This window comes from Esox lucius, chromosome 3 (genome assembly GCF_011004845.1).
Source record: "Esox lucius isolate fEsoLuc1 chromosome 3, fEsoLuc1.pri, whole genome shotgun sequence".
Lineage (NCBI taxonomy): Eukaryota > Metazoa > Chordata > Actinopteri > Esociformes > Esocidae > Esox > Esox lucius.
This window is the reverse complement of record NC_047571.1, coordinates 32,462,527-32,592,911: the sequence shown is the minus strand read 5'-3', so window position 1 is coordinate 32,592,911 and position 130,385 is coordinate 32,462,527. Positions and strand designations below refer to the sequence as shown.

General features: G+C 43.7%; 1 protein-coding gene across 3 annotated transcripts; it reads right to left on the bottom strand.

Annotated features, from left to right (window-relative positions):
• Positions 1-11,059: 11,059 nt before the first annotated feature.
• Positions 11,060-89,815, bottom strand: LOC105030506 (netrin-G1). 3 transcript variants are annotated; one of them, XM_010904400.4, is made up of 7 exons: positions 89,503-89,815; positions 77,355-78,044; positions 55,432-56,075; positions 32,073-32,251; positions 25,973-25,999; positions 24,922-24,966; positions 11,060-13,027 (listed from the first exon to the last, which is right to left on the bottom strand). In XM_010904400.4, exons 2-7 carry the CDS (start codon positions 77,601-77,603, stop codon positions 12,756-12,758), a joined length of 1,416 nt encoding a protein of 471 aa, XP_010902702.1. In that variant the 5' UTR covers positions 77,604-78,044; positions 89,503-89,815; the 3' UTR covers positions 11,060-12,755. The 3 variants fall into 3 exon arrangements, with proteins under 3 accessions (XP_010902702.1, XP_010902703.1, XP_019900272.1); XM_010904401.4 differs by lacking the exon at positions 89,503-89,815 and adding an exon at positions 88,384-88,642; XM_020044713.3 differs by lacking the exons at positions 24,922-24,966; positions 25,973-25,999; positions 89,503-89,815 and adding an exon at positions 88,384-88,642.
• Positions 89,816-130,385: the final 40,570 nt, after the last annotated feature.

Here is a 130,385-nt window from a genome sequence, read left to right as displayed (position 1 = left end):
TCACTGGTTTTGAAGTTTTAAGACACACTGTGCATTCACGAACTGTGTGACTGTTACCAGCAGACATTATGCAATTCGAATATTTATAAAATAGCATCTGAAATGAACGTGAGAGGAAGCAATTGTTTGCATGAAGCATGATTACATTGTGACTTTTAAATTGCTAAAGTACTACATAAGAACAATTACTGATGTAGTTACAGATGGCATATCTTAATTGTATCTTCCTGTTGCACAGCAGGAAATACAAATGTGCAATCAAAATTTGAAAAGGCTTTTAAAGTTTTTAATTCCCATCCAAGAAATGCAGACTTTATTTGCTATAGCTAAACATGTATTAACCCCTATAAATTAATTATCCCCATGATATTTCATATTTCCTGTTCCTGCGTGATTATCGTCCTGCTGTGAGAAACTGGAAGACATGAAGATACAGCAGACATTCCATTTCAATGGGACAACCCACTCTCCTCTCCAAAACCCGCCATCGTTGACCTGTCTGATCTAAGAGTTTCTACTCATCAGAAGACATGTTACTAGGGTTGCAATATTTCTGAAAGGTTCCCTTAGATCCTAGAATTGGCAGGCTTTTTAAAAAATTTTTATGTGAGCATAAGTTTGAATCAAGACACCGCTGTCGTAGCATATCCTGTACCTACTGTTCCTTGTGGTCCTATAATGATAAAAACCGAACATACAACAAGAAGATGGGACAGCTGAAACCCAAAATATCTTGCAACTAGGGTTTCTTGACGACCCAAATGTTGAACAGGTGTTGACTTTACCACAGTACTTCTGTTGGATCACCATGTAAACTTTGCTTTTCTATGACCATTATGGGGTCGAGACATGGTTTCCTTTTTTTTGCATATTCCAGAGTTGTAGCATGAACTGTAAATGACAGATAACAAGAATACATGCATCATTCTTTTTTCTGCACAGGGTTACCCCTCAGATCACCTGGTTATGTGATCTGGGATTCATTCAAACCAGCCTAATGGTTACGCAGCGTCTTTATTTACAATACTCATTCCATCTCTAAACACTTCTGATTCTGATTCTGAAAGGTGAAAGCATGGCAGTCAAGGGGGATTTCCCTGGTTGGAGTTGTAATTTTTATACATTTAGCAAGACCAATCTCTGAGTTCATTTGACCACTGGAAACAGCTACTGCGTAAATACTGCAATGCAGGTTTGATAGAATCAAGCCCTGAATCTGATCCAGAATTAATGTTAATGTTGTTGGACCCACAGATGTAGGAACCTAATTTGATCGACCTGTTAAACGAGAGCAGTCTGTCTCAAATTAAATTCCTAAAGCTGCAATGCAGTTCATGTTTTCTATTGTTTATTATGTTGTCTACACGTTTATTAAATTATTTGTATTGCCACCGAGTGTTATTTCAGATACTGCATCAAGGTTTATTGAAAGGCAATTAAATACATTCTGCACAGTGCCTTCGAGAGTGAGAGACATGACTCAGCCCCCCTGCACAAAGGGCCAACAGAATGGTCTTACCTAGACAACCTTTCCTCTTTATCTGCCTGTCCCTTGTCCTTGCCTGTTCCTGTTCTGCTACACTCACATCCTGTTATCTTCGCTTGCTGTTTCCATCCTCCACAATGGTGGAAGTCAACAGCCGGGTTTTTACAGCAGCTCAACAGAACTGGAGAGAATAATTGGAAAGACTGAGAAAGGGACAAAGCAGAGCGAGAGCATTTTGAAGAGAAATTGATAGATTGAAAGAGTGAGAGCAACGGAATATTTCGAGAGGTTGTGTGTTTGTGTGTGTGTGTTAATATGTGTGCGTGTGTGTGAGTATGTGTGTGTGTGTGTGTGTGTGTGGTGGGGTGCTGAAAGTAACAGGAGCATGTGTGTGTGTGTGCGTGAGAGAGAGAGAAAATGAGAGGAAACAATTGGAGGGAGATCAGTAGAGTGAGAGAACAAGAGAGCGCAAGCGAGAGAGAAAAGAGACATGTATATATATAGTACATCATCTGTCTGTATGATCTCTTTAACCCAGGACTTCCATTTCTCAGTCTCTCCAGATCTTTCTAGTTAGACAAGGATTTAGGCAGGTCTGTAGCTGGCTTCAAATACCGTTGGAGCTTTCACATATTCTCCTAAAGGATTTGACCCTCCAATACATTCTAGCTGAATGTTTTGTATCACACAAAATAAAGTCCCTGGGTTTGGGGACCTTGTAGCGGCTCGGCACATGCTCTGCATACTCACTGGAACCGTGCAGTTTTACCACTCACCTCACGCTGTGCGTGAGGAGCTGGATGAAGCGTGTGAAATCTGCGACGCAATTTGCATAGCGAACGCCAGCTCAGATTGCCTGGTGAAATCCGGGAGATGGAATCGATTTGCTCTGGCTCAGAGAGAAGGATGCCAAGGCAGGAAGTGGCAAACAATTCAGAGGAGCCGATTGCGTTCCGCAGCTCTGACGTCTCCGTTATGTTGCGTCCTGGGTGGATTCATAACACAAACCAACCCGACGAATGTCTTCAGAAACCAATGCTGAATCCAGGCACTTGAATAATGTGTTTGTGTTGTGAGGGTGCAGGGCAAATAATGTCCTTGTTGTCTGGTGTATTGAAAGTCGTCCATATTTGTACCATTACTTACTATGATCATATTTGTTTTATTATTTTGTTATACACTGCTCAAAAAATGTATAATAAGGGAACACTCAAATCACACATCAGGTCTTGATGAATGTACATTGTGTAATTCGTTGAGAACAAAAGGACATTAAAACGGTGGAAACCAAAATCATGCTCCTGATGAGACGGCGGATGGTGTCCTGGGGGATCTCCTCCCAGACCTGGATCAGGGCATCAGTGAGCTCCTGGACAGTCTGTGGCACTACTTGGCAGCGTCAGATGCACGAATACATAACGTCCCATAGGTTCTCAATTGGATTCAGGTCTGGGGAACGTAAAGGCCAGTCAATGACATCACTGCCTTCATCATCCAGGAACTGAGGCCAGGCATTGTCCTGCACCAGGAGGAACCCAGGGCCCACTGCACCAGCATAAGGTCTTACAATGGGTCTGAAGAGTTCATCCCGGTACCCAACAGCAGGCAGGGTACCGTTGGCTAGCATGTGGAGGTCTGTGTGACCCTCCAAGGTTATGCCTCCCCAGACCCTCACTGTCCCACCGCCAAACCGGTCATGCTGGATGATGTTGCAGGCAGCATAATGGTTACCACAGCGTCTCCAGACTCTTTTACATCTGTCACATGTGCTCAGTTTGAACCTGCTCTCATCTGTAAAGAGAACATGGCGCCAATGGCGGACCTGCCAATTCTGGTGTTCTCTGGTGAATGCCAATCGAGCTGCATGGTGCTGGGCTGGAGGGACATGTCCCACTAGAGGACGTCTGGGCCTCATGCCACCCTCATGGAGTCTGTTTCTGCCAGTTTGGTCAGAAACATGGACACCAGTAGCCTGCTGGAGGTCATTTTATAGGGCTCTGGTAGTGCTCCTCCTGTTTTTCCTCACACAAAGGAGCAGATATCGGTCCTTCTGCTGGGTTGATGGCCTTCTACGGCGCTGTCCATCTCTCCTGGTGTTACAGCCCCTCTCCTGGTATGTTCTCCATGCTCTTGAGAATGTAATGGGAGACACAGCAAACCTTGTTGTGACGGCACATATGGATCTGCCATCCTGGAGGAGCTGGACTGCCTGTGCAACCTGAATGGGCTGCAGGTACTGCCTCATGCTACCAGTAGTGACAAGGACACTAGCAAAACACAAAACTAGGCTAGAATCAGTCAGGAAGGATAAGGAGTGAGAAACTGTCTGTGGCCACCACCTGCACACCTACACACACCTACACAAACTGCACATTGGAGAGATCCCCAACAATGCAACAACGTGACTCCCCAGTGCTCATCACAAAGTTTGAATTTTGATCATCCAATAAGACCAAGGCCCCTTCTGTCCCTCAGTGGATTCACGGCACATGACATACAGTGGACACCGTTCAAGCAAACCTTCGACTTGTGACGGACAACGAAGGATGAGCCACGCGAAGCTGCCTTGACATCCAGCTCTGTTTTCATCACCACACCGTATTCATCACCACAGATGTGCCTTGGAAGGTTGCAAATGTTTTTCATTTATTGTTTGATGTTTATTCAAAGTCTGCCTGGGTGTGTCTGTGCACACCTGGGAAATGGCATCCTTTATTTATGGATGCCTAGGCCATATGATACACGAATAGAAATGTCTCCAAGAGGATGGGATGATGATAATAATAACAACAATGATTATGTTTATAAAGAATTATATAAATTATAAGAAGAATAGTGTGATTTTGTGCCTGCTGTGTTGCATTGGTAGTGTAGTCTTTCTGGCTGATAATGTGGCTTGGTTCTGCATTCAAGAGCAGAACTATGACATTGTGTGGGATGGCAGTTAGAGAGCTGAAATGGATGGGGAATGTAATGTGATCTGAGCGTGTTAAGGAATCAACAGGAGGAAACTGTCTCTGTGTGGGTAATCCAGGTCTGAGCGTACATGTAAAGAACAGATGTCACCACAAAAATAGTCAAATTGTTGTTTTGGTCATCGAGGGATTAGGTTTAGGGAAGAAATTACAGTTGGGCCTGGTGTCAGAAATGGGTTTAAAGTTTAGGCATTCCAGGTTGTTAAGTAGTTAGGTTTAGGTGTTATGGTTAGAGGTCAGGTGTTAGGTTTAGGTGTTATGGTTAGAGGTCAGGTGTTAGGTTTAGGTGCTATGGTTAGAGGTCAGGTGTTAGGTTTAGGTGTTATGGTTAGAGGTCAGGTGTTAAGATTGATGTAAAACCATAACCCTAATATTGCTAATTGTAATACAGTCCAATCTAAAATGATGGGCAGCCTTGTTGATCTCTCTTCCTTCCTCTGGCCTGTTGTCACGTCTCCCTCTACCTGCTCCCCCCTCTGGCCTGCTGTCACGTCTCCCTCTACCTGCTCCCCCCTCTGGCCTGTTGTCATGTCTCCCTCTACCTGCTCCCCCCTCGCCTGTTGTCACGTCTCCCTCTACCTGCTCCCCCCTCTGGCCTGTTGTCACGTCTCCCTCTACCTGCTCCCCCCTCTGGCGTGTTGTCACGTCTCCCTCTACCTGCTCCCCCCTCTGGCCTGTTGTCACGTCTCCCTCTACCTGCTCCCCCCTCTGGCCTGTTGTCACGTCTCCCTCTACCTGCTCCCCCCTCTGGCCTGTTGTCACGTCTCCCTCTACCTGCTCCCCCCTCTGGCCTATTGTCACGTCTCCCTCTACCTGCTCCCCCCTCTGGCCTGTTGTCACGTCTCCCTCTACCTGCTCCCCCCTCTGGCCTATTGTCACGTCTCCCTCTACCTGCTCCCCCCTCTGGCCTGTTGTCACGTCTCCCTCTACCTGCTCCCCCCTCTGGCCTGTTGTCACGTCTCCCTCTACCTGCTCCCCCCTCTGGCCTGTTGTCACGTCTCCCTCTACCTGCTCCCCCCTCTGGCCTGTTGTCACGTCTCCCTCTACCTGCTCCCCCCTCTGGCCTGTTGTCATGTCTCTTTCAACCTGCTCCCCCCTCTGGCCTGTTGCGGCTCCAGCCTTCGACCTTAATGGTCTACTAGCTGCATCCAATCCTGGACTGCTGTTGTTTAGTCTTCACACATGCCTGTTCCATATTCTCCTGTTATCATGTGTATATCTGTTCCATATTCTCTTGTTATCATGTGTATATCTGTTCCATATTCTATGGTTATCATGTGTATATCTGTTCCATATTCTATGGTTATCATGTGTATATCTGTTCCATATTCTATGGTTATCATGTGTATATCTGTTCCATATTCTATGGATATCATGTGTATATCTGTTCCATATTCTATGGTTATCATGTGTATATCTGTTCCATATTCTCTTGTTATCATGTGTATATCTGTTCCATATTCTATGGATATCATGTGTATATCTGTTCCATATTCTATGGATATCATGTGTATATCTGTTCCCTCTGCTCCCCTTGTCTTTGTGCTTTATTGTCTATGTTTGTGTTGTATTTACTGGAAGTTCCTACCATGCTGTTGAATAGCTCTGCCCGTTGTTTGTTTTTGGATATAGTACTTCACTGACTTTTATTAGCTGTACGCATTTGGGAACGGGAGTAAATAAACAGTGTTAAGCAAACTCCTGCGACTGGCTCCATCTCCTTTTCCACTTAGACACGCCAGAAATGAACAAGAGTAAAAAGCCGCTAAACAAAAATCCCACCACCATATTTTACTGTTTAACGATTTGACTCAGAAATGTTGATTTTAATATATACAGTTTTTAACAGAAATAAAAAGGGGCCAAATTGGGCCAAAAAGCGACTGACTGGACCAATCCTGCTTCAATGTGGTGGCAGGCCTTAAGTACTACCGACAAGGCAATACTGGGTTCATGACAGAGCACAATTCAACTGCTCCTCTGCTTTGGAGGGTGGACGGATCAGTTAACAACTAACGTGCTATTCCATTAACGACCTGGAAGGAGACTATGTGTTTGGTAAAGTGGGATGGTTTGTCCAGGTTTGTGTATGTGTGTGTTTGTGTGTGTGTGTGTTTGTATGTGTGTGTTTGTGTGTGTGTGTGTTTGTATGTATGTGTGTGTTTGTATGTGTGTGTTTGTGTGTGTGTGTGTGTGTGTGTATCTGTGTGTGTGTGTGTGCACGAGTGAATGTGCATGTTCCCTTTCACCCCATGTCTTTAATCAAACATGACAGATCAAACCCTTTCAAAATATGTTTTAAATGTATTCTAAAATGAAAGTGAAACCTCATGTTGGGGCAAAACACAGGGAGACATTTTGAGGGCTGGTTCCTGGGTCACGAGGCCGAGACAAGAAACAAAGTCCCTCAGGCCAGCAGGTATTGATTTGTTCTGTGGGACACCACCAGTCTTTGTAATGGAGCTGCTCCCAGCCCAGGACCAATAACAGGACTGGCACTCTGTGTTGTGTACTGTTTCTATATGTTGTGTACTGTTTCTATTTGTTGCGTAGTGTTTCCATGTGTTGTGTACTGTTTGTATTTGTTGTGTACTGTTTGTATTTGCTGTGTACTGTTTCTATTTGTTGTGTACTGTTTCTATTTGCTGTGTACTGTTTCTATTTGCTGTGTACTTTTTCTATTTGCTGTGTAATGTTTCAATACGTTGTGAACTGTGTCTGTATGTTGTTTACTGTTTTTATCTTTTGTGTACTGTTTCAGTATGTTGTTTGTTGTTTCAGTAAGTTTGCATACTGTTTCAAAATGTGTCTGTCATGGAAAAAAAGCAAAGCAAAACCATGGTCAGCATTGTAAGAATGCATTTTCTGGCATCTCCTAGACTTCTCAGAGGTCGGTCTGTGAAGTCAGGTTATTGTTTAGTGATACGATAGCTATACATCTCTGGAAACAATGAAGAGACCACTGCACCTTTTTCTTTCCTTTCCAAAAAAGTTGAAAAGGAAGGTTTTGAGTGAGGAACAGAAGGGTTAAATTTAAGAGACCACTGCAAAGTGAACGCTTCTGGAAAGAAAAAGGTGCAGTGGTCTCTTCATTGTTTCTGGAGCTGTATGTACAGTTCCAGTGCTTGAGAAAACAAAATATCACATTTTATTGCGCCCAACGGAAGCGGTTAGGAGAGTCTGTAAGTGTGAATACTAAGTAGTGAGCTTATGGAGGGCGTACAGTTGTGGGTCTTTGAGGGAGATGCCTTGCACCCCTGCAGAGGTGAATCCTGGGCATTAGCGTAGAAATCCTCAAAATAACCTTCTGAATTACATGGATCAAATCCCAATTACTTGCCACATATGATCTGAAAAACAAGCCTGAGGAAAACATTAGAATTAGTCAGTCATTTTGCCTCCCCTTTCAAGCATAAACATGATGAATATTTAAATAATCCTCAGAATTTCTCCCACTGTGAACCAGGGGATAAGCGGTGGCTTATTATAGATGAGTGCAGCCTACAATAACGGCGTAACTCGAAAACACAAATAGGAGGGAAAGTTTAGCTAACTCTCTCCCCGCCGTCCCTGAACGACACTCACTGGTGTTTTTCAAGTGCAGGACAGGTCTAGTGTTTTGCAGACGGAGAGCTGCCACCGCGCTGAATTGAATATGGATATTGTGTTGCTAATTCAACGAGCCTCATAGTCTCCAACAGGAAGCCGCTGAGCTTATGGTTGGCTAGATACACAACACCAGACGGGACTCCCAAACCGAACCCTTTCCTATACAGTGTAGTGTGCTACTTTGACCAGAGCGCTGCCCCTCTAGTACCACAGGCAGCCCCGAAGAGAACCCTCAGGAGTATGTGAAAGATTTCAATTAGTGTTTAAACCCAGGTCTGCTGTGGTTATTTGATACAAGAGACTTTCATCTAAACGACCGGCATGGTGCTGACAGAGACAGAACTCAAGGACTGGGCTAGTGTGTGTGTGTGTGTGTGTGTGTTTTGACTTGTGCGTGCATGCTTGCCTTTAGTGTGTGTGTGATGTGCAGATAATTCATGTCTAAAAATGGCCTCACAACCTCTCCGCCCCAGCCTTAGAAGTTAAATGAAACACGAGCACCCAGACGCCACCCACCGCGGCTCAGCCTGTAGGGGGGGGGGGCAGAAGAGCCAACTGACTCCCCAGGCTTTCACTGCCTCCCTTCCTGTCTCCATGGGGCCAGCGGCCGGTCCCGTCTATGGACGGGGGAGTGGTATTCCCGGTGTTCCCGGAAGCTCCCGAACCCTGAGGTACGCCATGGCCGCACACTGCCTCTGCATCCCAAATAAAAAAACGATTTTGAGGATTCTGATTGGCTCTCCTGTGTGCACCCTGAAATGTCTGGACACCCTCGTTGAAAATGCAGCTTTCGTTCATGAACAGGCTGAAATCCAATTTTTTCGCCTTTGATAATTTATTTTAACCAACAATATCTAATAGAAAAACAAAAATATTTTTTCCCCAAAAAGGATGCTTGTGTAAGTGTGCAAACATAACTTGTGCTTTGTGGAAGAACCTTTAGCTTGGATCACAGAAGGAAGTATTTTAAGATCTCTAACAATGGTTCCTATCAATGTAGCACACCTCTTGGTTGCAGAAGAGTGAAGATCAGTCAAATCTCATGTGCACAGCCCTCTGTACGTCAGTCCACAGATGTGCAGTAGGACTGGGATCCAGGCTCTGACTGGACCATTCCAGGACATAGATCATCCCTTTTTCAAGCCATTTCGTTGATGAATGTGTCTGTGCACATTGGACCGCTGTTGTGTTAAAAGGTAAAATTCTTCTTCAGTTTTCTGGCAGAAGCTGCAGTGTTGGTGTCAGAATATCTTGACTAAATAGCTTTTTTATTCAAGGTCAAATATTTCCTACCTATGTATTTTCTGTAAGGGTGTGTAGACTTCTGAAATCCACTAAATGGGGAATAGGGTGACATTTTGGAACACACCCAAAGCGACGCTACATTAGCGCTTAGCGGAACCTCTTTCCACAGCAGATTCATGGATTATATCTGATTACGGTTCTCAGCTGGACTCCTGCCTGTGTTGCATTCTCATCCAGAGTGTTGAGAGATGTTCACCCAGCGGGGTGTGGGTTTTAATTAGGGGTGTATCGGTTCGCCAACCAGCAGTTTGTTGCGTGTTATGGTTTTGGGGTCACAGTTTAGTTGTTTTGCAGCGGAGAAATGAAATGCCATTGACAGTGTTAAGCGTTCACAATGTTCCCTGGACACTGTCTGTGGTGACAGCACGGCCGTGTTGGGCCTATCAAGTTCCCATCCTGGGGCAATGTGACAGTCACTGTTAATTAAGTGCAACTCCGGATTCACTGGTCAATTCAAGGCAAACTTAGGCTTCGGCTTTTATTATAAAATGGCTTTAACCATTTATTTAATTGGTTGAGATTTTCACAAGGTGTGTAAAACCCCTATTTCCAGCCAATTAGAATGGGCGCATGTCTACAGATTAACCTAGCGGACAAAAGCACTGGGACAGTAAATTAAAGTTTGCTGGTTCAGTTAACCCACATTGATCTCAAATCATTGCTGAAAATAAGAATTCATTCTTAGTCCTACTGGCCAAAAATATTGTTTTAAAGTACATAATAAGGGGTGTTGTCATGTGTTATGTTGTGGTCTGTATAAACATTCAAGGGTTGCTTGAATGCAGAGGGAGAACACTGGACTGTTCTCTCTGTACTGTACAGCTGAATGGGCTACACACTCATTGAGGGCAACGACATTCTCGTCGTGGGCGATGACACACTCGTTGAAGGCGACAACATTATCACTGAGGGGAACGACATATTTGTTGAGAGCCACGACATACTCGTTGAGGGGGATGACATGACATACTCATTGAGGGTCACAACATACTCGTTGAGGGCCACGACATACTCATTGAGGGGCCATTACATACTTGTTGAGGGGGACAACATACACCTTGAGGGCTATGACATTGAGGGTCACAACATACTCGTTGAGGGCCATGACATACTCATTGAGGGGCCATTACATACTTGTTGAGGGGGACAACATACACCTTGAGGGCCACGACATACTCGTTGAGGGCAACAACATACTTGTTGAGGGGGAGGACACACTCGTTGAGGGCCACAACATACTCGTTGATGGGGACAACATACTTGTTGAAGGCCACAACATACTCGTTGAGGGCAACAACATTCGCGTTGAGAAGGATGACATACATGTTGAGGGCCACGACATACTTGTTGAGGGCCACAACATAATTGTTGAGGGCGACAGCATTCGCGTTGAGAAGGATGACATACTTGTTGAGGGCCATGACATACTCGTTAAGGGGAACAACATACTCGTTCAGGGGGATGACATACTCTTTGAGGGCCATGATATACTCATTGAGGGGGACAACACAGTCATTGAGGGACTCAATATACTCGTTGAGGGGGATGACATTATCTGAATCTTTTTGATTGGTAAAAAAAATCTATTGGGCTGCCAGTTTAATTGCACAGAATGGATAATTACATTAAGGACCTGTTTGTCTGTGACGCTGAAAGAAAAACACCCGTATTTCCCTTTGGTACTACTGTATTGTATTTCAGTGTTTCTGTAAATAGGTTAACTCATGTTTCTGCAGGTCGAGAACAAATATCAGAAATAATAAAACAATTTATTTATGCAATCTGAGTCGTAGACATCTTCAAAGGTTTCCCTGCCACCCCAAGCCAGCCGATGCAACGATACAAAACCAAAAATTAATACATCTTTATCATTACTTAAAGTCATGAAAATATCTTTTGTTTCGTACAAAAAAGTAAATACAGCTACAGTACAATATATTACATCAGTGTTATCCAATACAAGTGAGCTCAACAAGCATTGCCATGACAATGAAGCTTCCTCCTCCCACAAAAACAAACTGCAGTATTCTTCTTCACCGAGCTGACCAATATTCAAGAGGGCTTGGAACATAAAACGTGCAGTATTTGACAACAAAAAAAAAAAAACGACCTTCCTCAGCGCATAACAAAAATCATGAAAGAGTTACCAAAGCACACGTTGAAGGAATATCGGTTGTGGAACAAAAGGGAAGGTAACATGGAAGAGGAAATAGGGAAGGACACAAACCAGGTCTGATATCCACTTCTTCGGGAGTATGTGAGAATGTGCCGATCCTAAAGATACGGGATTATTATTGGACCTAGCGGAACGTGGAAGCTATATTGTCCTCTAGGAGCAACTTGTACCATCTGGAGCGGGAACGATGGACAATCCCAGTGCAAAGCAAATCTTTTGTACATTTTTTTTTTTTTACTGTAAGCCTTTCCCAAACCATAACCCTTAAGTGAACAACGATTGCTTGAACTTAAGTTCACATCACGGCACGACACGGTGTAATAAAACTTCAAACCAGGTTGTTTTGAGGAGTCCTCACATTCTTGCGTTACATTTGGACACGGGGTTGCTCCACCCACTGACCCAGAGTTCACAGGACTTCCTGTTTTCTACAATGTCAGTGTGGTTGGCTGATATAGAACAACATCTGTCTAGACTGTTGAGGATGAATTCTGTCTGTTGAGGATGAATTCTGTCTGTTGAGGATGAATTCTGTCTGTTGATGACGAATTCTGTCTGTTGAGGATGAATTCTGTCTGTTGAGGATGAATTCTGTCTGTTGATGACGAATTCTGTCTGTTGAGGATGAATTCTGTCTGTTGAGGATGAATTCTGTCTGTTGAGGATGAATTCCAACAGTGTCCATGGTGTTTCTCGGTCAAAAATTGTTTGGCCAGATTCTGTTGTCATTGGCTGTTTTTCAGATTGCTCAGTACATATTGCACTGTCCTTGTCAGATTGTACAATGAGATTGTTTTCAGTTGTGATCTGTAGTATGTTTCTCCCTTGGACCAAAAGCATTTCTTCATTTATCCCCCCAGTTTATCAGCAAACTCCATATTGCACTCAAAAAGTCCCCCTTGAGGTTATGGTTCCTTGGTCTATCCCCAGACTGGGGCCCATTGTACCTTGGTAAGTGAACCTGGATGCACCCATCTGGATCCTGATAGTCCAAAAAATCCTATTCCCAAAGATTTTCAGCAGTCCCGATATGTAATCCCACCAAGAGATGTCTTTCTCTAATCTTTTCAAAATGCATCCAGGCAAATTAGAGCTCTCCAATTAGAGCTCTCCAGTTAGAGTTCTCCAAGTAGCGCTTTCCAATTAGAGCTCTCCAATTTCGAGTTCAAAATTCACTGGCCACCTGTTATGGATACATCGTTTCTCAGCAGAATGAGAAAACCATGACCCCCTGGGGTAGCAGTAGAGCGAGGAGACCATGACAGACCTGGAGGAAAAGGTGGAGGCGATGGAGAAGAAGGGGGTGGTGGACTGATTCCTGTCCAGATGATGGGTACTCTTCGCAGTGCCCGGGGCCCTGGCAACGAGCCCTCTCGCACAGGACACCCGTGAAACCCGGAGCACAGTGGCACCGCTGGTGGTGGTGGCAAGTTCCCCCGTTCTGGCAGCGAAGCATGGCACCGTCACACACCCGAGCTGAAGAGAGAGGGATAGAGTTAGGGAGAAAGAGGGAGAGACAGGAGAGACAGGAGGGGAGGAGAAAGCAAGGAAAAGAGAGTGAGCAAGAGGTTAATAGAGCATTCTTTGACAGAGGAAGAAATAAAAAGATCAAAAGCTTCTTTTCACAAGACGTGTTGCCAGATGTTCACACCGCTTCCTGGCACTCTCACGTGTCATGTGTGAGATCCTTTCCTACGGGTGGAAACCTATTGCATTCATGCACCGTAGGATATACTGCCGCTGTAAACTCTAAAAGGCTCTGAACCTGCTCACTCCCCACTCGGGTCAGGACAGTAGGCACGTGAGGGATGGCTTGTGACAGAGACAAGGACTTTGAAGGGCTATTTTTATATTTTTACCATGGAGGCGGGAAAACATAGGGAGGAGACAAACAGCCAACGGCAGCAGCAGTCATGGGATAAATAATTATGTGTGATGTCAGGACGTCCAGGGTAGTGTGTGGAGTGATGCATGTCCCCAGTGGGAGACGCTCAGTCGAATTGGACTCCGAGTGTTACGCGTGTGCACGTGCACACACAAACCCAAACATACACACACACCCCTACACACACCCCTACACATACAGAAGTCAGCTGCCAGGTGAGGGTATTTGTCTATACTTCTCCACGTGATTGGCTTCCTCCTTACAGGCTCTCCGCTTGATTGGCTTCCTCCTTACAGACTCTCCGCTTGATTGGCTTCCTCCTCACAGGCTCTCCACGTGATTGGATACCTCCTGCCAGCCTCTCCACGTAATTTGTTCCTCCTACCAGGCCCTCCATGTGATTGGTGCCCTCCTATCAGGAACTCTAAGTGATTGGTTCGCCCACCATCAGGCTCTCCATATGATTGGTGCCCTCCTATCAGCCTCTCCACGTGATTGGTCCCTTTAAATGCAAATTGCCATGTGCTGGTGATTTAACGTGTATCCTACTAAAATGTTGGATGAAGTAAATATGATGGCAGCTGACACCAGAGGGCCATGCATTTAAACTACTACATATCTGGTAACGAAATACAACACACACTCATACAGTAGAGAGGGTTGTCATCCATGACTGTTTTGGGATTAAAACAACAGTTCCTAAAAGTACCGAATTAGTACTTTAGGGAACCTGACCCGAATGCCTGACCCGAATGCCTAGTGGCTGTCCCTATCCAGAGTCCCCCTGGTTGTGCTGCAGATCAAGTTGCTGCCTGATGATCCCTGCTGCCACTTCCCAGACCCCACCTGATTGGCCCTGTCCTTGTCCACCTGATTGGCATAATGTTCACCCGGAACAGCCAGAAGAAGAATGGCAAACCCTCAGTCTGGTTCCTCTCTAGGTGACCCTACTAGGGAGTTTGTCCTAGCCACTTTGCCTTGACTCTGCTGTTGCTTCTTCTTTGGGGTTTCAGGCTGGGTATCTGTAAATGCACATTGCCTTGACTCTGCTGTTGCTTTCTCTTTGGGGTTTCAGGCTGGGTATCTGTAAAAGCACATTGCCTTGACTCTGCTGTTGCTTCCTCTTTGGGGTTTCAGGCTGGGTATCTGTAAAAGCACATTGCCTTGACTCTGCTGTTGCTTCTTCTTTGGGGTTTCAGGCTGGGTATCTGTAAAAGCACTTTGTGACAACTGCTGATGTAAAAGGGGGTACATGAAAATTGCATGAAAATGTCAGGAGCTCTTACAAGTAATAAAACAATAGAAACGGAATCCTAACATTCTACAGTATCTCACAAAAGTGAGTACACCCCTCACATTTTTGCAAATATTTTATATATTTTCAAATGACACTTTGCTACAATGTAAAGTAGTGAGTGAACAGCATGTATAACAGTGTAAATTTGCTGTCCCCTCAAAATAACAAATTGGTCTGCATGGTTGTCGCCCCAGAAGGAAGCCTCTTCTAAAGATGATTACTGGAACCATGTCCTGTGGTCTGATGAGACCAAAATAAACTTATTTGGTTCAGATGGTGTCAAGCGTGTGTGGCGGCAACCAGGTGAGGAGTACAAGTGTGTCTTGCCTACAGTCAAGCATGGTGGTGGGAGTGTCATGGTCTGGGGCTGTATGAGTGCTGCCAGCACTGGGGAGCTACACTTCATTGAGGGAACCATGAATGCCAACATGTACTGTGACATACTGAAGCAGAGCATGATCCCCTCCGTTCAGAGACTGGGCCGCAGGGCAGTATTCCAACATGATAACGACCCCAAACACAACTCCAAGACGACCACTGCCTTGCTAAAGAAGCTGAGGGTAAAGGTGATGGACTGGCCAAGCATGTCTCCAGATCTAAACCCTATTGAGCATCTGTGGGGCATCCTCAAACGGAAGGTGGAGGAGCGCAAGGTCTAACATCCACCAGCTCTGTGATCTGTCGTCATGGAAGAGTGGAAGAGGACTCCAGTGGCAAACTGTGAAGCTCTGGTGAACTCCATGCCCAGAGGGTTAAGGCAGTGCTGGAAAATGATGGTGGCCACACAAAATATTGACACTTTGGTCTCAATTTGGACATTTTCACTTACGGGTGTACTCACTTTTGTTATATTGAGGGGACAGCAAATTTACACTGTTATACAAGCTGTACACCCATTACTTTACATTGTAGCAAAGTGTCATTTCTTCAGTGTGAAAAGAACATGAAAAGATGTGAGGGGTGTACTCACTTTTGTGAGATACTGTATACACTGCCTGTTGTTATAAAGTAAGTGGACCGCGGGAATCTGTTATTTTGTCCCGGTCCTGGAATTTTGTCCTTGTGTCCCTTTCCTGGGAATCTGTCATTCTGTCCCGGTCCTGGATTTCTGTCATTCTGTCCCGCCCCTGGGATTCTGTCATTCTGTCCTGGGAATCTGGCATTCTGTCCCGGTCCTGGAATTCTGTCATTCTGTCCCGGTCCTGGAATTCTGTCATTCTGTCCCGGTCCTGGAATTCTGTCATTCTGTCCTGCCCCCGGGATTCTGTCATTCTGTCCCGGTCCTGGGAATCTGTCATTCTGTCCCGACCCTGGGATTCTGTCATTCTGTCCCAATCCTGGGATTCTGTCATTCTGTCCTGACCCTGGAATTCTGTCATTCTGTCCTGGTCCTGGGAATCTGTCATCCTGTCCCAACCCTGGGATTCTGTCATTCTGTCCCAACCCTGGGAATCTGTCGTTCTATCCTGACCCTGGGATTTCTGACGGGAACCCAGGGTGATCAAATACAGAATGATGCAATATAGAGTAATCTGATTCGGAGTGGCTCTGGCCTTGTTCCTTCCAACACAGTTGAGGTGTGCGGTTAATCCCTGGCAACGCACAGCCCATAATATCTTCATGACTACTTACGCGATATGAAGGGATTGCAATATAGGGCGATTTAATATTAAGCAACATAATAGGATGATTACATGAAGTGACTTAATATTGAGTTGTATCACACAGTTATGTAGATATACAGCATGTAGGTATGCATACTTTTTTGTAATATCTATCTGTTTTGTTGTTACCGTGTGTCTGGACCACAGCCTCTGCAGTGTCTGATAGGGATTGCAATAACATACTAATTACAAAATCTAATTCATGGTTATCTGTAAAATGACGATGGCTCATGCATGACGGTACCCTCCACACACCAGACTGGTATAATTAGGACCCAGATGGCCCCGAGTGGCTCTGGTCTGTGTTTACTGGAGGGAATAGGGTGGCCTTTGGAACGTCTCATGTCACATAGCAGGATGGCCATCTGCACTGAGCTGGTGGATCAATTGCTAACACTCTAGTGGCCAAAAGTTTGGTTTTGCTTGGCCAGTCCATTCAGCACTTACACCAGTTCAATGTAGTCAACTGGGTGGGATTACAGACAGTACGGAGAGGAGATATTTCATACGGAGACAGACCCTCCCTGCATATTTTTCCACCTGGGGAGTCCACTCTGGTCTGCTGATTGCCCCAGGACCCAGAGAGGGGTGCCCGAGGGGGGAAACATTGTCAGGTCCTCTCCATAGAGGTCCATTGTACCTGCTATTCAGGTCCTCTCCATAGAGGTCCATTGTACCTGCTCTTCAGGTCCTCTCCATAGAGGTCCATTGTACCTGCTCTTCAGGTCCTCTCCATAGAGGTCCATTGTACCTGCTCTTCAGGTCCTCTCCATAGAGGTCCATTGTACCTGCTCTTCAGGTCTTCTCCATAGAGGTCCACACCTGCTCGTGAGATTCTGTCTGTAGAGATCTGTTCCTGGTCTTCATGTCCTACACTCCGGGAGTTCTGGGAAGTTTATTTGTCATTGCACACGAACAACAGTGCAATTGGCTTGATTTCCAAAGTGTAAATGAAATGAAATGCTTGATTTCTATTCAAACATCCAAACAATGCAGGCAAAAGTAATACAATATAATAAAAAAATGGTTCATCGGTCCACAGAGGCTTCGAATATGTTCCATTCTGTGATTTTGAGGCAATTCCTTAGCTTGCTTAAAATAAAAAGAAATTAAGATATGTCAGTCAAAAAAAACAAAAAAAGAGAAAACGTTTACCAAGTATAACTACACATGCAGATGTTCCGAATATTTTGTCAAAGTTACTACACATTGGCAGAAAGTGGGATCAATAGAATGTCTGTGGTGAACGTATTGGGATGTACTGCATCAGCTTGCTAGGCGTTCCACAATGTCTGTCAAAATATATTCCTTTGGAAAATTGTCTATGGCATAACCCCAAACAAGGGAGGCGAATAATTAGTCACATTCCGGATGATTTCTCTGCGGGCAACTAATACATCCCATTGTGTTGAATGTATGGAAGTTTTCAGCTTCTTAGCTACCAGCAGCAGACCAACTTTCCGCCTCAGATTCTGATTCAAATGTCCCTAATCTGCCGACTTTACAGAGTTTACTTTTATTGGCAGCAGTTCTGTGGATAAGCTCCACTTCCTCCACAAGACCCTACTGCTATTGTCTTTCTCCCCAGCTTCTGTGGGCCTGATTAACCGGGCTTAGAAAGGGTTGGGGGGAGCTGCTGAGACTGGGAAAGAGAGGGGGACAGAGAGAGAGAGTATGACGAAGAGAGACAGAGGCACAGACGGAAAGAGACAAAGATCGAGAGAGACAGAGAGAGAAACCGGGATCGAGAAACAGAGTGAGGGAGAGAGAGGCAGTGTTTCAGTCAGGCTTTAGAAGTTAAAGGAGGACGCGGTCGAGACAATGGGAGATTTGGATTCCTCGACAGAAACCCAGTGACGTGAGTGGGATCCGTCCAAAGCCCCGGCGAGTGTGTCATCGTTCTGTGCGGCACTGAGTGTGTCCAACATGGCACTGATACCGAGTCCACCCTGGAACAGATGACTTGCCGGTTCTTCGTCAGATCGTTTTTCCACAGAACGTCACATGCACACGTAATAACCGGCAACTCATTTATTCAGATTTCTATTTCAACTGCGCTCGTGAAGATGGATGTTGCTGTGAGCAGTGTTCTGGGACTGCATGAGTGATGACGATCCTCTAAATGGAAATCTGCTCCTTGGGAATGTACTCCTGCCAGATAGAACTATTAGAAGTGCACGCGAACACTCCCAGCGGTTTCCTTTTAAAAATCCAACTTATCTGATTAATCCTAACCCTAAACCTCAAACCTAACCTCAACCTTAATCCTAACCTTACCCTAACCTAATCCTAACCCTAACCTTACCCTAACCCTACCCTAATCCTAATCCTAACCTTACCCTAACCCTACCCTAATCCTAACCCTAACCTTACCCTAACCCTACCCTAATCCTAACCTTACCCTAACCTTACCCTAACCCTAACCCTACCCTAACCTTACCCTAACCCTAACCTTACCCTAACCCTAACACACACTGCAGAGATTGTCGACTGTATGACATATTTGCACTCGTTTCACCTCCCATCGCTAACTCTCCTCCCATCGCTAACTCTCCTCCCATCGCTAACTCTCCTCCCATCGCTAACTCTCCTCCCATCGCTAACTCTCCTCCCATCGCTAACTCTCCTCCCATCGCTAACTCTCCTCCCATCGCTAACTCTCCTCCCATCGCTAACTCTCCTCCCATCGCTAACTCTCCTCCCATCGCTAACTCTCCTCCCATCGCTAACTCTCCTCCCATCGCTAACTCTCCTCATGCCGGGTTTTGCTGATCACCCATGGTTACAGTATCTGTTGCTTAGCGTTGTGTCTTGTGGAATTGCTAGTCACTCGAATCCAGCCGTTAAGACGTGCCCAGATTTCCCCTACGAATATGAAATATCTAGCGATGTTTCAGTGACAGCCTACACTATAGCTAGATAATGAAATTGTTACTAGCAAGCCAGCTGTCTAAGTGAATTGAGGTAGCACTTGGACCGTGGCATCCACAAAGACTAGAGCTGCGGTCCCTACTGTATAGAATAAGCAACTATGCATATTTGCATGTGCCTTCAGACGAGTAAGTGATTTCCTGTTCATGGTTGTGTGCACATACAGTGGTTTACACGTTCCCATAGGTGGTTGTAGAGGTGCACGTGTTAGATTACACGTTAGGTAGTTTATCTCCCTCTTAAAAGTCTTTCACCTTCCACACACACCACGTCGCTCTGAGTCACTGTGAGACGCAAGTGTGGCATCACACCTTTGTCACAGGGTGTGTGACGTTCCCTCCAAGATGCCTGTGTGCGTTTCGGTGTGTCTGTGTTGTTGTACATCAATTCGCACGCTCCGTTGTGTCACAGTGAACGTGTTTGAACGCCAGCCTGTAAAAAAACACTTGAAGAGCAAAGATGAATCTTTCCCCACCTTACGTATTCATCTGACAACAGAAGGATGGTATTCAACAGTGTGTTGTTAGCAGGGCTGCTTAGGAGCAACGTGTGTCATTTTCCCACAATATCAAGCCCAACTGCGGTGGCCACAGATCCAGTCACAACGCTGAGAGGGGGACGTTCTGTTTCAGTTCTGAAGTGCTCATTTAAAACATGATCAGACTCTCTCACTGCTACCCTGCTCTGCCAAACTGAAGTATCGATGTTCTTGGGTAATGTAATAGTGAGATCTGAGAGATCTGTCACCCTGGGATGTTGTATAGAATAGAGAGTGACAAATCAATATTTCAGTGAGGGGCCTGCCTCTCGCAACGAGCCCTTCAATGATCACCCAGTTAGGGAAAGAGAGGCAGATCTATCTTTTGAGAGAGAAAGAGAGAGAGAGAGAGAGAGAGAGAGAGAGCACGAGAAAGGGACAGAATGAGGTTACTGGAACGGTTGAGAAATAAAGACATTTAATACCACATGAAATCCGAAATGGGTCTGTGTTTGCAAAGACACTAAAATGTACATTTAATTTTTAGTGAGATGAAGGAAATAAAGTTACTTCATCCAGTTCTTGACACAACTGAGGGTTTTCCTGTTCAGCCCAGGTTGAGTCACTAGAGGCTCACAATACACTTATAAGTTCTTCCTCACGCTCCCTGGCACGGTTGGACCTTGTAGTTCTTCCTCACACCCTGGCATGGCTGGACCTTGTAGTTCTTTCTCACACTCTGGCAACGGTTGGACCTTGTAGTTCTTCCTCATGCCCCTTGCACGGTTGGACCTTGTAGTTCTTCCTCACACCCTGGCACGGCTGGACCTTGTAGTTCTTCCTCACGCCCCTGGCACGGCTGGACCTTGTAGTTCTTCCTCACGCCCCTGGCACGGCTGGACCTTGTAGTTCTTCCTCACGCTCCCTGGCATGGCTGGACCTTGTAGTTCTTCCTCACGCCCTGGTATGGCTGGACCTTGTAGTTGTTTATTAAATGTCCTCCGTTCTCCATTTTCTTTTGAATAAATCTCAAAAATATTTGTCCTCTGATCAAATTAAAGTACTGACATTAGTCCAGATCATGCGATAACTCTAGAAATTGGAGTGGATTCAATATTTTCAGTGGATTTAATATTTTCAGTGGATTTAATATTTGCAGTGGATTTAATATTCGGAGAAGGATTGGGAGTGAAATTGGTAATTGGAGTGAATGTTATATTTTGATTTAATATTTATCGTAATGTCACATTAATTGCTTTTAATTGTAATATTTTACAGCACATAACCTATGTTCAGGGATTTAAATGGCTCCAGATCACTTCTATAATCCACTGAGCAAGGCATTTAACCTCTGAGTTTTTCCAGAAAGATACTGGGCCTAAACCTATTGTGTGTGTGAGAATGTTCTATGGAACAATTATTTAAAAGTGGGATGAAGTGGGTCAAAAACCCAGTGAATGCCTCCTTACAGACAGTCAGGCTTGGCTGAGGTAGTGTGGTGATTTTGGAAGGCTTTCCTGCTTCAGGACCTGGAAGTTTTGACACTATGAAAAAGCCTTTTTCTGAAATGCCGGGAGGTGATTTAGAAGCCATCTCTAACTGACATAATGCAATTTCTTCTTTGGTTAATCTCTGATCACAATAGAAATGGATGTACTGATTCACCATGAGCTCCACTGACTCAGCCATTATGTCAAGCTATCATTAATAAGTTCACTCTTTCTTAGAGTGCTTATTAAACGGGATCTCAATAAACTTTTTTCATGAAGCGATTACGAGAATATTTTCTCATGACCCACAAAACAACATCTGTTACAGCATGATCAAATGTTTTCCTAAGTGATCTCAAAAAAAAAGAGGACATTTTTTCTTCATTTGTATGTGAAAAAACAAATATATTTGACCAGGTATAATGACAGAAATTGTTGTGCTGTTTTCTTTATATACATGAAGGACCTGGGGAGGTGTGCGGGGAGACATATTTGAATGTGAGATGATGCATGTAAAAAAAAGACAAAGAATCTCTCGTGCTAGAAAAGTTCTGAGAAACCAGGCTTGGGCCACTTCCACTAAATGAGTTATACAATAGCATCATAACTGTTTAAAATAGATAAAGGTAACTACATATCCATGTAAAATGAAGACAGTTTAAATCTGCCAATTATATCCATCCGATGAAACTGAATAGTATTCCTTCACTTTCAGCCTGTCGATATGTTTTGCCATGATGTCAGGCTGCAGCTGCAACACAAGTTCAGCCACTTCTTATGATAAAATCATTATGATTGCATTACAGCAGTTAGCGTGTAGCATACACTCCAACAAACTGTGATCGGGTTCTAGGTGAACCGTCTGCCCAGCGCTGGGGGTATGAAAAATCTGCATTCACCCATTAGTCCCCCCCCCCCCCAGGTGCCATATTCCGATCAAAAAAACAGCTCCCAACCCAGTTGCAACATTGAAAGGAAGGTTTTGTTGTAGCCAATCCAAATTCACGGTTTACGCCTTTCAGACAATCAGAATTCAATGTTCAAACCGCATGCTAATGTTGAACGATAATGAATGGATGAGATGGTTTCCATAACCTAGTCAGGCACACGCACATTCCCAATGCACTCAGCTCTGGGAGAAAGACCCCCCTTGGCTTTTCTTTGATCTTCAAAATCCTAAAAGCCTTCATCTAATTTCTCTGTCTTCAGGGTATGACGGCGGTGATAAACAAGATTTCATGGTCATCTAAACTCAACAGTTAGGTTTAGGCGTTTGTTGAGGCAAGGTTTGGGCTCAGGTTCAAATACGGGAGTGGGCCATCCACTGCCACCAGCCATGAGTCTACTATACGGTAATCTCTAGTGGACAGATTAAACAGCAAGTATTGTGTGATCACAAGACAACAGTAATTCCTGGTTTGAGGTTTGTGTTATTTGGGTTTATAGTACATTCCACAGCCAGAGATTTACATAATTAGCGTTCATACCAAGTCAGAACATCATGATATTGGTTTTGATCGACAGTTGTTTGTGGCATTCCACACTAAAGTGAAACACAATCGACAAACCTTTACACAAGAGCTATATTTTGCGGTAACTGTTAGGAAACCAACTAGAGAACTGTTTTTGTTGCCTGCACACTTTATGTCCATGCTATAGGCCTTGCTATAGGCCTATATGTGGTACTTAAGAGTTGTTGATTGGGCGCAAAATGTATTGTGGGAGATGACTTCTTCGTGACTATACAGCAATACCAATGCCTATCTGGCAGGACATTTTTCAAACCTTTTGTAAGTCTAATGAATGCCAAGGTGGAGGCTTTATTCCCTTACTGAGATTAGGGATAACTGAACATGAATGAAAACTTCAGCAATCTCATGAATTCTTTTGAACACATCGAGGCGTATCCTCCAGTGAGCAACTGTCAAGAGGAAGTGAAGAAGCGGCCTTTCCCGCCTAACTCACTCAATCTCCTGATTCCGTGGCACAAGACACACGCAAAATAAAAACACATTCTCACTACCCACACCCCTTGACCTGTGACCAGAAGGTCTCAACTAAAGCCACGCTGGAAACCCCTCCCTAACTAAGCGGAACTTTTTTCCTAACGCACGTGCCCTCACGTGACACCTGAACCCGCAAAACCTGTGGTGACAAACCTGGGGATGCTGGGAACTTGTAACCCCCAAGTCTGGTTTAGTGGCAACGGTGGCTGGCGACACAACCTTTCCCTCTCCATACTCCCCTTCGATCGTCTCGTTTCAGCAGCACTGTATCCTGTTCTCGATTCACCATTGCTGATTCCCATCCACCTTCAATGGCTACAAGAACTCCCTACGAATCTCCAATAACAACACTGAAATCTCTAACTCGCCCTACTCAATTGAGAGAAATCTGCTAAGCAACTATGGAAATACTTGCTACAAGCCCCACAGGCAAACGCTCTGACGAGGTGGGTTCACTGTCCCTGGTATTGAGGCTTCTCCTGGCGTCCTGGGAACCTGGACAAACATCTGACACTATAATGGATGTGGTGTCACTGGCCCGCTGATGGTTGAGGCCTCTGGTGGCAGCATGATTTGAGTTCAGTGCCACAATTTCCAACACAGACAGAGAGACAGACGGAGATCTGTGGCCAGGGATTAACCAGAGAGAGCTGTAGATCAATCTACATAAACCCCTGAGAAGACTTATCCTCCTCTCTCTCTCTATCCTGTAGAAAACTGACTTGCCCCCACCCCCGTCAGTTTTCTTTCTGTTCCTCTCTGTCTTCTCTTCCTTTTCTCTCTGTTCTTTTCTCTATCTTCCTTTTCACCTCCTTGTCATTTCCTTGTCATGCATCTCCGGAGCACACAGAGATGCATGGAGATGCAGGGAGATGCAGGGAGATGCAGGGAGATGCATGGGAGATGCAGGGAGATGCAGGGAGATGCATGGAGATGCATGGGAGATGCATGGGAGATGCATGGGAGATGCAGAGAGATGCAGAGAGATGCAGGGAGATGCATGGGAGATGCATGGGAGATGCAGGGAGATGCAGGGAGATGCAGGGAGCTGCAGGGAGATACAGGGAGATGCAGGGAGATGCAGGGAGATGCAGGGAGATGCAGAGAGATGCAGGGAGATGCAGGGAGATGCATGGAGATGCAGGGAGATACAGGGAGATCCAGGGAGATACAGGGAGATGCAGGGAGATACAGGGAGATACAGGGAGATGCAGGGAGATGCAGGGAGATGCAGGGAGATGCAGGGAGATACAGGGAGATCCAGGGAGATGCAGGGAGATGCAGGGAGATGCAGGGAGATGCAGGGCTCTCTGAACTGAGGGTAGGCTGAGGTGATGAGGGGTAGAGGTGGAGACCCATAGGTGAATGTATTTCTGCAAATGTGGACTTTTAGTAGGTCTGGATTTGAATGGCTGGGGAGCCTGTGTGTGTGTGAATGTGTGTGTGTGTGTATGTGTGTACATTTGTACGTGTGAATGTGTACATATTAAACTCTGGGATGGGAGTGTGTTTGAATGTGAGAAAAAAACAGACAGCATAAGAGAAAGACAGAGCACAGGTCCACAGCATATTGAATTCCAGTTCAGTAAGAAATGAAATCAAACTCAATTTTTGCCTACCTTGGTTACGATTAGCAACACCCAGAGATGAAGCATTAGCTCGATCTGTGTAAAGATGGGAGATGTCAATTAAGTGACAGTTTATGCTATCAAATACTTCATCCCAGACGAGTCGAGACAGCATGCCCATGTCTTTGTCTCGCTGAAGAACTTCCTATTCATGCATTTCTAACACAAAGGACCATTGTTCAGGCCATGTTTATGTGCGTTTTAGATTATGGGGATACAATCGACATGTAGCCTCTACATATAAAGTTTTAGGACTCATCATTGCACAAAAGGCGGTATTGGGTCTCTTTATGTGTTAGAGGAGAAAAACTGTTCATTTACCAAACTCTCTTTCAGACACTCCTGTTGTTTCTGGCATAATTAATCAGCCTTCGACATACAAGATATCGTACAGGTCTTGGGAATGATTAACACCAAAGGTTCCTTCAGTCATTACTGAGCTGGTGAAATTAGCATTTAGCATTTTGGCCCCATATTCTGAATAAAATATGTGTTGGTGCCTCTGGGGGCGATTCTGAACCTTGATTGAAGACCTTGTTGTTGATGCATGTGTTTGATTATAATGATTGTTTTGTATATCCCTGTTGGTGTTTTATTATATTTGATTTCCATTTCTTATTTGATGTGTGACTCAACCATAAGAGCGACCAGTTTGTCCGACTACGTGTTTAAAGTACACTATACACAAAAAACATACTTAAAGACAATTTAAAAACACGTATGAATGTTTAGGGACATTGGGTAGCAGTGTGTAATCAAATTACTTTGATTAAAATTAAAACTGTTAGGTCCATACTGTTACTACTGCTTTAGAGGCTTCATGTCAATGTACAAATGACACACTACATGTGACGCTAGCTGTACATATACAAAACATCTGCTCTAGCTAAAGGTTGGTCATCGTTTACGATACGGTCACGCTCAGAACAAAACAAACACATCTCTAGAATTAGTATCTCCATCAAGTCTTTATAAATTAGTCGTATGAGAAAACGACAATGTTTAAAAAAAAAAAATGTTTTGTACATTTTGATTTACTTACTCACTGGTCCGTGACTGCTGTGGATGCCTGTGGAGAGAAAAGGCGAAGGAAAGGGGAGACGGAATTAAGGGAAATTAGAAGAGTAAAAGAGAGGAGGAAAGGGGGAAAAAAGAGAGGAAGAGACAGGGAGAAAAACACATCATGAAAGTGCTGCATGGTCAAATAGCCCTCAATACAATAGAAGAAAAAAATAACATCTTCAACGTCTCATTCACCAAGATATCATGACCGTCCTGTAGTCAAAAAGAAAAGACATGACAGAAAAGATACCAAAAACGGGTTTATAAGCAGCATTTGCTCCCGAGCATCAATCAAGTTCAAACTGCTGACTTACTGTACCCCAAAAGATTGATCTCTGTTCGGGGACTATATTTAGCTTCAGCCAGTCCTGAGTGTCCACTGATTAACAGCTTTGCTACAACAGACGGACAGTAAATCAGACAGGCTCCACTGCATGGGTCCAAACACCAAGGCTGTTTCCTTAACGACGGTCACGGCCTTCCAAGTGTCAGCCAAATCAGAGACGTTGTGACACATTCAACAACAACATAGAAATAAATAAAAAGAAGTAAGAGAGCTGGCTTTCTCCGGAACGGGTTTGATAACTGATTTAGCACAGTGTTTTCCGGCCACTGTTGGATTATTCACACATCACTCTGACGTCCGGTCAAATGTAAAATGCGATAGTTCCAGCTGCCACTCGTGTTTCCTACCCTATCCTGTTATGACGATGATGACTGTTGCCCAAAACCGCTGGGCCGACTTTGAGAACCGTGTGTTGGTAAAGAGTTTGCCCCCCTCCAGTGCCCCCCCCCCCCCCCCCCCCCCCCCCCACCGGACTGAATTATGCCCTGATTGTTTCAGGATGTTTTTTTCACCAGGTTGTTTTTTTCGTCTCGACTCTCTGCAATCGCTTGCATCACTGGCGTCTCCACCCCCATTCAGTACCTCCCCATTGTTCAGGGGACAGTGTTGTGAAAGACGCGTGTTCATTACGCGTCATCCGTCTGTCCGTTAGCCATTCATCACCCAATCATGGGGTTTAAAGAGTTTCAGTCAACAGCTGGCTGTTAGCCACCCCTTCTGTTGAAAAACAGAAATCAGAGTTTTTGCAGCTTTCTGATCCATCACTCGTAGAAGGCTCATTCATATGTTCACGATGCATAAAGCACAGTTCTTTTTAATCACAACCTTGTCCTATAGCCAATTTTTTTTCTCTCCTAAGAACTGACAAATTGACAAAATGGGTTTCTCATTGCTCGTGGCTTATTGCCAAATCAATTAAACAACCACCAGCAACATTGTACTCACATATTTCCTGGTGGACAAAGCACAATTCTCTTTCAAGGAGATCTTGCAACTAACAGAGACCTCGACTAAGGTTCTACCAGTTGAGTCAGTCTTATCAAACAAAGTTCTATTAGTTCAATCGAAGCCAATCTAGAGCTCTATCAGTCTCTGAATCCAACCCCTCGTAACCTTATAACCTCCTTCTGCACATGAGATGACTCCACCACTTCTTTGCAAAGTGAACTGTCAACATTACTCCGCAACCTATTTCTCTCCCTCTCCAGCTTCAAAACGTGGCAACACAGCAAATATAGGGAAACATTAGGAGGATTTCAATGCATCCGTGAAGGACAGTGACAGAAAGCTTTTGCCAGAGAATGTTTAACACCTGCTTTTGCAAGCGTTAAATTGTTCTCTGCTTTGCTCCAGATTCACACCTGGTACACTCCTTTCACACTGGAACTTTGGTATTTTTCCTGATGAAGAATTGGGAAATCTTTTATAGACTTGTTTATTCTTGTCGGCATGCACTTCTTATGAAGTCGTGGTAGACAGGAGTTTGAGAGGTTGGAGGGCTTTACCACAACTATTCAGCACTGTAGCTAAATGCTGTCAGGGACATATTTCAGACGATTTGCTCCATTTCCAGACGCAGGCTGAAATGGCAAATAAAATCAAAAACAAGAAATATGTAAATAGTGTTTATTTTTGAAAAGGTCTCTGAAATGGGTCTCTCCTGCCCTTTACTGTGCATATTTTCCTAATGTTTTCAATTTTCAATTACATTTCTGTGTGACTAATGGTTGTCCATATGTCTTTTTAAAATGTGAAATGTTATTAACTTTTATCATTTTAAGCATCATTGCTTTCAGCTGTCAGGAAAACTGAAGTCGGGAAACAAATTGCTAACAGGCCACGAAACACTCCGGACATGTACCGGTCATTAAGTACAGCCGCATTACTTTATGCAAGCTTGGAAAGCCAAACCAGTAACAACTGTCACCATTACTTTGGAAAGCCAAACCAGTAACAACTTTCACCAATACTTTATACAAGCATAGAAAGCCAAACCAGTAACAACTGTCACCAATACGTAACTTGGAGACGCCATGTTTCCAGTGCAAATTACTGAAAATCCACTGTAATTAATTATTAAAGAATTCAGATTTTTGCATCACACAGTGTTCATATCCATAAGCATATCTACAGGACATGTGCATAGCTAGTTCAAACGGGAAACCCGAGTGGTCGTTGCCTGGCAATGCATCAGCTGACGTCATGAAATCTCCTCTCACAGTGTCAGATTTCATTCTGACTAGTTAATCGTCAGGTTACTCACTTGGTTCTGATGAGTCCGGGTCTCACTAGCATGCGAGCCCACCCACCACCCCTGCCTCTGGCTGAACTACGCTGAAAACGTATGGAATGCTTTTTCTGAAGCTTTTTTCTTGATTGGTGACCCCCCTGGAATAATATGTCCTCATATCAATATCTAAGTGTCTATTTCTAAATACATATGGGAGGCATAATCATTTAATAGCATATAAATGATGGCATGTACTACACCGACAGTTCTAGCCCCACAGCAAGCATCATTCTCCTCAGAAAAGGGTCCATATGGTGCCCTATTCCCTACAGAGTACCCTCCTTTTGACCGGAGGGCAATGAGTAAAATAGGGTGCCAGCCACGCCGCCTATACATTTGCATACGCAGCAGGGCTGTACGGATGAAAGACGCATTGCATGCGACGGGGCCGTGTGCGTCACTGGCCGGGATATGAATCACCGTGGAGATTAAAGTGGACGACTCGACAACCGATGAGAGCCGTTAGACTATAATTAAATTCTGCACTCTCAGCTAATTTGTCTTAATGCGAAGGGACCGTGTGTTTAATATCCTAGTTGGAAATGTGATCCACGGCCGCCAGTTGCCGGGTGAAAAGGAAGCACGGCTAAAGAAGGGAGGCCTGATGGCGGGGTCCTGATGGCGCGGTCCTGATGGCGCGGTCCTGCGCTGTACGCCGTGCTTCCGTGATGAGAGAATAACATATGAGGGAGACACAAACCCATTCAGCTTCCCAACCTGGGTGTGGAGCAATACGATTATATTATTTCATTAGTACCTAATACCGTCAGCGACCTTATTGCATTATTTGTTTCTGTCAAACTAACGTGTAGTATTGGTTTTGATTTGGGCGATACGGAGGCTGGCGGTGTCTGGCTTTTCATCAGTTCAGAGCAGATGCGTCCAAATGCGGGCGGTTTTTAATATCACACTGGCAGTCCGAAAGAGAGGGAGACGGGGGGGGGGACTAGCTGGCTGGGCTCACATTGCAAAGAGCTTCACAGCTCAAAGAGTGCAGGGGGAAGATCTTTTCTTTACGTATATATACCTCAACCACTGCAGGACCCCCTGCCCATTGGAAAGGGAATTGCACTGACCTGTCTACACTAACATTCTCATGTGTATTTTTTTATTATCTATATCTCCGGCGTGGTTATTAGGGGTCCCAACTCTGGAATGATGGAAGCCTGATTGTGAGAAGTATTATTTTCCCCAATGTTGCAATAGTTTTCACATGGTAAAGACCTATCAAGACCTACCAAGACCTACCAAGACCCAGTGGCGGAAGCCGTAAATTCCTCTGGTAACACATGGCTGAACACGACCAGATGGTGGCGCTGTAAACACCTTCAATTTCAAACTCTCGCCTATTTATTTGATTCGTTTTCTCCCTAATCACATTGCTAGATGACGTTATCTGGGATAGCTGAGATGGAGTCACGACTCCAGTTATTTCTACAGTGTGCACCTCCCAGCTTCCACCTGGACTTGGCGACCATAAAAAGAGACTTCGCGTGGCACGCTTTGTGTTCACTGATCGAACGGACAGTGGTGTACTCTCGACACATCAACACCTCTCGCAAAGACCAACAGTAATGTGACCGATCTCTCCCTGCACAGTACGCCAGGTCGGATCGATCAGCACGCTATTGGCATTCACCCTCGGTTCGCCTTTGAGGGCTTTTTCACATTATGCTGATACATTCTGTGTCGGATGCGTTTCCATTATCTCGCCTTGCTGTCTAGGATGACACTTAGCGGTTTAGTCTCCTCAACCAGCCAAATCTCTACATTATTCAGCACTGGAAGTCGGGGATTTGGGGGTTGAGCAAGTGTTTGGTTCTTGTGAGTCTTACGACCAGTCTATTCATAGTTACCCATATTAAAACAGATTAAAGCGCCGTGTTAAGGTTTTATAGAATGGTCTGCCATCAATGCACACAGACACTTTATTTAAGATCAATGTTGGTCATTTGTAAATGCATAAAACAATCATGGCCCAGGTCAGCCGCCCTGTGGTGTACCACACTCTGGTTCTGATTAATAAAAAACTCTTTGTATTCTATGTGACACAAAAAGCCGTAGCTCTGACCTACATCTTTTTCAGCAGCATGTAATAATCAATCATTCTGAATGCTGCACTGGAGTCTAACAATACACCACCCACCATCCTCTTCTAATCACATTATTTCAGAAAATCACTAGCCGTTTGTTTCAGAGTCGAGCACGTTGAGTCTACATCCCTGAAAGCATGCTGATACACTGCGGTTTTCTGTGAAATATCATCGTATTTGGTCAAACACAATTATGTCCTTAGGTTTGTCGATGAGCTCCGGTAACAGGCTGAATGGTCGGCAGTTGAAAAAGAAAAGAGTGTGTTCTTTTCCTTTGATAACTGTTCTTTTACCCTCCAGGTCTCATGGCAGGAACGAAGGTCCAGGCTTAGGTTGGAGATATTGGAAAATTGGAGGAGCAATTTAGTTTGCTAGTGAACTTAATTAATTGTAGTTGAAGATGTTCATTACAAGGTTAGTATAATTCTGTACAGATTTGAAAACTCGTATTTCAATATTTGGTCAGTTAAGCATGAAGCTTTAATTGTACATTTATCTGTACAGAGACCTCAACAGAGACCAAGGTCACTTTTACAGCTAAACCCTGTATCACAACAATAAAACCAAATAGAAGATGAAAATAATAAATACAGAAAAAACTACCAAAAACTATAGAAAGTTGGTTTATCAGACATTTAAATGGCCTCTTAGGCACTAAAAATTTCAGCAAAGGTTGTTCTGAATTGTATTCCATGAGTTTGGGGCATGGTATTCAAAGCAATTTTACCCAGTTCTGAATAAGTCCATGGTTTCTCAAGGACTAGCCAGTCTTGAGAGTCTGTCAGATAACCGTTTTTCGAACACATTTTTAAGTTTAGAAAAGGTAGACACTAAGTTTCTGCATGACAGCCTTAAACATAAAAACATCAACAAATGTCTGGCATTTTGTAGAGGTCAGGGTGTTCCACAATGATGTCTGACAATCACGTGTGCAAAAATCTGCACAAGTAATAAAACGCAAGGCTGAATGGTAGACTGAGTCCAGAAAGTTCAGTAGAGAGGTATGCAAGTACAGAAAACATCATCATAATCTAAACAAAACACACAATTTAATTTCGAGGCTGATGTGGCAAAAATCGTTACCTTCTTTACCAAGTCATAAATCCGTGTTTCAAAAGAGAGATTTTCATATTACTAAATCTCAAGGTATTTGTAGGAAGGAATGTGTTTAGTAATAGAACCATATACTTAGTTTTAACTGGATTTATTACCAACCTCCTAAGACCGGCTGTAGTTGGAAATCAGTCTAAAGGTGGGCAACACCTGACCTCTAGACAAAATAATGAGGTGCATTTCGATTAAATTGGTACGTAACCGTTTACGGGGCTTCCTGTCGTGGAAGGGTACTCACAGATATTGGCGGTTCCTTTAGGGATGGGCAGGTAGGAGCCCACACTCCACTGTCGTCCATGGTAGTGGCGCTTACAGCGACCGCAGTCCGGTCCTGTCGTGTTGTGTTCACACTCACAGCCCAGCCGGCCTTTCTCCTTGTCATACACACAGCTGTTGGAGTGCAGGTTGCACTTACACCTGAGGAGGCCAAACGGGGGAAAACCGCCATCACTAGTCATTCATTCTGAGGGAAAGAAAATGAGAAAAACCACCACGACATGTCCCAAGTGGCGTGAACACGGCCCTGCCGGCGTCAAGTGCGTCACTCCTAAATAAGTCGGTTCTGGAACCTTCCGGGGGGGCAGGCAGCGGGGCAAAGTGGCCTCCCATCGGGACCTCATCAAGGGAGGAACTCAAAGGCTGCCAAGGAACCACTCAGGGGGAATAGGTGGAAGGGAAGCCAGAGCTTTGGGAGAAGCACCAGGAGCCGGAGATGTGGAAGCTCCGGCCCAGGGGGGGCATGGGGGTTCGGGAGGGAGGGAGGGAGACGGGTTTGGGGAAGACGGGTGAGGAGGTCACCCAGACGGTACCGGGAGGCCACCCCAGAGATGATGCCAGGGCCCAATCTCAGCGGTTAGCTTTTCTGTTGTTGATTCCTCCCTCACCTCGTGCCATTATCCTTTTACGAAACATTCACTGGGCCCTTAACTCTCCCCAAGACAGCTGATACACAACAGCATGTACACATATTTAAAATACATTGTGTATCAATAACTAAAATGGTCACTAGGTTAATCCCAGCAGTCAATAGTGACTGATCTTTTATGCATCCGTCTTTAGCCTTTAATCCCCAATGCGGAAGTCGGGTTTATGAAACTAAACTGCTTTATTTTACGTGTTGCTTGGAGTTTGTTTAGACGTAAGGACTGTGAACAGACCTCATGGCATGTGCCTTGTGAGGCACTGATGTATACGTTGTTTATTATTTGCTTGAGATGACAGTTTTGACTTATCCTTACAGTAATATCCTTCATAAAATAATAGAAGAGAGTTTCTTTCAAACTAGAAGATCAATCTTTCATCAACCCTCAACCAAGAAATACTAACACTCCTAATGCTAGTTCTGTTTTTACAATCATTTATATTTTAAGGTTATGTGTGCTGCCCCTTTAAAGGGTATATGTTAAACTTCAGGCACGTATTCCACTTGCATTTATAGCCAGGAAAGTCATATAAAATAAATTGTCATTCAGAATAATAACACCTTTAATCACGATATGAACCATCTGTTGGAGTAGGCTGTAATTATGTCTGAGGTTATAAAGTTACCTGTAATACATATTACACGTTATTATGAAAAACCTGTTATTATTAAATATGAGTTTTTTTAGGAGTTTTTAGGAGTGCAAACTGGTCCTGTGAACTCAGTTTACCTGCTGCCGGATGGAGCGACCAACAGAGATCACGGCTGACTATTTAGCAGCCAAATAAAAAGTATTAAAGGGGCCCCCTGAGATAAAGACATGGGCTTTGTTGGGGAGCAAACGCAGGTGTTCAGATCCAAGACGAGGTTACTAATCCTGTCAGCGTGCTTCACTGAAGGGCCTCTGTTAAACAAGGACATTCCACTGAGTCCTTCCCCCGGAAGAGTTGACCTTGTGTATTTTATCGCAAGGATAAACCAATGTGGAATCCTTACCCCTCTGCAGGACCTAGATCACACTAGAGGCTGGTTTATACTTAGTCAATTGCTGTGTGTGTGTGTGTGTGTGTGGGCAATTAGCACGTATCATTTATAACCGTCTGTGGATGTGTCATTAGACTAAGTATAAACCAGCCTTAATAGGGAAGTGGAAGGCACTATTATTCTGCCTTTAAAGGGGAGTGGGAACACTAAGCCAGACAGTTAGGTCGCCAGGGTGGTAAACGCTCCCATTCCCCTTTAAAACGAGAGCTCATTAGGCTACCCCCCCCCCCCAACCCCCCCCCCCACACACACACACACACACACACACACACCCGGTGGATGGAACAGCGCGAAAAATAAGGTCAAGGTTGTGACTGGAGACACAAACTGAAAGGCGAATCCATGTGTCACAAGTGGCTCCCTTGTCTCTCTGGGCACTGGGCAGGGAATAGGGTGTGACGCGCTGTTTGGGACACAAGCCACACAACGCGGTCTTAACGGAGGGGAGAAACAGACAGTGAACAGTGTGAGACGTAGCCGAGCCGAGGCAACTGTCTGGAGGGACTCGGAGAGGAGACCAGAGAAGGGTAGAGGAGAGGACGTTGTTTTTGGAGTGGCCTTTATTGTCCTTGAGAAACAACACTGTAGGTCTCCTATTTCCTAAGCTTGTCAAAAACACAATCCGGTGTTTTTAGGACCCGGTTACACAGTTTAAATTGCTAGACATCATGCTCTGTGGTGACATTGGTTTTGTCGGGTTTCGGACAACACAGCCCAGCCCATGGAGAGTCACGGCTTCATGATCATAGACCATTTCATAGTTGAGTACTTCTGAAGGATGATTTCTCCAGCTTGAGCACTAACTACTAAAGGTATAACTGGTGCGCGTGATCCCGAGACGTCACGAAACTAACAGTCGGAACAGAAATAAACATCCATTCAAATTGACTTCCGGATCTCCGCTACACCTTCTAATGAATATCCGATACGTGCCAGAAACAAGTGACACTGTAGAATGAGAAGTCACAATTTGGTCCGTGAAGAAATACTTTAGCGGAGCCACTCTGCGCTAAAGCAAGAGAGAATGTTTCCCCTCTCTGCACACCCGACTGAGCTTATCTTCAGTAGCTCGCTCTGGAGAGCTTGGTTCTTTCAACACCAGGGTGGAAAGTTCTACACCACCCCTATGTATGTAGTGTAAGTTGCTTTGGATGAAAGCGGCTGCTAATCTCCAGGGTACGCCGCTGTCTCTCTGTATTCAGCATCATCAAACAGTGCCCTCTTAGACAAGCTCACATAAAGGACTTTTAAACAACCGCGGGTGCCGCTAATTTCCCCAAAGGCCACCCCGACTGAACACACTCAACCAGCACTCCGGTGTGTGTCCCCCTACCGCTGTCATCTACCAGGCGGCACGCACAGACGGTTCCTGCAAAGCTTCCCCTGTGGTCCTAAATCTTTTAATCAATTACTGCGTCATGTCTGTAATTAACGGCGGGAAAGGTCTATATCTCCTCTCTCCTTGCCTCTTGCCTCTTCCACCACTCTGTTCCTCTCAGGGACCTAGAAAAAACATTTCCTCAAACTCTACACTGCACTTTTATAACACCTTTTAGGTAGACTATTTAATAATAACCATCATTTATAACAACTTGTAGGTAGGCTATTTAATAATAAGAATCATTATTTACACTCACCTAAAGGATTATTAGGAACACCTGATCAATTTCTCATTAATGCAATTATCTAATCAACCAATCACATGGCAGTTGCTTCAATGCATTTAGGGGTGTGGTCCTGGTCAAGACAATCTCCTGAACTCCAAACTGAATGTCAGAATGGGAAAGAAAGGTGATTTAAGCAATTTTGAGCGTGGCATGGTTGTTGGTGCCAGACAGGCCGGTCTGAGTATTTCACAATCTGCTCAGTTACTGGGATTTTCACGCACAACCATTTCTAGGGTTTACAAAGAATGGTGTGAAAAGGGAAAAACATCCAGTATGCGGCAGTCCTGTGGGCGAAAATGCCTTGTTGATGCTAGAGGTCAGGGGATAATGGGTCGACTGATTCAAGCTGATAGAAGAGCAACTTTGACTGAAATAGATGGTATAGTCAGAATTTGGCGTAAACAGAATGAGAACATGGATCCATCATGCCTTGTTACCACTGTGCAGGCTGGTGGTGGTGGTGTAATGGTGTGGGGGATGTTTTCTTGGCACACTTTAGGCCCCTTAGTGCCAATTGGGCATCGTTTGAATGCCACGGCCTACCTGAGCATTGTTTCTGACCATGTCCATCCCTTTATGACCACCATGTACCCATCCTCTGATGGCTACTTCCAGCAGGATAATGCACCATGTCATAAAGCTATAATCATTTCAAATTGGTTTCATGAACATGACAATGAGTTCACTGTACTGAAATGGCCCCCACAGTCACCAGATCTCAACCCAATAGAGCATCTTTGGGATGTGGTGGAATGGGAGCTTCGTGCCTTGGATGTGCATCCCACAAATCTCCATCAACTCCAAGATGCTATCCTATCAATATGGGACAACATTTCTGAATAATTCTTTCAGCACCTTGTTGAATCAATGCCACATAGAATTAAGGCAGTTCTGAAGGCGAAAGGGGGTCAAACACAGTATTAGTATGGTGTTCCTAATAATCCTTTAGGTGAGTGTATAACACATTTTAGGTAGGCTATTTAATAATGATCATTACATTTTAGTTATTTTGCAGGAACCCTTATCCAGAGAAACCAGTTAGGTCCGGAAATTTTTGGACACTGACATAATTTTCACAATGTAGGCTCTGTACATTCTTTTCTTCCCATATTTCTGGTACAGGTTGATCTTAGTTTCATCGATCCATAAAATGCTGTTCCAGAACTGGGCTGGCTTTTTTTAATGTTTTTTGGAAGTGTCTAATCTGGCCATTCTATTCATGTGGTTTATGAATGGTTTGCACCTCTGTATTTGCTCTCGTGAAGTCTTCTCTTTATGGTAGACTTGGATAATGATATGCCTACCTCCTGGAGAGTGTTCCCAACTTCGCTGGATGTTGTGAAGGGGTTTGTCTTTACCATGGACAGGATTCTACGATCATCCACCACTGTTGTCTTCTGTGGACGTCTAGGCCTTTTTGTGTTGCAGAGCTCACCAATGCGCTATTTTTTTCTCAAAATTTACCAAACTGTTGATCTGGTCGCTCCTAATGTTCCTGCTATTTCCCTGATAGGATTTTTTTTGCCAGGTGAAACAGGATGGCCTGTTGTGTGCCACACCTGGAATCAACTCCAGACCTTTTACCTGCTTAATTGATGAAGGAATAGCCCACACCTGTCCGTGAAACAGCTTTTGAGTCAACTGTCCAATTACTTTTGGTCCCTTGAAAAAGAGGGGGCTACATATTAAAGAGCTGTAATTCCTAAACCCTTCCTCCAATTTGGATGTAAATACCCTCAAATTAAAGCTGAGAGACTGCACCTTAAGCGCATATTCATTATTTAACTGTAACTTGAATATATTTTGATAAAGAGCCAAAATAACAAAACTAGTGTCAGTGTCAGTGTCAGTTATTTCTGGACTTAACTGTACCTTAGTGAGTCCATAGATACTAATCTCATCGGCCCCGCGGGAAAACCTCCACCCTGGGACTGGAAGCCCCTGGTTATGTCTGCTGAGCAACACAGTAGATCTGGTCTCTGCAAACGTATTCCTGGTTCCACATTTATGATCATTTACAGGAACTGACATTTAATTATAGGTCTTATCTCTTACAGAAAGATCAGTTGATAGCTGAAGTCACACTTTGTATACAGTTACAAGTATTACATTTATTTGACTCGTCGACATCAGAAGGTCTTATCTCAGCATCTGAATGCCATTAAGACAATTATATTCTGCATTTAACAGGTTGTTTCTAGCCTAAATAATCACAGTGTGTGTCATTATACATAACCCTAACCCTATACCCTAACCCTAACCCTATCAGAATATGTGTTTCTTTCTCTGGGTGTTCTAGTCTAGGTGTTCAAGTCAATATGTTCTTGGTCTAGATCAGAGGTGTCTAAACGGTTCCCTGGAGGGCCGAGTGTCTGTGGGTTTTCTATCACCTTGTCCTTGATTGATTAATTAGGCTACTAATTGGTTAGTTTCTACCCTCACCTGGTTGTTTAGGTCACTGCAGACACTCGGCCCTCTGTGGAACCGGTTTGACACCCCTGATCTAGATTGTCAAGATGTTCTAGTCAATGTATTCTAGGTCTAGACAGTCTAGATCTAGATGATCTAATCTACATCTTGTTCACATGGTCTAGGTCTAAATAGTCCAGTCCATATTGTCAAGATCTAGGTAATTATGTGTGATCATTTTTAACCAGAACACAATTTAAACTTAAGAAACATAAGAAACTGAAGATTTAATATTATCTTCAGACAGAAGATATACTAGCTGTAAACACATTTAAGACAAGGTTTTTATAACAAATTATGTTTGAAAAAGCCCCTCAAGGCATGTTCACTCCTTCCATACATACAAACTTCATTGCTGTATTTACGAGGTAGCTGTGTATACAAACCCACAACTACCACCAGACTGGTCTTAGTACTGTATAAAACCTACAACTACTACCAGACTGGTCTTGGTACTGTATAAAACCTACAACTACTACCAGACTGGTCTTGATACTGTATAAAACCTACAACTACTACCAGACTGGTCTTGGTACTGTATAAAACCTACAACTACTACCAGACTGGTCTTGATACTGTATAAAACCTCCAACTACTACCAGACTGGTCTTGATACTGTATAAAACCTACAACTACTACCAGACTGGTCTTGGTACTGTATAAAACCTACAACTACTACCAGACTGGTCTTGGTACTGTATAAAACCTACAACTACTACCAGACTGGTCTTGGTACTGTATAAAACCTACAACTACTACCCGACTGGTCTTGATACTGTATAAAACCTACAACTACTACCAGACTGGTCTTGGTACTGTATAAAACCTACAACTACTACCAGACTGGTCTTGGTACTGTATAAAACCTACAACTACTACCAGACTGGTCTTGGTACTGTATAAAACCTACAACTACTACCCGACTGGTCTTGATACTGTATAAAACCTACAACTACTACCAGACTGGTCTTGGTACTGTATAAAACCTACAACTACTACCAGACTGGTCTTGGTACTGTATAAAACCTACAACTACTACCCGACTGGTCTTGATACTGTATAAAACCTACAACTACTACCAGACTGGTCTTGATACTGTATAAAACCTACAACTACTACCAGACTGGTCTTGGTACTGTAAAAAACCTACAACTACTACCAGACTGGTCTTGGTACTGTAAAAAACCTATAACTACTACCAGACACTTATCGCCCTTCCAGACACCTGACAGGATGAATATTGTAAATGAAGAGAGTGCGTAAACATGTTTAAACAATGTGATGGAATGAATGCAGGAAGCATTTTAACAGATCCAATATCCTTATTTCATTTACAGGTCTGTGCAAATCCTAGATGCTTTTAGATGTCCATGTTTTTTACCACCTCCCTTTCAGATACACAGAACAGCAGGTGGCCAGAAGCACCTTTTTTTGTGTGATACTGGTGTTTTGCTGAAAAACTGATATTACCCAGCAGCCACAGAGTACGACCAGCGTGTTCAGTAATGGCTCCAGACAGACAGGCATTTAGCGGAATGAGTAACGCGCTAGGGCTTAATTGAGCTTAACCATTACAAATTAATATTCATCAACCAGGCGGTTTACAGTAATCAGTCCTATTACTTTGAATTAGGACGTGTTTACTGAAGTGAAATGAAGTGTTACTGTTTAAATACATACCTCGGGGATGGGGAATTAGAAGACCGAACCGTGATTGAGTGTGGACGTCTTTGCAGAGTGACGAGTTAGTGAGACTATGGGCAATTACATTCAAATTCAAAACTTTTCGTGCCCGAGAGAAGTCACACATTACATGTTTTGTGGAGCCTGAATGTGAATAAAGAGGTACAATTACATTCTAGTCGTCTAGCAGACACTCCTGCATGACTTACAGAGGCAGTTAAGGTTACCTGTCTACATACATGACAGAACAACAGATTTTTCACCTCATCAACGTGGAGATTCCATCATGTTACACATTCCAATACTGGTCAGATAACCTACTATGACTGTAACAGGGAACTTCACTGGTCACGTCTGCGTTTATCTGCTCTTTGTATCCCCACCACCCCCCCAAAAAAAAAAAAAACACAGCAGAGATATTAACATTCAAAAATAATTTATATTTAAGAAAGGTTCATTGTTTGGACTGCATCCATTTTAGGTGTGGATGGCCCCGGGATTTGGCCCTATAACCTCTGCTTACGAACACCATGCTCTACCAAATAAGTGTTTCCCAAACCTCACCTCCCAGACATTTCACATATTCATAACCATAAACTCCCACAGCCGTTTCAATAAATCAAAGTTGATGAGTAGTTGACTAATTTAATCTTGTGGGCCACTTTCAGGATCTTGATGAGTAGTTGACTAATTTAATCTTGTGGGCCACTTTCAGGTTCTTGATAAGTAGCTGAATTATTTTATCTGGTGGGCCACTTTTGGGTTCTTGATGAGTAGTTGACTAATTTAATCTGGGGTGCCACTTTCAGGTTCTTGATAAGTAGCTGAATTATTTAATCTGGTGGGCCACTTTCGGGTTCTTGATGAGTAGTTGACTAATTGAATCTGGTGGGCCACTTGTGGGTTCTTGATGAGTAGTTGACTAATTTAATCTGGTGGGCCACTTTCGAGTTCTTGATGAGTAGTTGACTAATTAAATCTTGTGGGACGCTTTCAGGTTCTTTAGTAGTTGACTAATTCAATCTTGTGGGCCACTTTCGGGATAAAACAAAGATGCAGTAGATGAGTGGGAATCCCTGAACTATGACAGACCAGACCAACATCCAGGGTCATCTTTTGGAATTAATCCCTGCACTGTTGACAGTGATTTTAAAATAAATCTGCATGTTAGCCATTTAACAGACACTCTTATCCAGAGAAACTTACCAGAGCAATTAGAGTTAAGCACCTCGCTGTGAGGCCACAACTACAGATTTTATATTCAGTATAAATAAGTGTGTTAACTGGCCCTACACTTCAACCATCAGGCTGCATCGGACACAATTTTCAGATGCTCTTATTCAAAGTAGTGAGAGCACACATTTCGAAACTGTCTTCTAATGTCATCCTAGCGGTGATCAAACCTGCAACGCTGGCATTAGAAAGGCCATGATATTACCACGGTTCGCACCCCGATGTGGGTTCTATACCTGGCCTTTTCCATTTGGCCGTCGTGCCAGACCAATCAAAACGTAGGATTCACTAATGCACTTCCTTCCTCCTTCCAATCTGCCCTGCTGTCGGCTGCCGTGCCGCCAATGGAAATGCACCATTAAGAACCCCGATCACGAAACACTACGGCTAATTCAATAGGTCACATTAAACAGGAGATTACATGCATCCTCAGCCCGTACTGGTTCGTGGGGAGATGAAGGCCTTTTCTACGCGGTAAACCCTGGCCCACGCTGCTTGGCCTACTGACAACTGTACTGACAACTGAAGTTCAGGGAGATCAATGCCTGCCGCTACTACGGGTCCGACACGAGATGACCTGCACACCTTCGGGGGGAAGCAGGGACGCTTTGATGTATTTTACGCCAGACGAAGAGATTCACGCGCTGAATATGAACTGCAAGTGGAAAGGGAGGGAGGAGGAACAGGAGGAGAACAAGAGGGAGGAGGAACAGGAGGAGAAAGAGAGGGAGGAGGAACAGGAGGAGAAAGAGAGGGAGGAGGAACAGGAGGAGAAAGAGGGAGGAGGAACAGGAGGAGAAAGAGAGGGAGGAGGAACAGGAGGAGAAAGAGAGGGAGGAGGAACAGGAGGAGAAAGAGAGGGAGGAGGAACAGGAGAAGAAAGAGAGGGAGGAGGAACAGGAGAAGAAAGAGAGGGAGGAGGAACAGGAGGAGGAGGAGAGGGTGGATAGAGGTGAAGAAAAAGCGACAGAGGGACAATAACAGAGAGGTTGAGAGAGAGAGACAGAAAGAGAGATAGAAAAAAGAGAGACAGAGGGAGTGAGAAAAGCCTGATCTTGTATCACACAAAATATATTTTCTATAATGTTTACAGTTCATCTTTGTTTTGTTTTTTCTTAAATGATCATTTTTGCCAAAAAGGCCTTTGAACTGAGAGACAGACCGAAACGACAGATGAGACAGAGAGAGACAGTAAGGCATAGGAGGGACTTGTAGGAAACTTGTGTTTATACAAACAGAGAAATGTCAAGTCCAGTGCTGTCATTATGTTTGTGCCTTTGCACTTTTAATTTCTCTAATTCAAATACTTCTCCAGAGTCTACAAACCACAGACTCGTGTTGCTCTCAGGGTTTCCACTGAAAAAGGATGGGGATAAAACAGCTGAAGAAAGGTGTGATTTTCTGTCCCAAAATAATATGAACTAATCCAGTCTTGAACTGATAAACCTATTTGAATTCTATCATGTTCTGTCAGTGGTTCTCTGAATCCTAATGACACGCTGTGATTTTAATGGGGTATCCGTGCTATATTCTGCGGCACACATAGGCGTGTTTGTAGACTGAGACTACCAGTTGCCTCCCAAATGGCACCCGGGTCTCCATGGGCCTGGGCCAAAAGTAGTTCACTTAGTAGGAAATAGGGTGGCAGGTGGGGACACGGTGGGCTCATTACCGCCTTCGCCAATGACACATCGTGTGTGCCGTGTTTTAGCTACACCACGTCGCCTGGATGTCGGCTTACGACTGCAGCTCAACGTTTGCCTCACAGAGCAGGCTGGGGATACCTCTATTGTCCGCTTCGGGCATTATCCGTTTGTGTTTTATTCATAGCACTCTCGCGAGTTACGTTTTTAATTTCATCCTCTTGCTATTGATTTCTGTTTCAATTTGAGCACTTTGGTATGGAGTCTTTGTCATTCAAAGCGCACGGCCGTGCAGCTAAACGCCCTCTCCATTCTGAGTGTGGCGTGACATGCTGATCGCGAGCCGACACGGTGAAAATGAAAATCAATGAGTGAATCCAGAGGCCATGAAACAGCCCTGATGCGGTCTCGTCTTTTGAGAATGAGTAAATCAGGGCGTGGCCATGTCCGTGATGGCACCGTTTGAGTCAAGGCTGGACAAACCGTATGAAGGATTGATCCGTGAGATGGAGGCTGAGAGGTAATTCGATCACTGGAATTCACCTCGCATCACTAATATATCCAACGGTGACTAGATTGGTCTTTTTTCTTAAATATGTTTTTATAAAAATGTATTTCTGTAAAAATTAATCCCCTGATCATTTGAAAAGGGGGAAGTACGTATATACAACCTGTGCATCCTCTTTCCATTTGACCTTTAAACCTTGGGCACACTCTTTCTATAAAGTTAGGTAGTCCTTCTATTTCATTATTATTTTGATTACATTATAGATTTATTTTGCTATTATTTATTCATTGTAACAACATTTTGATGAATACTTGTTGCTGATTGGGCAAAAGTAAGTTCCTGAATGCACATTAATTATTGATATACAGGACAGCTGGATGTCTTCAGTAGAGATGCCAAATTATGAGATATACACCTAACCTAGGTCTATAGTTGGGGTCAGTACCCTGCCAATCACACAAGTGTTTGATCATATCTACATACATGGGCTGGCAAACATTTTCTGGCTAGGTTGAACAGGGTTAGAAACAAACAGATTTTTCTGGAAATTGTGGAGGAAGCGCGTCTCAATCCTTGACAGTCCAGCACTTGCTGCAGGGTTGTTGCAACGGGGCAAAGCCAGGAACGGGAATCTGACATCACGGAACTGGGAGTGGACAAAAAGTGGCGTGAACAAATACAAATGAAGGAAGTGTCTGTCAGCGAAGATAATCATGAAAGAGGAAAAATGGGATGTGTGTTATTTCGTACAAGGGAGTTCATTTTCAGTTTTCGTTAATGGAGGCTGAGGACATTGACTTTTTGCGCGTCTCTGTGACAGGGCCAATTTGTTACGAGGACAACAGGCATTTGTTGAGACCCTCTCCTCATTATGTTTCTCTGTGTCACCATGAAATTGGAGAGTCCGATTAGACCTTGTTTTTCTCCAGGCGGCGGGGCCGATTTCGACGTCCATTCGTGCGGGTATTACTAATTCAATACCTCTCACACAGACACACACACACACACTCATCTTTATTCCCACCTCCACGATTCACGGAGAAATACTGTGTGTTCCTGTCCATACGTGTCCACTGTGCGCTCGTGCATGCCTGTTTGTGTGTGTATCAGGAACACATCAGTAGTTCCAGTTTTACCATAAAGGGAAATGAAAGTTGAATTTGCGTGGTAGGGACGGTCGGACCCACCCGGCTGTGATTTGTTTCAGTGACAGGAGGCATTATGAGAGGAGTGTTCATTGATGAAGGCATTATAATATGCTAATTTGTCCCTGCCCTGCCTCCTTCGATCAGGGCCTGGAACAATCCCGGCCGGAGGAGAAGCACTCGATACAGGAATAATTTAGATCAGGTTACCAGGTTGGAGAGGCATTGAATTGGTGGAATGACCCCGTTCAAATGTCCGTTCTCCAAATGAATTTAGAAATATAGTCACGCTTTGAAAAAAATATGTTTTTTTTGCATTTCCTTAAATAAAGGTATTTTAGATAGTCTTAGCCGGCAGTGACTTAAGAACTCTAAATTGCTAGTGCGTCAAAACATTTGACTGGTAATGACACGTAAATGGCAAGCCTAGCTTTAACTCAGAGAAGCCACTAGCCAAAAAGTGCAGTCCATAAATATTTGGGGATTTGGACGGTGACACAAGTTTAGATATTTTAGCTCTGTATACAAGCACCTTGGATTTGAAATAATACAATCGGATTAACCAGTTGCAAAATAACTGGTACAAACATTTACTTAATGGTACCAAACGTATTAGGACAATTGGTTTCAAAGCTGGTGGCTGGTGCATTTGATTGTGTCATTACTGTATGCACAAGAGAGCTGTCAATACCTAGTCTTGATTCCAGACTTTGCATTTGCATTTGGAGTCTGTTACTGCTGTCTGACAACACCAAGACCAAAGAAGTGTCAAAGCAAGTCAAGCTGGCTATATGAATAAACCACTGTAATAAACACTCATGCATTGCACTGTAGGTTATCTTATCTAAGTTCAAGCACTTGTGTTTCACACTGCAGGAACACAACCAAGGAACCAAGGATCAAATCAGGATCTGACATCTGTACAAGCAGTTGGTCTCCCTCTGTGTGTGTGTGTGTGTGTGTGTGTGTGTGTGGGAGGGTGTCTGTGTGTGTGTGTGTGGGTGTCTGTGTGTGAGTGTGTTAATAATCCTGTTTATCCCTTGTTTGGCCTCTAGGGAGAGTTTATGTTGGTGTGTTTTCCTGCGTCTCCCATGCCTGATTTAGGAGGAAAAGCAAAAGACCTTAATGAGGACTAATTAAACATCAGAGATGGGTATGTGTGAGCGTGTTTGTGTACCGATGTATGATTGGCAGAAAACAGCGACATGTGACTATGCATCAGGTAGGAAATGAACAACTGCTAAACAGTCATGCAGAACGGTTGTAATGTGTTTTCTTGTGCGTGTGTGTGTGTGTGTATGGGTAGGTGTGTGTGTACTGAAAGTGAAGGCGTGTGTGTGTGTGTGTGTGTGTGTGTATGGGTATACGTTATTTGAATGTTACCCTCCCTCTCAGGCAGCCAATCAACAAGTCATTGTTTTGATTGTTTCTCTTTTACGAGGGAGGCTAATCATTTAATACAGACGCATTTTTTTGTTCTGCGTCATTGGAAAGACAACAAAGTTGGGGGGAGGTGGGCGGGGACTACTGAAACCAACACCCTCTCCACCGTATGGTTGCCGGGGTCAGGGGGACAACGCCGGACCATACATGTCACCGGTCATAGTTCATAGTCCGGCTATGATTCACCAGGCCAGTGCCTCGGAGAAGTCGGTGAGGTCAAAGAGAGTGGGAGAGACAGAGGTCAAAGGTAGAGAGAGAAATAGCGATAGAGAAAACCAGGCAAGCCTAGTTCAGCCGGACCCCAACAGAAAGTATCATTCGAACCCGAGTCGCCCGCGTGAAAGGCTGTGTTGCTAATCACTACGCCATACGCCCAACGCGTGTCAATACAGCCTATCTATCCTGAACAAATCCTCTTTTGCCACTGGCCGTTTGAACAGCGTATTAGCCAGTAATAAGCTTTACCAGTATCTACTAACTTACTGGAATAGTCATAAGAATTTAGCAACTGCCAAAGCTATTTAATTTCATGGCATAAGAATGTATTTTTTTCTTTCATGGCAAAACAAAGTACTTTTTTCTTTCATTCATGAATGACATTGATACAATCGCTATCAAGAAAGGTGACGATAACTAACTTTTTCATCAAGTGAAACAATGAGAGAATCGTGGAAAGAAAATAAATAAATGTTGTTGTTCACAATAAATTTGAACTTGAGCCTTCCACGTGAGAGGCACTGTCTTTAACCATAACACCACTGCATTACGCATTCCACCAGTCGCCAAATACTATTGAGCATTGTGTTAAACCAACTAATGATTTTTAAGTTTACCTCCACCAGAAATAGCGTCTATGAGCTGTTAGCTTTTGCCACTGGCAGTTTTAACAGCTTATTAGCCAGTAATAGGCTTACTAGTATCTACTAACTTCCTAGGAATAATCATAAGAATTGAGCAATTGCTAGCAAGACTGAAGATTAACTTTTCCATGCCAGAAACAGTCGCAAAATAACCATATACAATTTTAGGTTTCAGCCAGCGAAGGTTTCATCAATACAGAATAATTCACAAGGCGTACTTCGCTCCGCCTGCGAGGAGATCCAAACCCAGGACCTATAATTCACAAGTCCGCTTCTCTAACCACTACGCTATTTAACAAGGGGAAGTCAGTCGGTCACTCACTCAGTAAGAGACATTCACTCTTCTTAGCCGGCTCAACTTACATGGTGCGGCATAAAACAGTTGAGGGAGAGAGAGAAAAGAGTGTTTAGAGAAGAGAGAGAGTGAGGGAGAAAGACGACAGCCATATGTCTGATCTATTTGTTAGTGTGTGGGATGACACGTGGGAGGCAATGGGTTGCTATGTTTTCCTGTCTTATATTTTTTTAAAGCAGCAATTAGCTTAGAGTATAAAGAATGAGGTCACTTTCAAGGTTACTTGATTCTTGCAATTTTGTTCTAAAGAACTAGATGTTATCCAGGTAAGACACCTGGGTTGTGGGTTCAATTCCCTCAGGGGACCAGTGTGAAAATGTCAGATTTTTGATCATCATGCACTCCATTACATTGCACTAGATAAGAGTGTCTGCTATGGGCACATCCAGGGTTTAGGAATACAGTTCATTAAGTATAACAATAGGTTTTTGGAACAGCCTCTACATACTGTAGGTTGACTCTGAAAATCTATCGGAGGGTTGCTAGTGACTCTTCCACAATCATGAATTCACTGGCTGATATGTTGATGGTGGTATAAAACCCTGTCAGGCCCTACTCCAGAAGCACTCATGAGTGCTGAAAATGGGTTGAGATCTGACAGCTTTGGCATATGGCAAACGTCAGCCAGTGGAGCAGTCTTCGTCCCTGCCAACTGTGCCTTGACAACTATCGTCACTTCTAAGTTGATAAATCCAGCCAAAAACAATGGGCAACTGGGTCTGCCAAATACTGTATACATGAAACTAAAGTGGATGATGCATGAAGAATGAACCAAAATCTGTCAGGGAGGACCATCATAAGACTTCTTATCCCTTAAATACTCAGTTTTTTCGTTCATAGATTTTTTTTGAGGGGTGACACATTTAGTGACCGAATTTGCAGGTGTTCCTACTTACAAAGCATGTAGAGGTCTGTAATTTTTATCATAGGTACACTTCAACTGTGAGAGACGGAATCTAAAACACAAATCCAGAAAATCACATTGTATGATTTTTAAATAATTAATTTGCCTTTTATTGCATGACATAAGTATTTGATCACCTACCAACCAGTAAGAATTCCGGCTCTCACAGACCTGTTAGTTCTTCTTTAAGAAGCCCTCCTGTTCTCCACTCATTACCTGTATTAACTGCACCTGTTTGAACTCGTTACCTGTATAACATATACCTGTCCACACACTCAATCAAACAGACTCCAACCCCTCCACAATGGCCACAACCAGAGAGCTGTGTAAGGACATCAGGGATCAAATTGTAGACCTGCATAAGGCTGGGATGGACTACAGGACAATAGGCAAGCAGCTTGGTGCAGCTTGGTGGGAAGGCAACAATTATTAGAAAATGGAAGAAGTTCAAGATGACGGTCAATCTCCCTCGGTCTGGGGCTCCATGCAAGATCACACATCGTGGGGCATCAATGATCATGAGGAAGGTGAGGGATCAGCCCAGAACTACACGGCAGGACCTGGTCAATGACACACTACGCCGTCATGGATTAAAATCCTGCAGCGCACGCAAGGTCCCCCTGCTCAAGCCAGTGCATGTCCAGGCCCGTCTGAAGTTTGCCAATGACCATCTGGATGATCCAGAGGAGGAATGGGAGAAGATCATGTGGTCTGATGAGACAAAAATAGACCTTTTTGGTCTATACTCCACTCGCCGTGTTTGGAGGAAGAAGAAGGATGAGTACAACCCCAAGAACACCATCCCAACCGTGAAGCATGGAGGTGGAAACATCATTCTTTGGGGATGCTTTTCTGCAAAGGGGACAGGACAACTGCACCGTTTTGAGGGGAGGATGGATGGGGCCATGTATCGCAAGATCTTGACCAACAACCTCCTTCCTTCAGTAACAGGATTGAAGATGGGTCGTGGCTGGGTCTTCCAGCATGACAACGACCCGAAACACACAGCCAGGGCAACTAAGGAGTGGCTCCGTAAGAAGCATCTCAAGATCCTGAGTGGCCTAGCCAGTCTCCAGACCTGAACTCAATAGAAAAACTTTGGAGGGAGCTGAAAGTCCGTATTGTCCAGCGACAGCCCCAAAACCTGAAGGATCTGGAGAAGGTCTGTATGCCAAAATCCGTGCTGCAGTGTGTACAAACCTGGTCAAGAACTACAGGAAACGTATGATCTCTGTAATTGCAATAGAAGGTTTCTGTACCAAATATTAAGTTCTGCTTTTCTGATATATCAAATACATCTGTGATGCAATAAAATGCATTAAAATGCTAATTAATTACTTAAATATCATACAATGTGATTTTCTGGATTTTTGTTTTTGATTCAGTCACAGTTAAAGAATACCTATGATAAATTACAGACTTCTACATGCTTTGTAAGTGGGAAACATTATTTTGCAGGTTATCAAATACTTGTTCCCCCATATATATATGTGTGTTATATCAAAACTATCTGGGTTAGGGTTCTAATTTTTCTTACTTCTCATTCATCAAGAACACCTGGATATCCCAGCCTGTTTCTATCCCAACCTTCATTGCCATTTCTAAGAACAGGATGAGTTGAAATGGAAGTCAAGGCTCCAGTTGAAGATCTGAGAAAAGAGAACACCCTGCATGTGTGTTTGATCTGTGACCGAAAATTCCCTCAGGTGTAAAAGAGAGGTCCCTTAGAGTGCAATGCTTAATTTGTCACTGAGGAGCTGTGGTTAAGAGCTCATCAACATTTCTTAATGTTCTCTTTGAAGTCAGAGGCATTTTTAGATGGAGAGGAAAGGGATAGAGAGAGAGAGAGACAGACAGAGAAGAGTGAGTGGGAGAAAGACAGAGAGATAGATAGATAGGTAGATAGATAGAAAGCTAAATAGATAGATAGATAGAAATCTAAACAGATAGATAGAAAGCTAGATGGATGGATGGATAGATAGAGAGAGAAGCATGGTTTTTACAAACTGTAATTTAAATGGCAACATTTGTTCAAACAGGAAAGAGGTGAAGGCAGGAGCGTTTCTAGGCATAGGCAACCAAGGTGGTCACCTAGGGCACCAGCTGCAGGGGGGCACCAATTGGGCCCCCCCCACCTGTCCTTAAAAAAAAAAGAAATAAATATATATACAGCTCTGGAAAAAATGAAGAGACCACTGTACCTCTTTTTTGAGGACCCTCCCGTATCGTTCAAGTCTCCGGTTTGGGAAAACGTTTTCTGCATCTTACCAAAAATGTTGAAAAGGAAGGTTTTGAGTGAGGAACATAAGGGTTAAAATTAGGAGACCACTGCAAATTGAACGCTTCAACTTTTTTGTAAAACCTTTTCAACTTTTTTGGAAAGGAAAGAAAAAGTTGCATGGGTCTCTTAATTTTTTCCGGAGCTGTGTATATATTATTATTATATTGAAAATAAAAGGAATGACACATTAAGTCAAGACTTATTTATTTGTAAGTGAGATGATATTGACGACTCTAGTGATGGGAGAGAGGGCGGGGCCTGGCGTGGATGGAGGGTGAGTCGGTGAGGGAGGGCGGGGCCTGGCGTGGATGGAGGGTGAGTCGGTGAGGGAGGGCGGGGCCAGGTGTGGATGGAGGGTGAGTCGGTGTGGGAGGGCGGGGCCTGGTGTGGATGGAGGGTGAGTCGGTGAGGGAGGGCGGGGCCAGGTGTGGATGGCGGGTGAGTCGGTGAGGGAGGCCGAGGCCAGGTGTGGATGACGGGTGTGGTGAGGGAGGACGGGGCCAGGTGAGGATGACGGGTGTCGTTGAGGGAGGACGGGGTCAGGTGTGGATGACGGGTGAGTTGGTGAGGGAGGGCGGGGCCAGGTGTGGTCGGTGGGCGTCGGTGGGGGAGGGAGGGCAGGGCCAGGTGTGGTCGGCCGGCGTCGGTGAGGGAGGGCAGGGCCAGAACGGCGGGTAGAAGCAATCACTGGACGATTCCCTATCTTCATCCATGGCTATTTGGGAAAGGGCAGATTAAACTTTCTGATTGGACGTCCGTCGATGGGATAGATGCCTGATGTAACCTAAAACATGTTTAACTGTCGGAGATGTACAGCAGATTTACGTTTTGGCTGTAATGCATTTAATTGCAATTAAAAGCCTTTTACCCTACAGCAAAACATTTAACCACACAGAGTGAATGCAGTTCAAAACAGGTCAAAAATATTAATAGGAAATGTGCTATTTTTTTAGAGAGAAGAAATGATTCAATGGGTAGTGACATACAGGTGCAAGATAAGAAATTACAATATGGTTTTACCCCAGCAAACATTGCAATTTTTTATTGGTTTACTTACACTGTGGAAAAAAAAAACTGTAACAGATTGATGTGAATATTACCGTAACACCAACCGTTGACTTTGATCTCACAGGAGTTTACTTTTGAAAGGTTATTCATTGAAAAAACAGCATAAACCCAGCAGAACAGGCTAAGGAGCAGTGTTTAAATAATTCATCCATCCACACTTCTAAATTGATTAGGGAGAGAAAATAGAGCTGGAGCGAATAGCATCCAGCAGGTGTTGGATATATGTTATTCCTGTATATGAATGAGACTGGGGTGAAAGGGAGAGAGACAGAGAAACTGACAGAGAAAGAGGAATACAGAGAGGGAAAATCATATAAAATCAAATCAAGCATTGATAAAGTCCTGTATCTTTTAGTTGAAATATTGCAATGTCCAAACACGGCAGCGAGATTGGTGAGCCGTTCCCGTGACGAAACTCAACCAGTGGAACACAAAATGCATTGTGAACCTAACCAATATTTGTCCTCACTCATTTACATTTTTGTGTGCATTTTTACAACACCGTATACGTAGCCTACAGCTCTCAAAGCAGAGCTTTTTCCTTTTAAAACTTGGGAATGACGATTACCTTTTAAATGTCACCTCCACCTTTTCATTAACGATCTCTATTTTTATTTTGACTTACTTTGGCAATGTGAAGAAATTATTTAAAGAGAGAGACACTTAGAGAGACTTTAGCCCATATTGCCAAACTTAAGGAATTTTGACTGAACAGGCATTGCTCAGTCTGTACACACATACATACACACACACCTAAACACTATAACACACAGACAAGCGCACACAGACACAGCAACACAGACACACAGCAACACAGACACACAGCAACACAGACACACAGCAACACAGACACACAGCAACACAGCTAGGCCATAAAAGTTCTCTCTTAATCAACGATTGGGCATGGATCAAAATTAGACAGCAGTAATGAGTGATGTGTTGAAATGGTTCATGTTCGACTACATGTCTCAAGTCTCATCTCAAATGGCCCCCTGTCTGTGTTTTTAATATATATTAATATATATATATTAATATATATTAAAAACATGTCACTACTCACAAATAGATTCTTGCTGGCTGTGAAATAAATTGTATTAATTATTCAATGTCTGTAATAGTTTTTAGGCAAGAACCATATGGAAGCTGTCACATTACGCCAGGAAGGATGAGAAGGAGAGAGGAAGCAGGTAGAGGACCTCTGAAGGACTCGAAGTTACCCACACTCTTCTTGTCTTGAAAGGGCCCACTGACAAAGGGCATGTCTGGTCATTCTCCAAAACTCCGAGACTAGTTCATAATAGGATGCTTTACCAGGACATCACACGGCACATTTGTAAAACCTTGAGGATAGAATTGCAAACTATCTACCTCCCAGCGCAATACTCTGTTATCCCAAAGCAGTCACTGTTCTCATGACTCTTGGTTTACGATACCCACTGATGGAGTTAGCAAGCTGTTTCAATACAAGAATACAATCAGATGAAAAATAGTTCAGCGAGCCAATACTTTGCTATTACTGTGGGAGAACCCTTGAGAGATCCTGTAAAACTATCCACGTAAAACTTTGTGAAGAAGGTTGGCTTGGTTCTAAATAGCATTTTTCTCTGATTGTAAAAAAAAACCTAAAATCTCCTCACACTGGATAATGTTCTCAAAGTTCTCTGAATACAATAGACATTCAATAACTCACAGTGCAGCAGATTCTACATGCAATAACGTTTTTCCCCTAATTGGCTCTACGTAACCAGAGGGCCGCTGAGGTTTGTGGAACGAGTCTCATCATTCTCCCGTGCCACTATTCTACATTTCACCTCCACGCTCAAACTCTTTCCTCCCTTTCGCTAGACTCTCCTCCTTCTCTGTCTCTCTATGCTCATCCCTTCTCTTTGCCTGCTCTATATCAAGCCATTTTCACCCTTCACTTTGTCTCTCACGGCTCTAGGCACGCGCTCCCTCAACCGTCAACTCTCTCACTCCTGCCTTCCTCCACCTTTCATCTTTGTTGTGGCTTTACCCGTGGTCAGAAATCCTGTATGTTTACTTTCTCTTTTTTTCACAGTAAACTTTGGGTAGAAAATTGAGTTTGATACCCGAGGGCTGGGATGGAAAATTGCGGAAAATACTTTTATTTTTTTATTTTTTTTAGATTGCACCTTAGCCGTGTCATCTAATGAACGGCAGAATGAGATATCGGCAGGAGACGGGGCCGGGGGAGGGTCTGCAATTTACAGCCCAGCAATGTTTGTTTACCGGCACATTCTGAATATGAATTTTAGTGTCTGAGAAGGAGATGTTTACATGATACAAGTGCACAGGGTTCTCAAGCGTTCTCAGCCGGCATTAGCTCAAATTCGAAGCTATTTACAGCATCTCTCAAACAACAGACACTAGCATGCAAAGCCAATTAAACGTGGCGTTACAACAGTTACCTAACAGCTGAGCCCTGGAGCACATTCTACCTAACGCCTCGGTTCTGCAAATGTTGTCTCCTGGTCTCTCTGTTCTACTAATGTTGTCTACTGGTCTCTCTGTTCTACTAATGTTGTCTCCTGGTCTCTCTGTTCTACTAATGTTGTCTACTGGTCTCTCTGTTCTACTAATGTTGCCTACTGGTCTCTCGGTTCTACAAATGTTGTCTACTGGTCTCTCGGTTCTACTAATGTTGTCTACTGGTCTCTCTGTTCTACTTATGTTGTCTACTGGTCTCTCGGTTCTACTAATGTTGTCTCCTGGTCTCTCTGTTCTACTAATTTTGTCTCCAGGTCTCTCGGTTCTACTAATGTTGTCTCCTGGTCTCTCTGTTCTGTTGATTTTGTGTGCTGGTCTATCTGGTCTGATTATGTTGTTTTCTGGTCTCTCTATTATAAGAAGGTGGTTTCTTGTTTTCTCTGTTAGGAATGTTGTCTTTCTGTTCTGATAACACTGTCTCCTTGTCTCTGTAACAGAAATGCTGTCTCTTAATCTGAGCTCATTCGGATCCCTTTTAAACAGACTCTTATCCACAACGTCTTAATAGTGAGTTCATAAGTGTTTATACTCGTCCACTGTGGGAATCAAACCCACAACCCTGGAGATTAAGCCAGACATGACCCATCCTCTTGACTTCCTGGCTCCCTGACGGGTCCCTCTGTACGTGTGGTAACTATTCAATGAGATATCAACCGTCTTAATGGCCTGACTTGGCTCCTCCTAATTACCCAGCATTCTAATTGTTCCATTGCTCCACTCCAAGCTGACTGACAGTTCCAACCCCACCAGGCACATTTTGACCAGCCATTACTGAGCCTAAGCGACTCACATATTAGCCGAGCCGCCTCACGCGCACACAAACACACACGCCTCGGTGGCATGCTAAGACCAGCTGCGCCGTGTCGTTATGACTGTCAAATCATTATGGATCTACGGGGACGTGTCTGTGATGTTCCCCACGCATCCAACCGGTTGGGTTCATTCTGAGGAAACAGTGACCAGGATGTTTAATCAGACATTAACGCTCGCCGGGGGGGGGGGGGGGGTCCCTATCCTGGCTGTCCCTACCAAAAAACAGAGGTCAAATGTGGTCTGCATTCCAAATCACACACCTTACTCCTCTACATAACAGCAGTGCTTCTGACCACAGACTACATACTGTCGTGACGACAGTGTTGTTTTGGATGTGCACTTGATAATTAGTCGGGCTGCTGCTAAGAAGGCGTTTTAATTAGAATGTAACACAGCATCCGGGGCTCTAAAAACTGTCCCAGGTGATTCAGGGTAGGGCATAGAGCATGTTAAAACCAGCCCTTGTGTTGGGGTCTTGTCATATTTGGGCTTGGGCGAACGCTACTTTGCAATCATCTATGACGTAGGATAAGTAGTACAGATGTGGGATATTAACACGGATCTTTCCTAATAATTTTGTACAGGTTTGTAAGTCTAATAAAGTATGATGTTTTTTGGTAGAATTTCCCAACATTAGAATCCTTATTAAATCTGCTTTGCGAAAATGTCCTGTCAAACAATATTAAAAAAAAAAATAGTTATAAGTTCTCACAAATAACAAGTAATTTCATTGGGCTTCAGCACCTCAAGTTCCCTGCACCGTAAAAATGGAACAAAACTGTTATAATAAAGTACTACACAATTAAACCAGTATCCCTCACAAGGCAAATAGGTGCATTGTACAGTCCAACTCATTTTAGACATTGATCAAACGTTATTAGCCAGAGCAACATTCATCACAATTTAGGTCGAGGTGCCTTACTCAGGACCACAACAATGTATTTGTCACTCGAGGCTTCGACCCAGCAACTGTTCTAGTTACTGGCCAAATGCCACACCTCTTGGAAGACACTAGAAAAAAAAAGAAAACGCCAAAAAAAAATGTCCTCACCTGCCCTGCACCTTGATGTCGGAGATGGCATAGAAGTACCGGGACAAGTTGTTTTCGTCTACTATGGTGGACCCGGTGGCTGGTTTCAGCAGCCGTATCCTCAGGTCTGTCACCGTGAAGAAGTCCCGGAGGTTCCTGGTGGTATCCAGTTGGCCGTACAACGACGCCATGTTGTGCAGCCGCGGCCCAGCAAACAGCGCAAACCGGTCCTTGATCTCGAAGCGGACGGTTTTATCGTACTTCCACACGTAGCCCCGGGAGTAGTCCTCTGTGCAGATGATGTCAAGGAGCGTTCGCTGGGTCAGCTCGTTGACTGTTTTGGGGTCCATGTTGAAGGCGTCGAGACAGTCGGTGGCGTAGAACTGGTAGGGGGTCCAGGTTTTACCGTAGTCTAAAGACTTCTCCAGGAGCATCTGTTCAGGCCGTCCAGACTCAAAGGTGAGGATGATGTCATCAGTCAGCTCGATGGTCTTGTTCCAGGATAGCGTGACGTTGACCTCCAGGGGTTTGGGGAACTTCTTCCAGGACGTCGACTGCCAGAAGGTTGTGGGGTTGCGGCCCTCGAAATCAAACATTAGCTCAGGGGGGTGCGCAAGTTCTTCTGTGGTGGCATCACACTCATTGTTGCACATGTAAGGATTTTCCTGTTGGAAACAAAGAAAAGGATGCACTTTATTTTACAGTAATTAGATCGCGTTTCATTGAATAGGCAATTTAAAATTACTGCCTGATTAGAATATTTATTCCCAGACATTAGATCTGGAAATATTTGGGCACTGACACAATTCTCATAATTTTGATTCTGTACACCACCACAATGGATTTTAAAAGAAACATCTGAGATGCAATTGAAGCGCAGACTTTCATCTTTAATTCAAGGGGTTGAACAAAAATATCTTAATATCTTTAGGAACTGCAACCATTTTCATACACAGTCCCCTTATTTCAGACAAATGAACACAATCATAAATAAAACGTTCATTTTAAATACTTTGTTGAGAATCTTTTGCAGGCAATGACTGCTTGAAGTCTGTTACGCATGGACATCACCAAACAAAGGTTTCCTCCTTTGTGATGCTTTGCCAGGCCTTAACTGCAGCTGTCTTCAGTTGTTGTTTGTACATGGGTCTATCTGCCATAAGTTTTGTCTTCAGCAGGTAAAATGCATGCTCGATCGGGTTGAGATCAGGTGACTGACTCAGCCATTGCAGAATAATCAAATATATATAATACGATTATTAGCCTTAAAAATCTCCTGGGTTGCTTTCACAGTATGTTTTGGGTCATTGTACATCTGTAAAGTGAAGCACCGTCCAATGGATTTAGCTGCTTCTGTCCGGCTGCTTCTGTCTTCTGTCACATTGGAAACCATGCATGCCCATGCCATCACAATGCCTCCATCGTGTTTTACAGATGATGTGGTATAATTTTGATCATGAGCCGTTCCAAGCCTTCTACATACTTTTTTCTTCCCATCATTCTGGCACAGGTTGAGCTTAGTTTCATCTGTCCAAAGAAAGCTGTTCCAGAACTGGGCTGGTTTTTTAGATGTTTTTTGGCAAAGTCTAATCTGGCCTTTCTCTTCTTGAGGCTTATGAAGGGTTTGCACCTTGTGGTGAACCCTCTGTGTTTGCTCTCATGTAGCCTTCTCCTTATGGTAGACTTGGATAATGACATGCCTACCTCCTGGAGAGTGTTGTTTACTTGGCTGGATGTTGTGAAGGGGTTTCTCTTTACCATGGAAAGGATCCTACAATCATCCACCCCTGTTGTCTCCCATGGACATCCAGGGCTTTTTGTGTTGCAGAGCTCACCAGTTGATTCAGCCACTCCTAATGTTCCTGCTATCTCTCTGATGGATGTTTTTGCAGCCTAAGTATGGCCTGTTTTACTTGCATTGAGACTTGCCAGTGTCAAATCTTTTCAGGACCTATCTGTACATCAGCCACCTGATTATAGTATTTTACTAGCCTATGGTTCAAATAGATTAGTGTATGTAGAAATGTTTCTATATAATTTTTATTTTATTTTTCATACATGGTTTCATTAACAACAGCAAAAATTCAAATAACTGGCTTAAATGTGGAATGTGTTTTAGTTCATGCATTTGTGTATTTGCTTTCCAGATGTTTCAAAACCTTCTAAATAAATAAAATCCAATGTCTTTAAAAAACAACCAAAACTACTGCCCATCTGAAAAGCATTTCATGGTAACTGAAATACTATTCATAGTATTTAAAGTTTGTACGATGTCCAAAGGACCCCTCCCCTTCAACACAATACACTGACTCTTAGTCCTCATTATCATACTTCGACCTAGCCCCTTCATTTTAATACTTTGATCCCTCCCCTTTATTAATATAATCCGACAGCTCCACATCATCATGACATTGTTACCCCCAATCATCTGATGGAACGTTCCAAATGACCGTGAAAATCACTGCATGACGATTCAAGGCAGACATTGTAGGTGCACCCATTCATGCGCCAGCCAGACTGCCAGGGTCAGAAGGTTTAAACCTGTTGCATCTCAGATGAATTCCTGCCACCACTCCAGACCCTCTGCTAAACACGTTGCAGTGTGTCATTGATATTCCTACGGGTCCTTTATTGTCGATGGACGAGGACTCCTCAATGCCTGTTTGAAAGCACGGCATGGGCACTGGTCTGCCTTGAACTCCTCCACAGTGCCTTCTCACCACTGTTTGTGTGTGTGTGTTTCTTTTAAACACACACACACACATTGACATTCATCTCACCTCTATTTAACAGAGGCCAGCTGCAGATTAGATTTTGACGACCTATAAAATGTCTAGTTAGCCTGTAATCATGTCAGAAATCTAATGCTAGTTATTTAAAATTCAAACAGTTTTTTAGCACTTATTGCCGCAGAGTGATTATGAGGTTGTGATACATCCAATGGATTCAAACCAGACTTCCTGTTTAACTCAAGGCTCATTGGCCACTGTGGTACCCTGGGATTAGGTGGGACGGAGAGGGATGGATGGAGGGAGGGAGGGAGGGATGGAGGGAGGGAGGGATGGAAGAATGATTGCAGGATAGAACGGATGTACAAGTTGGGTACATATACCATGTCGTAATTTGATCATCCTGTTGATGCAGGAAATGCTAACTTCCATTATTTTCAACGTGTAATAAAGAAGGCTTCTAAACTGTTAAGTCTTCCACCACGTGGACAGGGGCGGACTGGCCATCGGGAGGTTCGGGACTTTTCCCGGTTGGCTGGGCCAACCAAACTAACGTGGGCTGCCCAGCAGTCGCTCATTATGTGCACATTTTCCCAGGAAGATCGGAATTTTGTGGGACGTAAAGGTGTAGCGGAGAAAGTACGAGAAAAACAACAACGGTATCCTGAAGCAGATGCTGCCAAGTGCAGCACCATAACGGCCTGTTAAGAATGCTGCTGACAGTGCTTCTCCGTCACACAGGCAGACTCAGGCCAAAGGTCATTTTCCTGTCATACCAACGTCAAGTAGTCCTACAACAGTGGCGGGAAAATAGCGCACATAATATGTGCACCGTATGCGCTCAACTCGCTAGCTTCCCATGAATGATATGTGCGCCATATGCGCTCAACTCGCTAGCTTCCCGTGGATGATATGTGCGCCATATGCGCTCAACTCGCTAGCTTCCCATGTTTATATACCATGTATGGGTAAGGACAGTATGCTGTGGTCAAATGGACAACTCTCTTATTTTAAATAATTAAACAAAACGTCATTTTTTCCTGCATTTTAAGGAAAACTTGGTCAATTTTGTAGTCTGCATTTATGCACAATTAAACTAAAGGCAGTTTCATTGTAATATAATTTCGGGGGAAAGCTTACATACTGTAGGTCCTACAGCTCCATATCAAAATGCAAAATGACCTATGCATAATTCTAGGGATGCGCTCTGATACCAATTTCTCATTATCGATAGGGATTCTAAGTACTGAACTTGGAGAATCTGCCGATGCCGAGTGCAGATCCGATTCAGCCCTTTTCATTTTGTCAACGTGTTATAGCAATAATTCGTTCAAACGTCATACATAAATGTCATGCAATATTTTAAACAGAAAAAAATAATTACAACATCAAATCATAACAAAATACGTTCAAATCCCCTCCAAGGACCCTCCGCGTAGAGTAAGGCATTTGTGCATTTACTGTATAGTAGTGTGGAGGGAAAGGGGAAGTGGATACATACTGGACAAATACTACCGCAGTGAAAACTAGTCAACATGACAAACATTGTCGTCCAATCTCATCCTGATCAAAGTGACACAAAATTTACTTTAGGCACTCCAGGAGACTTATGAGGCTCGTCAATTAAACATGGAACTGAAAAGGAAAAACTGTACTGCACATTGTTAAGACAATTGATGATCTGGCATAAACTTGCTGTCGCCGATACCTGATCCTGTATGTTTAGACAGTTTCGGACATACCTCTATCGGATTGGTGCTCACCTGCAAAATGAATCTTAAAATAGTTAAGAATCGTTAACATAAGTTAACACAACGCATATGTTAACTTTTCAGTCACGGAATTCAGTGCCTTGATCCGGTATGTATTAATATGTAAAACTTTATGAAGTCACATATCCTGTCGCGGTGGGATTATATTCCTGCAACCTTGTGCAAACACAGGAACATATGGCATCTGTAGTTAGCGAGGGTTTCAGAGGGGCACGTATGGGAGGGAGGGATGGTTCCATGGAAATAATAGGGGAAATGTTCGGGTAGGTTTCTATTCAGGGACCTTAGAAGGCGGTAAGATACCAGAGGTGCAATACATTGTGGTGAATCATGTCAGACCATTTGCCCCCCTGAAGTGGTTAGACTGTCATTATTCTCCCCTTATGTTCCTGCCTGTCCTCTTCCAGTTGCCTCTAATGGTCTGCTCAGAGAGTAGAGGTGGTGAACAGAGAGAGGCAAGGGGGCGACATGGAGGAAGAAAGAGAGAGATAAAGAGTGAGTATGAGGGGGGAGATGGGGGAGGGAGATATAGAGAAGACAGGTAGGCAGAGGATGAGAAACCACACGAGGGGAGAGAAGGCGTGGTGGATAGTGAGGACAGCGGGACACAGCAAGACTTGGAGAGAGACAGAACAAAGAGAGGAGGAGACGGAGAGAGAGGGGGAGCGAAATGACAGCGGGATGAAGCTAGGCTGATAGAGAGATAGAAAAGAGAGAGAAGGAAGAGAGAGTGAGAGTGAGAGAGGGGACAGAGGGATGAAGCAAGACTTGAGAGAGAGCTTCTATTATGTCAGCTTGAAACTAATCTTCTATTTGTGTTTCATTTGATGTCACGGCCAGACACTGTTCTGTTCTGAGACTTAAACTGTGTGTGTGTGTGTGTGTTGGAGGGGGGATTCACATAACTGCTGCTTCGCCAAGCCTTATTCACAGATACAATGAAAAAACAACTTTACTTTGTCCCTGTTTAACATTGGGATGACTCATTTGAATGACTACGACCCCACCTGTGTTTGGGAAAAAAATCTAACAAAAAACGGTACAACTCTCAAATTTGTCAAACAATTTGCATTCCCTCTTTCCTTTTCCATTTGGCCTTTAAGTCATTCAGCAGACACTCCTGTTCAAAGTGACGTACAGTCAGTGAATTCACCCTCAGTTTGCCGAACAGAACCGCCCAGGCACATAATGCACTGTTCAAAGAAATGAAGGGAAAACTCAAATCACACGTCTGTTATCGATGAACGAAATATATTAAAGATCAAAATCTTTACTGTACAACGGACAATGGAAACCAAAATCACCAACCAATTGAGGGCTGGATTCAAACTCAGAAGTAAACAATTGAAATCACAGGATGTTCCAACTCATAATGTGACTCATAAATGTGTATGGCCCCCATGTGCCTGTATGCAATCTTGACAACATCTCCTGATAAGATAGCTGATGCTGTCCTGGGGGATCTCCCAGTTAACGTTATGTTTGTTTCTGACAGTTTGGTCAGAAACATGCACACCAGTAGCCCTCTGGAGGTCATTTCGTAGGACTCTAGCAGTGCTCCTCCTGTTCCTCCTTGCACAAAGGAGCAGATACCGGTCCTGCTGCTGGGTTGATGCCCTTCTATGGCCCTGTCCAGTTCTCCTCGTGTAACAGCCCATCTCCTGGCATCTCCTCCATGCTCTTGAGACTGTACTGGGAGACACAGCAAACCTTCTTGCGACGGCACATATGGATGTGTCATCCCGGAGGAGCTGGACTACCTGTGCAACCTGAATGGGCTGCAGGTACTGCCTCATGTTACCAGTAGTGACAAGGACACTAGCAAAATGCAAAACTAGAAAATAATCGGTCAGGAAGTATAAGGAGTGACTAATTGTCTGTGGACACCACCTACAAAACAATTCCCTTTTTCAGGGGTTGTCTTGCTATTGCCTCCCCAGTGCACCTGTTGTCACTTTCATTTGCATCAAAACAGGTGACACTGATTCACAATCGCTTATGCTTCCCAGCTGGACAGATTGATATCCCTGAAGTTTAATTGACTTGGTGTTATACAGTGATGATTGTGTTCTCTTAATTGTTTTGAGCAGTGTAGTAAGCACTCCTCACTCAATAAAGTAGTTATCAACAAAGTCAGGGTTTGGAAGGAAGATTAAAAAATAATTTAAATTTCAAGCATTAGGTTATGAAAAGCAGTGGGATGTGGGATGGGGGCTGTGGAGAAATTTTAGATACTCTTTGAAAAGAGTATCTAGATTTGTAAGGATGTAGGGTTTGAATATTGCCTGAAGGTAGAGAGGGGCAGCTCCTCTTCGTTCCTGATTGGACATGATTTAGAAAGGCACACACTTGTCTCTATGAAGGTCCCACAGTTCACAGTGTGACTCCGATAAAAAACCAAGCCATGAAGACGAAGGAAATCTCTGTGGACATCCAAGAATTGTGTCTCAGAAAATATACATGGGGAAGACTAAAAAAAATACATTTAAAGTTCCCAGGAGAATATCCTTGTGAAATGAACGTTTGGAACAACCAAGACTCTTCCTAAATCTGTCCAGGCCAAACTAAATAATGTGGCAAGAAGGGCCTTGGTCAAGGACTCTAATAGAGCTTCAGAGTCTATCTGTTGATATTGAACCCCATTGAACTTCTTTGGGGTGACCTGAAGGTCACAGTTCACCAACACCTCCCACCCCATACGACGGAAATTGAGAGGTACTATAAGGAAGAACGGGAGAAACCGGCCAAATCCAGGGGCCTCATTCACCAAAGATTCTTGAGAAGAAATTCCTTGTTAAAACCCTTCTGCCATTCACCAATGCTTTCCTATTTGAAATTTGTTCTTCGGTTAGAACCGGTACGAACAATATCCATGCGCACTCTAGAGCTCACTTACACACATTTGAGTGCTGACATGTTTGTGACAAACTATTAGTTATTGCGTTTTCTTCAGTTCTACAGTTCTATACTACTTCTTCATAAAATTGTCTTAAAATAAAATTTTTGTGCCTTAACATCATGCCAAGTTTGAATATTTAGCTAGACACCACTGAGCTTTGTGTTAAACTGACTAATGTTTCTTATGAAGTTTACTACCACCACAATTAACATCTATGAACTGTGCGGCTTTTGCCTGTGGACGTTTTAATAGTTTACAAACAGAAAATACTAGCATCTTACTACTCAGAATAGTGATAAGAGTTGAGCCCATGCTAACGAGACTGAAGACGAACTTAACACTGCAAAAGCAGTTTAATTTCATGGCACAAAATGTGTCGTTTATCTTTCACACGTGAATTATTATTGATTATTATTAATATAGGTAATGATAACTGGCTTTTTCATCAAGTGACCACAAACAGTTGTGGTCTATATTACCCAAAAAAAACATGCACGAATGCGTACTTCGAAAATCCACCAAAAATAGTAGACCATCCGGGAACTTTTGGTATTCTATTTTCAGCATACTATGGTTTGGCACATATTAATCTTCTCACATACAAATCTGGCATACAATATAGTATGCAAGTATGCGATTTGAGACTCTGTGTGTGACTTCTGTGTGCGCACATGGCCCTGCAGAATCATGCCCATTTATGCTAATTAGGAACAACTGGCCATGCGCTTTCAATTTATGAGAACATGGGATTCATCCTTATAAGAACAAAGGTGCGACCGGTTCTGCGGTTAAAGGGCATGTCATGAATCTGATGTTGACTTTTATTAGAACCTTTCTGAAGAACAAATTTAAGAAAAAACTTAGAAAGATACTGGTGAATGAGGCCCCAGGTCTGCAAAGCGGATAGCGGCATAACCAAAATGGCTTGAAGCTGTGATTGCTGCCAAATGTGCATTTGCAAATTACTGAATAAAGGGTCATAATACTTTTAGTGTTTTGTTTCTAATAAATTGGCAAAAATGTGAGAAAAAAAAACATTTTATGGTGTAGATTTATGACAAAAATTGTAAATTAATGATACATTTAGTATGTAAAACCAACAAAATATGGAGAAAGTGAAGGGGTCTGAACATCAAAGGCACTATATATTTAGACTGTTCCTCTCTGCCTCACATGGTGCTGTAGAAACTCCCACACACTTCGCATTTAAGTTATTTAGTATTGCTTACTGCACTGTATGACTTAACCAGTCAGTAAAGGTAGACTGCAGACTGAAGAAACAGTTGTTAAATCAAGACACATACGATCGATTTCAAAATGGGTGGGTGGCCTCTGTTGTACTGTGACATCCTAATACAGGAGCATAGGCACGCACACACCACACACACACACACACACACACTGACACACCAATCAATTACCTAATACAATGGCACGATGGTGGAGGATCGATGGATGTCAAGACAAAGGTCAGGGCCTGTTGTTTGGTTGCTGTAGCAGTTATTTAACAACAAAGCATAAAGATCAATATGGCTCTCCGGTCGTCCCACTCACAGGCAGTAAGATACAAAACTCAAGGAGGAAATAGAAAAAACACATGTTTTTCTGTACTACCCTTCACTTACTGCCAAAAATGAGGAGGGGGAGATGGGAGGGAGGGAGAAAAATACAGGGATGAAGGGAGAAAGAGAGAGATCTCAAAGTGATGCCTATTAATACGTCTGACATCTCCACCACCTGAAGAGCCGATCAAAGAATCCACCTGGGCTCTGTACCGATCTACCTCAGAGCCGATCATAAATGATCACCCTAAACTCCGAAAGCTACTGACCTGGCAGAGCTGCTGGCCACATACTGCCACCGACCCAATGACTAGATCAGAAGAGTGGAGGGTCACAACAGATCGCAGCTAATTGTGTCTTCATCCCTCCGAAGCCAGCAGGGCTACACTCGTCCAATTAAAAGTCTTCCCGGAGAACGAGATCGCGGAAGGCGGGACAGGTTTGTAAAGAGAGCGAGAGAATGTGGAGGGAGACAAAGGATCCAGGGAGAGACCCTCGAATCCTGAAAGGTGATGTGAATCATGTCCGCTAATAGCTTATTGTCAGGTCTATTAGACCACGCTGAGTTAATCTCACCAGCTGACCAAATGTGACGGTGGTAAATCTGGCCAGTGTTAACTCGGAAAACACATAAATAACGTGGCTCATGACAGCGGACCATTCTTGGCCTTGGAGGTCTTTCCCTGTTATAGTGGCAACCTGTGAAGCTCATGTGAAGGGGTCTGAATCATTTCTCAAAGCAATTTATGTAAATGAACAACATGCTACATTGATCATGTGCAAAGCCCTCTTGCAGAAACTACCACCATATCTGACGTCCCTTATCAAGGTCAAAAGCCAGAAATTATAGTACAAGAACAAATGACTGTTTAATGCTGGGTACACATCGTGTGACTTCAGAGGTAGGTAGAACTTAGTTATTATGCCTCACACAAGTGGAAAGTGCTTAAGCCGACTGCTTGTGGTTTCTTTGTTTGATAGATGTCTTTGTTTTTAACCTTTTCACGCGTGAGTTTCAAATATTCCTTACCGACCCCCCAGCATGAGTTTTTTTGCACGTGACTTCAGTACTCTCCAGCATTTGAACTCATGCCAGCATTTGAACAGTCACCTTGCTAGGTAAGGAACACTACATGCATTGCATTGCAAGCTTCTCTCGTTGACTCGAATTCTAAGAGCTGCAAAAGTTGGTTGATTTATTACTGTAGCTAGCTAGAAAACGTCAGCTAACCGCTAGCAAACGTCAGCTGCCTGCTAGCTAACAAATCGTGACCAGTTATTCAGTGCAGTGAAAATGAATAAACTATATAAAATGCATACAACGGGGAACGTAACTTCTAGAAAGTTTTTGCAATGGTTTTGATCGGTAGTAGTCGCTAATATAATTCGTTTTTGTGCATTAGTGTTGGCTGTCTGTTGGTACGTAACTAACACTTCTTGTCCCGATTTGAATGCTTTCTACCTGGTTAATATCATAGTATGGTCTTGAAACAATTACAATCAGGAAATAAAGTTATAAACACTGTTTGAGCTAAATGTGAGTAAATAATAGCGCGGTTTTACCAGCCATTGTTACGTTACTTGTAGCTAGGTATGCTAATGGTGCGTTCTAAACATGACGTTCTAATCACACCGGTGTGATCGTACGCTCCAGGGACCACTCTAGATTGATCACACCAGTGTGATCGTACGCGCCAAAGGGTTAAACCACTGCCCCAGTCCTTCCTTCTCGATATTTTCAAGTTTTTATTTTGTCAATTGTTAGATTGACTGAATTTATTGAAATTTCCACAGCACTTTCTCAATGGATCTGAAATGCTTCAAGTTCAAGAAACCATTGATCACCAACATCATGACAGAGGCAACGTTTTTTTATCTTGCATCATCTGAAGATTTAGAGGGTCAGATCATGGCTTGAGAGGTAGACGGCAGGTGTTGATGGATCCTGTGTATTTCAGTTGGTTCAAGGGTTGTGGGTTCGTTTCCCACTGCAAGCTATTTAAATGTTTAAAATGTTATCGAGCACGATAATGTCGTGGGCTTGTCTGGGAGACAGCCTGATCTTGAAGCCATTGGACTTGTCCTCCTTTCTTCCGTGAGGTACCCACTTGGGGAAAGCCTCGGCAGCTCTGGGTGCCAGAAGACTTCTCTTCAGAACAGCTTGTTGTCCTGACCATGAGTCCTCCTCCTCAGCACTGTAGTATTCCTGTAGCTCCCGTATTACTCTCATGCTTTAGACTGCTCAAATAATGCCAGAAGATCAAAAACTGGCAGTCAAGTGAAATGGAACAAGCTGGTATTGTGTCCAGATGCATTTTTTCAAACAAAAACATTTGGCACCGTAGCTATAACTAATCACGCCAAAACATGCCAAATTGTCAGTTCATCTGTAAATGTGGGACTCAAAAGTAAATAGCGAGTATGCAAAATGTCCTCCATGGAAAGTAATCATACATAACAGAGTATGCTCATAATTCCTTTGTTTTGTGGTTACGTGCTGAATCCAAAACATTATGTAAGTATAATGTTAATATTTCAAAAGATCAAGAGGCAAACACTGACTAGAACGACTGGAAATATTTTAGTTTTTGATCACATTAATCACATTGTTAATCTTTAATGAATTGGAAAAAGCTGACCTGTAAAAGTAAAATCCACTGATTCATTCTGCAACAATTCTCGTTCAGTTGGTAATATTCCATTTTGTCATCTACCAGCTCTTAATAGGGAGAACATTTGGGTGATTCAAAAGTTCAGGTATTGACCACGATTCCTGATATACATTTTCATAGGTGTGTATGTTAGATTTGGTCTGGCATAAAAAAACGACTTTAACCACGACAAAATGAAGGGCTGTGTTCAATAGCTGTGTGTATGTGAAATCTGTGTGTGTGTGTGTGTGTGTGTGTGTGTATATGCATGTGTCTATGTGCTTCCTGTTACACATTGGATGTGGCCGGAGTGATAAATTCACAAGCCAATGACAGACCGGTATAATAGATGGGCACAGGCAGTTCAACCAATCGGTTTGTCTGACAGATCATCTAGACCCAAAGCCCAGATCATAGATTGAACTCAAGTCAATATTTTTCATGGTCCCCAGGATGTCAGGAGACACCTTCAGTGCAGCCCACTAGAGGCCACGCTGTGAGCTATTGCCAAGAAGACCCAGTTTCCCAGCGGACGGCAGGTGGGCTGGAAACCACAAGCTCAGTGCATTATGGGTTCAGTATAATCTTGTTTCAGTTTTCATTGTTATGCGAACCCTTTGCCACTGCGTTGGTCACATGATCACCCCAATGCCAATGGCCAAGCTTCTCTGAAAACACACCGTTCCCTTCTGGTCGGGCTACGGAGCATTTCACCGTACAGATTGCACAAATAAAAGTTTGTTTTGATCATTTAATTTCTGTTCTGCTCTCTCTCTCTCTCTCACACAAGGAGAATCATCAAATTCCCGCTCTTCGTTTGCCCAGTGTGATAATTGCTCATGCCACCTTCATTCGTCTTTCGGTTCTGAGGACACTTGTCCCAATCACCATGTCTTCTGATCCCGCCTGAGTAACTACAATGAGACAGGGTCGTAAATACGGGCCGGATACCATAAAACATGGAGAACAGGGAAATAAAAAAGAATGCATGAATAAATTATTTGTGGAAAAAATGTGTGTTTATTATTGGGTATTATGTACTAATGAACATGTGAGCGTGTGTGAGCGAGGGGGTGCGTGTGTGTCTGGGTTTGTGTGTGTGAGAGACAGTGTGTGTTTCTGTGTATCAGTGTGTGTGTGAGAGACAGTGTGTGTTTCTGTGTATCAGTGTGTGTGTGAGAGACAGTGTGTGTTTCTGTGTATCAGTGTGTGTGCATTATAATGGTTTACTGTTTGAGTGGTGACCTCCGGGAATATGACGTTGATGCCATCGTTGATTAATCTACCTCGTTAATCTCCAGTCTTGGGCCTGGTTCTGAAACAGGCAGGTAGGCACACACACACACACACACACACACACACACACACACACACACACACGGTTTCACGACCTCCCCACACAAGGTGTGTTTGTGTGATCAGTCTGTTAGGGTCCTTGACCACCACTCTAACAGAACCCTGCTGTGTTTCCGCGTGGCTCTGAGTGATGTGTTCGTTGAGGCTAACGAGCGTCTTAAAAATAGTTGTGTACTAAATAGTCACAGGTTTTGATTCTTCCTCATCTGTCTCCCTGTCCCCCTTTGTGTCTCTCTCTGTCTATATCTTTCCCTGTCCCGTTCTCTCTCTCTCTCTTTCTTCCGTCATTGCCTCAGCGTCTCTATTCAATGCAAAGTCTTAACACGACCTTATCCATGTGAATCTCACATCTTTTACTCTCTCTCTTTCCATCCTTCCCTCACTCATTAAATCCCATCTATTCTTTTAACTCTTTTTCTCTCCAATGCAGTGCCTTAACCTGGACTTATTAGTGTGAATCTCACATCCTCCGGTATCTCTACAGGACCCCCCCCCCCCCCCCCACCGACCCCATTCCCTTCTCCATCACAGCTCAAGGTGTGTTAACCTGGCCTTAGTGTGAATCACAAATCCTTCTTTCTATTGCTCCCCAATATATCACATATCCTCCTGTAGTTTAGAGATCCATCCATTGGCGATGGGCTCTGATGGAGTAATATATCCCATATCCCCACCGGGCACAGTCCTCCATCCAGGCTCCTGTCCTGTTCCAAATAGCATATTCTACTTGTGTCCTGGTCAGAAGTAGTACTTCCTACAGAGAGAAATAGGGTGCAGTTTACCACAGATTCTGTCCATCATGGCAGCGTGGTGACAAACAAAACCAAGGAAAACAGAATAAGAGACATGATGAAGAGAAGAGAAAAAGAAAATGATGGAGAGACAAGACAGAGACAGAATGTGGATAAAAGAGAGATAAGATTGAAATAGGGAAAACAAGGACAAAGGACAGTCAAGATGGAGAGAGAGAGAGAGAACAGAGGAGAGAGAGAGAACAGAGGGGAGAGAGAGAGAGAGAGAGAACAGAGGAGAGGACAGGAAAGAGGAGATAGAGAGGAGAGACAGGGTTAGGGTTGATGGAGTGAGATCACATCACATTAATTATCAACTGTTCTCCGTATCCACCCCTCACTGCTACATCCAGAGGGGGTGTATTTAACACCACTTTATTAGCCTGGGTGGTGCTACTGGTGGTGTGTGTGTGTGTTTGTGTGTGTGTGTGTGTGTGTGCACGCGCGTGTGTTTGAAGTTGAGTTTAGAAGGCTGAAACACCATGAAGTCAGGAATCAATCAACAGCTCCTCTGGGGGAGAGTGTTTCAGGGGGCCTTCAAAACGCCACCCTATTTTAGTGTACACTATGGAGAACACACAGTGGACAGATCCTGTGTACTACAAGGGGAATAGGGCTCTGTCTGGGACGCGCCCTGGGACTCTCTGCTCACCACGGCTTTAGCCCACAGTCCTTCTCTGCCCCCAAAAATAAGCTCTTACAAATTATGAATGCCTGCTATTCAGCCATTGTGCCTTTGTAAGTGCAGCATCTATTGAATGGAGGCAGTGGCCAGTGCTTTGCTGTGTTCAGCGAGATGCCCAGGGTTAATAATGACAAAGGACTTTCGGAGCGAAGGGGGGTGAGAGACAGAGCGAGACAGAAAGAGTTGGAGAGAGAAGGGGATTGATGGAGGGAGGGAAATAAAGAGAAAGACGGACATAGATAGGAAGTGAAAAATAACATTGTCGTCCATCAGTGTGTTTGTCCAGTTGAACTCAACTCCTGTCGTCTAGACGACTCAACGTTATTGTCATTGAACGAGTACAGTGCAGCGAAATGCAAGCTGGCATCTAGGCCAGCTTCTAATCAAGATGTTTATTAGATTAAAGCTGCAGTTCAAATGCTTGTTATCACGCAAATCTCACAGGGATTATTAATCCTAAAACTAAAAGTGCAAATGTGTCTCTCAAACGGACCATCTTTCTAAAACATGCTGAAGGCTAGGCACATCCTCTTGATAGTTCACATCTATTTTACTGAAAGAACTGCCAGTTCCCACCTCCAAGCTAGGCAGTGTAAACATAATTTCTCCTGTAGACAAATAATTCAGAAACCATTCAAAAGCAGAGTAATAAACACGTTTCTTAAGCATTGGTAGAACTAACAAGAAACTCTGGAAAAATTGCATTAGGGTAAGGGTGCATTAGCAAGCGCTAAAGAAAGCTTAGTTTATTTCAAGGAATTTAGCTATTTTAGCTACTTGCAATATACACAAATAGTGGATTGGTTAACTACTGTAGAGTAGCTAGCTAGCAGTGTTTAACTTGATAATGTATTTTGAGTTTGCACATGATTAGTGTATTTGTATCATGCCATAATACATTTTTTATAATAAATAAATCATGTTACATTCTTCCAAACTAGAGGTGGCATTTACAATTGACAGTGTTACAGGTGACATTTATGATTGACGACTTGTTTGAGTTTGAATGTGGCCTTGGGCACACTCCTAGTGTTATAGATAGTACAGTACTCACTCAAGCATTGTTTCATCCACTTAGGACACAGACAGAGATTCAACATTCGAGCCAGTTTATTAAAGCAAGAATATAATCCAGCAGCCACAGAAAATATGATTTCTTATGGGGATTAGAGCTAATGGCTTTCTCGTAAGGGGAAATCAAGTCTGACATTTTAAACTTAAAAAAATAAAAATATTCCAAGCCTTTTTAAAACCTTACAGTTTAACTCCAAGATGATCAAACTAAGATTCCCTTTCTCTCTCTCTCTCTTTCTTTGTCTCTCTAAGCCAGGCTCTTCTCCAGGGAGCAATTGCAGGTTTTGCTCAAGGACAGACATAAATGTTTTCACCTTATCGGCTCTTGGATTTTGGTAATTGCTCAGAATCTCTGGTCAGATTTTCAGATTCTCTGACCATTAGGCTACATGTCACTGGATCACCTAATTTGCTGTGCCCTCTGTGGTGCTAATTTGCCTTGCCTTCTGAGGTACTCCCAGGTACTCATCATGACAGCATACCTCACCAGCACACAGCACACTGAAGAGGAGATGGATCACAAATGGATGCAGGAACTTTGTTTGGGCTTTGAGGAAAATGTATATATACCCTGCTTTTTCCTTCGACTCCTCATTTCTCTAATTTCCCGCTCTCCCTCTTTCTCAGTTTTTTCCTTCCGCCCCCTCTCTCTCTCTTCCTCAGATTAATTCAAAAATGTTCACACATTTTATTTATAGTGAATTCAAAATGCTTTCGTAGCTCTACTGGTAACAATGTACGCATTGTGAAATTGCACAGCCCCTTGCTCTTCTCCCCCTCTGTCTCTCTCTCTCTATATCTCTCTATATCTCTATCTGTCTATCTCTCTATATCTTGAGTTGAAGTGCTGTGTGGAAAAGAGGGGAGGAAGGAGGATGTGCCTACCAAGCTGCCAGCCCAGATGACATCCCAGGTCACATCCCCAGAGTGTTTGCCAGCCATCTGGCGTGGGTCTTCACGTACCTCTAACCTGTTGGCGATCCACGCTGTAGTTCCCACAAGTGTCCAAGAAAACCAAAGTAACACGGCCTTAAAGACAACGACCAGGTCACATGCCCACACGCCCACGAAAACTCTTTGAGGTGCAAACCCTGACGACTCCTAACAACCCCCCCCCCCCCAAGGCCATCTCCAGTTTGCCGATATCAAACTCCCAATCGACGTCAGCAGAACCAAGGAGAAGACCGTCGACGAGGAGGAGGGGGGAGGCACACTGCGATCCACATCGACGGAGCTGCAGCCGAGGGACTCTGCGTCACGGGACGCGGACGACGCCTATGTCGCCAAGAGGGTGCGATTGCAGCAGCCCCCCCCCCCCCCCCCCACCTCCCCCTCCCCCATCCCGGGGGCGACTGATGAGGCGCGTAACGACGAGGCCTCTCCAACTGCAGCTGACACACCACCGACGACGGCTGGACTGGCTGGGCAACAGCCTGTCAGGGAGTTGCTCGTCACACGACGACCCGCGGAGGGTGATTAAGACGGCGGCTCGGGTACATCGCCCACACGTCAAGGGCATCCATCTGACACATCGTCTGGCTGAGGCCCGCAGCCTTATCAAGGAGCGCACACTGTGGCCACACGGCGTCCACCCACTTCCTGGCAAACAGAAGGGGTTTCTGTCGATGCCTGGGGTGCCGTGCTGACAGGTTCACGGACGGACCGCTCAGTACTTCGTCCGGACTGACTGACGGCACTCACTCATACAGGTAGATGGTTATTTAGTCTGTGAATTAATTTTGTAGTTGCGAGAGCGTTGGTTTTGTTAAATGGTACGCTAACAGCGGCGTTTATCCAGTTGATAGACCAGGTGCTATTCAGACTTGATACTCATACTGAGGTTTGAAATGTGTTAATCAGGCGTAAGTAAATACATTTGCATGTGTTTGTATATAGTATTTTACCAGTAACACTACATCAATAGAATGGTTCAATAGAGAGACACAAACAGTCTCCTTTGTCAACTTTTGTCCTAACTTCAACAAAAAAAACTTTTGCGATTATAACTAACCTCCGTGTCTCTTATGAGCTAAACACTGTAAATGCTGTCCGTTTCTAAAATAAATGTATGGGGGAGGAAGGGAGGAAAGAAGACAAAGAGGGAGAGGAGGGATTTCCACTGAGAAAATAAAAGTATATTCAATATTTCTTCCTAAGCTCTTAAGGTTCCTTGAGGAGTTAATCCCAGCTAAAGATCCTTGAGTTGAGGTTCCTGGCACGTCAACACCGCTCCGGTCTGGAGCCGGAAGTCTTCCGGGGCCCGAACTGAACCATGCGGTTGACATGCGGCTCTATGGTGGGTAGTTTCTGTCTGACTTCAGGGCAACCGCAACTGGGCCACTGCAGGGCCGTATATCCAGAATTAATGTGGGCTGGGGGAAAAGTGGCAGGGGCTGGCCGGATCCGGGAAACATATTCCGCTATCTGGAGAGTTAAACTGCCACTCGGGTGTGTAATGGCCCCCCAGTGTTGCCCGTTAATAACGACGGCCTGGGTTTCCCGTGGGACTCTTCAGTCCATTCTAGAAGCTTCATGTGAGTTTTGTTAAATCTATTAGTTGTTCCACAAAGCCAAAAGAAATCCTGCATGTCATTGTCCATTACTATCTTTATTGTGTATTCATGTAATAAGGCCAAAGCGTGTGTGATATACGCCTGATATATCACAGCTCGGAGGTCTCATGCGTCCTAGATGAATTTGTGCATGAGAACCTGGACCAGTATATCACGGCTATGGACCTGGACACGGCACTCAGCTGTGATATACCAATGATATCCCATAAACCCCAGACATGCCTTATTGCTTTTATGAACCAGTAACCAACGCCGTTACAGCAATACAAAGTGATTAGATGTCCTACCTGTGGTATACAGACTCGTACACCATGTCTTTTAGCTGATACGCATTTAAGATCCAAACCACCCGTTCTATATCGTTTTATGGGACGGTTTGGCACCAGGTACATATTCAGGCCGTGTCACTGCAGTAGTTATAATTTAATTCAGTGGTCTTGCTCTGGGGGAGCCCCCCTCCGCCAGTCAATTGCGATGCAACATTGAACAACATTTTAATGGATGACACAGGACCACAGGCTAGTTTCCTTCGGGGTGAGAGTTCGATAGTCGGTTCTTCGTCTGCCCTTGGCAACTCATCAGTCTAGTTTCCATGCCCCTAGGGCTGCTTCATGAACATGCACTGAAAATAAAATCAGTCTGATTACCTGTATATTGGTGTTGGTTGAAGAGGAAATCAGAATGGAATAGGAGCAAATAGAATAATTAGGAATAAGAATACTTTAACAGACCCAGGGTCTGTGATGCAAATTAAATTTGGTGTATTTGATCATTTTAGTTCATCATGATCATCCATCACACTAAGTAGGCCTATGTCACCCTACAGTCTCAGAGGCCTATATCACCCACCAGTCTCAGAGGCCTATGTCATCCACCAGCCTCAGAGCCCTATGTCATCCACCACTTTCAGAGGCCTATGTCATCCACCACTTTCAGAGGCCTATGTCACCCACCACTCTCAGAGGCCTATGTCACCCACCACTCTCAGAGGCCTATGTCATCCACCAGTCTCAGAGCCCTATGTCATCCACCACTCTCAGAGGCCTATGTCACCCACCACTCTCAGAGGCCTATGTCACCCACCACTCTCAGAGGCCTATGTCACCCACCACTCTCAGAGGCCTATGTCACCCACCACTCTCAGAGGCCTATGTCACCCACCACTCTCAGAGGCCTATGTCATCCACCATTCTCAGAGCCCTATGTCACCCACCTCTCTCAGAGGCCTATGTCACCTACAACTCTCAGAGGCCTATGTTATTCACCACTCTCGGAGGCCTATGTCATCCACCACTCTCGAAGGCCTATGTCATCCACCAGTCTCAGAGGCCTATGTCATCCACCAGTCTCAGAGGCCTATTTCGTTCACCAGTCTCGGAGGCCTATGTCATTTAACACTTTCGGAGGCCTATGTCATCCACCACTCTCGGAGGCCTATGTCATTCACCAGTCTCAGAGACCTATGTCATCCACCACTTTCAGAGGCCTATGTCATCCACCACTCTCGGAGGCCTACGTCATCCACCACTCTCGGAGGCCTACTTCATCTACCACTCTTAGAGGCCTATGTCTATTTTCTTATATTCCTTATTTGATCCACACCTACATCCCCATCATAGCTGTTTCACTCTCATGCTGTCAGAAGTTACTAGTTGAGTAATGGTTTCTCTCTTGCCACCCTCCAATACAAGCCAGTTTAATGCAGAGCTCTTGATATGGTTGACCTGTGCACCAGTACTCCAATCACAGACAGGGAACTCCTTTAATCTGATTGTTGGCCTCTCTGTGTTTCCTTTCACAAGGCTCCTTCTTGTTTGATCGTGGATTGTTTAGGGATGAGTGTTTAGGGATGACATTACAAGCCTGGATGGTGTGATACAGCTCCAACTTCATGATCATTGATCCAACTGTGCTCGGTGGGATTTCTATATTATTTTGCACCCTTTATTTTGCACCATAATCCGTGCATAGTTCATTTATTTCTAACTTCTGTAGAATGTTCTGTGGTCTTCATCTTCCTGACCAATGGTCTTAAGACAGTGTTTTTTTTGTCCAGAAAATCTAACAGCAACGTCAATGGTTCACAGGTGGCCAATGGTAAAGTAAATGTTTTCTAGTTAAATGTATTCTAGTTAAATGTATTCTAGTTAAATGTGTTCGAGTTGAACGTGTTCTAGTTGAATGTGTTCTAGTTGAATGTGTTCTAGTTGAATGTGTTCTAGTTGAATGTGTTCTAGTTCATTTGTGCAAAATAGGTGCTTCCACAGCACAGGGATTTAATACTTTTCTTTTTTGCACGTTTCCAACATAAAACCAATGTCACCTTGAAATAAGGATTATTATTAATGAATAATAATTTTGAGTGTCATTGCTTTGTAATAAAATATCAGAAATTATGAAAAGTCAAGACTTACTAAGCCAGATGTTCCTGAGCTCTGTTCACAAACACATACAGACCCCACAGAGTCCCAGGACAGCAAGACAAATAGACCCAAATTAAAATTAAGGTAGTATGAAAAAATGAAACCGCTGTGATGAATCCAGAGTTCTGAAAAGCATTGACTATGTACAGACTCATCGAGCACATCCTTGCATTCAACACAGCCCGTCGTAAACAGACCTGGCTCTCGTGATGTGCACACAAACATAGTCTAAAATGGTCTGTTTATTTTACTTGCGGTAATTTAGTTTTTTTTACATTGGCAGTGTCAGCAAATGTCATTAAAGGACAGAGAAACACAAAGGTAGTATGCAAACACACACACAGGCCTGCAGACACACACACCCACACAGAAGGCACAGTCTGCTCAAAGAATTAAACATTGAACATCTATGCCATGATGCAATTCTACAACTCTGGGGGAAAGTGTGGGATTCTCTTCCTGGTTCCAACCAGCATGTGCCTTGTGATTGGCTTACAGAGCTCATCCGCATGCTCCACACCATTGTGATTGGCTTACAGAGCTCATCCGCATGCTTCACATCGCTGTGGTAAATAATAGAAGCTTCTGAGACCAAGGTCACGTATGTCTGTCTGCCTACTTTTCTCTCTCTCCGTCTCTTTCTCTCTCTCTCTCTCTCTCATTATTCTCTCTTTCTCTCTCTCTCTCTCTCTCTCTGTCTCTCTCATTATTCTCTCTCTGTCTCTCTCTCTTTATATTTCTCTCTCTGTTTCTGTCTCTCTCTCTTCATATTTCTCTCTCTGTCTCTCTCTTCATATTTCTCTCTCTGTCTCTCTCTTCATATTTCTCTCTCTGTCTCTCTCTCTTTCATTATTCTCTCTCTGTCTCTCTTTCATTATTCTCTCTCTGTCTCTCTTTCATTATTCTCTCTCTGTCTCTCTTCATATTTCTCTCTCAGTTTCTGTCTCTCTCTCTTCATATTTCTCTCTCTGTCTCTCTCGCTTCATATTTCTCTCACTCTCTTCCTCTATTTATATTTCTCTCTGTCCCTCTGCGTTTGTTTCTCTTTTCCTCTCACTCTCTCTGCCAAGCCTTAACATCTACCTGTCTGTTCAGTAAGACTAGTCTTTAATCCCCCTCCCTGCCACCCTTAACAGAATGCCACACACACACACACACACACACACACACACACACACACAAACAAACATACACACACACGTACAAGTGTCTATAACTGAATGTGTGTGTGTGTGTGTGTGTGTATTATTTTTTGCATACATCCCATCTTGTGAGTCTATTCATCTGCTGTGTACAGAACAGTAGAGTCCGTGGGCTGAAACCTACCACCTCATTCAACACAATGTGTGTGTGTCTTTGTGTGTGTGTGTGCATGTGTGTGGTTGTGTTTGTGTCTGTGTGTGTGTCCACCCCCCCCCCCCCCCCTCACCAGTGCGCAGTAGGTCTCGGGCGGGTCTCCGCAGGTGATGTTGGGCGGGTCCAGGCTGACGGACAGGAACTTGGTCATGTCAGTGGCCTCCGGCTGACAGGCCATGTAATCCCACGTCACGCCTTCCTCTGTGTAGATCTGACTCTTACAGACGTCATAGTGGCCCCAGGCCGCCGGGTAGTGCTGCATGGACACGCACACGCTCACGCTCACGCACACGCACACACACACCGTCTGCAGTAGGAACATGGCCGGACAGCGTGGGGTGGCTCTAGCCGGTCGGGACTAAATGTCAGTTTTGTTTTTGTGCCTCTTTGCCGCGCACACAAAGAGGAGACGGGCCGAGGACTCTGAAGATGGGCCTGGACTTCAAAAGGTTGGAGCGCTCGAGGGAGGTTGGCAGAGCATGTTGTTGAAGCTTGGCGTCAGCTTCGGGCGTCTGTTTGTGTGGCCGTTGAAAGGCTGCAGGGCAGCTGATCGGCTTTCCAGTTGCCACTTGTGATGTTGGTAGTCACTCGAAGGCCAAAGGGGTTTGTTCTGAAGTGTTGAATGTGGCTGAAGTTTCTCGAAGAGTTCAGCGAAGAGTTAAGGGGAGGGGGGAAATGTGTTGATTCCCCTTCTTGTCAACCAATGGTAGTGAGAGGTCTCAGGTCGGCGTGCTGTCAGTCATTGTTGTGGTCATTCAGAACACTGTGGGAGAGAGGAGAGATGAGGAGAGGAAAGGAGAGATGAGGAGAGATGAGGAGAGATGAGGAGAGATGAGGAGAGATAAGGAGAGATGAGGAGAGGAAAGGAGAGATGAGGAGAGGAAAGGAGAGATGAGGAGAGGAAAGGAGAGATGAGGAGAGATGAGGAGAGATGAGGAGAGATGAGGAGAGGAAAGGAGAGATGAGGAGAGGAAAGGAGAGATGAGGAGAGATGAGGAGAGATGAGGAGAGGAAAGGAGAGATGAGGAGAGATGAGGAGAGATGAGGAGAGATGAGGAGAGGAAAGGAGAGATGAGGAGAGGAAAGGAGAGATGAGGAGAGGAAAGGAGAGATGAGGAGAGATGAGGAGAGGAAAGGAGAGATGAGGAGAGGAAAGGAGAGATGAGGAGAGGAAAGGAGAGATGAGGAGAGATGAGGAGAGGAAAGGAGAGGTGAGGAGAGGAAAGGAGAGATGAGGAGAGATGAGGAGAGGAAAGGAGAGGTGAGGAGAGATGAGGAGAGATGAGGAGAGGAAAGGTGAGGAGAGGTGAGGAGAGTGGGAGAAAAGAGATGGAGAGCAGGAGAGGTGATGGTGAGAGATGGAGAGGGAGATGAAAAGAAGAGAGAAGAGGAGAAATGGAGAGAAGGAAAGAAGAGGAGTAAGAAGGAGAAGAGAAGGGAAGGAAGAGAGGTCAGCTCACAGTCAATGAGCAGGTTTGGAGCTTAAACGAGAGCAGTGTCAGATGGGTGGATTAGTAGCACAGGAGCCGTGCGCACACATCCACGCACGTTGAACCTAAACGTAATCCTTACCCGAAACACCTAACCTTAAACTGAATTCACCACAGTTTTGGGGATGTTTCAGGGGGGTGTTACAGGCCATGGGGGTGTTACAGGCCACGGGGGTGTTACAGGCCTCGGGGGTGTTACAGGCCTCGGGGGTGTTACAGGCCTCGGGGGTGTTACAGGCCTCGGGGGTGTTACAGGCCTCGGGGGTGTTACAGGCCTCGGGGGTGTTACAGGCCACGGGGGTGTTACAGGCCACGGGGGTATTGAACTAGAATGACATTCCCCTTTCACAGTAACATTCAAAAGGCAGTTTGAGGAGATCGTCTTCAAGTCAGAATATCTCAGAAAGCAGACACAACGAGGTCCTTTCCCAGTCCCAAACCTCTTTACATCACTCCATATCTAAATAGAGCCCAGATGACCCGTATCTATCCTTTTAAACAGACCGGGATTCAAACACACACAGAAATTACTTTGCTGCAGCAGCAAATTAATTCTACTGTACATATATTAAAAGACTCCAAGGTTGATCAGTCTCTACCTTCACTCACACAGTGACTCCCAAATGTAGTGATATTAAAAGACTCCAAGGCTGATCAGTCTCTCCCTTCACTCACACAGTGAAGGCTTCCCAAATGGCTCCCTCCCCTACTAAGTGCCCCATCATTAATCAGGGCCCTATTGGTATTTAATAAAATGTGGTATACTACTGTTGATATCTTTATAGGGTGGCATTTGTGACATACAGTGGGGAGAACAATTATTTGTTATACTGCCGATTTTGCAGGTTTTCCCACTTGCATGTAGAGGACTGTAATTTTTATCATAGGTACTCTTCAACTGTGAGAGACGGAATCTAAAATCCAGAAAATCGCAATGTATGATTTTTTTTATAATTCTTTTGCATTTTATTGCATGACATAAGTATTTGAGCACCTACCAACCAGTAAGAATTCCGGCTCTCACAGACCTGTTAGTTTTTCTTTAAGAAGCCCTCCTGTTCCCCACTCATTACCTGTATTAACTGCACCTGTTTGAACTCGTTACCTGTATAAAAGACACCTGTCCACACACTCAATCAAACAGACTCCAACCTCTCCACAATGGCCAAGACCAGAGGGCTGTGTAAGGACATCAGGGATACAATTGTAGACCTGCACAAGGCTGGGATGGATTACAGGTCAATAGGCAAGCAGCTTGGTGAGAAGGCAACAACTGTTGGTGCAATTATTAGAAAATGGAAGAAGTTCAAGATGACAGTCAATCTCCCTCGGTCTGGGGCTCCATGCAAGATCTCACCTCGTGGGGCATCAATGATCATGAGGAAGGTGAGGGATCAGCCAGAACTACACGGCAGGACCTGGTCAATGCCCTGAAGAGAGCTGGGACTACAGTCTCAAAGAACACCATTAGTAACACACTACGCCGTCATGGATTAAAATCCTGCAGCGCACGCAAGGTCCCCCTGCTCAAGCCAGCGCACGTCCAGGCCCATCTGAAGTTTGCCAATGACCATCTGGATGATCCAGAGGAGGAATGGGAGAAGGTCATGTGGTCTGATGAGACAAAAATTGAGCTTTTTGGTCTAAACTCCACTCGCCATGTTTGGAGGAAGAAGAATGAGTACAACCCCAAGAACACCATCCCAACCGTGAAGCATGGAGGTGGAAACATCATTCTTTGGGGATGCTTTTCTGAAAAGGGGACAGGACGACTGCACCGTATTGAGGGGAGGTTGGATGGGGCCATGTATCGTGAAATCTTGGCCAACAACCTCCTTCCCTCAGTAAGAGCATTGAAGATAGTTTGTGGCTGGGTCTTCCAGCATGACAACGACCCGAAACACACAGCCAGGGCAACTAAGGAGTGGCTCCGTAAGAAGCATCTCAAGGTCCTGAGTGGCCTAGCCAGTCTCCAGACCTGAACCCAATAGAAAATCTTTGGAGGGAGCTGAAAGTCTGTATTGCCCAGCGACAGCCCTGAAACCTGAAGGATCTGGAGAAGGTCTGTGTGGAGGAGTGGGCCAAAATTCCTGCTGCAGTGTGTGCAAACTATAGGAAACGTATGATCTCTGTAATTGCAAACAAAGGTTTCTGTACCAAATATTAAGTTCTGCTTTTATGATGTATCAAATACTTATGTCATGCAATAAAAAGCAAATTAATTACTTAAAAATGTGATTTTCTGGATTTTTGTCACTCAAAGTTGTAGAGTAACTATGATAAAAATTACAGACTTCTACATGCTTTGAAAGTGGGAAAACCTGCAAAATCGGCAGTTTATCAAATACCTGTTCTCCCCACTGTACATGAAAAGATGATAATGTTAGTCAGGATAGAGAGGTACTGTTAGTCAGGACAGAGAGGTACTGTTAGTCAGGACAGAGAGGTACTGTTATTCAGGATAGAGAGGTACTGTTAGTCAGGATAAAGAGGTACTGTTAGTCAGGATAAAGAGGTACTGTTAGTCAGGATAGAGGTACTGTAAGTCAGGACAGAGAGGTACTGTTAATACTGTAAGTCAGGATAGAGATGTGCTTTTAGTAAGGATGGAAGTACTGTTAGTCAGGATAGAGAGGTACTGTTAGTCAGGATAGAGGTACTGTTAGTCAGGATAGAGGTACTGTTAGTCAGGACAGAGAGGTACTGTTAGTCAGGATAGAGAGGTACTGTTAGTCAGGATAGAGAGGTACTGATAGTCAGGATAAATAGGTACTGTAAGTCAGGACAGAGAGGTACTGTTAATACTGTAAGTCAGGATAGAGATGTGCTTTTAGTAAGGATGGAAGTACTGTTATTCAGGATAGAGAGGTACTGTTAGTCAGGATAGAGAGGTACTGTTAGTCAGGATAGAGAGGTACTGTTAGTCAGGATAGAGATGTACTGTTAGTCAGGATAGAGAGGTACTGTTAGTCAGGATAGAGGTACTGTTAGTCAGGATAGAGGTACTGTTAGTCAGGATAGAGGTACTGTTAGTCAGGATAGAGGTACTGTTAGTCAGGATAGAGGTACTGTTAGTCAGGATAGAGAGGTACTGTTAGTCAGGATAGAGGTACTGTTAGTCAGGATAGAGGTACTGTTCCATGTGTGCAGAAGTAGGGGAGGAGAGGTAAAGAGCAGGTGAAAGGAGGAGGAGGGATGAGGAGGGATGAGGAGGGATGAGGAGGGATGAGCAATGAGCATGGAGAACAGACCATGAAGAACAAGAAATGGGGGAAGAAGAGAGAAGAGGACAAGCGTTTGATTCACAAAATGTGCTGATGTCATTGAATAAGTGTTCTGTGTGTGTGTGTGTGTGTGTGTGTGTGTGTGTGTGTCCACTCGCTCACCCGTGTGTGTCAATTACAATTTTGATATCTGTCCCAGAACTCAGTATGATGAATAAGCCATTTCCTTGTGGACAGAATATCTCATACATAATAGCAATAAACATCAGTCATTGGCTGGAAACAAACATCGCTAAGAATCGGTGATGGAGAAGAGCTGTCTGTACGTCTTTTTCGAGAAGCGTGTGTTTCTGACTAATCTCTACAGCGGGAACAAACATGTCCCCAAACTCCGGTTAAATCAGAAGAAGTTGCAAAAACGTGTTTTAGAATTAGTGTTAGGCTAATGTATATGTTTAAGATTAGTAAAAGTTCATTTTTTGAAAGGCAATCACCTTTGGTGTCCCCATTTGTAAAGCTAAGTAAACAGCTGTATGTGTGTGTGAATGGAAAAGGACTCTAGGAAACCTGTAAGGCTATGGGGACTGGATAAGGACCTGACCAAGGAGATCGCACACACACTGAAGTGTTATCTCTGTAGTAGATAGACAGTGCCATTAAGGCCTGCTTGACTTTCATCACTCTACTGGTCAGATTAGGTTTCACACATATTGCACCATCTCCTCTCTTTCCACATATTTTCTCTCTATCTCTCTAAAACTTTTTATCTCTCTTCTCTCGCCTCTCTATCTCATTCTCTTCTACTCTTTCCCTCCCTCTCTCTGAGAATTTCCTCTCCTCTTTTCTCTCTCCTCCTCCCTCTCTCCATCTCTCTCTCCCTCCCTCTCTCCCTCCCTCTCTCCATCTTTCACTTTGATTAAATGAATCACATCCTATCTAATGCAGTGAGAAAGCGACATTTTCGGCAGGCTGACCAATGGTAGATGGAATATTACTGGTTACTGATGGCAGAAGGAAGATTATTTTTAGATGGAATTTTGTTGCTAACAGACAGTAGATGGAATATTATTGGTAACAGACAGTAGATGGAATATTATTGGTAACAGACAGTAGATGGAATATGACTTGTAACAGACAGTAGATGGAATAATATTGCTAACAGACAGTAGATGGAATAATATTGCTAACAGACAGTAGATGGAATAATATTGCTAATAGACAGTAGATGGAATATTATTGGTAACATACAGTAGATGGAATTTTATTGGTAACAGACAGTAGATGGAATATTACTGGTAACAGACAGCAGATGGAATATTACTGGTAACAGACAGCAGATGGAATATTATTGGTAACAGACAGTGGATGGAATATTATTAGTAACAGACAGCAGATGGAACATGACTCGTAACAGACAGTTTTGGAAGCTCTTTGAACAACTGGAAAATTGTTCCCAGATCATATATTTCTTTAAAAGGCCAGCACTCACACACACCAAATAACCCCCCACACGAAGTGATGTAAGCACATGTTATAGGTTCAAGGTTACCACATAAAGAAAAATGCCAGGGCTGCTAGAACGCATTTTATATTGAAAGACATAAATATTTCACCAGTTCTCTGTACGTTCAGAATACAGAGAGAAAGAGAGAGAGAGAGGCCAAGAAAGAATGGGAGAAAGGTGAGAGAGAGCGAGAGAGATAAAGAGATAGAAAAGGTGAGTTAGCGTGTAGAGGCAGTGGCTCCTCTTCCTGCTGTAGTTTTTGCAAACCCCCCCTCTGTCTGCCAGCATCTTGTCTCCTGGGTCAGCCAGGCATGGTGAAATGTTTTAAAGACGGTAGGCAGTCCAGCCCCATGGCTTGTATCGGTTACAACCTTCTCAGTCGACTCTTAAAAACACTCTTGTTACACTCTATTTATTTTATAGCCTAACCCTCAGAACTTTTTTTCTTGCCTTTCTCTCTTTATCCACGATGCACCTTCCCCACATTCTCTCTGTCTCTCTTACTTTGCTCACTCCTTTTCCATCTCACCATCACTACCCCTCTCTGTCTCATCCTCTCTCTTCCTGTCTCCTAGCCCACCATACAGAGAAGTATAAGGAGCTGCCCAGGCTCCCGGCATTGAAATGCAGCCTGTGAAAATGTAATTGTGCAATTTAGCAGCCACAGTTTATTGACATTAACATGAAATGTAGATGTTTAACAATAAAAGTGGTAACATGTTTTGTTTCTTTGTGTTAAATTGTCTTCTAAATTATTCAAATTAAAAAATCTTAATGCACCTACAGGGTTCAGTTTCTAACAAACCATACATTTGCAACACATTGTTTTTATTTAAAAAATTATATAATTCATTCATACTAAAATATTTTCTAAAATCCAACCTTTAATTCAAGTAAAACAATTGAAAGAAATAATGTGTATCATAAAACAGATATTTTTCTTAAATATATGTGTCATAGTTATTGGCACCCCTTCATTTAATACTTTTTCCAACCTACCTTTGCCAAGATAACAGCTCTGAAACTTATCCTATCAATCAATCAAATGTATTTATAAAGCCCTTTTTACAACAGCAGTTGTCACAAAGTGCTTTACAGAAACACCCGGCCTTAAACCCCAAGGAGCAAACAACAGTAGTGTTGGATTTCAGTGGCTAGGAAAAACCCCCTAAGAAGGCCAAATTTTAGGAAGAAACCTAGAGAGGACCCAGGCTCAGAGGGGTGACTACTCCTCTTCTGGCTGTGCCGGATGAGATATTAAGAGTCCAATTAGAATAATAAATACGTTTCTCTGGGCTAAATCCAGAGTCTATTTGATTCTAGACTAGGTCAAAAGTATGACCAGATGGACAAGGACAGCAGCGGGCCCCCCAAACCAGGTACTCCGCAGGTGTGGACCAGGACCTCATCTCCTCCTAAAATTTAAAACTGGAGGAGACTGAGAAAAGTTAGAAAGTGCATTCCTCAAATCCCCCAGCACAATAATATTGCAGCGTAACACCTTGGAACTGAGACGGGGGGGTCCGGCGACACGGTGGCCCAACAGGCAGGAAATCAATCCACCCACATTGCCAGGCATCAACCAAAGGGACACCCACCAACCGCAACCCCCCTGTTCCTATAATGTGTAATAAGGGTGGAGGACACATGGCAAGGGATCTGAGACCATTCCTCCATACAGAATATCTGCAGGTATTTCCTGATTTGTGCAGCTCAACAGCCTTTTGTCGCACATCATTACTGTATTCTCTGGTCTTTCCCATAGTGATGGATAGCAATGGGAATTTGGCCTGCTACACCACATATTAATACCCCAGTGAAACAGAAATCATGACTAGCCACTTAAGTCTTCCTAATTATTCAGGTGAAATTAAAAACATAAAAGATGAATGGGAATATATTTCTGCTAAATTTCCAGGTGTGCCAATATTTGAGTCACACATGTTTTGGAGAAAATATTGATTTCATTTTTCCCCAATAATTTTACTTGAATGAAATTATTTTTGTGACTACTTTGAATGAAAGACCAAGAGGAAAAACAGCCATGACATTTCTTTTTCACAGACAGTTTTGTTCATGTTTACCGAGGGTGGCAATAATAGTGAAGGAAACTGGTTCCATAGGGGTTAATTCCTTTGGTCTTCACTGTTATTCTACAAAACAGAAAAATAAAGAAAGGCTCTTGAATGATTAGGCATTTGCTAACTTTTTTTTGTTTCTGACACAGCTGTTCCATTAAGCAAAAGCAGTCTGAGACACCACTCCTCTTATGAACATGCCGGCAATGCGTTCATTATGTATTTGGTTACGGTGATGCTCAGCTTTTGGGAATTTGGCGAGTGCACTGATCGACCCCAGGTGTGCCGTGGGAAGAAAACCACCAGGACGACCAGCCCTGCTGCAGAGGATATGGTAAAGGTGTCATCACGGATGGCATCCAACATTAGGCTCCAACTTTGGAACATTTTGGCAACTTATTTCCTGTAGCATGTGATGGTTAAGACATTGAAGGAACAGACATCGTACTGTCATGGTGCTAATATGTATTTCAATTACTGCTGTCCCTAAGGGCAAAATCTGGAGGGGGGACATATACCTCTATCTTGTTGTGGTACATAAATCCAACTCTCTGCCAAAGTCTCTAGCTTTTGTCCGACAATCTTTTTTTAACTGAGTTTCTTTCCATCTTTGTTAGCGAAAACTGAGCATACAATTTTATTTTATTTTTATTCTCCACATTAACAAAGAACTAATGGTGTGGACAAATGTGAACTAACTGTTCGAAACTGGCCCTTGTTGGCACTCTAGAGTTTTGTACTCAAATCAATTACTCCCCAAAAATCACTACAATCTCATGTTATGCAACCCAGATCTGCATCCATTTATTGACACAACCCAATTCCACCACCTAACTCAGGATACAGAGGCTGTCTGACACCACCTAACTCAGGATAGCTGTCTGACACCACCTAACTCAGGATACAGAGGCTGTCTGACACCACCTAACTCAGGATACAGAGGCTGTCTGACACCACCTAACTCAGGATACAGAGGCTGTCTGACACCACCTAACTCAGGATACAGAGGCTGTCTGACACCACCTAACTCAGGATACAGAGGCTGTCTGACACCACCTAACTCAGGATACAGAGGCTGTCTGACACCACCTAACTCAGGATACAGAGGCTGTCTGACACCACCTAACTCAGGATAGCTGTCTGACACCACCTAACTCAGGATACAGAGGCTGTCTGACACCACCTTCAACCCTCCAACCCTCAAGGTTTTCTTTATTTCACTCTCACTGTCTCTCACTACCTGCCTCTACATATCTCACTGTCTCTCTCCTCTGCTCTTTCTTTGAGTCTCTCTCAGTCTCTCCATATCTCTCTGTCTCTCTCCTCTGCTCTTTCTTTGAGTCTCTCTCAGTCTCTCCATATCTCACTGTCTCTCTCCTCTGCTCTTTCTTTGAGTCTCTCTCAGTCTCTCCATATCTCTCTGTCTCTCTCCTCTGCTCTTTCTTTGAGTCTCTCTCAGTCTCTCCCTATCTCTCTGTCTCTTTCCTCTGCTCTTTCTTTGAGTCTCTCTCAGTCTCTCCATCTCTCTCTGTCTCTCTCCTCTGCTCTTTCTTTGAGTCTCTCTCAGTCTCTCCATCTCTCTCTGTTTCTCTCTGCCTCTCCCCCTCTGTTCGTTTTTTCCCAGAAGCAAATTAATATGGCAAAATTTCTGCCGGTGGACGTTTGAACCCAAGCTAAGTAGCACAGAGGTGGACTGGTTTCAGCAAAACACACCGACTGCTTCCCTCTCTCATGCTCGACCTATGCCCTTTCTTTCTCTGGCTCAATTCCTCTCTCGCTATTATCCCTGGCATTCCTCCTTTCTACCCCTCCCCTGTTGTGTGTCTCTCAATAAGAAGTCCGTAGTGCTCATGAGGAGGTGGTGGGGGTGGATGTAGACAGCAGACCTACAGTGTACACAGACGGCTGCAGTAACTTCTCATGCATTATTCAAAACAAATGTTCCTGAAAGACATGCTGGCCACTGGAACACACACTGGTAATATGTGGCCACAAACATTTCCCACACACTGTTTATCCGACAATGCCGCTACGCTGAATGTGACTGGCGGGTGTTGGGGGGACGAACCCTGGGATATCTTGTTAATCAGAAAACCAGCATCAGCCACCAGAGGGCAGCACCTCTAGAACCTCAGCCCTGTCCTGGCAGCCCTGTCTATAGCATCAACAACGTCCATCTGAAATGAGTCTCAAACGCTTTTACTCCAGCCATTATTAAGTAACCCCTAGCTTTACAAAAGCAACCTGCGGGAAATGCTCTCTCCCATAGCCAAGAAAAATTACATTTCGCATGACATATTTTAATCATTAATTGTAGTGTGCCATTTCATTCAATTCTGAAAGAGAGCAATTATGCGGATTCAATTTCACGAGGAAATGCTATTCCCTACATGTTTTAATTGTGCCCTAGAAATAGTAGTTGGGGTGATACAGTAGTAGTAACTCTTACCATTCAACAAGTTCGTTGTGCAATCTCGGAACAGGTGAGTCAATGGTTTGCATAGCATGTACCTACTGGATAATTAAAGAGTTGATGCTTTGCAAAAAGTCAGGGAGCAGGTCTCAATATTTGTGTTATTTCTTGGCACAGTAATACCTTATTGGAAACGTCTTTTGAAAAACATAAAATCTATGCCACAACAACCAAGCGAGCCCAATGCGTAAAGCGCGCATTTAAATAGCAACGGGCAGGTTAGAACACGGCTCTTGCGCTTAAAACAATATAATATTACAGAGCTAAATCATCAACTAAAAATCCTCATGTTTTGTTTCGACTTTGGATCCTTAATTATTTTATTTTCCTCACCTTACACACGGTCTTTTTGGATATCCTTATATTTCACCCACAACGACGTTATCAGGGAAATCCCGGGAGCGCAAAACGCATCTCTCCAAATCTCTTTCCGTTAGGCAATCGCTTAGACCGGACCCCAGAGACACCGGAATCACACCGATACAAGGGAAACCTCGCCGCTGTTTTTAAACACGCTTATTTTGCTCAGTGCAGACCTCAATTCATTGTCATTCCACCATGCCAGCATTCGTCGGTTTTCGGGATCTTTCTTGACAACATCCGACCTCAAACCATCTACAATCACTACCACCACTCACACTACCTCCTCTCTTTCTCTCTCTCTCTCTCTCTCCCCCCCTCTCTTATCCGCTAATACGGACAGAACCACAGAGCGCCCTAGATACTCAGTACTAGACAGGTGTAATCGCTGGGGCTTGCCCCTGTCTATCAACCTCTTTCCGCCCAGCAAGAGTTCATAGCTACGGACTACACTGGAGATAAGTGATATTTCCCAAACATGAGCAAGAGTAAAATTACGAGAAGTAATCTAGTTTAAAAGCCCCCTCCCCCATCCTTTAAGTGCATATGATGGAGATGAGATCGTACAAGATATGGAATGATATGAAAGAAAAGAAAAAGACTAGCCTTGACTACATGTGGAGTTATAACACAAGCGGAAGAGGCTATAGCCAGTAGGCTGGTTACCCCGGTAAGGAATTTGGGGCTGAGGGAATGGATGTTTGAGTATCCCTGCCCTAATCTGTTTAATGTGAATAGCTATGAATATTTATTTTCTACTTTCCACTTGATGTTACTTGAAAGTAATAATTATATTTCAATATAAAAAAAATTTTTGTTTATGTGTGCTTGTTTTCCAGAATTGTCAAGCATTTCTCGTGCGTAATTTAATTGCAGTCACACTGGCTTTGCCATTTGTTAATTGTACATTTTAGGTGAGAAGACAGTATTAATAATGCACAATCAAACACCTTACGAACAATGCATGACTAAATAATTGGATGTCCTTAACTAATCATTTTACTCCACATAGCCTAAGTTACGCAGACTGCTAAAACGCCTGTTACGCATTGCTCGAGCATCTATTAGCCCAAAAAGAAGACCGGTGCTTACCTTTCCTCTACAAGTTCACCAGTTAATGAAAGACATTCAGACCGGAACTTGAAATCGACCGTTTGTTGACTTTTGAGCGCTTTTCACCACAGAAAAGCGGGTTGCGACGGACGGTCGGGGTGCCTGCGTTACGTCGCTCCAGTGAAGAAGAGTCATCGATGTCACACTCGCCCCTACGGGGTGCAGAGCAGCGCATCAAACAAGTGTCGTGACGGGTCGGTTTCAGCAAGTCGCTTAATGCTGTTGTATTGACAACTCCGGGACCCGCAGGTAGCACAATAACCGCACCCAATCCAAAGGTTACCATCCTCATCACAAAAGTTTGTCCATAGATTGCTATTCAGTATGTTTTAACGAAAATCACAAATGGATTTCTAAATATTAGGAATCGTCTTATGGCTTTGCTACGAATGAAGACAACTGCTCCACCTTTTGAAATCACATGTTATGGCTCGTGTGAGAGAAAATGTATTTTAATGTACGGTCAGAAATAGTGAGTGGACGTTATAAAGACATATCGGCTAGTTAAATTAAAAATGCCTTAATGCACGCGTCAAGCTCATTCCTGGGAGGGCAGAGATCCTGCGGACCTGTGCTCCTCCCTTTAATGGCGAAGCGGTTAGAAACACCTGGTTGCAATCAAAGGACAAACAAACAACCAGCAGTCACTCGGCTCCCTACGGGAGTGTGACACATCTGTTTAAATTCGTTGAAATGAGACTGTGAACGTATTTACTGGCTGTTTGAAGTTTTTATAGTAGCTCTAGCTATATGAGAAGAGGGGTTTCTAGTATTTACTGCCTGTTTGAAGTGTTTATAGCTCTAGCTATATGAGCAAAGGGGTTTCTAGGAACTTTCCTCCAGTTTCCGTTTAAAACGCACTTAGTTTCAGCATCGTAGGCTCATGAGGTTTTCAGTCGACATTTTTCCCTTAACAAATTCAGTCGACATTTTCCCAGTAACGAATTCAGTCGAGATGTCCCCCTTAACAAATTCTGAGCGCATTTACGTCAGCAAAAAAGAGAAAGAAAATTACTAATAAAAGGTAGCATATAATTTGGATTAACCGCGGTTACATAACGTCATTGTATAAACATAACTGAATATGTCAATCAATAGGTAAAAATAAACCATGCCTTGTGTGCCACTGTGTGTAATTGTGTGTGTGTGTGTGCTTGGGTCCCTCCACACGCCTGTACATGTGCCTCCCTGAACCTCCCTGAACCTTTCTTCCCCAGACCCTGCTCTTCTTGATGTTTATAACTCCCTTTCCTTGCAAAACATGTGCTTAAGCAGAGAATCAAAGCCTTCAAGGTACATTTGTACCTTTCCCCAAAGATCTCAGTCCAATCGATTCCCCCAGCAAATAATATGCAACGAAAGACCTGTAGTGCCATTTCCATTTCCATTCTGATAAAGGGCTGGACTTGCACCAGAATGACAATCAGCTTCACATTATGGCTGAGTGTCCCAAACAGTACCCCATTCGCCATGTAGTGCATTTCGTATTAGCAGTGTTCTGCAGAGACCTGTTGTACTAGTTCATAGGGAACAGGGTAGGATTTGGGATGACATAATGTGTTCCAGGGGGTTCAGGGGGGGTTTGGTCACTCAGAGGAAGTACCATTCTGGCATTTCTATTAAATCACAGGTGCTAGAGTCAGCAACACTGTCGTAGCAGTCTGATACAGTGTTACCAGTCAGACACAATGCTTCCAGTCAAATACAATGTAATCATTCAGATAGTGTTACCAGTGAGATACAGTGTTACCAGTGAAATACAATGTTACCCGTAAGATACAATGTAATCAGTCAAATACAATGCTACCAGACAAATACAATGTAATCAGTCAGATAAAATGCTATCAGTCAGATAAAATGTTATCAATCAGATACAATGTTACCAGTAAGATACAGTGTTACCAGTCAGATACAGTGTTACCAGTGAAATATGTTACCAGAAAGATATAATGTAATCAGTCAAAAACAATGCTACCAGTCAAATACAATGTAATCATTCAGATAGTGTTACCAGTGAGATACAGTGTTACCGGTGAAATACAATGTTACCCGTAAGATACAATGTAATCAGTCAAATACAATGCTACCAGACAAATACAATGTAATCAGTCAGATAAAATGCTATCAGTCAGATAAAATGTTATCAATCAGATACAATGTTACCAGTAAGATACAGTGTTACCAGTCAGATACAGTGTTACCAGTGAAATATGTTACCAGAAAGATATAATGTAATCAGTCAAAAACAATGCTACCAGTGAAATACAATTTAATCAGTCTGATAAAATGTTACCCGTTATTTTTGCATGCCTGTATTTTTTCGCTGTCAGAACTCTGCTAGAACTTTGCTACTATTCTGCAAGACATCCTCTTAAAAAATGCATCGTCTCAGGTCATGCATTGACTATTGTGCCCTGGGAATAGGGACAACTTGCACCCCAGCCCGACGTCACCATGCTACGCCAGTGGTACGGGATAAATGTTTGTAGGGTTTTTGAAATGGACAAACAATGGCCATCTCCAAAATATCCACTTATTTCTTCTATGCCAGGTATAATATCTGCTTTCCTTGATCCATAGGAGTGGAATTTATCCTCTCACTGTCTCACCTCATGCCGCCTCCACATCCACCCCCTTTTCTCAATCCCTGTCTTTTTCCCTCTCTCTGTCCTCTCTCACTGTCTGCCTCCATCTTTCTCTCTGTCCTCTCTCACTGTCCGCCTCCATCTTTCTCTCTGTCCTCTCTCACTGTCTTCCTCCATCTTTCTCTCTGTCCTCTCTCACTGTCTGCCTCCATCTTTCTCTCTGTCCTCTCTCACTGTCTGCCTCCATCTATCTCTCTGTCCTCTCTCACTGTCTGCCTCCATCTATCTCTCTGTCCTCTCTCACTGTCTTCCTCCATCTTTCTCTCTGTCCTCTCTCACAGTCTGCCTCCATCTTTCTCTCTGTCCTCTCTCACTGTCTGCCTCCATCTTTCTCTCTGTCCTCTCTCACTATCTGCCTCCATCTTTCTCTCTGTCCTCTCTCACTGTCTGCCTCCATCTATCTCTCTGTCCTCTCTCACTGTCTGCCTCCATCTATCTCTCTGTCCTCTCTCACTGTCTGCCTCCATCTATCTCTCTGTCCTCTCTCACAGTCTGCCTCCATCTTTCTCTCTGTCCTCTCTCACTGTTCGCCTCCATCTTTCTCTCTGTCCTCTCTCACTGTCTGCCTCCATCTTTATCTCTCTGTTCTCTGTCTCTTTTCCAGGATTACTGTCTTTCTGTTTGTCTCTCTCTCTCAATTTCCGTTCAATTCAAAGGGGCTTTATTGGCATGGGAAATATTTGTTTACATTGCCAAAGCAAGTGGGAAAAAACAACTTAATCAAAATCATTGACAAAAGTGAAGTAAATACAGGGCAATCCACTATTCCAGACCACTAAGCATTGAGGGACATTAGATTTGACGGAATTCTGGGAAGAGAGAAAAAGGGGGTAAAAATTAAACACACCAACATTTCAGAAGGGAGAATACATTTTAATTGTATTTTTTTTTTCTAGGTACAGTTAAAGTATGAATGGCAGGTATGAATGGTCAGCCTGTCTCTCTCTCTGTTTCTCAGAGAGCTATCTGGGCTTTATGAAGAGGCTTTGTTTGATTCTGGTCTCTGTGGGTTTATTAACAGCTTCAAAGACCAGTCCACCTGCTTTCACTTTAATCATCTACAACCCTGGTGCCAGCAGGGACTGTGTGTGTGTGTGGGAGTATGTGTGTGAGTGTGTATGTGGGTGTGTGTGTGCGTGTGTGCTGGCGTGTGCGCGTTGGTTTTTGCAGCTTCCAGACAGTCCTCGAGCCGGTAAACCTTGTCCTGAGTAAAAAGTGCTGAAAACTATTCCGCTTAAGGTGGGTGTTTTGTGGAATGAAACTGTGTTTTGATTCTGAACCCAGCTCTGGGCATTTCTTTTTATGAAGCATTTCTATCTGTTTAATCCATATTCTAAATTTATTTAATCTGGAAATTCCCTGGGGAGAGGGGAAGAGGAATACATCAACTCAGTTTGTGTGTGTGTGTGTGTGTGTGTGTGTATGCATGTGTGTGATTGTGCATGTGTGTGTGTGAGAGAGAGAGTGTCACACCAACTTATGGATACAGCATTAATTCAATGTATTCCAGAAACTGTTTCTTAGGCCCTTGGTCATGCGTGCAATTAAAGAATATTTAAATATCAGATATTTTCCTCTAATTCCCTGGTAAGGGCTTTATCCCCGGAAGTAATTTTCAGGTATTGATTATTTACATACCAAATCTGAGAATTTTGTATTCAAGATTGGTGCAGTTTGAGAGAATCAAGTTGTACGGGTATCGTGTTGTCTGGGAACCATATTACTTGGGAATCCTGTGGTATGGAAATCATGTTGCATTGGAATTGTGTTGTATGGGAATCAGGTTGCATGGGAGTCATGTTGCATTGGAATCGTGTTGTATGGGAGTCATGTTGCATTGGAATCGTGTTGTATGGGAATCAGGTTGCATGGGAGTCATGTTGCATTGGAATCGTGTTGTATGGAAGTAATGTTGCATTGGAATCGTGTTGTATAGGAGTCATGTTGCATTGGAATCGTGTTGTATGGGAGTCATGTTACATTGGAATCGTGTTGTATGGAAGTCATGTTGCATTGGAATCGTGTTGTATGGGAGTCATGTTGCATTGGAATCGTGTTGTGTGGGAGTCATGTTGCATTGGAATCATGTTGTGTGGGAGTCATGTTGCATTGGAATCGTGTTGTATGGGAGTCATGTTGCATTGGAATCATGTTGTATGGGAGTCATGTTGCATTGGAATCATGTTGTATGGGAGTCATGCAGTGTAGAATTGCTGTTTTATGGGACTAATGTTGAATGGGAACTATGGTGCGTTGTATGGAGTTCATGTTGAATTATGTTCAATCGGAATCACGTTATGACATTGTTATATAATACTAGAAGGAAGTATCGTTTTCTATCAGTCCAGTTCAAATATTTGGTACCTTTTGTTCTTGTGTCACAACCATAACATACAAGAAACAACACAGCTAACTTGGCTAGATAACTGTTTAACTAACTTGGCTACAGAGCAAGTTATCTATGCAGTGACACAGCCAACAAAACCCAAGTTGGATTGGACTTCCTGTCACCTTTCACCTATACCTCATCAACTAACATTTGGTTATACTCACCCCGCTATTATGTTAGGAATGACTTGGAAAATACTACTTAACAAATAAGAAATTTGTTAACTTACTGTAGTCGAAGTATCACTGTTTAGTGCCACCAAAAAATGGGGTCGATATGGCCTTCAGAACTGTCTTATTCAATTGGTATTGAGCGCCAGTGTGTCTACCAAATTATGTTACAATGACAAGCAGGTGAGGAGATGAGGAAGATTTAGGGATTCGCTCTAATTCAGTCCCAAATAGTATCTGCACATGTTCACAGGTCTGTCACAGGTTCTGTCACAGGTTCTGTCACAGGTTCTGTCACAGGTCTGTCACAGGTTCTGTTACAGGTTCTGTCACAGGTCTGTCACAGGTCTGTCACAGGTCTGTCACAGGTTCTGTCACAGGGTCTGTCACAGGTTCTTTCACAGGTTCTGTCACAGGTCTGTCACAGGATCTGTGACAGGTCTGTCAAAGGTCTATCACAGGTTCTTTCACAGGTCTGTCACAGGTTCTGTCAAAGGTCTGTCACAGGTTCTGTCACAGGTTCTGTCACAGGTTCTTTCACAGGTCTGTCACAGGTCTGTCAGTCATGTATCCATGTCACTAAAACAGTAAATCCCAGTTGAAAACTCTTAGTTCTTCAGCCGAGCTCAGCAACAGGTGGCCCGCTGGCCAAAACCACCCCCAGGACGGTTCTGAATAGAAAATACAATTAAAAAAATATTGTTGAGTATTATATAATGAAAAGAAAGCAGCCCCGGTAATTAGGCAAGGTTTTGGTGGATTATTTTGACCCAGGAAGGTATGTAGCGTTCTGGATGGGTTCTCGTATCCCAAGTAAGGAGGTCACGTTTTAGTGGATTATTTCGGCCCAGGTAGGTAGGTGAGGTTCTGGTGGGTGATTTTAGCCCAGCTAGGTAGGTGCGGCTTTTTGAGTGTCAGCCTTCCCCAGCAATTTTTAAAATCAGGCTCCCTTTCTCCTGTCTCCAGCCAGGCAGGTGAACATCCCGCCAGCTTCACCTCAAGGTGCCGTGCTGTAAAAACACAGAGTCGAACCCCTGCACGCTCACGCACACAGAGAGCTGTGCTCCATCATGTCATGCCCAATGACAGGTGTCATTTGTAACCGTAAACCCAGTTATTCAAGCAACTCACTACACAATGCATTGCCATTGCAGTCATTAAGCAGACGCTCTTATCTGCGTAGACAAAAGGTTGGCATATGGCTTCTTACAATAGATTGATGATGGGACAGACATCTTTTACGGTCATGGTGAGTAAAATACTCCTCAGTGAAGCCATTTGGTTCTACAGTAGGAGTTGAAGTGTCACGTTCAGGTGTTGATTAGTGAAAAGCAAGGGTGTTTGTTTAGTTTTTTCACAACTGCTCTCTTGGGGTTCTCTGCACTTTAAGGGAAAATCATCTTAAACACCTGAGGTATAGCTACAGAAAGCTGAAGCCAGCAATACACAACAAAACACAATGGTTTATTTTCGACTATAAAAAAACTCATCCACATTTTAAAACATTTATTTTCTTTTTTTCTCTGAAATAAATGTGATAACTAGGCTGTAGCCTACACCCAGCAATTCATTTCGGCTTGATTATGGAAGGACATAAACAATAATACCACTGATGTAATGATAACACAGTGTTGCAGATGTATATACTTTTTCGGCCATGCTCCTCTTCTACCTGTGCCTCTCTCCCTGTCCTCCCTGGCTCTCTCACATGAGAACATCAAACACGCCAGCGATCACAGAGGGATATGGCCCCGCATGTCTTTGAAGACTTCTCATGTTGAGAACAACCGTGATCCATGTGACCACTCTCTGCCCTGAGTAGTTCTGTCCAAGCATGAGGACGTCAATTCATAGCCTGAGCCCCGGTCCATTAGTGCTATCAAACCTGCCGTCTGGCATTGGCAATAGCAGGAACAAATCTGGGACCGGGCTAGGAAACTACCCAGGCAGGTTTCAAACTAAGGTCTGGGTTCAGTCCAGAAGTGGGTTATAGGCATTGCAGCTTTTGGAGGCTAGGTTTGTGGGATGCTGCAGATGTTGGCTCAATCTGAAATTGCCTTTGAAAGCCATAATGCCTACAACCCTCTGTCGATTGGATTCAAGTCCAAATTCCTGCTGCACAGAACATTGGTTATGGCTTAAAGCCAATACAGAGTTGTCCCACAATAATGTGGAGAGAGAGTATTACTTAATGGGTATGTTCTCTCAAATCCCCAATCGGCAGTGTCACCAGAGGTAGGGCCATTTCTCAGTACCGTACCCCGTTCCACCAGCATTTCGCCCATTTAGTGGTCCCGCCTGCCTATGCAGAAACACCTGTGCCTTAAATTCACAAAGAGGGTCTACAGTAGGTACACACTTTGGGAAAAGGGGCGGAGAAGAGGTTGCTCTCCCAAACAGGGCTGGTTCCAGGTTTAAGCGAAATATGCAGCCACTTAGGGCCCCTGACTACCAGGGGGCCCCTGACCACTAGGGGAGACCCCAAATCCATCACTTCAGGGCATGGTAGCTATTGAGCGTTTTACGTAAACAGTCAAACGATCCCGTTAATGTCAGTTTTTCACGGCAAGATGCCTCCAAGACATGAGATAGAAATTGATGCTCCAAATCCGGGCGGTACCGTTGACTAACACTGCTTGGACATTACGGACAACCCCAGCAGCTCAAACCCAACAGCACCTCCATCAGCTCCATCAACACCTTCTTGGACATCTTTGTGTAATTTTGCAATAAATGATAGGCTGAGCGTAACATGGCTTCCTTTAAGAGGTTACGGACAAAGGTATGTCCATATACTGTCTCTGAAAATTTAAAAATTACAAATTGATGACATTGTTAAAGTATGTTTATAAAAACATTTGTTTTGGTGTCAGTTTTGGCGTTGGTTTTGTTGCTCTCCTGATTTCTGATTTTTATGAATCAGCTAGCTGGCTGATGTTTGGGTTTGATGTTTTGGTTTCAACATTTTGGCATGCATTACTATGAACGCTGTTTTTATGGTGCAAAAGTTATTCCACAAGGGATTGCATATGAATCTTGCCAGTTTTCCTGCTTTAAAACATTGCTGCAACCGTTAAAAAGTGAGTTAAAATAGAAAGCTACCGATGTTGTGCTTGCTTGTATACAAACTTTTTTGATCGTATCCAACCTGTCATATCCCCCCACCACACACACACACCCACGCACACACACACACACACACACACACACAGCCTGTAGGATACTTAGCTAGCAAGTCTCCAGCAGTGAGCAGCTGGGAAATTGTCAAGAAAAACATAGTTGTTGTTGAAACTGTCAGAAACTAAATGAACATTTTATGTGTGTGTGTGTGTGTGGGGGGGGGGGGTTTATGACTGAGACCCTCGTTACAGACGCGTGAGGACTAACCACACCTCGCCCTAGTCTCTGTGTAGTGGATAATTTTTTGCCCAGGACTTCTCGGGTCCTTTGTTCCTTTTGAAGTGCACCTCCTTAGCCCAGAATCTTAGGGGTCCTTTGCACCCTATATAGTGCATTACTTTTGCCCAGAGCCCCGAGGGAGAAGGGGGCAATTTGAGGTACCTTCCACTAACCTCATGTTATATGGATGAAACTGTTTTTATATTCTTGACCTGATTTACTGCAATCTGGAGGACGATAAGACAATAATCTCTGTCATGAATGTTTAAATGGAGATTTTAAGTGCCGACTTGACTGGGTTTTGAGCCATTTTACTTCGAGTGAAATATAATTTTTATGGCAGAGCATTTTTCTTTAATTATAACCTAGTGTCCAACCTTTAAAATATCCTTTTGGTTTACCTCTACCTAAGGTACCACAAAACACAAAGTTTTTTTACTGTCTCCGTGTCTCCAAGGATGCTAGCATTAACATTCTGTCAAATTAGATTTTATTCAGTGCCGCATGGTCGTGCATGGCAACCATATACACAGCAACACGTTTAATGTTGGGGTTATTTTAACCAAAATCTACTGATTTAATATTGCCCACATTACAATAAAAATGAGTTGTCTGCCCTACACATACCAAGAAACTGCACTAGAACATTCTTATTCATGTTGGGAAAATAAACCTGTAAATACAGATACAATAGACAGAGATATAAACTATAAATATTTGATTTGACTTTTTCCGTAGATCTCTTTGGCTTTCATGAATTTGAAACAACTTTTCTGAGGCGTTGGACTCATTGAAAGTTGTTATGCAGTGGAGCTCTGCAATTGGTTAAATGACATTCTGGAGTGGGCTATGTTAGGGGTAATTATTGCACGGTCCGTTTTGCAACCAACTAAATGTGTCCAGTCGCAAAGGAATGCCTTGGGAAAATAAAAGTTCCTGCTGGTGACAGTTGGGATGTCAGAGGAACAAGAGCCATGTTGCAGTGGTAGAAATGGCTGCATATGACGGTTTGTAGTGGCTCAGGATTGACAGTCAGTGTATTTATTTATTATATACACGTTTGGGTTTTATTCATGTGGTGGTTCTCTCATCCAGAACGACTTGCAGTTGGGACATTCATCTAGGTGGGACAACCACACAACCCAGTTACCAGTCTCGGTAAGTACCCAGCGGCCATCTGAGATGAAGGAAGATGAAAAATCATGTGAGTTATTTTTGGTACCAAACTTGACCAGCTCCATCTACCCGGTACCCCTTTACTGTTAAACCTAACCCATACCACATAATGTCTTTGTTTTGCCACCCATGACCAGCTCCATCTACCTGGCAACTGTGAATCCAAGCCCAGGGATCATCTTTAAATTAAATGCGGTGTTGATATCAGGAACCAATTTGCCATCAACAAATCACTGCAACTCTGACACTCGGACACTAACAACTGAACGTGTGGACCTACAGTACACATCCTGAACCTCTATGTAGGCAGAGGTCCGTCCTGCCGGTTCTGTCACTCTCACATCTTCTGCTGGCTGTGTCCTTGTCCAAAAAGGATTCCAACCACTCCCAGTTAGTATCAGCCAAATGATTAGCCTTACTGATACCCAAAGGACTTCCTGAATGACGGGACCCGCAAACACTTGCACCACATTAAACACAAAATCCCAAAGGCCAAATAAGCCCATTCAGAGACTCTCCCTCACAACCAGAGAACCAACCATTCCAGTGTCTTTGATATATCTACTGATGGGCCATTCCAAACCACCCCACAGCCCCAGAACCAAGCCAGTCCCACGGGAATGTACTGCCCTGATAGCTCAGTACGGTCAGTTACCTGGGGCTGCTGTTTAGGCATTAGAACCTCAACCACCTCTGACCACTGAACTACAACCTCCAGTGATCACTGCGTCGCCTCAGCCTGTCGACAGATCCTATGCTGGTCACACCCAAAACCAAAAGTCGAGCGTTCACACTTTGTTTTGTTTAGAGGTCTGTTTGCAAGACGAGCCCCTTTCCTGTAACTTGTGCACTCCACATAGGGCAAGGTGTTTTATTATAATCAGTTAAAATCGGGTTTGCCTGCCATGTTATCAACATCCACGAACATCGTGAATGTTTACCAATAATAAATGCCTGTGGTTGTTCTGGGATACTGGCTTGGAAGATCCTTATTCATGCCTTGTTCTTACACTTATTTGAATTATTATTAATATTATTATTATTATTAAGATGGCATATTACTCTCATCGTTACACTTAAGATGTCTTATTCCTGCCATTATTATCACTGCTGGTGCTGGCGCTAATTAGTCACACCTGTGGCATATGCAGAGTTTTCCCCTTTAATCAGTGATGTGGAGCCATTTCTTCTTGAATATTCTAACTGATAAAGCCTGCATTCCTACCTTAAATTTTATTTTCTTTCCTTTTCATCTGCGATTGAAGAACCAAAATAATTTATAGAAACTTGTAGCTGAAATCTTGTTTTTCTAAGAACATCACCGAATACAATTTTTGTCAGACAGGATCATACAGCATTCAGGAAGATGCGTTGTAAAATGGAAACCTAATACATTACAGCAAAAAAAAAATGACCACATTAATCATATTTGATTGTTTTTGAGGATTGTATCTTCGGGCTTGAAGGTCTTTGTTTCCAAATATAGATATCCTAATACAGGCATTTGTTTTCTGTATTCTGTATATTGGACTGACAGACTAAATGTATTAACTATTGAAGCTACATTAGAGCAATACTGGGTTACATAATTATTTTATTCAGTCTGGGAATCTTGGATGACAAAGAGGTATTTGAATAAATATATTCAGTCAAGGAGAAGCATCTTCTTCGGTGATAGGAAGCAGTCCCATACTTCTAGGACAAACACATGTCAATTTATATGCAATGGAAGGACACAAACTTGATAACCAAAAGCACTTTCTGTTCATCAGAGAGGGACACACTTTATATGAAATGAGAGCTGAGATTGTGGCAGACCTCTGGAGTCACAAGCCAACGGAGACAAACCAGAATGAATGAACACAGTGAACCAGGAACTAAGTCAGGTTTTCTCTTATCAACATTCATATTAAAAATGAGCAGAAGCTTTATTCTAGCTGATTCTGTAGTGTGCAATCACTGTAAAAATAAACAGTTTATATTATGAACACAGAGAGATATTCATAACAGAACTAACAAAAATAATCTGTCAATTGTTATCAAGAAAACACTTTGAAGCCTTTTTACTCTTTTATTCATGTTCAGGTTTTTCATTGAATTTGAAATTGAAACCTAATCTATGATGTAAAGTGTTTTCATAGTATCTAGTTAGCAGTGAAAACCCATTCAAAGATGCACCTAAATCCAATATTGATAAAATGAACACAAATAAGCATAAGCTAGCTGATAGTAACTACAAAATATTATTACATCAGCCCTCAGGAACAACATCAGCTGCATGGCATCAGCCATCAGCCATTGCCATCAGCCATGAGTAAGTGCCATCAGCCATCCATCAGTGCCATCAGCATCAGTCAGTGCCAACAGTCAGTGCCATCAGTCATTGCCATCAGCATCAGTCATTGCCATCAGCCATCAGTCAGTGCTATCAGCTATCTGTCAGTGCACTCAGCCATAAATCAGTGATATCAGCCATCCTTCAGTACTATCAGCAATCAGCATCAATCGGGAATATCAGTTTCAATCAGTGCCATCAGCCATCAGTCAGTGCCATTAGTCAGTGCCATCAGCCACCAGTCAGTGCCTTCAACATCAGACAGAGCTATCAGCCATCAGTCAGTGGCATCAGTAAGTGCTATTAGTCAGCGCCATCATTATCAGTCAGTGCAATAAACATCAGTCTGTGCCATCATTATCAGTCAGTGCAATAAACATCAGTCAGCGCCATCATTATCAGTCAGTGCAATAAACATCAGTCAGCGCCATCATTATCAGTCAGTGCCTTCAGCAACAGTCAGTGTATCAGCATCAGTCAGTGCCAATCACTATCAGTCAGCGCCTTCAGCATCAGTCAGTGTCGTCATTATCAGTGCCATCAGCCATCAAGGAAAACACTTTCTCTAATAATGAAAACTGCATCCAACATCAGCCTAAGTAATGCTGATCAGGATCCATGCCATGTTGTGTCACTGTGAAATAATCTGAAATCAACCGAAATCTATACGAAATCTCTGTCTCATTATTTCTATTCAAGAAATACCATGTTCATGGCCCCTGTCAAACATGAAACATGTTTCATACGTGTTCATGGCCCCGGTCAAACATGAAACATGTTTCATACGTGTTCATCGCCCCAGTCAAACATGAAACATGTTTCATACGTGTTCATCGCCCCAGTCAAACATGAAACATGTTTCATACGTGTTCATGGTTCCGGTCAAACATGAAACATGTTTCATACGTGTTCATGGCCCCGTCAAACATGAAACATGTTTCATACGTGTTCATGGTTCCGGTCAAACATGAAACATGTTTCATACGTGTTCATGGCCCCGGTCAAACATGAAACATGTTTCATACGTGTTCATGGCCCCGGTCAAACATGAAACATGTTTCATACGTGTTCATGGTTCCCGTCATTAAAACATGTTTCATACGTGTTCATGTGTTCATGGTCCCCGTCAAACATGAAACATGTTTCATACGTGTTCATGGCCCCGGTCAAACATGAAACATGTTTCATACGTGTTCATGTTTCCTGTCATTAAAACATGTTTCATACGTGTTCATGTGTTCATGGTTCCTGTCATTAAAACATGTTTCATACGTGTTCATGTGTTCATGGTCCCCGTCAAACATGAAACATGTTTCATACGTGTTCATGGCCCCGGTCAAACATGAAACATGTTTCATACGTGTTCATCGCCCCAGTCAAACATGAAACATGTTTCATATGTGTTCATCGCCCCAGTCAAACATGAAACATGTTTCATACCTGTTCATGGTTCCCGTCATTAAAACATGTTTCATACGTGTTCATGTGTTCATGGTCCCCGTCAAACATGAAACATGTTTCATACGTGTTCATGGCCCCGGTCAAACATGAAACATGTTTCATACGTGTTCATGTTTCCTGTCATTAAAACATGTTTCATACGTGTTCATGTGTTCATGGTTCCTGTCATTAAAACATGTTTCATACGTGTTCATGTGTTCATGGTTCCCGTCATTAAAACGTGTTTCATACGTGTTCATGTGTTCATGGTCCCCGTCATAACAGCGTGTTTCACACGTGTTCATTGGTTCACGGTTCCCATCATGGCCGTTCACACAACGTGTGTAGATCTGGAGAACATGTGGTTGATGGTGGTTCTTTAGGTGGTTTGTTAGCTCCACCTGTTTGGGGCTTTTGGCTAGTCACCTGCAAGGATCCTTAGACCCCACTAGAACGATATAGTAATCAGTTTGGACACAGCCAGTAAAAACAATCCCAGAAGTCCCCCTCGGATCACTCTGGAAAGGGGTGGCATTCAGTATTTTTATAAAATCAAATGCACATTGTTCCGGTGCAGTTCACTCAAAATAACGTCTGTTTAAAAAACTTGTCTGGTTTCCTACACAGTCATTAGTGGAGAGGCACATACTCTAGATTGCAACGAAGCAAGGCTAACAAATATTACCCCCCACACACACACACACACACAAAAAGATACACACACACACGAGAATCTGTTCAGCCAAATCCTGACTCCCTGCGCGTTACTATGACTCAGACACGATTGATATGACTAAGGCCTCCTGACGTTTGTGCTATGACACATTTGGAGCACAATAGATGGTGCAAACAGAAAGAAGCTGTTTTACTTTCAATTCCCACATTTCAGCGGGGTTGGCGGAGAGATATTCACAGTGGACGCCGCGTTGCTAAACACACATTCACAGCAGAGCGTTGTTGACATTCAACCTTGAATAGCTGCAGTAGGACTTGGGTAGAAGAAAGTGAAACAATGAGTATGTGTGTGTGTCACGCCGGGTGCTTGTGCGAAGGTGAGGGAGGTAGGAGGGGAGGAGGGAGGGAGGGAGGGAGGGAGGGAGGGAGGGAGGGAGGGAGGGAGGGGAGGAGCGGAGGAGCGGAGGGGGAAGGAAGGAGGAAGATTGTGATGGGGACTAACGAGATAGAGGGAAATAAAGGTTGTTTTACAGTACAGATTTGCAGATCCAAATTCAAGTGGATGACATTTTCTTTCTAAGAATTAGAAATACAGTGTAATGCGTAACATACAACACACGCGCTCACATGCACACACGTGCACACCCACACATGCACGCACACACAGACACACAGGATCTCATGGTGTCATGTCGGTATCCAGATGCTTTAGGTCTACAGGTGAAGTGATGGCAAACATCTTTGAGTGAAGTTAAGAAGAAGAAAATGACAGGGTTGGCCTGGCCCATTGGACTCAGACTCCAGTACAGATATATAGGACCTGTGTAGCCCTTAACCACGTATAATCATCTCTTTTATTTAGCCATTATTTAGGCCGGCATCATATGAGACTTAGTCCCTTTGAATGGAATATTGTACACAACGACAAAATAGAAGTCAAATAAAATATGATGCAACCCAGCATATCTCCTCGCAGGAAATATACTTACGTTCCTCCATAAGTATGTCCCCAGTCAACATCTCAAATTAGCAAAGCTCCAGAAGTGCATCAGTGGAGTATTTTGTACTTCGTTACACACACACACACACACACACACAAACACAAAAAACACACACACACATACACACACACAAGCACACACTGAGTTGTAATATACCGTGTGTTTTTCTGTGTAATCTTCCAGCTGTCTGCCAGTGCGTGCCAACACCCAGAGATCTGTTTCCTCTACCCAGAATCCCTTGGGTAGAGTGTCACAGGTAATGTAAAGGTATTTTTTTTTCGCAACAGCCTTTAGATGAGAATGTTTTCTATTTGAGAAAGTAGGGGTTTCGAGGATGTGATTGTGTTTTCCGAAAAATATGCTGGTTGTTAGAACCTGGCTTATGCCCGTGTTTTTTTCCAGGGTAAACGTTGATGAAAACCCCAGTCTTGATGTTGATTACAGATGGACATGGGGACACAGAACCAACTCTATGAAAAAGATGGCTGCCCTATATGCAACCTGCTACAAGTGCAATCAGCTTGAGGCCTCATGCATAGTTCATTCAGAGGTAATCTATTATTCAAGCCAGCTAATTTATGTCTGGTTTACACAGGCAGGCCAACTCAGATTGTTTTTTAGATTCATTGATAGGAGATTTCTATAATTGGGATAAAACCCAACATTCTGTGGCCTGTGGCTCTGTTAGGGGCACGCCATGACTAATATGAATTCACTTGCACAATAGCCTCTCACACCTGCTCAACCTCTACTTAGTGTTGCTATTTAATTGCCTCCGCCCACCCCCTCCTTGTTCTTGCATGGCTTCATGAGCATCAGCAAACAGATTTGGATCATTAACAACATAACAGACTGGCAATGGTCATCAGACTTCCTATGTTTGAAAGATTAAACTAATCCCTTTGGTGAAAGGGCAGTTACTAATTATTATAATCAGGGACATGTTTGCACTGATTTTGTTGTGGTGATCTGTGGCAAAAACCCAAACGTTCATGCTGTCACACAATAAAATGTGAATACGTCCAAGGGGGCTGAATGCATCTGAGAGCCAATGTAGCCATGATCATGTTGGTTTTACTATCCCTGTGAAAACCAACAATTGATCAACATCAAACATGTCTGTTTAACATCAAAAGCCACTTGTTAAGATTAAACACAATGTATTAGATAATGTATCAACATTAATACAAATCTATTAACATCAAAAACAATGTATTAAAATGACCCTAACCTTGACCTGCCCCTCCCTTAAACACAACCACAACACTAAACCTAACCATTCCGTTGTTTCACCATACTTACACTTGTTTTATATGACAATTACAAATTGTCAACTACTTTTCCAAGTAATTTACAGTAAAATTACAAGAATTGCTTGGTGAGCATGATTAACTACACACTCCAAACTTGTATTGGATGTGTGTGTGTGTCTTGGGGGGACCCAATCACACACACACACACACACACACACACATACAAAAACATACACACACACACAGAAAGAGAGCATTTTCTTGTGTTTGTTTTCCAAGATCCACTAATTGGACCATTGTGTTCCTCAGCTTGGGAGGTATCCAGGGAAAGACAAGAGGTATGAGACATGCCATTCACAGGCTGTGAATAGGAAGAGAGAGACAGACAGAGATACAGGGACAGTCAGACAAGGAGCAAGAGAGAGAGAGGCAGACAGAAAGACAGACACAGAGGGAGTAAAAGAGAAAGAAATAATGTGAGAGAACTGCCATTCATCTGACACTTAAATCCTCTCTGTGTGTCTGTACGGTCAAGCTTCGAGCATGGAAAAAATACACATTTATTATATATATAAATTAGTGCCATCAAACAAATAAAACAATTCACTTTTTCTGTTGAAAGAGCAGTTGACTACATTATGTTATAGACAGTACTTGACTTACAATAAATAATAAAGAAGCTGTCTTTTTCCAAGTTTGTCCATTAGACCAGGGTGTTACGACACTTACATTTCCCCTTGAAGTACCACAATAGCTGTCAGCATCAATTTGTAGCCCACGCAATTCTGCATTTTCCCCAGTTGTACCGTCTCTTATCATTGTGTTCTTGATCAGAACACCAACTAGAATAACTGCTATTGTAATAAATAAAGGTCAACCCCTCTTATCTGGTGAGCTGCTGAGTGCAGGTATTTGATGCAATGCTGGATCCCACCTGTGCTATACAAGGTATATTAGATTAGATTAGAAACAACTTTACTGTCATTGAACAGTACAGTACATTACAGCGAAATGCAGTACAACGAAATTCTGTCCTTTATCTGCATTTTACTGCATTTTTACAGGCATAAGGTAGACAAGGTAGACTAGGGTCCTATCTGCTGAATGTCATGTCTACCTCTCTAATTCTCCTCAAACACCTGCGTACTGGCAAGCAACACGCAGGTGGATGGAGAAGACGGTCAAGTGAGGCACTCATGGAGAAGTATTTCCATTTTACGAAAAGTTGGAAGGGCACACCATGTGTGTTAATGGATGTGCACTGACACGCTGTTAGGCAGGATTCATAGAGCAAGCATGATTCACAAAATGAATAACTGTGCTTGCTGAAAAAAAAAAAAAAAAAACCTGTGAGGCGCTCTGGGTGGCTCCTGCAGTCAAGTACTCAAAAAGTTCCCCGGTCCTCTGAAGCAAAAGAAGCAATAAGGGCCCTTGTCATGCTCCAGACAGAAAGCTCAGTGACTTTCAGCATGGCACTGTCACTGGATCCCACCTTTCCGACACGTCAGTTCATCAAACTTCTGCCCTGCCAGATCTGACTCAGCCAACCACAAAAGCCGGTGTGGAGTGGAAGACGTGGAGGATCCACCCCAGGTCAACCGTGACATGGCCGACCACACCAACTCGAGCAGTGCAACGTGGAGACGAGTGCTGTGTGTTGAACTGGTTTTTCCTCGGGTTGCAGATCTAAATACAGAGCTCGAAATTGACTCACGGGAGCACCGTCAGCACAGTAACTGTTTGTCGGTAGCTTTGAGGAAAGTATTAGACAAGCCTAAGAATTACTGTACACAGTGCCTCACCCTTCACCATTTTGATGTCCAACAAACAAAACTGGATTTGGTAGATGCCGGGGGAACGCTACCTGGCCGAATGCGTGGTGCTAACATGGTGCTAAGTTTGGTGGAGGAGGAATAATGGTCTGGGGCTGATTTTCATGGTATGGGCTAGGCCACTTGCTATAGTCCCAGTGAAGGAAAGTCGTAACACCACTGCATTCAGTGACACTTTTGAACATTTTGTGCTTCCAACATTGTGGCAACAGTTTGTGGAAGGCCCTTTCCAGTTTTAGCATGACAAATGCCCCCTGGCCAAAGGTCCATACAGAAATGTTGTTTTCGATATCAGTGCCGAGGAACTACACTGGCCTGCACAGAGCCCTGACCTCAACCACATCGAACACCTTTGGGATGAATTGGAATGCAGACAGCGAGCCAGGCCTAATTGCCCAACATCGGTGCCCAACATCACTGATGCACTTGTGGTTGAACGGAAGCAAATCCCTGCAGCAATGTTCTAACAACTACTGAAAATACTTCCCAGAACATTGGAGGCTGTTTCAGCATAAATGTTCTTTATTTTTTTAAATGTTCTTAGTTGCTTTAAACAGCATCTGTGGGAATCCCGAGGGGACTGTTCATAGCCTGCATCCGAAATAGTATCGTGTTTGCTGTAGTGTACTGGTTTTTGAACAACGTTGTACGGGCCCTGGCTGAAGTTACACACTAAACTGAATAATGCGGAATTCAGGAGCTGGATGATGTCATCTCAGTATGCAAATCACTGCAAACCATTTTATTTGTTGAATTCAGACCCCCCCCCCACCGCCCCCCCAAGCACACACACACACACACACACACACACAGAGTCTCTGTCTCTCTTTCCGTTTCTCCTCCAGGTTGAGAGAGGTGGAGCGATATAATGGGAAGATTGACAGAAAAGAGAGATGGGGGTTGGGAAGGAGGTTGGGTGTGTGGGAGGTTGTTGGCGAGACAAAAAAAAGGCAGAGGAGCTACTAAACAGAGGGAGGGAAGGACCCCACCTATGGTGAGATGAGCCCTGTGTCATGTTTACCTGACACACATACATACGTTAAGACAGGCCCCTCCCCCAAGGTGAGTTGTCATTTACCACACTGAGAGTAATTCAATTGTTTTGTATTTTTTTTCTCTTGGGATTATTGAGGTTTTTAAACGGCCATGATTAGAAATGCTTAGCCGTGACTCAAATATACTAACACATCAAGCAAGCTCTTTGTACAGCGACGGCAAGAAGACAGCGAGCCTACAGGCTGATTGGATGAATAAACTCATTAGGTAGTTGAAAGGGGTGCCTAGGGCCATCCTGAAATGCGCATTATGTCCTAAGGAGCTCTGCTCAAAGGAAGTGCACTGTCAAAAGGAACAGGGCGCGATTTGGGAGTCCCATCTCCCGAACCAACATGGTGCGATTATTCTAACTGGGCTCCAGCTACAGTGCACAGGGCATATCCACACTTTCCCTGTATTCGGTGGCGGCAAAATTAAGAGCAAATATAAATACAGTACAAATTGTCGTGTTGCCACCTGTCTACAGTTGTGATGTTCAGGTGATTATTATCTCAGAGGGATCTGACCATCTGGATTACGCAAGCAAGGGTGTCATAAACATTACCCTGGTATCTGCAACAAGGCAATCTATTGCTTTGTCTAGGACATGAACAGTATAATCTCTATGCCTTTCAGAAGTGTGCCTTTCGAGATCTGCACACGAAGGGCAGGGGTCAATAATATCTACTGAATAAAATAAATCAAATTTAATAATTAAGATGTGTTGACAGCCAGGAAAGGTTTTGATTGTGTAAAGCATTTCTACCTTTACTCATGCCATGGGTACATCAGGAGGTTGGAGTAAGCCCAATATGAAATCCAAATTGCTTGCAACAGTTTCAGGGCATTTAAATAACAAACTCAATTCAATTTAATTCTACGTGGCATTGATTCAACAAGGTGCTGAAAGCATTCTTTAGAAATGTTGGCCCATATTGATAGGATAGCATCTTGCAGTTGATGGAGATTTGTGGGATGTACATCCAGGGCGCGAAGCTCCTGTTCCACCACATCCCAAAGACGCTCTATTGGGTTGAGATCTGGTGACTGTGGGGGCCATTTCAGCCCTGTGGGGGCCATTTGTGACATGGTGCATTATCCTGCTGGAAGTAGCCATCAGAGGATGGGTACATGGTGGTCATAAAGGGATGGACATGGTCAGAAACAATGCTCAGGTAGGCTGTGGCATTAAAACGATGCCCAATTGGCACTAAGGGGCCTAAAGTGTGCCAAGAAAACATCCCCCACACCATTACACCACCACCACCAGCCTGCACAGTGGTAACAAGGCATGATGGATCCATGTTCTCATTCTGTTTACGCCAAATTCTGACTCTACCATCTGAATGTCTCAACAGAAATCAAGACTCATCAGACCAGGCAACATTCTTCCAGTCTTCAACTGTCCAATTTTGGTGAGCTCGTGCAAATTGTAGCCTCTTTTTCCAATTTGTAGTGGAGATGAGTGGTACCCAGTGGGGTCTTCAGCTGTTGTAGCCCATCCGCCTCAAGGTTTGTGCGTGTTGTGGCTTCACAAATGCTTTGCTGCATACCTCAGTTGTAACGAGTGGTTATTTCAGTCAAAGTTGCTCTTCTATCAGCTTGAATCAGTCGGCCCATTCTCCTCTGACCTCTAGCATCAACAAGGCATTTTCGCCCACAGGGATGTTTTTCCCTTTTCACATCATTCTTTGTAAACCCTAGAAATGGTGGTACGTGAAAATCCCAGTAACTGAGCAGATTGTGAAATACTCAGACCGGCCCGTCTGGCACCAACAACCATGCCATGCTCAAAATTGCTTAAATCGCCTTTCTTTCCCATTCTGACATTCCGTTTGGAGTTCAGGAGATTGTCTTGACCAGGACCACACCCCTAAATGCATTGAAGCAACTGTCATGTGATTGGTTGATTAGATACTTGCATTAATGAGAAATTGAACAGGTGTTCCTAATAATCCTTTAGGTGAGTGTATATGCATATGTCTGTATGTACTCTATGTACAATAATATGAAAAGGTAAGTACACAACCTGGAAAGTTTTAATTTCTTTAGGAGATTTGGAACCTGAACATAATGAATGCTGCGCATGAGTCAACTGTCAGAAAGAGACTGCCCAAATATTGCTCACATGGAAGGTCAGGAAGGAAGAAGCCTCTGCGCTCAAAAAAAGAATATCAAGACACAAGTGACGTTTACCAGACAACACGTCACATAAACCAGATAAACAACAAAACACTGCCTCTGATTTGAAGAACCTCATACAAACTGTAAAGCATAGAGACGGTGGCATTATGGTTTGGGGCTGCTTTGCTGCCTCAGGACCCGGCAACCTTGGCAACACTGAGTCAACCTTGAATTCCATATTGTAAAAGAAAGTAGTTAAGGAGAATGTGAGGCCATTTGTCAAAAGCATCAAAGTGGAACTGGAGGGTCATGGAGGGTTATGGAATGGATAAGTAAATGATTGCAAAGTATAATCTTTCATTTTCATTGGTTAAGTCAGTCAATAGGTCAATAGTGTTGAACGAAGGTCTATTTAACTTTTCAGTGTACTGACTTTTTCTCATGACTGTACATTACTTGTATTCATTGCATTTTGTTTGCATTTTGTGCCTATAGTAGTTTAGAATGGACTAGTTTACATGGACTCTGCGTGGTAGATCCATCCCATTGGTCTGGACACTGCATGGTAGATGCATCCCATTGGTCTGGACACTGCGTGGTAGATCCATCCCATTGGTCTGGACATTGCGTGGTAGATCCATCCCATTGGTCTGGACACTGCGTGGTAGATGCATCCCATTGGTCTGGACACTGCGTGGTAGATCCATCCCATTGGTCTGGACACTGCGTGGTAGATGCATACCATTGGTCTGGACACTGCTTGGTAGCTCGATCCCATCGTTCTTGGACACTGCATTGTAGATCCATCCCATTGGTTTTGACACTGCATGGTAGATCCATCCCATTGGTTTTGACACTGCATGGTAGATCAAGCAGATTGGTTTTGACACTGAGGTCGTTAGTTCTCATGACCGTAATGGAAACATTGTTTGAAGAACTCACAAACTGCAAAACACCTGAGATAAATGGTGTATTTTATTATAGGCAGACAGAGAGAAAGACAGTTTTATGTGTGAGGATTGTTCTTCCTCATTTGTTATTTTTCATATATCTTTTCTTATTTTCCACTTGCTTTGTCCTTGTAAACAAGAGTTTCCAATGACATGGACTGGAAAATATAAATTGAATTTGAATTGAGAGAGAGAGCTAGAGAGGGAGATGGGGGAAAACAGAGAGTGAAAGAGAAACGGGAGGTGAGTGGGAGAGAAACCAAGAAAAAATCCTCAGCCAGCTTGTGTTGGGCTCTGTTTACAACACAAACACACCCCACAAAGCTTTGGGACACAATGAAAAAACACAGAAAGAATCACGACTAAACAAAAAGAGAATTTTTTGACACACTGGAAAGACTCAACAACCCAAAAAATTGCAAATCGTATAGCTACCTTGTCCTAGACAGAGTGTACACAGTTGCAGAATACCTGATTTGAAAACAAATTAAAAATTGATAAAGTCCCATGCCTGTTAGGTGAAATAGCTCAATGTGCAATCAGCTCAACAAGATGTGTGACCGGGAAAGACGAGAAAAGGGCAACCAGGAGCACAAACAAAATTTTTTCAGTTTTTATTTTCATTCATTTGCACATGGTTACAACATGGTACATGGGTATGAAATTAACATTTAATAACATTGAATAACATATTTGGTGAGTGGGGAATTTAAGAGGATTTATTTAAATGTTGTTATTTATTGTGGCTCATTTATTTTCTTCTTGATTTGGCATGTATGTAAAAACGAACGCAGCCCTGTACGGAGAGATCCAGGACTGTAATCTATCACACATGTGCCTCGTCCACTTCACCTGCATATGTTTAACTGTGTTCAGTATTCACACACACACACACTCTCTCTCTTTATCACACACACACACACTCTGTCTCTCTCACACACCCACACACACATACACACACACTTAACAGTGTTTAGTATTCACCATCAGGCCCAGTCCTCTGCTCCTGATGCCCATCACTGTGTTCGCCATCTATAGCATCCTAATGGGATGTCTGAATTCAAAGACCCTTTTTCCTCTGCCGTCTGGAAATGCTGTGTACTTGCGGACTGTTTCTAAATATTCTGTCTGCGTGTGTGTGTCGATGTGTGAATGTGTGCGTGCGTGATCGCGCGTGTTTTTATGAATGTGAGCCGAGGGTTTTAGGAGTGTGTACGCCTCTGGATCAGTCCCGATCCTTGCCAATCTAATCAGGACTGAAATGGCACATGTTTTTAAGAACCATTCACATTGGTGTCAAATATTTCTACTCCTTTCCGATGCAAGCTGTTATAAGAAAGGTACATTACCAATCCATGTGTAACAGTTAGAGAAAGTTTTAACTGGTAGAAAGAGCCAAAAATAGAGACCCTGGGCCTCTGAATAGAACTCATAGGACATCTCATAGAACTTAGCACTTACATAAATCCTAGTAGAACTCATAGAACTTCTCACAGAACAAATTACTTACAGAACTCTTTGTAGAACTCCTAGAACTCCATATTAATTACTGAGAGTTCTGCAGAGACAGTTTTGTCAGGTTTCCTGCTCGGAAGTGTGCTTGTAATTGTCTCTCATGTGACACATTTGCTTTCAATCCTCAGACTTAATGAAATAATACCCAAGTATTAATTTCCTTCAGGGGAAATCCAGTCGGCACCCAGCACGCTCCAAATGTCAATGGACCGAACTCGTACATCCAGTTCCAGTGTTCGTTCTGTGCCCGACAGAGGGTGCGTTCCGGACAGTTCCCTGTTCTCAATTTAGTGCACTAATTCCAAGCTGGGCTCATTGGCCTCTCATCCATGGTAGTGAACTCTGCAGGCAATGGGATGCTGTTTGAGACACACCAATGATAATTAGACCTGCCTGGTTCCATATAAAAATAAGAATAAACCTTCATTCTACTTCATCCAGATGGTTTCCTTCCTTCACATTCTTAGGGGAATCTCATGCCCGGTTCGGCTTGACAATGACTTTAACTGAGTGGACAGGTCCAGAGAAATGGGGCGGACCGAAAAGAAAATGTTAGGCCAGACCGCTGCGCTGACGACCGAGCTGCCAGTCCACCCCTGGAATCAACAGATCGGGACACAGAGCGCTGTGTCTGTATAATAAAATGACTTATTTCACCTTTCAAACTGTTGTTGGCTATTTCTGACACAGTCCTGGCAGTTTAATTATGACCATGCACACCACACAGATTAGTCAGCCCACAAACACTTACAAACACATCAAATGCACACACAAAGATACACACACTCCCAGAGCAAATTCCATGTACAGGGATTGTTACTCAAGCTTGTTCTCAACCATTGAAGACATGGCAACCGCTGAAGACATGGCAACCGCTGAAGACATGGCAACCGCTGAAGACATGGCAACCGTTGAAGACATGGCAACAACGGAAGACATGACAACCATTGAACACATGGCAACCGTTGAAGACATGGCAACCGCTGAAGACATGGCAACCGTTAAAGATGCTCAACCAATGCCTGTCTGTGTGACTTTGTGGCTGCAGGTAAACCAACAGTTAGACCAGCAGGTAGTCCAGCAGTTAGACCAGCAGTTAGACCAGCAGTTAGACCAGCAGGTAGACCAGCAGGTAGACCAGTAGTTAGACCAGCAGTTAGACCAGCAGGTAGACCAGCAGTTAGACCAGCAGGTAGTCCAGCAGTTAGACCAGCAGTTGGACCAGTAGTTTGACCAGCAGTTAGACCAGCAGTTAGACCAGTAGTTAGACCAGTAGTTAGACCAGCAGTTAGACCAGCAGGTAGACCAGCAGTTAGACCAGCAGGTAGACTCCCTGAGCAAGGCAGTTAACCCTTTTTAACCCTTGTCATTGCTGTAAGTTAGAATGTGTTCTTGTCACTCATCCTATCTGGTATATAGTATGGGAATACAGACCTACACTATGTTAATAAGCCATTTTTTGTCTGTCTAAACATATAATGCTGTATTCTGTGAACGGAAACTAATCGATATAGGGCAATTACCCCGCGGTGAACCATCACCAACTACAGTATGCTGCTGTGAAACCAAGTGTTTCCCTGTCGATTAGGAGAGAGGTGAACGTGTAGATTACAGTATCAGGCTGCTTTGTTACAGGGAGATCCAAAATATGGCACTAGATGGGGAATAGGCGGTGATTTGGAACGTACGCTAGGGTGACTGACAGGAAATCACTCGGGCTAATCCACAGACTGTCATGCCAGCAGATGAGAGGCTGGTGAAGTGTCACTTTGATCCTCCGATGATACACAGAGACAAGGCCCAGCCACCCGCCCACAAGCTTGTTTTCCTCTATTCTCTTTTTTTCTCTGTCGTTCTTCTTTTGTCCTCCTCATACCTTCCCCTCACCAACATCCCCCTGCACCCCCCCCCCCCCCCCCCCGGCCCAAAATGAAGATCTGATTTAATTGACTGATTGAATTGACTGATTGAATTGAGCGTTTTAATCGGCTGATATAATCAACTTATTGAATTGTCTGATTGAATTGACCAACGGCGCGCTTCTTGGTTTTCATCTGTGCCCTTTTCTCCTGTCTTTATCCCGAAATTAAATGTTAGCAACATTTCTTAGGCCTCCAAATGCCATACCTGTATGAACTGGGGGCAAATGTAGATCGTTCTCATGACAAATTAATATCAGTATACATTAACCCAATGTTAACATTTCCCTCAGCTTAACCCTCGTGAAACTACTAAATGTCTAAATATTAACCTAGGCCTCCTTCTAAAACCTTAACCAACGTCTGTAGCTACAGTATGCCAAGAAAAAATTAAAATGTCTCCCGCTAGTAACATTTATTTTTCCTGATGCTGAGACAGCTGGCATTGTGTTACCATGTCTGGAGGTAGCAGTCAGCTATTATGAGCTGGTATGGTCACATTGCCGGCTTAAACACAATGTCCTGCTGGCACTCAATGCCACTGCCGAGTTTAGAGGCTTGCCTTCTTGTGCTGTGTTATGAGTTATGTTACCGGTCGCGAAGGAAGAGAACATAACACCACCCGAAGATCTTCCCATGGTGGGATGTGACATGGATACCTCCTGGAGCTCACGCCTCTATCCAGCCAAGGCCTTTACATAGGACAGGGATAGTGAATGAGTACACACTTTAGGACAAAACGGACATCACAGACATAGAACCCAGATAGGTAATGGAACCCGAACAGATCAGAACGGAACCTTGGTCAATTCTGCGGCTGCACCATGTCTGTTGTCCCGTCACGTGACATCTCACCTGGAATCCCAGGTGAGATGTTTGACCTACTGGGACGTCCGCTGGAGCTGCATCTCCTGCTTCCTGTCGACGGGAGATATTACAGGGAGTGGAGGAAGGGCGCATACATACAGAGGATGGAATGAGTACACACTTTAAGAGGAAGCCGGAAGACGATATGGCGAGAAAACAGAGTACCGTACCGCAAGATCTTACAAACAGACAAATGGAAGGATTATGTAAATCAAACATTATGGACATTTCAAAACTTCAGAACCTCAAATACACCTTTTTGAAAAGTCCATTGCCCAGCAAAAGGAAAAAGTTCAACTGTGACCAGGTGCTATTGTATATTTGGGATTACATATCAGTAGCTGTGGTTTGTGCTGTCCCAGCACGCGGCACTGGTATCTCTCTTCTTGTCTGGTTTGTCATTTTGTCTTGTTACCGTGGCAGCAGGAAGCTGGCTACACAGGAAGCTCTCTGTCCCTGACTGCAATCCTCACCCTCAGTTTAGCCTGAGGCGTCTCACCCTCTCACTCTAAATCCTGCTTCCTCCATCTCCATCTCTTTCTCTCTCTGTCTCTCTTATTCCTCATCTTTCTCTCTACCTCTCCTCCCTTTAATGTGTTCTCTTTCCGTCTCTCACTTTCTTTCTCTCCCTTCCACTCTTCATTTCTCTCCACTTCTCTCCACCTCTCTCCGCCTCTCTCTGCCTCTCTCCGCCTCTCTCTTCCTCTCTCCACCTCTCTCCGCCTCTCTCCACCTCTCTCTGCCTCTCTCCGCCTCTCTCCACCTCTCTCCGCCTCTCTCCGCCTCTCTCTGCCTCTCTCTGCCTCTCTCCACCTCTCTCTGCCTCTCTCCACCTCTCTCCACCTCTCTCCGCCTCTCTCCACCTCTCTCCGCCTCTCTCCGCCTCTCTCCGCCTCTCTCCACCTCTCTCCACCTCTCTCCGCCTCTTTCGGTCTCCAACTCTCTCCCTTTATCTCTCCACTGTATTTCCTTCAGTCTCTCTCCAACTCTGTCTTCATGTCCCTCTATCTACTCTACTTCCCTCTCTCTCTCTCTCTCTCTCTCTCTATCTCCCTCCCTCTCTCTCTCTCTCTCTCTCTCTCTCTCTGTCTCCCTCCCTCTCTCTCTCTCTCCACCACTATCTCCTTCATTCTGTCTTTCTGTCCTCTCTGTTAATGGTTCCCCAGGGCCTCTGCTGGAGTACTTCCTCTGACACACTGCAGAAACACCTTGTCTCCTTCTCTCTCTCTCACTCTCCCACACACACACGCACACTCTCAAACAAACAAGCACACACACACACACACACACACACACACACACACAGAGGCACACTCTCAAACAAACAAGCACACACACAGAGGCACTCATAGACAGACACCCACCAAACCTCCTTGTCTCTCTACCACTCTCTCTCTCTCTCTCTCTCTCTCTCGCTCTCGCTCACTCTCTACCTCTCTCTCTGTGGCTTCAAATATGACAGGATGAGGACAAGCCCATCCAAATGTCTACACTCTCATGCTCTTCGTTGTAGGCACAAAAGGAACGCCTGGGTGGCAACAATCATACAGCTTTTACTACCAATACAACATTTACACAAGTGTTACTTATTCATTCTACAATTGTGTTCTGAATGTTTAACAGTTCTCATCTGAGACGTGGTCGTCGAACATTGCATTTGACGAGCTCCGCACGACAGAAAGTCATATGGACCTGACATCCGGAACCACTCACAGGAGTGGGAACATGGCTTCTGCAGCCTGGAAACACGCCATCTGGACAGGACATTAGGTTCTACACACTGATCTGGGTGGCAGGCAAAGACGCATTTAGTCTCAGTTTTGCAATCTTCTTTTCGGAGGCTTGGCCGGGGATCGAACTCATGACCTTCTAATCTGAGGGCAGGCAGTTACTTCAAGTCCTGAGGGTGAGCCTGGATCTGAGGTACTTGACATACAAGGCTATTTGATAAGAGATTTGTACAGAGGCTGGAGCCGCACACACTAGAGAAGAACTACTGTTTAGCTTGTTCTGAATGACTTCAAAGACCACCAATTAATTAGAGAGTGTCCCCCCCCCCAACTTGACACACACACACAAACACACCCACACAGACACTCTCATCCACCAACCCCCTGTCATCTTCCAGACCTGCCAAGCTACATACATTTAAGTCCTGTAATTCAATTAAAGGGTGACTACATTAGGATGTTCAATGGTTCTTTCTCCAAGCGTTACTGGATCCCAACCCTGCCTGTGGTGTATGTTTCCATTCAGATTATTTCAAACGGGTGTGTTCATAATTCCTGACTCTGTGTTGGTCTCTTACGGTGTAAATCGACTGTTAACTTGTTTTACCGTCAACGGGTGCAGACTGACACTCTCACTTCACTCTCACTTCGTGAGAGCAAAAAAACAGGAACAACTGGCAATGCAATTTCGATTTTAGTAATGTACCTGAAGCCCTTATCCAGAGCACCTTGCAGCAGGTGAATACATTTTAAAAGGGTGAGGAGAAATAAACACACAGTTTAGTGGTGAGTGCATTCCAATCAATGATTAGTTATTGGCAAAGGCCAGTGCTGTAAAGTAGACCAAACCAACAACAAACACAAAACGTTAACATGAGACAACAGACAGAGGAGGTGGCAGTGGAACGACAAATACATTCAGACAGATATTGACACAAGGAACGTGTAGACAGTTAAAACCGATTAACAGTGACACCTGACAATAGTGTGTCTGTGAAGGTAGACAGGGCAGCAGACGAGCTGCCGTGAAGATGATGCATGGTAGTGGATGTATATATATTACATCTGCAAGTGTTCATTTGTAAAAAAAACATATAATACATTTTATATTAATGTATTTATAAATATATATATACACCCATATACAGTGGGGAGAACAATTACTTGTTACACTGCCAATTTTGCAGGTTTTCCCACTTACAAAGCATGTAGAAGTCTGTAATTTTTATTATAGGTACACTTCAACTGTGAGAGACGGAATCTAAAATCCAGAAAATCACATTGTATGATTTTTGAATAATTAATTTGCATTTTATTGCATGACATAAGTATTTCATCACCTACCAACCTGGTAAGAATTTTGGGTCTCACAGACCACAAGCCCTCCTGTTCTCCACTCATTACCTGTATTAACTGCACCTGTTTGAACTCGTTAACTGTATAAAATACACCTGTCCACACAATCAAACAGACTCCAACCTCTCCACAATGGCCAAGACCAGAGAGCTGTGTAAGGACATCAGGGATAAAATTGTAGACCTGCATAAGGCTGTGATGGGCTAGAGGACAATAGGCAAGTAGCTTGGCGAGAACTGTTGGCGCAATTATTAGAAAATGGAAGAACTTCAAAATGAAGGTCAATCTCCCTCGGTCTGGGGCTCCATGCAAGATCTCACCTCGTGGGGCATCAATGATCATGAGGAAGGTGAGGGATCAGCCCAGAACTACACGGCAGGACCTGGTCAATGACCTGAAGAGAGCTGGGACCACAGTCTCAAAGAACACCATTAATAACACACTACGCTGTCATGGATTAAAATCCTGCAGCGCACGTAAGGCTTGTCCAGTTTGCCAATGAAGTTTGAAGTTTGCCAATGACTATCTGGATGATCCAGAGGAGGAATGGGAGAAGGTCATATTGTTTGATGAGACAAAAATGTAGCTTTTTGGTCTGAACTCCACTCGCCGTGTTTTGAGGAAGAAGAAGGATGAGACCAACCCCACCGTGAAGCATGGAGGTGGAAACATCATTCTTTGGGGATGCTTTTCTGCAAAGGGGACAGGACGACTGCATCGTATTGACGGGAGGATGGATGGGGTCATGTATCGCGAGATCTTGGCCAATGCAGATCCTTCCCTCAGTAAGAGCATTGAAGATGGGTCGTGGCTGGGTCTTCCAGAATGACAACGACCCGAAACACACAACCAGGGCAACTAAGGAGTGGCTCCGTAAGAAGCATCAAAAGGTCCTGGAGTGGCCTAGCCAGTCTCCAGACCTGAACCCAATAGAAAATCTTTGGAGGGAGCTGAAAGTCTGTATTGCCCAGCAACAGCCCTGAAACCTGAAGGATCTGGAGAAGTTCTGTATGGAGGAGTGGGCCAAAATCCCTGCTGCAGTGTGTGCAAATATTATGTTCAGCTTTTCTGATGTATCAAATACTTATGTCATGCAATAAAATGCAAATTAATTACTTAAAAATCATACAATGTGATTTTCTGGATTTTTGTTTTAGATTCTGTCACTCACAGTTGAAGAGTATCAAATACTTGTTATTTCCACTGTAGATATATATATACACATGCTCTTTTTTTGTTAACACTGAGCTATTAGAGACGCGGGGGAAAAAGCAAATTGGTGTTGCTGCCAACTGCGAACACGCACAGGAAGTCCATGACCCAGAGATGTTTTCAGTCCCAGGGTCCTGAGCTTGTTGTCGGCCTTGAAAGGCCAGTACTGTGATGAGCAGTAGTCTTTAAACTGCCGGCACACTTGCTCCGCATGTCTGGCTAGGTGATCGCGTGCTGATATGCAATTAGAGAATCTGCTGAGGCAGTCTGACAGTTGGAGAGGTTCCAGAATGTCCAGGAAGATGGTGTTGATGTGAGCCACGATCAGTCTTTTAAGTCTTTTAAACCACGGACCATGGTGTTCTCCTCAGAAACTTTATTACGGACCGGGTCAGGGACAGGTGGAAGAGGTTTCTGTGCAGTCTATGGACATAATGCAGTCTATGGACATAATGCAGTCTATGGACATAATGCAGTCTATGCTATGGACATAATGCAGTCAATGGACATAATGCAGTCAATGGACATAATGCAGTCTATGCTATGGACATAATGCAGTCACTTGACATAATGCAGTCTATGCTATGGACATAATGCAGTCTATGGACATAATGCAGTCTATGCTATGGACATAATGCAGTCGATGGACATAATACAGTCTATGCTATGGACATAATGCAGTCTATGGACATAATACAGTCTATGCTATGGACATAATGCAGTCTATGGACATAATGCAGTCTATGGACATAATGCAGTCTATGCTATGGACAAAATGCAGTCTATGGACATAATGCAGTCTATGTTGTGGACATAATGTTGTCTATGGACATAATGTTGTCTATGGACATAATGCAGTCGATGGACATAATGCAGTCTATGGACACAATGCAGTCTATGCTATGGACATAATGTAGTCTATGGACATAATGCAGTCTATGCTATGGACAAAATGCAGTCTATGGACATAATGCAGTCGATGGACATAATGCACTCTATGCTATGGACATAATGCAGTCTTTGGACATAATGCAGTCTATGGACATAATGCAATTGATGTACATAATGCAGTGGATGGATATAATGCAGTCGATGGACATAATGCAGTCTATGGACATATTGCAGTCGATGGACATAATGCAGTCTATGGACATATTGCAGTTGATGGACATAATGCAGTATATGGACATAATGCAGTTGATGGACATAATGCAGTCGATGGACGTAATGCAGTTGATGGACATAATGCAGTCTATGGACATAATGCAGTCTATAGACATAATGCAGTCTATGGACATATTGCAGTCTATGGACATAATGCAGTCTATGGAGATAATGCAGTCTATGGACATAATGCAGTCTATGGACATATTGCAGTCTATGGACATAATGCAGTCTATGGACATAATGCAGTCTATGGACATAATGCAGTCAATAGTTTTGGATGCGTTTCTTCCGACCACTTCTATATTAAGCGCATCACTGGCGCTTTGACTTGGTCTTTGTCATTGTGTTCAAGGACAGGATGCAGTCAGCTAGTCAGAATAGAGTTATGCATGTGTGTGTGTGTGTGTGTGTGTGTGTGTGTGTGTGTGTGTGTGTGTGTGTGTGTGGTTGGGGGGTTTTGGGGGTGGGGGTACATCTGTCTCTGCTGGTTTGACTGGTGTGGTGGAACCGAAATGTAGACACCTTGTTTCGACAAATAAGAAATGACAAATGCATAAATCATTCAGACGGCACTCCACATAGTGCGTGTGGATGTGCACGTGCGTGCATGTGCATGTGTGTGTGTGTTGAGATTGGAGATACCAGGGACTCTGGTGTTTTGATGCCTCTCCAATAAAGACGTTTACACTGATGACCAAGGAAACATATATAGAATGCTAACGGAACACTCATCATTCTAACAGAGCACTCGTGTAAGTTGAGTCCGTAGAGCCCCAGGGAAAGTCTAGAGTCAGCCATCTCTAAAACACTGGGGTGGTGTCTAGTGGTTAATAGTGATGGTAGGCTCTGTGAAAGTGTTTTTGAAAGGGCTTTACCAGTGAGAACCATACTGTCATCACACATGACCACGCAACATGGGAATGCAGTAATCCCACCTTAGTCCTGACTGTTGTATCATCCTTGCTGCGAATGCTTCCTAACCCATAACCATAATCCAAAACCTAATTCTAATCTTAACCTTAACATTACCCTAAACGTGACATCGATAAGCTAAACTTTGTGGCTGAACTTAGCCTAGCCTAATGCCTAACCCTCTAAATCAAACTCACAATGCCTGAACCAAAATAACCTAATGAGATTCTAACACTGACCCCCGTGGTTCGTTTCACCCTAGTTGGGTCTTGTAAAATACGTTGTGGAAACCATTTTGGCTGTTTCATTTCCAATAAAATGTCCTGGAATACAAAGCAACAAAACCTGTGTTCCTGTCTAATTACTTCCAGGCAGCACTGTATGTATTATTAGACATGGATCACACAGAAATGCACACACAAACACACAAATCAACACAGACACACACACACACACACCAGAGTAGGGTAAAGAAGTCGGCCATTTGTCAGGGCACTAAAACAAAATGAGTACAGCTCCTTTCGACTGGTCCTGTATATACAGTATATACATATCTTAGACACAATGTTGGGTATTTTATTAATATACATGATTTATTTACATATAATAGAGCAGCTAATTCTTCCACATTCATGATCTACTAAATGTTTCTCCTATAAAGTGCACTGTTTTTACCCAGGATTAAAGTCCAGAAACAGTCTGGTTTCATGTAGTGAAAGCCAACAGTGGTACATTCTGTGTGTAGGTGTGTGTGCGTGTGTTGGTGTGTGTCTTCTGTGTGTGTGTTGGTGTGTGTGTGTCTTGTGTGTGTGTGTTGGTGTGTGTCTTCTGTGTGTTTGTTGGCGTGTGTGTGTTGGTGTGTGTGTGTGTTGGTGTGTGTCTTCTGAGTGTGTGTTGGGGTGTGTGTGGGTGTGCTTTGATCTTTTGGGCATATCGGAGTACAAACATCAGCTGTCGTTCGGACTGTCCACTTGTGAAATGTAACTGAAAAAAACCAAACAATAAAATAGAAATTTTCCAACTGACGCTTTTTAGACAAATGTATTCGTACAACCTTGGATGTTGAATAGCGACTTCTGAATGCGGGGGCACATCCCAGAATGATTCCGTGGCAACAGTCAGTGGTCATTTCACCACCCGAAACTTCAAAGAGTGTGTCTACCACGCTGAAGAAGGCAAAGACATGGTGACAGTCAGAAAAACTCTTCCTTCTACCAAGGTCAGAATTACTTTGCACGATTAGTGGTGTGCCGCCAATTGCACCCTATTCCGTTATGGGCCCTGGGCAAAACAAGTGCACTGTGCAGGAAAAAGGACACCATTTGGGATGCGTGTTAGGCTGTGGAGGGAAGGCCAGTAAACCCGTTGTCATGGCTCCGGAGACACAAGGCAACCTGTCAGTGAAATCCTGTTAGGGACATTGAGCTTTGTGCTTTTATCCTCTAGCGTGACAAAACTCTGTCCTCCAACTTAGCGCCCTCCCTCCCCCCTACGTGATCTCCTTTGAACAAAACTCTGTCCTTCAGTCCGGCTGGTCTCAGATTTCGTCATCTGTTGGGCCGGGGAGGTCTCCCGCACGGGTGGGAACATGGAGAACGCAGATGTATCCCAGGTGAACTAGTCCCGACACGGGAACCGAAACCCTGTAGTGTCATTCTGGATCTCCCACCTCATCATATCAGTTCTGCTGTCCTGCTCGCACAGTACAGGATCCTGCAGTGCCAGAGTTGTGGGTTCAATTCCCACTGGGGACCAGAGCACTCAAGTTAGGTGGCTCTGGATGAGAATGTCTGCTGAATGAATTAAGTGTAAATGTTCTGGGCCGTCACAGGAAACCAGAAAGTTGTCTGTACTATTGATTCCCTGGATCGAGACAAAGGACCTCTTGCACAGTGAATATGGGAGCAGTGGAGTAAGGAGAAGACCAGGGAACAATGGGAGGAGATGAAGAGAGGGCCAAAGGGAAGAGAAAGGGAAAGGCTGTAATCAGGAAGAAGAGGTTGTGATTATTGAGTACAGAAATGTTACACCTAGAAAGGAGAAGAAAGGCTGTGACTAGTCTGTTACCAGGAAGGGATTACAGTGACTAGTCAGTTACCAGGAGATGAATGACTGTGACTAGTTTGTGACCAGGAGAGGAATGACTTTGAACAGTTTGTGACCAGGAGAGCAATGACTGTGACTAGTTAGTGAGCAGGAGAGGAAAGGCTGTGAGTGGTTAGTGACCAGGAGATGAATGACAGTGACTAGTTATTGACCAGGAGACAAATTACTTTGACTAGTCAGTGACCAGGAAGGAAAGGCTGCCACTAGTCTTTTACCAGGAGAGGAAAGTCTTTGACTAGTTAGTGACCAGGAGAGGAATGACTGTGACTAGTTAATGACCAGGAGAGCAATAAATGTGACTAGTTAGTGACCAGGAGAGGAATGACTGTGACTAGTTAGTGACCAGAAGAGGAATGACTGTGACTAGTTACATGTCAGAAGAGGAATGACTATGATTAGTTAATGACCAGGAGAGGAATGACTGTGACTAGTTAGTGACCAGGCAAGGAATGACTGTAACTAGTTACAGATCAGAAGAGGAATGATTATGGCTAGTTAATTACCAGGAGAGGAATTACTCTGACTAGTTAGTGACCTGGAGAGGAATAAATGTGACTTGTTAGTGACTACTGGGGAAAAGGTCTGTGAATTGTCTCTGAAAGGTGATGTGGCAGGTGGAACCAGCAGAAGGGAATTGTACTGACAAGCTGTGGCCTCCAGAGTGTCTAGAGGCCATTAACTAAACTGCTGGACCCATGGGGAGAACGGCACTCCGTACACAGCCACATCTCTCTCTCTCTGTAGCTCTCACTCCGGGATAACCTCGGTCAACCTCCTTCTCTCCCACATTACACTTCAGCAATGTCCTGACTCCCCATACCGACTCAGACCCCCAGGGCAGTAAATCCATGTTTTAATCCTTCAGAGCCCCGTATATAGTTTAATTTTAATTGCATGAATACCAGCTCAATTACCAGAGTAATGAGGAACCTGTTTTATCCTTCAACATTCTTTGGCGTTTACTAACGGAGAATATTGACTTTGTTGTCACACAGCCGTGGAGAGGCTGAGTTCATGTGGATGATTGTAGAGGAGATGACAGTGAACGGTATTCAGGGCGAACTACAAATTGAGCCCTATTGCTTTTTAAATTGCATTACGTTTGACCAGAGCACTATGATAGGGCTCCATTTGGGATGCAGTAGTCATGTTTTCTCCTTTCTGCCATCCGTTCAGTCTGAAACGCTCCTCAACCTCTAGAAATATGGAACACTTATTGTCTAAAGGGGCTCAGCCAGTTGAATTCAAATGCAGCAGGTGTCGTTTTTCTGCTTCCCTCAGGGACGGACTGGGACCAGAAATCGGCGCTAGGCTTTCTAAAGGCAATGGGCCAGTCTTTTCCCAAGTATGCCCCCAAAATAGTAAATTAGTTTGCTTTGAGGCCTCCACCAAGGGCCACTGATTGCTTTAGGCCAGGGCTTCCCAGATCCCGGAGATACCTAGTTTTACCCAAGCCCACTTATGACTAACCTGATTTAACTTCTCATCCGGCTAGTTATTGGAATCACGTGCACTGAATTAATGATGGAGAGGAAACCTACGGGACAGTAATTCCCTAGGAACAGGGATGGGCTACGCTGCTTTCGGAGCCCGTTATTGACAAACAGCAATGTTTTAATAGGCCCAAAATGCCAGACAATCTATCACGGCCTTCACTAGAAGTCCAAGGGTAATACGAAGTAGAGCCTGCAAGGCACCCAGGCTTTGGACTGATTAAAGGTGGCAGCCTTGTCGTGAAACTTGACATGCCGTTTTAACTTTAGAGAGAACAACCCCACAGACTGAACACATTCATGGCCAACATGGAAGCTGACTGTTGATTTTTGTTTTGATGTGTTGTGGTGTAGGAGTGAGGTCTGTTATATTATTTTAAAGGAAATGTTTCAAAGCCCTCCACGGTCATATATTGGTCATATACGGGTGGCCATGTGGTCATATATCGGTCATATACGGGTGGCCATGTGGTCATATATTGGTCATATACGGGTGGCCATGTGGTCATATATCTGTTGTATACGGGTGGCCATGTGGTCATATATCGGTCATATACGAGTGGCCATGTGGTCATATATCGGTCATATACGGGTGGCCATGTGGTCATATATAGGTCATATACGGGTGGCCATGTGGTCATATATCGGTCATATACGGGTGGCCATGTGGTCATATATCGGTCATATACGGGTGGCCATGTGATCATATATTGGTCATGCACTGGTGGCCATGAGAGAGAGTCCCACGCTTCTATTCTGAAAATGTCATCACATAGAGTATTGTGGTGACATTTATGAAGCTTTACCTTCTCTCATATTGCAATACTATAAATGTAACGTGTATCATGATTATGGGCAACCTGTGTTTAGTACTTTCTGAAACATAAGATATCACATCTTCCAATGTTTGATGAGGTGGGAGAACAAGTCAGATCCTGGCATGGCAGGCTTGCCAAGCAAGTGAGATACAAGAGATACAACAGCAAGTTTTACATCAGGCAACATCAGAGAGATTTTACTGAATAGATACCTGAAACTGAAAGCTCCTGTTTAGGATGAGGCCACTCAGATCTGACTGGACTTATTTGCCAATCAAAGTAATTAACCTGTTTGCCAATTTCCTAATATCTTTTGGTCTATGTTGAGAATAGAAATCGGCCTCTGTGACGCAACTTCTTCCACATCCCTCTCCATGTTATGAATGAATACGAAGTGGCTCCCAACCACGGTCCTCAAGTACCCTCAACAGTACACATTTTCATTGTAGCCCCAGCCAAGCACAGCTGATTCAACTTGTCAACTAATTATCTGCCTCTCATTGAGTTGAATTGGGTGTGCTTGTCCAGGGCTACAACAAAAATGTCTGCTGTTGGTGGTACTCCAGGACCGGAGTTGGGAACCACTGCTCTACCACCTCATCCAGAAGACGTGTCAATGACCCTATATCAAAAGGTCACAACATTTATTTTAAAATACCATTTGCATTAGAATATCGCCAGGTATGGATTGTTTCTAATTTTTCCACAACAGATATTTCTGCATTTAGAAGTTTATAATCCTCTTAGATCAGGCAGAGGGGATTACACTCCTCCAGAAAGTTACGCATGTTTAAAGGACAAGGGTCTGCTTCAGATGTCTACACCGCCTAAAGTCGCCTGTCTCAGAGGCAAGACAGCGTGACATCATCAATTTATACTATCCATAGTTCCCTGTGTGATTTTTGGGGAACATTTCTGGGGAAACTTTTAGGCAGTGTTTTGTCAGAGTAAAAAGTTTGGCAATTGACAGAGGTCACATATATGTGTTATTCACCAACAGTTTGACCTGGAAATAAATGATATCATGTCAAAGGCAGAAGCCTGGTGGCATGGGGGTTCACAGTTGGTAGTTGGCAGTTGTTTTCTGGGAAAGAGAGAGTGGATGGTATATTTATAGTTTTTGCCAGGGTTTTACTGCCAACAGGTATCACAGGGAGGCCTGGTGAAATCGAGACAAAGTAATGAAGGGTGGATACGTGTTTAGAACCCTGGTCTCTGGCAGGCAGGCCTGTTCTGTGCTTGGGGCCGGGAGCGTTAGCATTCCATCTCGTCTCGTCTTGGAACCCATAACTCAATGACTGGAACCCATAACTCAATGACTGGAGCTTACAGGTAAAGACTTTCAACTTAAACTGACGAACATGCCTGTAAAAGGAAACAAGTGTATTTCGCTCCCAAGCACAGTGGAGAGGATAGACAAAGAAATTAAATATGCTCAGAGGATCACAGTTGAGGAATAGTCAAAGTTTTATGACGTTTAGAAAACTCCACTCACCATGTTCACAACAATACTCACCATGTTCACAACTTTACTCACCATGTTCACAACTTTACTCACCATGTTCACAACTTTACTCACCATGCTCACTCCACTACTCACCATGTTCACATCTCTATTTGCCATGTTCTTAACTCTACTCCCCATGTTCACTCCACTACTCACCATGTTCACTCCACTACTCACCATGTTCACATCTCTATTTGCCATGTTCATAACTCTACTCCCCATGTTCCCAACACAGACGTGAAGCAACCCCTCATCCTACACGAGGACAGAAATGGGCAACAGCAAAGCCTGACAACAATCCCAGAATACAGAACTAATCTGAAAGTGTCACAGGCTACGACAATGCATGAGGAAATCTTTATTCCATCAAAAACATATGTTTCACATCGCTACGATAAGCCAGGTGTCACTGGTCAGCTTAGGAGCCTCTGCTGTGAAAAAGAAACCCACAGGACTCTCCGCTCTCCCAAAGAGGAGGACATTGAGAGCAGGTGCAGAACCCTCTATAAGGAAAAGCCACACTCAGGAATTAGGTCTGTCAAACTCCAGTACAAAGTAAGGCTTTTCGCGATAGCTCTCAAGCAATGACAGTTTGTCTGTCTTGAAGAGTATCAAGAAGATTAGCGACTATTAACCAAAGGCACCCGCTGGCTGCACACAATCCCTCCCTTTCAGAAGAAACTAAACCGGTTATACTGCAGAATTGACTCACAAAGGCTCCTTATCACAATGTTATTTTAGTATCCCCTGACCGACTGGAAAGAACATGTGATTATAGAAAACCATTCTAATTATCTTATAGCATCTCATATGCCGAAACACGCATCTCTTTTTAAGGTGCTGTAAACAAACCACTTTAAATCCGGGACATCACACATCTTTGGTCATTTAACTTTCATTCAACCAGGAAAGTCAATTAAGAAGAAATGTGCCTTTACAACGATGGCCTGGCAAGCCACACTGCAGGAATGGGAGTTGGGATTTAACAAATTAAACATTTACAAAAGGACAACACAAGACCGTAGACAGCAAACAGTTTGTGAAGGCATATGTGACTTTATGCTTGAGCCAAGGCAACATACAATGTTTGTTTTCTCAAAAAGAGGCCTTTCAGATAAAACAAACGTACAGTTTTTCTAACATATGTGTTGCTAGCAAGTTCCCTCCATCCGACAACAGTGTATTGATCCCAATGGTGTATTAGATGAGGCTGATATTTTGGTTAATTAACTACATGGGCTCGGGTTTTCCAACAAGCTTCCCTACGCCTACAAGGGTGTTGAAGAACCACTTCTCATCCACCCAAAAAGGCAGATATCCTCTGAAGGCATTAACTACATGGTTTTCAAAGTGTTTGACATTGTACATTACAATGTGTTTCTATTTGGTGGAATTTTCAAAGACATTTGAATGATGTCAAAGGCTGTTTGAGCTTTTTCTGTTGCCAAAGTCAAACTTCTGGGTCTTTCCAAGAGGACTATGTCGTACACATACAAATTATTGCCGGCTGTCTCAAATGCCACGTTTTTATTTTTATTTTGTCCTTTTTCAAAGGCTACTGTAAGCAAGCTATGTCAGCCTGCCCTCTCAGTTTTCTGCATATCAGTCGTGGGCTTTTTTTCACGTTAAAAGTTACTTTTGTAAAACCTGCACTTCCTCCCTTTTGTAACCGAATAAGGAGGAAGAATGGAAAAATATTATTTTAAGACCAGCCGAACCACGGCCACTGTAGAATAAAAGAACAGAATGGATTTCAAATAAGTCCCGGTCGCTGTGCTTTGCTCAGCCCTAATGTTCCGTACCAGTGCCAGTCCAGCACTAAATGAGGCCACAGAC

Coding starts and splice junctions, on each gene's coding strand:
- LOC105030506 (XM_010904400.4), bottom strand. CDS start 77,603: ATGTTCCTACTGCAGACGGTGTGTGTGTGCGTGTGCGTGAGCGTGAGC. Junction 26,000..32,072: donor TAAAGGAACCGCCAATATCT/GTGAGTACCCTT, acceptor TTCTCTCCACAG/GCATCCACAGCAGTCACGGA. Junction 13,028..24,921: donor TGTTGCTAATCGTAACCAAG/GTAGGCAAAAAT, acceptor CTCTCTCTTCAG/CTCGGGTGTGTGACGGTGCC.